Source organism: Oryzias latipes, chromosome 5, assembly GCF_053564925.1.
Source record: "Oryzias latipes strain Hd-rR chromosome 5, Olatipes_Hd-rR_3.1".
NCBI lineage: Eukaryota > Metazoa > Chordata > Actinopteri > Beloniformes > Adrianichthyidae > Oryzias > Oryzias latipes.
This window is the reverse complement of record NC_136241.1, coordinates 7,880,643-8,002,538: the sequence shown is the minus strand read 5'-3', so window position 1 is coordinate 8,002,538 and position 121,896 is coordinate 7,880,643. Positions and strand designations below refer to the sequence as shown.

At 42.9% G+C, this 121,896-nt stretch overlaps 3 protein-coding genes across 6 annotated transcripts; all 3 read right to left on the bottom strand.

The window, feature by feature from the left end:
- Positions 1-667: 667 nt before the first annotated feature.
- Positions 668-89,474, bottom strand: LOC101172970 (poly(rC)-binding protein 4-like). 3 transcript variants are annotated; one of them, XM_023954805.2, is made up of 15 exons: positions 89,212-89,471; positions 55,928-55,944; positions 55,616-55,782; positions 53,544-53,567; positions 48,543-48,575; positions 40,354-40,470; positions 37,090-37,221; positions 35,196-35,324; positions 31,058-31,132; positions 29,238-29,309; positions 18,851-18,892; positions 18,660-18,723; positions 15,739-15,791; positions 12,074-12,243; positions 668-8,453 (listed from the first exon to the last, which is right to left on the bottom strand). In XM_023954805.2, exons 3-15 carry the CDS (start codon positions 55,748-55,750, stop codon positions 8,027-8,029), a joined length of 1,473 nt encoding a protein of 490 aa, XP_023810573.1. In that variant the 5' UTR covers positions 55,751-55,782; positions 55,928-55,944; positions 89,212-89,471; the 3' UTR covers positions 668-8,026. The 3 variants fall into 3 exon arrangements, with proteins under 3 accessions (XP_023810573.1, XP_023810574.1, XP_078803136.1); XM_023954806.2 differs by lacking the exon at positions 55,928-55,944 and having other exon boundaries at positions 668-8,771; positions 89,212-89,474; XM_078947010.1 differs by lacking the exon at positions 55,928-55,944 and having other exon boundaries at positions 89,212-89,470.
- Positions 89,475-97,789: 8,315 nt separating this feature from the next.
- rbm15b (RNA binding motif protein 15B) lies at positions 97,790-102,687 on the bottom strand. Its single transcript, XM_020703094.3, has one exon. The coding sequence runs from the start codon at positions 101,055-101,057 to the stop codon at positions 98,565-98,567; it is 2,493 nt and encodes an 830-aa protein (XP_020558753.2). The 5' UTR covers positions 101,058-102,687; the 3' UTR covers positions 97,790-98,564.
- Positions 102,688-104,988: 2,301 nt separating this feature from the next.
- manf (mesencephalic astrocyte-derived neurotrophic factor) lies at positions 104,989-108,999 on the bottom strand. Of its 2 annotated transcripts, none has more exons than XM_004068597.5 (4): positions 108,679-108,999; positions 107,954-108,081; positions 105,754-105,895; positions 104,989-105,524 (listed from the first exon to the last, which is right to left on the bottom strand). In XM_004068597.5, the coding sequence occupies exons 1-4, from the start codon at positions 108,764-108,766 to the stop codon at positions 105,340-105,342; spliced, it is 543 nt and encodes a 180-aa protein (XP_004068645.1). In that variant the 5' UTR covers positions 108,767-108,999; the 3' UTR covers positions 104,989-105,339. The 2 variants fall into 2 exon arrangements, with proteins under 2 accessions (XP_004068645.1, XP_011473057.1); XM_011474755.4 differs by having other exon boundaries at positions 108,435-108,883.
- Between the last annotated feature and the right edge of the window lie 12,897 nt (positions 109,000-121,896).

Genomic DNA, 121,896 nt, shown 5'->3' with positions numbered 1-121,896 from the left:
ATAAAGGTGGAAAGATTTCATGTAATCCATGGACACCAGTGAAGATCACAAATCATTGAACAAAAAAGGTTCAGAGCACTGTCTAGTGGGTCTGGATGACCCAACTTCCAATGTTAAAGTGCCTAGGATAGCACAAGGGTTATCTACTATCAGCCTCTAGGCTCATGGCCTGAGTTCATACCAACAACACAAGTTTTCATCGGCCCAGAGCCTAACCGCCAAAGATTATGGACTAATCTCTACCTTCACATGTTTCCGGATCACAGACAGATCTTTGCATTAACCAGTTCCCTGCTTCCTGAAATGTTAGTGATGATCAGAACGGTCAGCTAATGTTCTGAGAGAAGGTTTCTGCATTTGGACATAGATGTGTTCCTGAACTGCTCCTATAAACTATCTGTTCTCTCAGTCGAGAAAAGGACTCGTGTTCAAAGGAGGATCTGCCGTCTATTCGTTGGCATTTGCATCTGCTCCCATAACATTTAGATATTCAGGTTCTGGCCCCACCTCTAAAGCAGTCAGAGGAAACTTTGATCAGCAGCCAGAGCTGAAGAGGACTCTCAGATGATCAAAGGAATGTCTTTTTAATCAACTTTTCAAGCCGTCTGATCCAAAACACAGAATCATACGAGAACATGAGCTGATGAAGCACAATCTCCACAGATACTGAGGAAATACTTTTCCAGCTTTATTTTTCTCATTTTGGGTTATTAGATGTGTACAGTGATACAAAACAACACATTTTTGTTTAACAACAACAGTGTTAATAAATAAAATAAAAATCAATGTTTCATTGAATTTATTTACTGTGATTTCAAAGAATCATGTTTTATGCGGAAAAAAAGCAGAAATTTCTCACATTAAGTTTCACCTACATATGCTCAGAGCTCTGGTCCTGTACTTTACTACCAGCTCCAACTGCGGTTAAGCAGACCTCCAAAGGGAAAGTCCACCACAGCAGTCAGTGTTTGCATCCAAATCTTTCCTTAACCTAAACACAAAGCACCGTTTTTGGTTTGAATCTTTTCAGCTGTTTGATGCCATCAGCCTCACAGGAAGTAAAGAGCAGCTATGGCTCAGGAAAAAATGAAACAGAACACACCCAGGGGATCCATTGGGCTTCACCATGTGGATTAGAACAACACCTCACTTCATCAACACATACACACATATCTATTCTTCTTCTGTACCTGGATGCTGGTATTGTTTGTTTAATTGAAAGAAGCGGGCGATCCACTCTTCAGGGCAGCTGTAATGTGATCCTGAGCCATTGCAGCATTTTCACCTCAGCTGCTCCTCAGCCTCTGCGGAGCCGAGGGCAGATCGGTACAGGGAGTTTCGTTTTTCTTTGCATAGACATCAAATGGTGTCAGACTCTTACAAATGAATGAAGGATGAGGGAAAGACAAAGAAAGGGAATGGAAGAGGCGCACTGCCCAACAGTTCAGGTCATTTGACCTTAAAAATAAGTGAGCATGTTGAAAATCCCACATCATTATAAACTAACAGAAAAGTTTTTACATCAACAACACATCAGTGTGAACATGTCTGTTGATTATTTTCCTGCTTTGTTTGGTCTGTGATGCCCCAGATGCTCCCAGTTCACAGGGCGATACCTGTGTGAGTATTTGTCAGTACAACTATCCGTGTGTGTATTTACATGCGTGTTAGTGAGGCCAAGCCAACATGCAGCATTAGTCTGGGAAAGTCTAGCACTAAACATGTTTCAGGTATCAGTTGTGATGGAAAGAACTCAAAGCTACGAATAACACTTCCTTTGACACAGGAAGATGGACTCTTCCACAACAAGACGACCAACAGTCAGGTGGAGGGAGAAATTAAACTGAACCTGGGGGACCAAGAACGGGTTAGTTTCAGTCTGAGGCCAAACATCTGTGCTTCTGCGGAGCATGAGTCCAAACATATCTGGAAGCATAAAGTTTGATGAGAAAATTAGGACGTCAACACTTGCTGTGGATTTCAGCAACATGAAACTTGATCATTTCTTCTCTGTTAGACATCAGTTTTTGGGAAACTGCTTTTGGGAAAGGGCCTGAGCTTTTCTCCCTGAAGCAGCCACCACTTATATGAAACATCTGCTAGCTCAACCACTGAGAGCAGGAATAAAGTCTCAGACCAAGTTCTGGTTTCGGTCTGGTTCAAAACCTCTTTAGAAACCAGCATGGTTTACAAATGCAACAGTTGCATTCAGGGAGGAAGTCCATGACGTCCAGTTGTACTCATATGTTTTCTTCCCCCTTAAACAGTTTGGGAACGGTCTGGAAAATTAAATGTATCAAATAGAAAGTTTCTTGCTTTTTATTGGTGCCAGATTCCTTTTAACATAATTACATGTGGCCACTCAAGAAGAGTAAGAGATTCATTACTTGATGGGAAAAAGGAAAGAGAAGCTGAGATCAGAAAAAATATGTTAAGAGGTCGAAGAAACATTATCTGACTGAAAAACTGGAGCATCATACCTGAGTGGTGTAGACAGAACCATCTCATGTATGTTAATAGAAAGACAAAAAAAAGGGAAAATAATTTAGCCTCAACCAACGTGGCCAAAAGTGCAGAAACTTATTTCAGACACAAGGAAGCAACTGGAACACAAATGGGCCAAAATGGGCCCCTGGCAGTCATCAGCAGTGTTTTCTTTGGTATGTTTGTGTGGTGGTTGAACTCGTTGGTTGAAAGTTTAAGCAAGTTTAAGCAAAAGCTGAGTGCTCTGCCAGATCAGCTGAATGCTAAACACGATGTTAACTGTGAGCGTGTCTTTAAACAGAGTGTGTAACATGCTACATCTTGCCTTTCACAGTGTCCTCTCTTTGAATTTTCATGATACATAGCGCACAAAATGATTTTCCTGAACTATTCTTGAGTTTAAGGAAAGCTGGGACGTGGCCCATTCCACTCTGCATCGGACCAGCTGCTTAGTTTACCAGATATGATAGAGTCAGAAAGGCAATAAAGGGCAAAAAGTGGGTTTAGATTCCAGTTTATAAAGGAGAGTGAAAACTACTGCTCATTGGGTTAAACTAAATATGGCTGCACGTTTACACCATTGATGTAACCTCTTCTGTTTCACTACACAAGCAGTGGCTACAGCTTATAGAGTGCTACTTATGTGTGTGAATGTGGAACTGATGAGCCTCAGTGGTTTACAGAGGTTTACTCGGCAAACCCCAGTTCTCCCCCAATCAGCAGCTGCTGTTCTCTCTGCTCGAATCTGCACAAAAGACAGTTTGGTTTGGAGATTGGAAAGAGGGGTGATGACTATGATGACTTTAAAGAGCAGAATGAGAAAAAGTATTTTCTGAAAGAACGTTCTGTGGAGATGTATATTCAATGAAAAATTATCCATTAGGCCAGTGTTTTTCAACCAGTGTGCCGCGGCACACTAATGTGCCAATGGGGGTGGTCAGGTGTGCCGTGGGAAGTTGCCCTCATTAACTGATCTAAAAACATTTACCATCTCCAGGATATCAGCTCTTTGTTCATCTAAACAGGCCCTGATAAAACACTGAGTACTTAGGAATATGAAAGATCATAAAATACTTTTTTCTTTGTGTTTATTTGATTCTATTAAAGACATTTTTGATAAGAATGACGGTACCATGATTTAGCTGCAGCTTTAACTGTTTTCTGAAAAGTCCCGCCCCTTTAACTATTTCCTCCAATCATTCTTGGAGGCTTAATCACACGTCATCGGTCTGACCAATCAGAGGTGGTTAAAGTTTTCACTTCCTTGTTCTGATTCTGCTCATAAAGTTGCTCAGTTCTAACAAAAGTACCAGCTAAAGCTTGTCTTTAGCAGTGTAGCTTTCTACAGAATCCGGTGTCAGACCGTGGAACAAGTGAACAAAACAATGAAGCTCAGAGACGCCGGTCTGTTTGCGTTCGGCAGCTGTTTTCACTACATCTCCCATGATGCATTTGGTTACACTGTCTCAGCGCACAATGAGCTTTTCTTTGTTAAACGTCTTGAAACCACAACGCACACACATCAAACAACTTATTAATCTTTTAACTTAACTTTTATTACATCTTTTAGAAAAAAACAGCTGCAGCTTCCAGCTTTTTCTGCCAAAATCATCACAAAAATGCATGTGAGATTGTGGAGGGCCTGTAGATCAATACAGACTATGTCAAGGTTAAAGTGTGCCGTGGCTCAAAAAAGGTTGAAAAACACTGCATTAGGCCAAACCACTGGTGTCATAACTAATGTAAAGACTGAACACTTGTTTGAACTTTTCTTTTCTGTGGAATCAGATTTGTTCACTGAAGGTCAACTGTTAGCTTAGCAGCAGGTTTTGAACCAAATCAAGTTGCTGAAAAAATACCTGATGCCTGAAGAGCAACATGACAAACGCTGATATGCCTTCTGGTTCTGAGGATGCTGAAAGTGGACAAGCAGGGCAAACATTTGCTCTCAGGTAACCTGTTAGTGTTTGTGTTCCCATGTCCCATCTGAACTCATGAGTGAAAACACCATTTTTACCAACAGAAACTTGCCAGCATCCATAAACAGTTTTTTTCCCCAAAATCAAAATAATTATATTTTCAAACTTGACAAACAAAGTAAATTTCAATGTCACTGCATTTCCTTTGTTACAGTGGAAAAGGTTTTCTAAAACTGCAAATGTCCTCAAGAAGTTAAAACATAAAATACAATGTTTTTTTTAATAAAAGAGCCTTTTTCAACACATAACTTGAGAACTTTTCAGGAGTGTTTTCCACAAGAAATACTGAAGGTAACAAAGACAACAATAATCAGACAGGAAGCATTTCCAAGTCAGCATCATCAAGTAGAAAAGCTGATTGTTTAGTACAGTGTTAGTGATATAAACTCTGAGCGACGCTCTGTGACATTAATAAATATACCAGTATACAGTAAGATAAGGACCCAGAAGAGCTGAAAGTCTCTATGGCTTTTAGAGGCTGGGGGGCCTAGAGAACCTCAACAGCTGCTACAAACACCCATCAAGTTTTCACTCTCTGATAAGAAGGGCAAAGCTCTGATAACAAGCCAGAGGGGGAAAAAAAGCAGAACTGCACTTCATGGGATGATTGGAAAATAAAATCAGGAATGAAACTTAAAATTTGACGCTAAATTCTGAAAATCAAATTGCAGCTTTACAGCTTCCATCACCATCTTTCTGTTGTAAAATTTACATTCATTTGTAAACTCTAGCTTCCTCTCAGGAAGCAGGGGGCTCTGTACCTTCAACAGATGCTCTCATCTAGAAGCAAGAGGTTCAGCGTCTGCGGTCGTCTGGAATGAGTGTTTGGTGCGGCCTGAGTTTTGCCTGAACGGTTCTGCAAAAATAGGCCTTCAACGTGGGAGTCCTCCACATAGCAACTGGGTTACGTTTAAAAGGCGAGGAGCTCAGCTGTCTGCTGCTCCTCCCTCTTTAAAAGCTCCAGCTTTGCCTCAAAGACCCCTCTCCGTTATCTTCCCTCTAGAATTAGCGCCATAAACTGAGATTGTCTTAAGCCATGAAGGGTTTTATCAAACCTGGTCTCTAACATCTGGAAGTGTGGAAAAATTCTAAGCAGGAGGAGAGCTGAAAAGTGGCTTTGGACGTTGATAAGCATCAAACCAGTCTCTCCCTCCATGAAATACTTGCTTTCTGTAGCAAATTATGGTGCAGAGTAAAGGGCTGTCATGAAGTTTACCACCGAAGAAGCAGGAAGGAGCTGACAGACCCAACAGGCTACAGAAAGGTGAATCAGAGATACAGGAAATAGTAACTGAACTCCAGATTTGAAAAAGAAGAGGTTCATTCAGAATGTAGTGACGTTTGAACAGGAAGTCACGGGTCAGGAACATCCAATCTGAAGGGGCAGTGCAGGGTGGATCTTGTGAAGGGGAATAGCTTAGTAGGGAACAAAGTGATGACATCACTCAGATTCAGCTGGGTAGAGCATGCAGGGAAACAGGAGGCATGGAAATCTTTCAGAGGGGAATGAGTCTGGTTCAGCAGAGTCCATCTCAAGCTCCAGGAAGAGAGAGAATTTCAGGATTCCAGAAAAGCATGAGCAGGAGCAGAAGCAGGCCCGAAACCGAGCTGGAGAGCTGAGAAAAGGCTGGTTATGTGCTGGTAGAGAGGTGTTGGTGAGCAAGGCAGCAGGAAGGCAGCTGAACAGGTGTTAGTGGTAATGGTGATTACATTGAAGGCAGGAATCCTTTCTGAATGTGAAGCCTGAAAACCTGAATGGTCATCAGATGACTCTATTGTTGAGACAAGTACAACAAATCTTCACTATTTAGTCTTTGATAAACCTTAATGCTGCTGTCCAGCTGAATGAAGCATACAGCCAATGCTGTGAAGACACATGCAAAAGAAGTCTGAATGAGAATAATGCTTTTAGGATTATTTATGTACAAAAGAGAAGGAACCTAATGACCCTGCCTGGTAAAAGGTATATTCTTATACGGCGCTTTACTTCCTTTAGTCCTTTAGCGCTTTAGTCACAGTCCCATTCACCTATTCACACTGATGGTGGCTCTGCTGCCAAGCCTATAACCCCCAGGACAATGAGGGGTCCAGTGTCTTACTCAAGGACACTTTGACACATGGGTGCACAAGAGCAGGAACTGAACCTGTGATCTCCTAATCAGAGGTCGACAGTTCTACCTATACATCACGGCCCCCTGAAGATGTAAAACGTTAAGTCATGGGTGATACATTTGGTTGAAGGGACTGCAGACCTTTTCCTGTGTGTTCGGTTGACAGACTGCTGACATCGTTTGGTGCATCCACAGTTCAGAGAAACCCGTTTTCTATTTGTGCCTTTAGAATAAGAACTAAAGTCAGTTTTGAAATCAAAATGTCCTAGGTTGTAAACAAAATGTTCAATTTTAAAAACAAAACATTCTAAGTTACAAATGAAAATATTACATTTTTTCTTTTAAAATCATTTTCTTTGGTTTCAAAGGGGAAAAAGGGGATTCCCTTTTGTCCTTTTGCGTTTGTGACGCAATGGTTTTCAGATGTGTTTTCTCGGATCTCATCTTTTTTCTATTTTGCGTTTTTTACCCTGCCCTTAGCCTGATGGTTGTGCCACTAAACAGCCAATCACAGACAAGAAGATTAGTGCTGATTGGTCACCAATATTTATCTAACAAAGTGTCTATACTAAGTCTCAGAAACTGAACAGGTTGTCCTCTGTTTATTGTTAAAATAGATTTAAAGCACATTTTATTTTTTGCTGCACACCAATGTGTTTAGTTCCTGTCCAGAGAGGAAAACATGCAAATATTTGTACAGTTGTATAATTGTGGCTTTGCCGCTTCTTGTGGGAGAAAGAGGTCTGAATGGTTGAAGTCTGCAGATTTTGGTCAAACAGAATCGATACGAAGTATCTGGTCCAATCACCCTGAATGCCAGGCAAAGACACACGACGGGATATTCTAGAGACCAATCAGCATGACTCCTCGTGTATGTGATTGGCTGTTTGGTGGCACACCTATCACACCAGAGTTAAGAACGCAAAAACAAAGATAGGGAGAAAGTGAGATTCTAGACAACACATAAAAACCTTTGTTTCAGAGAAAATGTATTTTGAAACCAAAGAAAACAATTTTGAGAATAAATATTTAATATTTCATTTGCTACTTAGAAAGTATTTTTTTCCAAAGATTTTGTTTGCAGCTAAGGACATTTTAATTTCAAAAATGTGAGTTTTGTTGTCAATGTGGTGACACAAATATTACTTCACAACTTTCTCTTTAAAACAGCGGTTGAATCAATTTCTTCTGAACAGTTTTCAGCCCTCATTAACTGCTGCAGCAGCTCCAGCTTCAAAGCATGCCGATTTCTAAAAGGTATTAGTTTAAAGCTGCAATAGTGTTTTCTAGAAGTCAGATCCTTAAATGAGAATTGGGCATTATGAACAGTAACATTTAGGAAGGAGGTAGGAAGGAAGAAAGGAATGGAGGAACCACATGACAAGTGAAACAGAACGAGGAGATGAGGTGGAGTAAAGGCCCTTCTTATATGGGAGCTTCCTCACAGTGATTCTAGTACGGTGCAAACTTCTGTCTCTCAGGCTTTTTCATGCTGTTGGCGGAGGATGAGATCTTGGCCGTGTACGATGCCAGTGCTGCTGCAGTGTGAGCTGACACAGGAACGGTTGCGGTTGCTGCTGTCGGCACCGAGCTCTGCAACACTGGCGCCCCGATGGTGGCTGCTGCGGCGGCTGCTGAGGCTGAGGAAGTGGACAGTGCCAGGTATGGGATGGATTTGACTCCCAGGAGGCTGGAAAGGGGGAGGGCATAGGGTGCGCCCAGCATTGGAGCATGGGTCAGTGTGGCACCCATTGCTGCCAAAGGGGAAGAGGAGGAGGACGAGGCGGAGGCAGGGGGGCTGGGCTGGGTGAAGCTCATGGTCAGGTCAACAGGAGACGGCATGGAGGAGGACTGGGCAGTGGATTTTGCTGTCTCTAAACTGGAGGGAGGGATTAGAGGAGGTGAGGAGGAAAGGAAGGGAATCCAGGGTGAAGGGAGGAAGGAGAAGGGCCAAGGAGAGGGAGTTTAGATGAAGAAGGATCAGAGGGTTAAATAAAAGACATGTTGAACTAAATCAAGAGTAAAATAAAAAAGTAACCCACCCCATAAAAAAAATCTGGAGAGTAAAAATGAAAGACAAAAACCAAATGAAAAAACAAATGTGTTTTGCTGGAGGTAGCAACAAATTACTGTAGGGGAGTTTGCTGTACGGATGGGAGGTGTGCTGTATAAATTGGGATGATGGCTCGGGAGGGGGCTTAGGGAAGAGGAAACAAAACCATTATTGACACATTATAATGAAAACTGATTTTCAGAAGCAAAACAGGAAAAGATACAATTACTTAGTTTAGGAGGGAACCAGACAATTAAACTCTAAATAAAGACTTAAATCTTTAAGATCTTAATCTTTATTTACAACAATGAAGTGAAATTGAGGTGTTACCAGAGACAAATTTCACCTCTATGTTAAGTAAGTACCTGTAAAGTCTGCTTTAATGTGCATAGTCATCTAATTGTTGTTCTGATGCTAAGTATTACACATTTATTATTTTTTCTCTGAATGCACAAGACTGAACAAACAACATCCTGTTCCTGTGCGTCTTCACATGCAGCCAAATAACAAAAAAGCTTGACTTGACTAACCTGTTTCAGACCTCCTGCAAACCACATTTTCTCTGGATCCTGTCCTAGACTTCCTCTAGATCCACAAAGACACCATGCAGCTCATTCTGACCTTTTCTGTTCTTCTGCAGAATCACCCTCAAAGCACAGAATGCATCTGTGCTTCTCTTTCACTGCATGAATCCTTACTGTTGTTCACAAATGTTCACCTCTGACCTCAGTCTAGCTTCCACTCCTCTTTCCCATAACTTCATTGTGACTCATCAGCTTTTATTCCTCTGTAGTTTCTCTGCTCATCTCCCTTCTTTTTCATAATGGAAGCAGAACATTTTTCCTTTATTCTTCATCATCCCCCCACTCTCTAAGAGCTTGAAAATCAGTCCAGTCAGAAACTCATCTGCCAAATCTCCTAAACAAGGGGTCGGGAACCTTTTTGGCCGAGACAGCCATAAACGCCACATATTTTTAAATGTAATTTCGAAAGAGCCACACATCAATGTGGCGTCCCTTTCCCACACTGAGGCACGGAGACTCAAACTCTTTTAAAGTTCTTTATTCTGGTTACTGCAGGCGTTAACCAGCACTGGTCAAATTATTCAGCAACTCCTTAATCTCTCCTGCCACGAGCACTTCTCCCAACTTTTTATTCTCTCACTGCCCCATCAGCCCTCCCATTTCCCTTATTATTACAATATTATCCCATTGGTCCATACTCCCCAACGACAGGCTGAGCGACAGAACTGAGGGCCAACCAGATCTCTGCTTGATGCGTTCAATGATCTCCGGAACTTAGAACGCAACCCAACAGCCACCCAGTTAAACTGAGTCAGCTACAATATGTTTAAAAGTAAAAATACAAGTGAATGTATGCATTTGAGGTAATTTCAACACTTTTAAAGTACAAAAAATATTTGGATTCTTTTTAATAATATTGCTATGCTGTTGCTAATAAATGATGAGTATTTCTTACCATTAATGCAACTTTTGGTGCTGCATGGTGGTTTTGCTGATGGTCTAGTCTGGTTGATATGTGGTGAGTTTAAGCTTCATGCAGGCGTTCCATCCATTAAACGTGATCGTAGGTTGGTCTTAATGTTCTTTAGATGTGAGAAAGACTGCTCACATGCAGATGTAGAGCTAAACAAACACTCACACGCTGCAGTGTGTGACGGGCAGCGTGTTTTAAGACATGACAATACATGCCCGATTCACCTTGCTGCCTGTGCCCCCCCCCTTCTCCCTCACACGTCTCTGCAACTGAGCGCTATTTCTCAGAGACGGGAGCGCACAGTTGCAGGCACGGCAAGTCACATGTTTCAGGCTGTTACAAACTCTGTGAAATAATAGATCATAATAAACTGATAAGTGCACAGATTTTTTTTTCTCCAAGCAACGCTACTACTGCGCGCCCCTTCAGCATCGCATCACGCCTGAGAAGGACTGGTCTAATGAAAAAAAGATTTTATAATTAAAGATTTGTCTGCGAGCCAGATGTGACCATCAAAAGAGCCATAGGTTCCCGACCCCTGTTATAAACTCTTCCATATCTCCACAGGACCAGCTGCCTTTCCAGTCTTCATCCTCTTATGCCTCACTTCATCCTTACTGATCTTTGCTACTTCCTGCTCTTCTTCTCTGTTCCCCCAACATGTTTTTCATTCATCAGCTCTTCAAAGCCCTCCTTCCATCTTTCCATCCCTCTTTTGGAACTGGTCAACACGTTTCCTTTTCTGTCTTTCATCATCCCATATTCTTCCATCTCTGTTTCTCTGTCTCACTTGTACACATCCTCCTCTCCCACCTGTCATACAAGTCCTCACATGACCTTTGTTTAGTCTTTGCCACCTCCACCTTGTCCTGCACCACTAAGCCTGTAGCTGTCCAGTCATCTGGAAGTTCTTTCAGATGACTGTTCTCCCAAAGCTCGTTCAACTCCTCCATTTTTCAAATGTCCTCGCTTTCTTCCCCATCTTTACCAGGAGACAACAGTTTTAAGGTGCTCCTGACTATCAACCATGCTGTCTTTCCATCTGGTGTCTTGAACACAAACGAGATCTTTTCTTCTTCTTCTTCTTTCCATCATGTGAACTAACTCTTCTATTTCCAACGGTAAGTCTTACACTGTCTTTGTGTTTTCCTCTTTGTTTACATACACCCGGTCCCCATCTCCTTCTTCCACCAACAGTAGTCCAATTTTCACCCCATAGGTCAGGGCTGACCAATCCTGGTCCCCAAGAGCCACAATTGTTTTTCAGTTCTCCCTGATCAGCTTGCTGTTGATTGGTTGAGTCAAGTGATTCCACAACCTGAGGGACTGAACCCACCTGGTTTAGGTAATCAGCATCAATCATTTCAGGTTTGAGGTTCTTAAGGACCACCATTGGCCAGTCCAACTGTAGGTCAAAGCCCCGTTGAGAGTTGATGTCAACCTGGGCCACAACCAATTTAGTATGTTCTGTTATTTGTTTGTGTGATTGGTTTATTATATGTAGATGTCACAACATTCTGACTTTACCCGAAGTTGGGACTGGCACAAGCAAGCTCTTTCTGGTAAACTCTTGTGGTTACACTCACAATGAGAGCTTGACATCTCCAAAAAAAGTTAAATCCACATTATCTCGTTCATACAAGTTCTCATTTTGCACGTGAAATTAATTCATTAATGATACATTATAATGAAAACAGATTAATTCTGCATAATATTTATAACCAAACTTCAGGTTCTTTTGGTTTACAATCTGTTTTGAATAATAAAATCTAATTATGGTTTCATTTGGAACCTTGGAGCATCTCTTTTTTGGACCACAGAAAATGACTGTTAGTAAAAACACTTAAAAACAACAATTTCTGTCTGAGAAAGTGCAGTTTTTCTTAAACTGAAATGGGGTATGACACTTTTTAGCTTTGGTCACTTGCCTTTTTTATCTAGATACTTACCACGAAGTGATCAAATACTGTGCCAGGTTGATGGCGATCGGCGTGCCAGTGATGGTCACATGTCGGTCACTAGTGCTGTCAATCTGACTGCCAATCTTGATCTGAGCACCTGATACCTGCCGGATCTCATTGATCTTTGATCCCTGGCGCCCAATAATTGAGCCAATCAGCTGTGAGGAAGAGGAAGAGAGGGTGAGGACTGGAAGTGTTTGATACTGGAACACTGCAGTGCCTGGAGAGGACAGCAAGTCTTCACATATTCTTAACCTTGTTACAAAAAAAACTGTCCATTTCCAGCAGTTGGTGCTAAGTCTACATATCTTCAACCTGAAACACTGACATGAGCCCAGGAAACCAGATAAATGACAGACCTTTAGCTGGGTTATGGGAAAAACCAACATAATTATACCTGTATTTATAACTATTAGCTAGATTCAGGCGTCTATTTTGACTACTTTACAATGCAAACAATAAATTAGAGTGAAAAGGTTTTCTGGGTCAAAAAATGTTTGTGTGTGGGGGTAGGGTGTGGGGGTATGTAACATTTGAGAATGATTATAATATTATTTTTGAGCAATAGCTCAGTCTGGCCCGGCCTCTTGTGGGCGAAGGGAGGGTACACCCTGGACAGTTTGCCAGTCTGTCACAGGGCCGCAATCACACACCTATTCACACTCACACTCACACCTAGGTACAATTTAGAGTTGCCAATTGACCTATGTAGCATGTTTTTGGACAGTGGACGGAAGCCAGAGACCCCGGAGAGAACCCACGTATGCACAGGGAGAACATGCAAACTCCACACAGAAAGGTCCCCCATTGATGTTCTGTTTCAGGTCCCCCAGCCAGGACCTGAACCGGGGGCCTTCCTGCTGTGAGGCAAGAGCGCTAACCATTGCGTCACCGTGCAGCACACCAAGGGGTAATGTTGTGCCACAAAAAGGCAGATGCTGTCTCAGGTGCTAAACAGTGCAGCACAGCACGATTCAGGGACTGTGATAGTAACAAGGGATGGGAAGTCTTGCAGTAAAGGTAGAGCAGCAGCGACCATAGAAGAAAATTGTTTGAGACATAGATACTTGAAGAGGAGTGACTTGAATGTTGCCTGTGCTGCAATTGGAGGAGGAAATAAGGTCCAAGTCTTTATGAGCTACTAGCTTGGTAGTTTCAGAGAAAACAGCTGACACCCCCCTCCCCCCAAGCCAAACAAGTGACTGAGGTTATGTTGTAGGAAAGGTGTGAGAAATCATTCAGTACAGACCTGAAATACTAGAATATCGAGGAAAGGTGTATAAAGTGTTTTATTTTCAATAATTCCATTCAAAAACATTTAAACTAATGGAAGTCTATTGGAAGGACAAAGTGTGGCAGGAGAAGCTGCAGCAGCTGGATTATCAATGGATTATCAACAGGACAAGATTCAAGAACCTGCAGACCTCAAGAAAGAGTGAAATGAGGTGGAGGAACAGTTTCATAAATCACCACATTCAGACGCATTTGGGGGATGGGCTACAACTGTCAGATTCCTCGGGTCAAGAAACTTCTGAGCCTGGACCACTGGAGGAAATGTCTCAACTAGGCCAAGGAGAATAAGGACCGGACTGGCCTTTAATTTGGGAGTCAAGGTCCAAGGGTTTGGAGGAAGACTAGTGAGGAGCAGAAGCTGCTGGAGGTCCAGAGTGAAATCTCCACAGTCAGTCAGGATTTGGGCCGTAATATCCAGCACTGGTGTTGGTAAACTCTGATTTCTTCAATCCAGAATCACTGCAATAGTCTAGCAGAATGTTCAAGAGTATTTCATGATTTCTTCTGTTGAAGAGCTAGATGGAGATGCAAATGTCATATTCCAGCAGGGTTTGGACCCTGCCCATACAACCAGAAGCACCAAAACCTGGTTGATTGACCATGCCATCACACACATTTTATTACACAGACTGGCCACAGCGGGTTTTGGATGGTAAGGATCTGGGTCATCTGTCATTGAGCGTAATGCGAGCATTGACTTGGAAAAAAATGAAAACAGTTATATTGCTGCAATTATTGCCGTGATTAGGGTGGCGGGGCTCGGCTGGAGGCATCCTGGAGCGGATATTTACTGCTTTTCGTCTGGTTTTTTCTACATTTACTGCGTTCAGAGTTTTTTGTCTGCATGTGTGTGAATATAAACGCCCCTCTCACCCTCTGCAGGTGGTTTCTCACCCAAGATCGGGTACTCTACAAGAGGCCTGGGAGCTTGATGGTCCTGGAGAATAGCTTAGCTGTTCCTAGCACTGCGCTTTTCTGGACTGAGATGTCTGAGGTCTTTCCAGAGATCTGTTGTAGCCACTCCTCCAGCTTGGGGGTGACTGCCCTGCTCCAATTACCATGGGCACAACTGTCACCTTCACTTTCCATGCTTTCTCCAGTACTCCCTGGTATTACTCCAGTTTCTCATATTCCTTCTTCTTGATGGTGCCATCGCTTGGTACTGCCACATCCACCACAAAGTCTTTCTTTTCTGGTTGGTTCGCCATTACAATCTTGTCAGTTGTTTTCTCTCATTCTCAACCACTTTTGGAGGTGTTTCCCATTTTGACTTTGGGGTTTCCAGTTCGTATTTTGCACACGTTTCTGTATATTGTTCCTGCTACTTGATTGTGGCGCTCCATGTATGCTTTCCCTGCCAGCATCTTACACCCTGCAGTTATGTGCTGGATTGTTTCAGGCGCCTCTTTGCACAGCCTACATCTTGGGTCTTGTCTGGTGTAGTAGATCTGAGCCTCCATGGGTCTGGTGCTCAGGGCTTGTTCCTGAGCTGCCAGGATGAGTGCTTCAGTGCTGTCCTGTAGGCCAGCCCTTTCTAGCCATTGGTAGGACTTCTTGATATCAGCCACTTCAGTTATGGTCTGGTGATACATCCCATGCAGGGGTTTGTCCTCCCATGAGGATCTGTCCTCCAGCACTGTATCCTCTGCCCTCCATTGCCTGAGACATTCACTGAGCCCACTGTCAGTTGGGGCCTTGAGCTTGATGTACTCATGGATCTTGGATGTTTCATCCTGAATAGTGGCCTCCTTCCTTGCGAGTAGCATACAGTCTCAGGGTGCTGGATTTGGGATGGAACCCTCCATGCATGGTGAGGAGCTTTTGTGTCTTAACATCCATAGTCTGTATTTCTTCCTTTGGCCATCTAATTATTCCTGCAGGGTATCTGATAACTGGGAGTGAGTAGCTGTTTATTTTCTGGGTCTTGTTCTTATCATTGAGCTGGCTTCTCAGGACATGCCTTACTCGTTGGAGGTATTTGGCTGTTGCAGCTTTCCTTGTTGCCTGTTCCAAGTTGCCATTTGCCTGTGGAATGCCAAGGCACATGCTTTTTCATCACACCTCTTTGGACCTTTGTCAGCTGACTCACATCCCTCCAAGCTGCCTTGATTTTAGCCTCCAGCCATTGCTTCCATGGCGGGTATTGTTTTCTCCCCCTCCATGCTTGCAGCATAAATGAACAAACTGCTAAGAGATAAGACTCTAGGCCTAGTAGCAACTATGCCTAGTTATGATTAGGAGTAATTACTATGTCAATGTATGAATAAATAATTAGGTTAATTAAGATGTAAAGCAAAAGGACACAGAGACTTTAAACAGAGTCTAAATGTTCTGCATAAGCTCAGTTCATGACAACTCACATCGTTTGGAATGATGAACTCCTGAGATGTCTGGGAATTGGACTCCATGGATGCTAAGACACAAAAAGAAGAATGCGACTGAAAATCAGAAATTTTATTTTTATCTACCATTGTTTAACCAGGAAAGTTCCTTGAGATCCATTGATCTCTTTTCCAAGGAAGCACTGGCCAAGAGACAAAAAAGTTACACACAACCAAAACATTTCACATAAATTAAAAAAATACAAAAAAATTAAAAACAGCTACAGGTTAAGATTTCATTTCTAGGTCATTCATCAGACTGAGGCCTAGATCTAAGGTTTGGGAGTTGAATTGTTTTTGGTAGAGTTCTTGTCCGCAGGTGCTTTATACTGAAAAGCCATCTTTCCTTTTCTGTCCAGTCACTCGGGACTGACAACGAATAGACGTTCTAGGATTGGAGGGCGTAGGGTTTATCAAGTTTCTGCTGAAGAGCCACACTTAAATATGGAGGGAGCAGTCTGATGAGGCCCTTGTATATGAGTTTGTGCCAGTGAGTGATTCTGTAAACATCTAAGGTGGGCCAACCAACTCGCAAATACAGTTCACAGTACAGTTTGTGAGCTGCAGTTAGTAATAAAACGCAGAGGCATGAAAAACCAAGTCCAACATTCGCAGAGTCTGAATAGGCGAATGAATGTATAAAACATCCCAATAATCCAACACAGGAAGAAATGTTACAGCAACAAGTGTTTTTCTTCCACGGAAAGAAAGACAAAACATGCCTCTAAAGTAAAATCTCCATTTTAAGCTGAGCTTTCTGACAAGAGAATCAACATGAGGCTTAAAAAACAATGACTCGTCGATTAAAATTCCCAAATACCTAAAGTTGTTTGCCAATTCAATGGTTGAAACATCTGGAGCAAGGATAAGAGCAAATTAAATGATGTGTTTATTGTAACATCCGTTGGTGTGATGAGCCAAAACCAAACTGCTTTTGGTGTATATAAAGGACACATACAGAAATGTTCTCATGTTAGATTTAGTTGCTTTTCAACTAGAGTAGTCCTGCAGACTGGTTTGCAATGCCAGGGGAATGGTGAGAAAACGTACACCTTTATTTGGTTAGTTCACTTTCATTCTTAGGAGAGAACCAACACTTTTGTGGACCAGATCACTATTGAGCACTATTGCCTGAAACCATAAAACTGACTGAAGCTTTATTCATGCGGCACTTTATAACTCCTTCAGGGTATGAAAGTTAGACCTTCCTTTGTGGAAACAAACAGTATCTCTATCCAAAACTTTCATTTTACCCAAAAAGCCTTTATGTAGTTTACTATACCGCCTTCACTTCTTGGTTTACATTCCCCCCAAAATGCGCATGAACATTTTCGCCATACACCGGAGGGTTTATGATCTTTAAACTTGTCTTTGGGTCACCTACATGCCCTGCCCAGATTTGCCTATTTTTCATCTGCAGACTCATAGGGGCAGTTGTGACCAAGGCTACAGATAACTATCTCCAGTCTGCATGGATGCAAAGGTCAGGAAAGTCAAAAATACATGGGAAAGTTCCAAAACAAAAGCTAAGTTCAGAAGAAAAATTCTGAGAATCTGATAAGGAAACATTTTTAATCATGATTTTTTTCCATTTTGTGAAGGAATGAATGACCACATTTCCTAAAATGGAAAAAAGGTTTCTGAAAAAGAATTTTTTGTACAGGTGTACAGAGTCAAGCACAAAGAAAAATAACTTGAAAAGTCAGTTATGATAATAAACTATTGTTATTAAAGTTAAAAGACATAAACACAAAGAGCTAAAAAAAAAATCCTGAAGATCTCCTTCATCATATTTACCCCTAACAATAAACAAAAACAGTTCTTCAGTATGGAAGCATTTGTGTAGCATAATTAAAAATAAAAGTCAAAACCAGAAATGCTTTTTCATTTTCAAAATGAAGCTGCATATTTTGACTCAAAATTAAAATGAAAAGCAATCCTTCAAAATGCTTTTTCATTTTCTTCTTGAACATTGCTTATTCTGTCATTTAAGGTAATTAAAATGATAATAAAAATAGTATTAGGCATTTCCTTTTCAAGAAGGTCTCTGGTAGAAAAATTCATTTAGAAATGTCTAATTTGACTATTAAAATGGATTAACAGAAATGCTTTTTAATTTTTTTAAAATGAAGATGCATTTGTTGACTTAAAATTAAAATGGAAAAGCAATCCTTCAAAATGCTTTTTTCATTTCTACTTCAACACAGCTTATTCTGTCCCTTAATTAAAATGATAATGTAAATGGTATTTGACATTTAATTTTCAAAAAGTTCTCTGGTAAATGTGTAGCAAAATTCATTTAGAAATGTCTAATTTGAAAATTAAAATGATTCACAGAAATGCTTTTTCATTTTCAAAATGTAACTGCATCAAATGACTCAAAATTAAAAAACATTTCTTCAAATAGTGTTTTCATTTTCTACTCTAAAACCGCTTATTCTGTGTCATAATTAAAGCAAAAATGCAAAGAGGGGATTTCATTTTCATTTTCACATCCACCCTGCGAATGGTGTCGCATTATTCAACTCGACTTAGCATTTCCAGAGGGGAGGCGGGGCGATGACGTCAGTGCTATCTCCGTCTGCTAAGAGACATACGCTAGGATCAGCTTTTGTTAGCGGCAGAGAAGAGGGCTTTGTGACGGTTGTGCACTCCTGATGATTGTACACATGAGGGGGCATTTACTTAATAATAATCTTAACAGTAATAAAAGCACATTTAGAAGTGCTTCACAAATGCTTCCATATAACAGCACCTGTTTACCACTGCATTGAATCAGAGTGGTAAATAAAAACTTTCTAATGATCTTTTAGTGTTGCTTCAAACTATACCAAAAGTGAAAAAGTGAGCATGGCAAAATAAAAGCAAAAATTCCAAAGGAGAGTGTGTTCTGTTTTTACCAGGCAGAACGTGTGCAGCTGAAAGGGCTTGCTGCTGTATGGACAGCTGGTGCAGCTTTGCCAACTAAGAAAAAGAAAAAGTGATTCAGAGTTAGGCAAACAGAAAATGTCCTAAATAATTTACAGTGAAGCCAGAGCCAAACTATTTCCTGAGAGCAGAGATCACAGGAAGACAGATAAATGCATCTTACCTCTGAATGATGAAGGCCATAGTGGCTCTGTACTGCATATGTCTGAAACACACAAAGACACAAAATGAGTGAGGAGAGTTAAAGAATATTTTAACAGGTATCACAATTAATGTAGCATCAGGCACCAACATGTTTGAACTTTTTAATCATTTCTCTGGACAGATTTCATCATTAGGCAAAATATTTTTTTCCGTACCATCATCAAGAAGTAAAGTTCCAGTTCTCCCCTGGACTAAGGACAGTCTCCAAGCACATTATAAAAAGTAAAATAAAAGAACAAAACAGTAACAAAAAAACAAAAATGATCAAGGTACAAAGAATCCTTGCAATGACTTTTTAGAGGTTGAAATCGTGAATTTGGAAAGAATCACCAAATTCTCCACCACCTCCAAAATACAGGATAGAAACTTCAACCCCAAACAAATCAAATCCAAATGTGTGTCACATACTTGCATTGCTGCAGTAAAATGCTTTTTTGTACAACTCCAAGAATTAAGTAATCTAAATAACTAAATATTAACTTAACAATAACAAAAAAACAATTAAATAATCAGGTCTGGGGTGCACAGTTGAGGATGCGCACCTCGTGACTAAGGAATCTCCCCCCATGCTCTCTGTGTGGGCCCTTAGGGAGCGGAAAAGTCTTTTTGAAGGTAGCAGGTGGAACAGAACAGACTGTGGCTGGGGTGACTTCTGTCCCTGATCATTTTGAGAGCTCTGGCCTCACGCTACTCCAAGTACCTGTCCTGTGGCCTTGGAAGGGAGGTTCTGATGATCTGCTTGGCTAAGTGATACTTCCTCCTAATGCTCCCGGTGAGGACCCTCTCCACAGGGCATGTTTCAAAGTTCCTTCATATCTTTTCAGAGAGTCTTACAGATGTCTGAGGTGGTAGAGACGCTGACGAGCCTTCTTCATTACGGTGTTGATGTATATAGATCAGGTCAAGCCGCATGGCAGAAGTGCAGTGGAATACAAAAGCCCCCATCCCCAGCCTCCCAAGGCCAAACAGCCAGGAAATAGCCAGGCTAGATAATATTCCCAAGTCACCCCATCTCTAAGCAATCGGGCCCCCAATGGGCGCTCTGGTCCCCAGGTGTTTAAACCCCAGACCATCAGACTACCCCCACCAGCCACCTAGCACCCCCACCCCGTCCAGGCAGCCGAGTATTCCACCCCCACCCCCCATCCCTTCTGAGCTGACAAGAGGCACATGGCGCACTTGCAGGTCAATCAGGATGGTTCCAAGCCACCTCCCGGAACCAGAGGCAAGGGAGGCCCAGCCCCAGATGCAGGGGAGCAACCCCGACGGGGCACAGGCCAACCCCAGCTACACGAGGAGGACAAGACAACCCCTCTGACCCCCCGCCCCGTCCAGCCGGCACCCTACCCCACCACCAACCACATCCGAGGCAGTAATCAGGACTCTGACAATTGAGCTCACAGACCTCTGCCCTGCTAGTTTTTTAGTTGTTCCTAAGGTGAGGACTGGGACTTATGGTGAGGCCTCCTTCCTCCACTACGATTCTCGTTGGTGAAACGGCCTGCCGAAAAACTTTAGGAACGCAGAAACAGTTGAAATTTTTAAGAATAGGCTCAAAACACACCTTTTTACTTGGCTTATAGATGAGTTTATTAATACTAGATTTTATCAAACACATATATTTTTATTGCTATTCAATCATTTATTTGCTTATTAATTTTACTAATTCCACACTTATTACTTTTAATTATTTTGTTTCTCTCTCTTCAATGTTTTTTAAAACAACAGTTCTTCTTTGGGGGATCATTTTATTTCAGGCTTAGGCTAAATTTGTCTGGGGTCTGATTGTCGCAGTACCCACCATCACTGTTGCGTGTGGGGTTATGAATTATGGCCTAGAGGCTGTGGTGTGGGCCAACTGCATTCCTAGGCTGGGTGGGCGCAGTAGTGGTGCCCTTTGTGGGCGGCTGGCCCCGGATATAAATGAATCCAGTTGGCTCATCCATGCTCCTGTACCTGACCGTGTACCTCATCCTGTCTCCAGCTCGACTCGTGCCGCCGACCGTCCCCCACACTCCATCTGGATGAAGCTTGTCTGCTGGACTTTAAATATGCAGTTGTAGGGTTAGATAAATTAATTCTTCTCTATAATTTCTGGTAAATCGCCTGTCCGTCCTGGGGGAGGATCCCTCCTTCATGTGGGCACCCCTGAGGTTTCTTCGTTTTTTCCAGAATCCGCTTTTTTAGGAGTTTTTCCTTTCCGCAAAGGGGGGGTCTAAGGGCAAGGATTCCAGTATAGCTTAGTCAGTTTGTTAGTTCAATTTAGTATTTTCATATTGAATTCTATATATTCATGATCCTTTGGATTTTATGTTCAACTTTTTCAATTACTGGTACGAAGCCCATCGAGATGACTGTTGTGAATTTGGGCTATACAAATAAAATTGAATTGAATTGAATTGAATTGAATCCCCACAATTCTGCTTCCTCACAGTGGTGCCAAGCCATTCTTTTACACAGTTAATAGTCCATGTTTTATGTTTTCATATGAGGGAAGAGTTGAGGTTCATGCTGAAAAGTTTTTTGTGTGGGGAATGGGGCTGAGGTGATTGTGCTGGGCTAGTATTAGGATGAACACGTAGAGTGGGTGGGGTTGAGGTGGGGTAAAGGTAGGACAAATATATGTACATGACGGTTTTAAGACCGTCTTTCATGTTTTTAAATTATTCGTCTTCATTTTTCTTAATGTATGCTGATTTGAGCTGCTTCAGGGAATGAAAAGTGCTTTATAAATAAAGGTTGATTTGAAGTCCACCATCAGTTCCTTAGTTTTGCTGACGTTTAGCTGGAGTTTGTTGGCCTTGCACCAGCTCGCCAGGTGGAGGATCTCTTTCAGATATGTCTGGTCATTGCTGGAGATGAGACCCACCATTGTTGTGTCGTCGGCATACTTGACAATGATACAATGATGCTGTCATCTGATGTGGACATGAAGTCATGAGTCTAGAGTGTGAACAGCAGTGCATGACCTTAGTTTATATTTTGGCATCAGCAAAACAGCGGCAGTGTCTGACTTGCTCAACGGTGGATAAAATTAGACTCCCTTACGCTTCCCATAATTAAGTTTAGCAGTGGTCTAGGTCTAGCCAATTGATCCACGGACTGGTACCGGGGTGCAGAAGAAAGAATGAATTATGCTTGGTTCTTTTTTTTCTTTTAAGTTTCGAAAATCTTTTATTTTAAAAGATCTTTTATTTTGAAAAATAACCGGATTCTGGGCAGAGGCCCCAGGGAAGACCCAGGACACTCTCGGCTGGCCCTGGAATGTCTGGGGGTCCCCCAGCTCCTCTGCGGATGAAAGTCTGGGAATCTTTTTTCAGACTGCTGCCCCCGCGACCCGCTCCCTGATGAGTGGAAGAAGATGGATGGATGGATGGATGGATGGATGGATGGATGGATGGATGGATGGATGGATGGATGGATGGATGGATGGATGGATGGATGGATGGATGGATGGATGGATTCTCTCAGCTACCTGAGCTGTAAAGTTTGGTCAGGGGAGGAAAAATGAAAACCTTCAAACAATCTTTCATTCTGAAAAAAAAATTGGTTTTAAAAATCGACAGGAATCTGTTGGATACATTTCAGTCATTTGAGTGCTAAAATTAGTTTGGCGGCGTGCTACACAAGAAAAGTTGTAGGTGGAATGTTTCCTTGCAAATGGATAAGGAATTAGTGCAGGGACAGAAGAACCGATGGAAGAAAGGGCTACGACTTCAAGACAAAAAATAATTCAACAGTAAGCCACCAGGAGTCCTGCTTAAAATATGAATTTTTTGCAACAGGTGATTTCCCTCACACGGAGCCTGTTTACATAGTACTCACAACATTCATTGGCAGAATATGTAACTAAAGATTAATGTTTCGCTGGTGTTATCTGTTGTTATTATTATTATTAAAACATTCGTTTTTTGTGATGATCAGAAGTTTCTTTTTTTTTTTTTTTTTTAAATCGGACTAAAATTAAGCATCTCCAGCAACCTCCACCCCTTTCCGCCGGGCCGCGGTAAAATCCCCAGGGTTGAGCAGTCCGCAGCCAGAAAGGTTGGGGAACACTGGTCTAGGGCTCTGTCACCTCTGGTGGGGCAAATGACATGTTGGAAAAGGTCTGGCCTCACCTTTTTTTAGTTTTACGCTATTAAAATCTCCGGCCAGGAGATATTAATAGCAGGGCTGCATCATGGTGATTAGCCTGAAAGTTTTCAAGAGCATTATGTAGTTCGGAGACCACAGTGTCCATTGAGATGGTATGTAAGCAGTGCAGAAGATGACAGAGGTGAACTCATGGGAAAGGTAGAACAGGCTGTATTTTATGGTGAGCAGTTTTTAAACACCCAGGTATCACATCTACCCTTTGTCCCTTCCTGTTGAATAGAGAAACTACAACATAGGGAACAGAGAAATGCTGGCAGTCAAATTAGCATTGTAGGAGGGGCATCACTGGTTGGAGGGGGCTAAAAAACCCGCACTAGGCCAGATGGGCTCTGTTCTTTGGCAGGTTCAATTCCTCCCTCTTCTACCTCTCAGGTAGTAAAAAGAAAAATCAAGCCAGACGCTCTACCAAGCCAGTTCCAGTGAGAGGAGGAATCCGAGGATTCTACAGCAGCTGTAACCGTTGTTCCTCAGCTTGTACTAGGAGCATCTCGTTGGAGAATGTGGTCAAGCCAGCTACCATACTCGCGGGATGCCCTCCTGGCTGCCTTTCGGTTCTCAAATAAGGTCACTCCTCACAATTAGCTTGCCACCCTGGAGTGACGAGAACTGCATTCCAAGTGGCTCAAAGGTTTTGTTGGCCCACCATTTCTTCGGACAAATGGGCATTAGTCTCCTTGTGTTCTGTATGCAACAGCGTCAAGGTACCCAGAAAACCACCTTCTGGTTACCTACCTGTGCCCTCCAGACCTTGGTCTCATATAGCCATGGACTTCATTACTAGATTACCCAACTTTAAAGGTAACACTGTTATCTTACCCATCATAGACAGGTTCTCCAACTGGTTTACGCAGTGCCTTTGGGGAAGTTGCCATCAGCCAAAGAATTGGCTGTTAATGTTACCAGGCATGTGTTTTGCTTATGTGGCCTTCTGCAAAACCTCATTTCGGATTGAGGCCCACAGTTTGTTGCCACCCTCTGGAAAGAAGTTTCTGTGCTTGGTGTTGGAGTGTCTTCTGTATCCGGTCTCATGTTTGGGTTCATGATCAAAACCTTGAAAGCTTTGGGGCTATGTCCATGTCTTCCTATAGTGAGGTAAAACTAACCTGTCTCACGACGGTCTAAACCCAGCTCACGTTCCCTATTAACCCTATTAGTGGTTGAACAATCAAACGCTTGGTGAATTCTGCTTCACAATGATAGGAAGAGCCGACATAGAAGGATCAAAAAGCGAGGTCGCTATAAACGCTTGGCCACCGCTATCTCTAACAAAATATTGTATTTTATTAATACATTTACATATATGAATATAGAATTTTGCCAAATAAATAAACAAGATATGTTAAATATATTATTATGCTTTTTTTGTGGCTGGATGGCTCAGGTGGCTGCATGTACGACAGTCACATGGGAAACCAGGATTCTTTTCCCAGGTTGAGCAATGAGCTTCATCCAGTGTTGGCCCTTGGGCAAGACCCTACATGCTACTGTCTAACTATGTAGCCACAATGGGGCCCAAGTCCGGGTCTCTCTGTGCTGGTCCTCAGCCCGGATAAAATATAGGGGTATTGCGATTAGGCCCCGGGCTGGGAAGACTTTGGGCCAAACACTTGGGGAAACAGGGACCTGTTTCAACCTCAGGGGTCAGAACTGCCTCTTGAACTGTCCTTCTTCCTAACATGACATCTCATGAGGGTTTTAGGGGAGGGGATTGATCCACTAAGTAGCCAAGTAGCCCAACCCCTTCCACTGGTTGCCACACAGCTTCGAGCCCCTCCTCTCACAGTTTGAACTGCACCTTTGACATGTAAGGCCCCCTGGAAATGACGTCCTTTCCTCTGACGTCATTTCTGGGTGAGCGGAATCCAGCGCCTGATCGTTGCTTGACTGTTTTCTCTTGTTGGCATTAGCCCGATTACTATTACTTAACTTACGTGTTATCTGGTTTAATATTTACATTAACATTTAGCATCTTTTAGTATACTAGTGAATACACTACTGTGTAAACCGCTTGGTTTCCACTTTATTCTAAGTTTGCTAAGTAAAACGCTTCCCTGTAGATAAACACTGGTAGCCTTAGCTTAGCATGACTTCCACTTGTTCTGCCATCACCCCCCTTTCCTGCCCCTATATGTTTAGTGAGAATCTTGCCTCCTTTAGTGAAGATAGCGGTAGGTGTGTTAAGTGTAGTCTTGTGTTAGACTTGGAGGCCAGGCTATAGCAGTTAGAAGCGCGGCTCCGCACAGTGCAAGCTAAGCCGGCTAGCCAGGATGTTACTCGTAGCGTGGGCCGCGCTACCAGGGCCAACCCAGTTGGCATACCAGCGCCTTCCCAGCAGCCGGGAAATACACAGGGTGGGTTTGTACCGGTGGGGAGGAAGCGTAGTGCTAAACGCAAAAACGTATAGCAACCGAAGTTCCACGTTAGTAATAGGTTCTCTCCCGTCAGCGACTCACCCACTGACCCTCAACTCTGGTCATTGGCTCTCCTGTAGTTAGACACTTGGAGCTCCCAGCGGCTACAGTCAGGTGTTATCCAGGGGCCAGAGTTAGTAATATCGAGGGAAACCTTAGGATGTTAGCCCAGAGTAAGTCCAGGTTCCGCGAGTCGTGATTCACGCAGGCAATAACGACGCCCAACGGAGACAATCAGAGGTTCTCAAATTAAACGTAGAATCGATGTGCAAAATTGCTAAGTCGATGTCAGACCCTGTAATTTTCTCTGGTCCCCTACCAAACTTAGTCAGTGATGAAATGTACAGCCGCTTTTCATCAGTTAACCATTGGATAGCTGGATGGTGTCCAGAAAATGACGTTGGTTTGGGGGAAGAGAGATGGCGTCCATCTTGCTCTAGAAGGAGCTGCTCTTCTTTACAGGAAGATTTCTGCTAGCCTTAGTCGTGCAACCTGACAACCCAGAGATGAAAACTAGACACAGAGCAGCAGTGTAAAACTCTCCTCTGAGCCTCCATTAGTGCTGGTGCAAAACCCATGCACGGAAAGTCAAGCAGTTCCTAGCTTTAGCTTATGTGCTGAAAGACAAGTGAAAGGAGTGAGACACAGAAACCTTAAAGTAACAGACACACATTCACACACCAGTGGAGCTGCACTGGAGACAAGGAGGTTGACGTGTCTTGCCCAAGGACACAACGACAGTTGGCTGGCGGGAGCGGGGATCAAACCGCTGACCCTTCGATCCACTCCGCGCTGAACCACCTGGAGTAGCGTCAGAGCTACGTTCGGATGCTCTTTGTGGACTACAGTTCTGCCTTCAACACAATAATCCCGGACGGTCTCTGTAACAAACTGGTCACTCTTGTACTCCCCCCTCACATGCAATTGGATTAATAACTTCCTCACAAACCAATCACAGACTGTGAGACTTGGCCCCTACCTCTCCTCCACCCACACACTGAGCATCGGCACCCCACAGGGCTGTGTGCTAAGTCCCCTGCTGTAGTGCCTCCACACTCATGTCTGCAGTCCAGCCCACAAGAACAACTGCATCGTCAAGTTTGCCAACAACGCCACAGTGGTTGGATTCATCCCCAGAGATAATGAGTCTGCCTACAGAGAGGTGGTCCTGAAGCTGACAACCTGGTCTTCAGAGAACAACCTCACTCTAAACATCAGCAAAACCAGGGAGATCATCATTGTCTTCAAGAAGCATGGCCCCAACCTAGCCCCCCTCCATATCAATGGGGAGCATGTAGAGAGGGTCCAAACCTTCAGGTTCCTCTGCATCATTATCTCTACCGAGCTCTCTTGAACAGCCAACACCACAGCTATCATCAAAAAGGCTCAGCAGCGTCTGCATTTCCTCAGAGTCCTCAGGAAGAACAACATCAACACAAACCTGCTGCTGACCTTCTACTGGTCATCCATCGAGAGCCTGCTCACATATTGCATAACAGTATGGTTTGGCAGCTGCACCGTCGCAGATAAGGAGAGACTGCAGAGAGTTGTAGAGCCGGCTCAGAAGATCATTTGACAACCTCTCTGTTTATGATTGCACATCTGGCATCTGCATATCAGTTCATATTTTGCATTTTGCACACCTATGTTGTACACTTGGTACCTATTGTACATATTGATATCTTTTTGATATTATTTTTCGCTAGTTATTGTCTTTGCACTGCAAATGGTGTTGGCTTCAATTTCATTGTCCAATGGATAGTGACAATCGAGGCATATCTATCTATCTATCTATCTATCTATCTATCTATCTATCTATCTATCTATCTATCTATCTATCTATCTATCTATCTATCTATCTATCTATCTATCTATCTATCTATCTATCTATCTATCTATCTATCTATCTATCTATCTATCTATCTATCTATCTATCTATCTCAGAGTTTTTCAACCAGTGTGCCGCAGCACACTAGTGTTTTGTCAATGTTAAAGTGTGCCGTGGCTCAAAAAAGGTTGAAAAACACTGATCTATCTATCCATCTATCCGTCAGGTGCATTTTTTTCACATGCGCCATATAGCTAAGATCAGAAATGTACTATCTAAAAGGGATGCTGAAAACCTCATCCATGCATTTATGTCGAGGCTGGATTACTGTAACTCTTGGTTAGCAGCGTGTCCTAAAAGTTCCTTAAGAAGTCTCCAGCTTGTTTAGAATACAGCAGCTAGATTGTTAGCAGGAGCTAGCAGAAGAGATCACATCACTCCTGTGTTGGTTTCACCTCACTGGCTCCCAGTTGATTCTAGAATTAAGTTTAAAATCATCCTGCTAACCTATAAGGCCTTGCATGGTATTGGCCTCATCCCATATTAAAGACCTCATAGTGCCTTACCAACCAAACAGAACACTTCGCTCACAAAATGCAGGACTGCTTGTGGTTTCAAGAATTTGAAAAAGTACAGTTGAAGGTAGAGCGTTTAGCCACCAAGCAATGTTTTATGGAATAAGCTTAACAATAACAATTAGTTGTTAATAGGCTGCTAGAAGTTTAAAGCTGGGGAAAGTATGGTGCACTGAGGTTCTGTCCTCTTTTCACGTCTAATTCTACTCTCCTTCTCTCCTCTTTTCTTGATCATTATTTATCATCTAGTTCACCATACCTCTGTTTGGTGCAGTGCAATTCATGTACCGTCCCTCTTTCTCACTCCCCTCAGGGGGAGTAGGAGTGCTTCCAGTTTCCATTTGGCTCGTCCGTGCTCCTGTACCTGACCGTGTACCTCGTCTCTGGCTCGTCTCTACAACTGATCCTACACTTGGCTGTGAATCCTGCCTCCGGCTCGTCTCGCGCCCCCAGCCGTCCCCCCACTCCATCTAGATGAAGCTTATCTCCTGGACTATTTAAATATGTAGTTTTAGAGTTAGATAAGTTAATTCTTCTCCGAGAGTTCTGGTACATTGCCTGTCCGTCTGGGGGGAGGATCCCTCCTTCATGTGGGCACCCCTGATTGCAGGTACGAAGCCCATTGACATGACTGTTGTTGTGATTTTTCGCTATTCAAAAAAAATTAAATTGAATTAAATTAAGAAGGTGATTTGACATCACTGTCAGCAAGCAGACGATATTGTCACAGTGCTCTGGTGCGTGGGGGCGGATGTCCCTTGGGGGCCCTCGTGGTGCTTGGGTTGGGGTGGGGGGATGTCAAATAAAATCCCAGGAGCTCGTTTGGGGCTGAGGGGGGGGGCTCTATTGTGGTTGAAAAACACTATTTTATGTTATGCACCTTGTGTTCTACATATGGCGAGTGACTGAGTGAGTGTTGATATTTACATCTACAGAATGCAATGCAAGTACAAAGCAAGTGTTTAAAGTTGGAGATATGCACTTACATCTGAAGAATTTCAAAACTAAGAAACATTTCACATTTTTGTCAACAAATCTGTTCAGGGATGAAAAAAAAATACTCAAACAACTTTCAGGTTGGCCAGGAAACATTTTTGGTGAAAACGTTTTTCAAAGGAACTTAGCATCTCTCGCAAGGGTGCCAGATTTGAGGCCTCAATGGCCAGTCTCTTGCTGGTTTGTCAGATATCAGAGGCTGATGTTTATAACTTAGATCACATATGTTTTGCAAGTAAGTAGTTGAAAGAGTAAGACTGGTTAAAGAGAAAGCAGGACTTTACAGGAATGGATTTTGACAACTGAGTGAGTCAGTACATTTTATCAAAAGTTAAAATAAAGAAGTGCTTCTGGTACCCTGGCGCGGACAGAGATACTCACTTGCTGGAGGTCCACTCCTCCCTGCACCATTGAGAACAAGGGGTGGGAGCCAAAGTCTGACGCCTCAAACACCTTATTACAGCAAAAAGAAACACAATTAAAAACTGGAATCTGATCAGGGGATCAACAGCATTTAACAAATCAAAGCAAAATCAAAGTCTGATATGTTGTAGTTGGTTAAACTTCCACTCCAACTATATATTTATCTATTTTCAAAGTGTACCCAGTGTTCCTTTAGTTATGATTATGCAGTTTTAGCCAAAGTCTAAAAACCTGGCAGTTTCAAGAAATGTTTTCCACAAAGCAGTAGGAGCTCATTTGAAATTTGCTTCTGCGTTCACATTCTCTCCCACTACCTTACAGCCCCTCACACCTCCAAGCTAACATTACAGAAGCAACAAAAACGGCGAGCGACATCAGAGCCATCTAGTCAGACAGTTTAGATCCAGATTCCAGCTCAGACTAGGAAATTGAAGATGTTCATGGATCTATTTGTCTGCAAGTGGATGATCAGAATGGGACGGAGCAGGGAGACTTTGGCCAGCCCATTTCAGTTTCTGCGTCACAAATATGAGCTTTTTCAAACTGTGAGATCCATCACGATTGAATAAAGAATTGTAGAAACGCAGTTTTCATCTAACATTCTTATATATATATATGACCTCCATGAGAAAAAGCTACACTGGTCCGTATCACACCAGAATCTGACCGATTTTTTGAGTCTCTGGGCCGACTCAATAAAACAAAACATCACACTTCAGAGTGTTCTTTTATTGTGGTCAGTCTAAGGCATAATATCAATATTGTGCAATAATCCTCCTGTCTAATCAGCATCTTGATATGGGACACCTGTGAGGTGGAATGGATTTTCTCAGCAAAGGAGAAGTGCTCACTATCACAGATTTGGACAGATTTATAAACAATATTTTAGAGAAATGGTTATTTTGTAGAAACTGTTTCAAATGTTCGAGTTCATCACATGACTAATGAGAGCAATGTCTATATTTATGTTCAGTGTATTTGTTAAATCCAAGTTATCTAAGCTATTTAGTCTATTTAGTTTAGCAGTTACTATTGTACTTTGTGACTTATTTCAAGTTCTTACACAATTAACGGTATGAAGCCCATCAAGACAACTATGTTGTAATATTGCGCTATATAAATTCAATAAAATTGAATTAAATGTATTTTTGTGAAGTTGGAACAGCAATGGTGTAGTTGAGCAGGAGATGGTGCAGTCAGATGGAGCCAAAGCTGAAGGAGCTTAGAGGCCAAGTGCTGGATGATAAACCTCGCAGACTGACAGGTAATGCCAGTAGAAGGCAGATGGAGCATATGTAGGTCCTACCAGGCAACATAATTACATGTGCTTGTTGCAAAGCCATCAGCTTTGGTAGATTTTGTAAATGTTAAAAACTAAAGCAAACATTTCTCAGTGAGCATTGGCAGCCAGCAGAGATTGCATTCACTTAATTGAAAGTTAAGCTTGATAATAGCGTTTTATATGTAAAAAAAAAACGTTAACTTCTATATGCTGAGTTAGTATACACTTAATGTGATTTTTAAAACCAAAAATATTTTACAGTAGTTTTACTTGTTTTTTTCTTTGCCTAATTCCTCAATTATTGACTTACTGTGAGCTATTGTGATCCGAAATTGATGCTTATTTTCCCTTTTTCACAAATATTTTAGCATTTTGCCAAGTGTTAAATAAACCTCGTATCTTAAACTGTTTCTGTCATTTAGAAAAGTTTGGTGCCTTATTTTCTGCCCTATATAACTGAAATGGACTCTTAACTTGCCAGTCATCATCAGCTCACCTGGGTTCCTCCCAGCAGCACAGACCCTGGGGTTGGGCTGGGTCGATATGGAATAGTTGCCCCCTTTGGTGGAGACTGCAGCGACAGTGGAGCAGTGGAAAGAAATCAATTTAGGAGATGAAAGGGATGATATTATTTTAATGTCAAATAAGTCAGAGTGGAAAATGTATTTAGCAAAAGGAAGCGTGCTATTACAGCTGTTCAGTTGAACATTTCTATCATAAAACTTTAGGACATGTTGTTTTTAGGCATTTTCTTTGTCTGCTCCTGATTTACAATGTTTTCAATAAATAAATACAGAAATGCAGTTTTAATCGTAATTATTTTATACATGATGTCCTCCATTATCAGAAAATGCAACAAGAACATGTTAGAAACACCAAAAACACAATTTTCCTCAGAGTGAGTCTTTAATGTTCACAGCTCACTTTCTCTTACTTGAAATAGTCTTTCAGTAAATCAGCCAAGCTAATTAACTGGCTCAAGATCAGTGACTCGGTGAGGAAAACATTGGAGAAACAAAAAAAACAAAAAAAAAACTGATGAAGAAGAGTCAGAGACTCACAATTCCAAGCACAGGTGTAAACTGAGCGTGACACTGAGCGATAGGGGCAGATATGATCCCAGACACTTCACACATCCACCAACAGCTGTTGACTCAATTTTACTGACAGACAAATTTGGAAAAAAGAACCTTTGTGTGTGTCTGCATGTCTGAGTGTGTGCGCATGTCGATGTGTCTCTGTGTGTGTGCAATGTGACAGGCAGGTAACCTGTCAACCAAACAGATGACTGCATGAGTATCTATCTAGCTAAGTTTCCGGCAACAAACCTTATAGCACAACCATACAACACACACAATACTGACACGCAACCAAGATTAGCATTGGAGTGGGTCTTTAAGGAAAGATCCACAGAAGATTTCTTCACTACATTTAAAATAATTGGCTCTTGTTCAATTGCTGTGAAGAAAGGACTAGTTGTGTTTTTTTTTATGTGGAAGGCGGTTGTCTGCTGGGGCTTTTTCTTCGGCTGTCACACTCAGAGGATATGTTGAGGATTTTTCTCTAAATACAACAAAGAGGCTTCATGCATCAGTGGTTATACGCATTTTTGTTTTTTGAGAAACTGCAGGTTTTTAAAGAACCACTTATTCAAGCATCATTAGCAGTGGAGTCACTGAGGCTTAAAAAAAGCTTACTATACTTTCGATAACAAAGTTCTTTAAGTGTTCTTGAGGACATTTACTGTCTATCTGTTTTCAATTGCTAGAACATGTTTGAGGATATAAATGGCAACATGTTTTTTGTGTAACCCTCCTAAATCTTTAGGGTCTAAACAGACTATTTTCTACCCAGACTGAAACAGTCTAGAAAGCAAAGAGACTGTAGTCCGTCCGAGGAAAACAGCAGATTAAAAAGACTTTCAAATAAATATCAAAGTCTGTATGGAGAGACTAAACTTCCCCCAAGTGGAGAGCAAAGCCTCTTGAAATTGAATCAGTTTAGGCACAAACAGCAGTTTATTATTTTTTTTCTAACACTAAATTCCAGATTGTGGTGCTTAGAATTCAAATGAGCCTCCACAGCCTTTGGTTTTACCGCCATAACAAACTAGCCTTAATGAGAAGCTTCTTATAAATTACTATCATGAATTATCAATTTTCTTTTCTGAAGATTATTGAAAGGTATAACAGGATATCATCTGAAACCTACAGTTAAGGCAGTACAGACAGGTGGAGAGCATCTTAGGTTTTGCTGCTCAGGTCATTTTCGCTCCAGCCTCAGTTTTTCTGGTGATTCATTCTACACCCTGTATGTCGTTTGGAGGGTCACAAGGAACGCTGGATTCATCCTGGACGGTTTGCCAGTTCATCACATACATCGGGGAAAAATAAAAGGTCATCAATGAGGCACGTTTTTGTGCCGAGACAGTTGTGCTAATTGAAAGAAAGTGTGAAATGTGTCTAAAGTGATGAACCCACAGACTAAAAACCTGAGGTAGGCAGAGGATCTTTTTCAATAAAATATCTTGTTCAGCAATTCCATTTAGGTATTTTTTGCAACACTTTTATGACAAAAGAAAAACATCTCTGTTGCTTTCATTGATACATATGGCGTTTCATCTCTGCCATAAAGTGAAAGGGCGAAAGGACAACTGAGCGGGTGTGTTGTCAGGAACTGAGTGAGTGAACATCACAACCGCGCTGGCGCAATTCTAACCGAGTGGCCCCGCATTTTACAATTGCAGGCCTGCAATCCTAACTGAGCCGTGATGCCGTGTGGTCAATTCTCCTTTGCGCCCTCACCAGGTTTTTCACTCATTGTTAAGGGGGCATTTTTGTCACTTGGGGGGCGGTATTCAGGGGTGTGTTTGTCATTTGGGGGCAGTTACCGTTCTGGTTGATCTAATTGGCCGAAATGTGCATGTCTAATCTGGTGAGGCAGCAGGGTGGGACTTTCTTCTAGAGGCTTTAATAGAAAAGAAATGGTTGTAACGTGGATTAAAACGGTAAACAAATGCAGTGATTTTCACATGAGAAAGACTTACAGCACAGAAAAACCCGCTGCACTTTCTCACCTTGGTCTTGGGCCGTTGGTTAACGTTTTAATCCACGTTACTTCCGCCATTTTTTCTATTAAATTCGTTATACTGTTCTACATTACAGTGATCCCTTGCTATAACGCGGTTTACTTTTCACGGTTTCGCTACTTCACGGATTTGCATCGTGCATTATGTTCTTCATTCTGATTGGCTAAAATGTCACTCCGCTTCTTCTCTACCTGTGCGTCAATAACGTTGCAGTTTAATATGTACACGTACGTAAAACAGCTTGCAAAAATTAAATTACATACGTGCAAATTATCCTGCAATTTCGAGTTTCTCTAAAACCCATAGAAAAAGAGCGACAACAACTGCCTATCACTATGCTCTTCTCCCGAACAAACACACCTGCACCGCGGGCTTCAAAAGAAGAAAACATTGCAGAGCGGAGTCAGGATGCAGCGGCTCAGTCTGAAGAACAGTGAAATACACCTGAGTCACTATTTGTCTGACTGTACTTTGTATTTTTTTCATAATCATTTTACATTTTCTCCCGTTTAATCCAATTTCTCGGGTCGCGGTGGGCGGTGCTGATCTCCGCAATTTGAAGCTTTCTCTTCACATCGATGATTCAAATTATTATTTGACAGTACAGTACAGAAGTTATTTGTTGAAAAAAACGTTTCTAAAGTACTTTTATTTGTGAAACAAATGCTTGAGCCTGTAAAATGGTTTGTTCTTTCTTTTCAAAGTATAATAGAGTATTTAATTGTATAATAATTGTAAAAAAATATAAAGATTTCTGCTTCACAGACTTTGTCTATCACGGGTTCTTTTTGAAGAAAAACGAGGGTTTACTGTATTCACATATCTGCACCTTTGTACTGTGTGTGTGTGTGTGTGTGGGGGGGGGGGGGGGGGGTCTTCTTTCACGTCGTCTCCTCTCTCCGTACCGTTTTCATGCAGTTCTCTCCTAGGTTCTCTTTACAGAAGTCACACAACAACACATTAAGGCCGCTCCGTACATTTTGGAGAACATTTAAGGCTTTCACCCTATGGTTGTGAAAGTACCGTACTGTACATAGAAACTATGATAAAAGGCAGAGAGCCGCATGCAGCTCAAGAGCCGCCTGTCAATCCACCCCCTGCTCTAAAAAATGAAAGTCCCGCCCCGCTGCCTCGCCAGATTAGACATGCAAAGTCCGGCCAATCAGATCAACCAGAACGGTTACTGCCCCGAAGTGACAAACACACCCCTGAATACCGCCCCCAAGTGACAAAAATGCCCCCTTAACACTGTGCGAAAATCCTGGTGATGGCGCAAAGGAGAACTGACCGCACAGGATCACCGCTCAGTTAGGAATGCAGGCCTGCGGCTGTAAAATACGGAGTCGCTCGGTTAGAATTGCGCCTGCACGGTTGTAAGTTTAACTTACTCAGTTCCTGAATACACCCGCTCAGTTGTCTTTACGCCCTTTCACTTTATGGCAGAGATGAAATGCCATAGTTACAGCTTTTCAATTTTCCATGAATGATTTAAGATAAAGTATAGCTGCAGAGCATCATCTTGTTCTGTTGCAGAAAACAATCATACCTCGAGAATGACAGTGCAGATGAGTTTAACACACTGAATGATGGCGTCCTGGCCCCCTGATATCGTCACCTCTCTCTCTGTGGAGTTGGGGAGGAGGTCTCCTGCTACCTGGACCTGAGCACCTGTGGTCTGCAAAGAGAGTAATTATTGAGTCTTTGCAAAAACCTTCCATGTGAAGCAGCAAGCTCTGATGTACAGTCATGACACACTGTCAATGGGAATCAAAGACAGTGAAGATGGTACTTTAGTACAGTTTCAAACTCACCCAAACATTGATTTTATTAAAATTTTCTAACCATGTGGACATAGATGTTGTTGGTCCTGCAACCCAAAGTTCAATAATATGATTCACCCGATGGATGAACTGCGCTTTTAAATATGTTATTTCACAGTAATACAATTATTTCTTATCACTGAAGTCTGCTTTGCTTTGACATAAGACAATACATAACATTTCAGTAACAGATGGAAATTCATGATTTGGTGATTCACAATTTATTAAGAAAGCTCAATGGTTCAGCCCGTAGTTGCCAGCAGAAGACTGAGAGCAGGTTCACAGGCCAGCAGAGAGACAGGACAGGTTGGCAGCCGTGCATGAAGAACCAGCGAAAGGTCAGCTGATGATCAAGCACTAAGCGGCAAAATGAGCCGGGTTTTCAACTGTTAGAATGTGATGAAACCAGCTGCAGGTGAGTGGGAGATGGGACCAGTAAGGGAGTCAGAAACTCCGCCTAGCTCATGCAGAGTGAAGGACACACAAGTACAGCAATCCTGACATTTACTCCATCTGCTCACTGGTTCCCCCCTGAACTCCAATCCATAACAGCCAGACAGCTACAGCTTCTCAACAGAAAGATTGCTCTTACTAACAATAAATACATCCACTATCTCATCTACTTCTTTAAATACTCTATAGTTCACACAAAATGACTGTACTACTCCTGGACCAATCAAAATAACATTAAAAGCACTTTTTTCTCACACACTAAGACCCGTGATTCTCCTTTAATATTTTGTAAGGAGAAAATTCATAACATCCAAAATCAGGTGCACCTCAACACCTCAGCTGTTCCCTCAGCTGCACCCATTTCATCCTGATTAAAACCATCTGCTCCCAGCCCTCCTTCCGTCACCTTCGGTGTGCCCCAGAGCTCAGTCCTGGGGCCTCTTCTGTTCACTAGCTACGTATATTCTACCTTCACTAGCTAGATCCAGTTCAATTGCTTTGCTAAAGACAGCCTTTTCACTTTCCAGCTGCCCTTCTACCATTAAATCCTGGTTCACCAATGATTTCTTTAAATGTAACAGTGACTTTAGTAACTTAGTAACTTTAGTAACTTGAGTTACTCTTTTTAAAATAAACTGTTTCTCTAAACATGGATGGCTCCTTTGTACTGTATAAAGTCACTCGGTCAGGGCATTTTCAACTTCACAGTAATAACTGTCTCCGCCTCTGCTTCTCTCCCCACTAGTTATGTCCAGAAGTCACAGAGCCTTTGAGTTGATGTTTTTTTGAATTATTATGCTTTTAAATGTTGTGTTTTTGTTCTTATATGGTGGTTATGGTACTTGTCAGAGTTTCTTGTGCAGCGCCTTGAGTTGCTGGGATACACTGGCAACAAAAAAACTGGCATACAAATAAAATGACATAAATTGACATATTTATGTGACATGACATGTGACTTGCTTGAACCGAGCAATAACGTGAATATTTCCAAACTTGGGATTTGAGATTTCAAGGTTTAGACTTGAGATGTATAACTCTCACATTGGTGACTAAATTCTACCTCTGGAACTTGGTGAATTAGAGTAAAATGGTATTTTGTGAGGAATGCAAGCTATAACAAATTTCCCACGTTTGTTTTAGTTCTACATCTCTTTAGCACAGACCCACCTCTCGAATCTCTTTGATCTTTGAACCACCTTTACCAATAAGAGAACCACACTGACTGGCTGGGATTACAAGCCGCAAGGTGACTGGAGGCTTGTTGCTCACAGTTCCATTGGCTACCAAGGCAGTCAGGTCCTGCAAAAATGAGAGTGAAGACAATTGATTCATACTCAGCATTCAAGAAATGTTGTTTTTTACTATAATTCTATTCAACTATTCAATCATCAAAGAGCAACAAACGTGTAGCTACTAACCACCATCTATTCGTAGGTCTACACAGGCAAAAGTCACTGTACATTTACATGGATGCTGCTGTTTAAATACTAAAAAAATACTTTCAGTTTCTCTTACGGTAACTTTTATTCTACAGATTGGAATTTCCATTTCTATACTAAAACTATAAATCCAAGAAACATTTAGATTATACCAGTAGAAGGAGAAAGAAAAACATGTAAGAATCAGTTTACTATAATATTGAGGTCAGGAGACTGAGACGGCCACTCCAGAACCTTCCCCTCTTTCTGTTGAAACCAATGGTTGGTGGACTTGGCCTTGTGTTTTGGATCGTTGTCATGTTGAAATGTCAAAGTGCGTCCCATGCGCAGCCTCCAAGGTGAAGAGTGACAGTTTTCCTCCAGCATCTTCTGATAACATGCTGCATTCATCCTGCCATCAATTCTGACCAAGTTCCCTGAGCCTTTGTAGCTCACACATCCCCAAACCATCATCCACCCACTTCCGTGTTTCACAGCAGGAACAGTGTTCTTTTCATCGTCGGCCTTGTTGACTCCTCTCAAAATGTAGTGTTTAAGGTTGTGGCCAAAAAGATCAATCTTGGTCTTGGACCTTAGTCCAGAAGTTTGGAGGCATGTCTTTGTATTGTTTGATGTTTTGTAACGTCTTATTCATTATCAGAGTTAATGGGGGGAAAAAGTGGGGTTGTGTTCTTTCAGGGGATGCAGCCTAACACCCCTGCTTCAAAGTATGATTACAGATATTGTCTCTTTCAAAGACAGATTCTCCATTATGCCTTGGGCTGTAAAGCCTGAGCTGTGCTCGTCTCCAGTCAGATGTTTAGTCTTCATGATCTCCAGGAGAACAGGATTTTGGACCTGGTTCCTCAAATTCTTTTATTTATTTATTTTTTGCTCGCCTTGTCCAACAACTGAGCAAGCAGATGAGAGCTAAAGGCCTCATGTGTTGGAAATATTTTACTGTTACAATAGGGGGTAGTGAATTTTCAGACACACAAGGTGGATATTTAAATAAACTCATTTTGTATTTAAAGCTAAACTTTTGTATTTATCATATTTCTGTGTGTCTCTTTTTGGACTGGACAGAAGAGAAAAAGGAGGGTGGGATATTAGAAATGAAGGACATGGTCACAAAAAAGGAAAAAAAAAAGGTAAAATGGTCAGAGGATGAATAAAGAAACACATAGGAGGGGGTAGACCAAAAAACAAAAAAGGGACAACAAATTGCTTATATTACCAAATGTAATAATAAATATAATAATAATAATAATAATAATGGATTCGATTTATCTGCGCTTTTCCAGACGCTCAAAGCGCTTACAATGTGTCCATTATTCATTCACTCCTCATGTATACTTGGTGAAGGTAGGCGTGGCTGCCAGTTCGCGCCTAAGGTCCCTCTGACCATCACCGCAACATTCTTATACATTTACACACCAGTGGAGCCACACCTTTACTGTAAATGTTTACCAAAAGTTTGGGGCCTGTCTACAGACACTCTTAACCACACATTCAAAAACTACAAATATAATGTTAATGTTGGCTGCAAAAACCCTCACATGCATGCAAATCTACACATACATGCTACAGATACAGATCAACTCACATGCAATACATAAATGCATTCAAGCAAACACATGTCAAACATAAATTATGCCTACAAATATCCTGTCTCCTGTCTGTGTAGAGGTTAATGTACACCTGCATTCAGGTGAGTGTGTTTTACTGTGGACAATGATCTTACAGAATGTAGGAAGTAAAATAAAAGAGGGGTAGCACCTGGTGATCAGTCCTAGAAGTGCAGGGGCGTAAAACAGGAACATTTGCAGGCTCCAGCCAGAGAAAAGTCCCCCTGCTGTGCCCAGGGTCTACCACAAGACCCCACCCAACCGAGAGTCTCAAGAGGCCCAGATGAGGGCCCCACTCCACCCGCCCCCGTCCCACCACTGACACAAACGAGAGGACCCCCTACAAACAACCTCATGATGCTACAGGCAACCAGCAGCCTGCACAGTGGAGAATCCAGCAGAGAACAAAAGTAGGGGCAAATAACTTCCACCCAGGAGGAGGGCTCAAGCAAGACCTGTGTGTTCCTGACCAGAATGGTAAGCCCAGACCGACCAAACTGCCTTGATGAAAGACGGTAGAGGGGCCCAGAACATAAATGCCAGGACCAGAACCAGCACTGCCAAGCTTGGATGTGACATGTCAGCTTTGTGTTTATCAAAAAAGGCCCTGGTTTCACACAGAGTGGTTTGCCAACAGTTTTGCGGAGCTCTTCAATACAAATACACTGGATCTCTCAACATCTTCCGTGTCTTTCATAAGGAGGGCGAGAAAAACTTTTGACGATTGCTCGCAGCAGGAGCGTGAGTGGGAGTTTATAAACCCCAGTTTTTCTAATATCCGTTGTCCAGCGACTTTGACATGGGTTATAACAAAGGTGGAGGACGCACATTTGAGGCATGAATCGCGTTGGTGTGAACGGACAAATGATTTTAATAAAGTGCGCAGAGGGAGGACGGGGGGGCCAATCCACGACACAAACCATGGCTAGTGATCCGTATGCACTCTTAGTAGCTTCCCACGGGATCCTGTGTCAAACGGTGTAAAAAGTGACTAAAATAATGAAGAAACATGAGTCTGTCTGGCATCAGCACCACTGCTTTTCAATACAACTCCCATGATACAATGGGTTAATGTGACATCGTCTCCTACTGCGCTGCTGTTAACTGTCATGAAACACAACAAATGAAAACATCTGCTCTAACAGTACTTTTTGATAAAATCAGGTAAACAGTTTATTTCACTTTCATGGTTTGTGTTGGAGAACAAAGGAATTGAGTCAGAGATTCCAGTGTTTGGTCCAAAGTCATCTGTCATACAAAAACAACTGCTCTCTAATCTTTGAAAGACAAGTTCCGTTTCAGACTTCAGTCATTTTTTTTGCTATAATGTATGTGCATATGGACTTGTTAAGATGAATGCACGGGTTAGTGTCTGTGGTAACTACCTCCTCCAGTTTAAAGGTGATCATGGTGAAGGCTCTGAACACACAGTCTGTCGGTCCCGAAATGGTGATGATCCTCTCTGGACAGGAGCCTTCTGAGATGTTGATCCGAGCGCCACTCTGGGATGGAAGAAGAAGGGGGGAGGAAAAGATGAAGGTTAAGGAGCATGTGAATAATTTATTGGATGGAGGAGGGGATTTAATGACAGACAGAGAAAGGTGAAGTAAAGGAGAAAAAGAAGGGGGTGGGGGGTTACATCGTGTAGGAGAATTATGAAACACCATCAAGGAAAGGTGATCAGTGGAAACACAGAGGTCATTTAAAACAAAGTGCAAGGGAGAGAGGGTTTTAAGGGGAGAAAAAAGCTCATGAGTGGGAAGAAGAGTTTCATAGGTCTATTTAAGAAAAGAACAACCACACCTTATCTCCTACAATCCAGGGGATTTCCCTAGAATGCTGGAGGAAAGAGGATTACAAAGAGATGGAAGAGTGAAGGAAGTGAAGGAAGCTGAGCATGTAAAAAAGAGCAAGACGGCCAATTGAAGGTCAGTGTAAAAGAGGAAAAGAAAAATGGAAATGAAAAAGATGGATTGATTTATGTAAAATGTGAAAGATAAATATTATGATGTTGTTCTTAGAAAGATAAAGGAGGGAGACTATTATAAATGTGAGACCAGAATATAAAAGCACAGGATTATGGAAAGGAGAGCGTGTTAGAAAAAGGCAGAGAGAAGAAAACTCCACCGCAGCAGGCAGGCAAACTCGAAACTTGAAACTACAATAACACAAGAACTGAGGAACATCAAACTATGGACCAGCACAGGAGGAAGGGAAAGACAGGACTTAAATACAGAAGGACAAACGAGACACAGGTGACAACAATGAGGGCAGTTGGGGACCAAAGTAAAACTCGAATAGAAAACACAAAACAGGAAACCCTACAAAATAAAACAGGAAAATAACTCAAAACATGACAGAACAAATAGAGAACCAAAACACAAAAGTAAAGAAACTAAAACCGTAACATAACCCCCCCTCAAGGAACCCATTGAGGTTCCAAAAGAAAGCCAAGAAGAAGGGGCCCGGAGGACAAACTATAAGGGGCAATAAAGTCAGGGAGTTTGGGGGACGGCCGTGAGGCCGCGCTGTCCGGCAAAGCAGAAGTGAAACAAGCGCGTCAAGCTCGGAGTCCGGAACAGGCGGGTCAAGCCAATAGTAGGCTGGCGGGTCAGGCTCAGAGTCCGGAACAGGCGGATCAGACCAGCAGTTGGCTGGCGAGTCAGGTTTAGATTCCGGAACTGGCAGGTTAGGCTCAGAGTCCGGAACAGGCGGGTCAGGCCAGCAATCGGCTGGTGGGTTAGGCTCAGAGTCCAGAACAGGCAAGTTGGGCTCGGAACCTGGAACTGGCGGGTCGGACCAGCAGGCGGCTGGCGTGTTGGGCCAGCAGGCGGCAGGTGGGTCAGACCAGCAGTCGGCTGGCAGTTCGGACTCGGAGTCCGCAACAGGTGGATTGGACCAGCAGTCGGCTGGTGGTCAGGCCAGATACCAGCAGGTGGCTCGGGCCAGGAGTTTGGAACCGGCAGCTCGGGCCAAAAGTAAGTCTGGAACTGGCGGATCGGGCCAGGAGTCTGGAACCGGCGGCTGGGGCAGCAGTCGGCCGGCAGTTGGGGCCAGCAGTCTGCCGGCGGTACGGGCCAGGGTGCGTCTGCCCCCCCCCTGAAGCAGGGACGAGTTGTGGTGCATCCGGCACCCCCTGGAAGCAGGGACGGGTTGGGGTGCGTCCGGGACCACCATAGGAACCGAGCCGGGACATCGAGGAAGGCGGCGGAGGGGGCAACGGCCCACTCCTACAGAGACGACTCCAGTCGGAGAAAGAGGCGGGGAACTGGACCCAGTCCTCTCCGTCTCCCGGCAATATGCTTCCAAGATCCGCATGTCAAGCTCCCCTGGCTAAAGGAAATCGTCCGGCTGGGGTACATCCAGTTCCGCCCCAGGACTGGGGAACTGGGACCGGTCAGGGTTCCACCGAAACCTGGTCCTACCTGCCTCCAGGTCAGTTCTTGCTGCAGCTCTGAGGTGAGTCCCTAAGGGTAAGCTGTCACCAGAGAGGTGCACATCCAGTGTGTGCGTGCCGCCAGAGTCCGGAATTCTAGCGAGTAGCCGGCTGCGGTCTGTAGGTCTTCTTGATGCCATATAGCTGTTCACCGGAGTCTTTGCTGGATGGTTAAACACCTCCTGAAGCTGCTGTGTGAGTGCAGCATATGAAAGGTAACGATCCAACAGTCCGGAGTGCAGCTATCCACTCTCACGCTACTCCGGTCAGGAGGGAGCACACCAGCGACACTTTAGCATATTTTGTGTTATAAGAGGCTTGATTGTCGGCGCAGAGATAGAAGACAAGGAGCCCCACACATTGCTCTGTGTCCATACTGAATTTGTCCGGAAGGGCCATTCTCGGTCCCAGTGCGTGAGCGAGCGTTGCTCTAGGCGCGCCCCCCCCGCTAATGACTGAGCAGTGGCGATTAGACCACCAACAAAGTAGCAAACCCCTGTGGGGTAAGAACTCCTACTGCTGGATCCCTGTTTGGCGAAATATTCTATCACAAGACTAGGTAGGTGGCTGGATCAGAATGCATTAAGTTTATTAGTTCAGCTAAAAGTCCACAAAGCTAAATCAGGGTCAGGCAGGCCGGGGTTGATAGCAGGCATTAAATCATCATCAGAGAAGAGGATCCAGGATCCAGGCGAGAGTCGGAGCAGCCGGCAGCCAAACTGAGTCAGAAACAGGGTCATGAGACAGAATCAGGTCCAAATACAACGCTGGGTAAGGAAGGTAGAGTGGCACAAGCAATACTTCGCACTGAGCTTCAGTCAGTGCAGTGCTTAAGTATGCTGTGTTTCATCAATGAATGATAGATAGGTGTGCGCCATCCATGAAGTGTGCGCTGGGGGTTGCTGGGAGTTGTAGTGTGGCTGGAACTCTGGGGAAGGCTTCCGCCGTTGACCAGAGGGGGCAACAGAGCTCTTACTTCTGACTAATACAGTTGGGCAAAATGACAAGAAAATAACTATGCAGTCACATAGGTGAGAATGTGCAGGAAAAATGACACAAAACAAGGCAAAGTAAAGGCCCGTACACACCGGGACGAATATTCGCCAGGCGTTATTCGCCAGCGTTTTTCGCCACGTTTTTTGTGTTCACACCCAGGCGATTTTCGCTGACGAAGAGCCGAGCGAACATGCAATTTCATTCCCTGACATTAGATGGCGCTTAATGTAAACAGAAATACTCCCGTACACAAGGTGGCGCTGCGCAACTTTAGGCTTCTTAAAGTCGCTTTTCACTCAGAAGAAGAGAGCAAGTATTTACGCGCTAGTCAGAATAATACAAAGAAAACATGAATATTTCAAGTATCAGTAGCTCCAACTGGTGCTTGGTTCGGGGATATTTTAGAATGTCCGTCATTATTTCTTCGCGGCAGTGTAGACGCTACTTGACGTCTATCTTCTTCGCTGGTATGTGTGCTCAGCAAGGCAGTTTTGTGTTTGAGCGCCCCCAATTTGTTTTTTACTGTAATTTCAGAAGCTCCAGACACGTGTGCAAAAGCGGCATTCTCATTGGTCGAATAGATTTCGACGCGACGCGTCGAAAAAAAAAAACGAACCCGAGGCGTTTTTTTGGAAAAAAAAAACAAACCCGAGGCGTTTTTTTTTTTTGACGCTTTGACGCGTGGCGTTTTTTCGCGTCGTTGTGCACACTCTCATTGGTGCCCTTTGTTTAGTCACGAGGCGTTAATTTTCGCCGACGAAATTCGTCCCGGTGTGAACGGGCCTTACGACGTTTTTTTAGGGTAAAATAAAAAGGTAAACCTAAAAATAAAGAAGGCCAATTATACCCTGGAGTTTTAAGTGTTCCAGCTATTTGGGCTATGTATACACCATAAACAGGCCTGTCCATCATATCTACTCCAGGCTGCTGTCTGTCACTTCTTGTTTGTCCATTTGATGGCCTGATGTGACTGGTTGCAAAGCAGGCAATTCAAAATCCTGACTGACTTGCTAACACACCAGCACTACAATATGGGATTTGTAAAATGAGCATGAGGTTGGCTGACAGTTGGTGCTTTGCTGTGCTCCAAACATAATTACACTACTGTCTAGACTGGTTTTCAGGCCAAAGTTTGACATGTACGCCCTCTAATCATTAACTAGAGGTGAAAAAGCATTTTAGTCCAACTCAAACCAAAGCAGAATGTTTTTGCAAAAAAAAAAAAGCGCACATGTTGTCCCACTAAGTCTCATCAAAAATGCTACAATAAAGGTTTGTTGTAAGGAATGTCACACATAAGACTGAGTTCAGTGTTGTTAATGTTCTGAAAAAACAGGTTCTTTCAAAATGAAACACTTCAAACTCAAAAAGCAAACACTTCAAGTTTTTCTTCTGTAGTTCGGGGTCTATTTTTCAATGAAGTGACCTAAAATAGTGCAGAATTCTTACAAATAGCAAAACATTGTAATAATGGTGTGTTACTGTCAGGTGTAACTACCGATGAGGTGCTTTCACATTGCAAGTCTTTGCAGCTATCGATCCGGATTTTTGTGCATTCATGCAGCTTTAGCTGTGCTCGAAACACCAAATAGAAGGAAGACTAAATATAAAACCAAGATTTGAATGTTTTTTTGTCTAATACTGTCTTTCTTATTTTCTTTATTTTTCTAACTTTTTAAAATAGTAAATTTAGAATGTTTGAAGCTCTGCTATTTTGATCCACTCAGCCTGTACACTGCTGTACAACAAAACTTTACCCAAACTGGATCACATTTCTGATCTAACACTATCTGTGTTTCCATTGAGTATGAAATTGTGCAAATTGGATTTAGGACAAAAAAATTCACCTAACATAAACATGACCATTGTGAAAAAACTCACATTTTTTGGAAAAAGGTTTTTGCACTTGGAGGAGGTGGTTTTGGAGGCGTATTAAAATTGACATATTTTTGCAAAGTTGCACAGGAAACACTTTTTTGAATTACTTGAGTCACATGACCCACAACCGGATGGCAATGTGCTTCTTGGTAGGTGGTGGCTGCTTTGAGCGCTGCACAGCGGGCGCCACAAGAAGTCCCACAGGGTCACACAGGGTCACACAGCTCATCAAAAGTTGAGCGTGTCATGTGGATTTTTTGGATCCACAGCTCTAAGATCCCCACCCATCATTTCCCAAAATGGCTTCATCTTTAGCTGCTCCCACATGTAAGGAGCTCGCCGCTCAATGGCCTATGAGGCAGACGCAAACATCTCCTTTGAGAGATGATGATGAGCACTAGTGCTGTGGCAGAAATTCGAATGTTTCTGCTGTAAATCAAAGTATTGTTCACATCCGTCGCCGTGTTTTTGAATGACTTATCGTGTGAGTTGGTTTGTTTTTATTCGCATTATTATGATTTAAAGGACACAATGTAATTGCAAAATTGTGTTTTTTCAACATTCCTAGAATTTCGATAAAGTTTTGCTCATATGTGTCATGGAAACGCAGCTAGTTTTATTCTCTTTCAATTCTTTATCTTTTGAAAATAAAGATAAACAGGTACAGTTTTCGTTTCTGCCCATCTGTTTAGAAATTCGCGTTGTGCAATCTGCATGTGTCACCACTTGAGCAACACGCAGCTTATGGACTTTTTTTTTACTTTTGAACAGTAAGACACATCATTCTTTAGTTTTTTTTCAACAAAATGTATTTGGTTCTAGAATGCTATTTATAGGACAGCTTTGGACTGTTGGACTGAAAAGTTGTACAAGCTGAAAGATGAGAAATTCCCTCAATGAAAGACCTTTCTGTCTCAAGTTTGTCTTTAATGGTTATTTTGGCAGCCATTCCCTGGAGTCCATATTTTGTTTGTCAAGCAGCAGCTTTCTGGAACATGGCTAATATCATTCCTGTGTGCGTAACACAAGTTGACGTGTGAAGCTCAAGCTCATGTTCATGTTATTATTGTGTTGAAATAAACCAAACCATTTCTGCTACGATCACTGATCTATAGCAGGGGCGTATCCGGCCTGCCAGATGGTTCATTCCTGGCCAGTCATGAAGAGTAAAAATTTTAAGGGTGTTTAAAAAAAACAAGCACGTTTCTAGTCCATTCCTGTGGCGAGTTCAGATTTTTAAAAGAAATAACCGAAATGCGCAATTCCACCACTAGGGGGAGCAAAGGAAAAGCAAAACAGGTGAATGGATGGAGCAGTGACAGACACCTTATTGCAGACAAGTTGGAGCAAACATCCAATCCATTTTTGGATTGTGAACTTATGGAAAATATGAAGGATGCAGAAGTGTTGTACCCCAAAAAGCAGTCTACCTCTGCCAACATGAGTCTGTCAAGGATTACGATTACACAACATCTCTGAGGTGACTTGGACGGCCAAATGAAGGAATCCATTCATTTATTGCATTTTCTGTTGTTGTGATGAAAGCACCGACATCACAGATGAATAAAGTTGTGCATATTTATTAGAGGTGTTGAGCAGACCGTCACAGCGGAGTTTCTTGAGTTGATGGACAAAACAACAGCTGATGACATAGTCAGCTCTCTAGTTACTGTGCTGGACAATGTTAGAGTGAACTGGTCACATGATGTCAGTCTGGTCACTGATGGCGCCCCATCAAAGCTCAGGAAGAAGGCAGGTGTTGCCACAAAATTCTGGCAGCAAACCAGGAAAAGACTCTTGGAAATTTCATTGTGTTTTGCACACTTGAATGACAGTAAATGTGTTTCTGCACAGGATTTAGCGACACGAAGCCCATCGAGATGACTGTTGTTGTGAATTTGGGCTATACAAATAAAATTGAAAAATTGATTTGAATCCTGACATTGATGGACTGGCGAAATTTCAGGAGAGAAACACGGTTAACTCCAAATTCTTGTAATGCTCTCATATGTTTGCAAGTAAGATTTAGTTTAATTTACATTGATTTGCACATTTACATTCTAGGCAGCCCCTCTTGAGTTTATTATCTGGATTGCTTCAGTGTCAGAAGTCAAATATTCAGTCTGTGTAAAATTGAATAAACCCATTTTTTTTAAGTGAAATGCATCTTTTTTCAGATCCATTGGCCTCTGTGAATTAATGTGTAATAATAAGGGGTTAGGCTACCATGTTGGCTGAGGCAATGTTTTCCAGCTGTTGTTTTGCTTTTATGTTATGGTCCGGCCCACTTGGGATCAGACAAGGTGAATGTGGTCCCTGAACCAAAATGAGTTTGACACTCCCGATCTATAGACTTTTGACAAGAGTCACAGGGTTTTGGGTCTAAACTTAATTTCCAGCTGTGTAATGTGTTTTCCCTTTTAATTTGTTATTCATTTTAATTTCTTTCACACCCAAATGTTTCTGAGGATTGAACATACTTACATTTTAGTCAAAGCTATCATACAAACAAAAAATAAACACTTTTTAAATGAAGGTGCTATTTATTGAGACCTTGGTAAAAAGTGATTAGTCCCAATTTACTATTGTTTATTATTTTTGGCACACTTAAACCAAGTTACCCCCGACCAAGTTACCCCCGGCCACACTGCCTTGCCCACACGTTTTGGGCAAGGCAGCAATGCTTTCCACTTCCAGCGGTGGCAAGCAACTCTGACGCATAGTTTCCAGTTCAAATAGCTGAACTCCAAAGGACCCCAACCTTTTTTAACTGTCCACAAACCGGTGCTGGTCAGCGGCCCGAAGGGTTGGGGACTGCTGGTGCACCCCACTCTGTCCCAACGACCCCATGACTCCAAAAGGGATGGAGTGCGTTTGAAAGATGGATGAATGGATGAGACCAGTGGTCAGGTTTGGAGTCACTTTTCACAGAAGTCCACGTAGGTTTGTTAGTAATGAACAACTTTATTTTAATATTGCAGATGTGTTAACCTGGATTATGCTACAATATTTTAACTTGATAATTTGAAAAATGTAAGTGTGACAAAAATGCAAACAATTAAAAAATCAGGACAGAGGTAAACACCTAAAAAACATTCTATAATTGTGGTATTCAAGTCAAAGATTTACTTCAAAAGGTGATTGCTTCTTTTTTGACTTCACACAGTTACATTGGATCATGATGCAAAGCTTGTCATTAATTATTGGGAGGTGAAGAATGACAGAAAAAGATGAAGGTTAGTGTTGTGAGTTTGAGCTTCTTACCTCTTCTCGTATTCTCTTCACAGTTTCTCCTTTCTGCAAACACAGAGAAAATTGACATGTGACATGGTGTCCACAAAAGACTTTAAAAGCATGTCCTACAAAAACGTTTAGGGAAAATGTTTGTGCATTTAGGGACTATATATATGAGAAAAAAGCCTGAAGGATGCACAGGATCATTGGCAGTTTGGGAATTATTAAGGAGAAGCAGTGCATCATGTGGCAAACAGAACTGTCAATGTAAATAAGAAGAATGTTTAAATTCCCTTTCTATATCTAGAGAGGATTAGAAGACAACAAATTTGAAACATTTGCAAAAACTGCTTTGCAAATATAAGGATTATGTCTTTTTTTCATTTTCACTCAAGTCCATTAGGATTTTCTCAGTGGCCTTCAGTTGCTTGGCAGCTTTTTATGCCAAAGAAACCCTGGAGAGAAGCTCCTGCTTTGCATGCAGACTGACTGTGTCTGTGTCACAGATAGTATGCTCATGGTAAGCACACAGAAAGAGTAGAACTTGTAATATTCCCTAAAGAGAATCAGCCTTGTTGTGGATTTAGAAATGTGCAAATTATAAAGGATGGGGTAGAGGGCAATGGTCACATCAAGGCCTAGCTGAGTTAAAGGAGAAGATTTTTTTTGTGAAAAGGTCTCTATTTAAATAGACACCAAGTCTTTATGAGCATCTTCCAACCTAAGCAGACTTATTTTATACATTTTTATTAAGTATTTAGTTTGGGGCCCGTAGAGTGTTGGGGGCCCCAGGCGATCACCTACTATTGCCTAATGGTAAGTCTATCAATGGTTAATAAATGTTTTTATGGTCTTGGGCTTTCTTATTTTACCGATCTGCTTTTAAGATTTGAACACACGCTGACCCTATTATGACGTCCTGTTTCAACATAAAACAACAAAGATAATTGAAAATCGTCTGTTATATTAGCATTAGAACTTTGAGTTCAGTTCATATAAATGTAGACATTTTTCATTTTTGAGACATAATTGATTTTTACAGAATGGTCTTTTCTCGCAGCTTGAACTTTGTTGACGGTCCCTTGGCAGCCCTCTCGCTGCTGTTTCTCATTTACAGTTCTCATTAACAGGCAGAAAAACAATCTCTTTTCTTTTGAAATGCGTTTGTAGTTCACTCTCTCTGTTAACACAAAATTTCAATTTTTGTCAGAAGAGTTAATGAGGCCAGAAGTCCAAATCTATGAATATCTTTCTAACTTTACCAAACTCACTTAGCTTAGCCTCCCTTGCTTCAGCTCATAAATCCACTAATCAATGACTATTACTGTTATTTCTTATATTATTTTATTGTTACTTTATTATTATTTATATACTAATGTTTTTTCTTACTCCAGTGCTTCCTCTTGGGGATCCATTGTTCTGGGGCATTACCGGCTCCACCTGTAGGGGGTGCTGTTGCTGTGGTGCTTGCTCTCATTAGGCTGGCTGGGGTTCTGCTCTGTGGGCTTATAGCCGTAGAGTCGGCCCTGAGCTGCTTTGTTGGGGGGGCGATGTGTCAGTGACCCCCGTGGTCGGGCTAGGCCTTGGAATAAATGGATCCACATTATACTGTTTCTGCACTCCAGTACTAAGACAGACGTTTTCTTTAAGCTGCAGTTCTTATGTTTTTGTTCAGAGTAATATTGAGGGAACTGGGTGAGTGGAGGGAGGAATCTGGTGAGGGAGGAGTGCCAACTGTGTTTCCTGTTTTAATTAATTTTCACCGACTATTTTATTTGCTTTTATGTAAAGCGATTGTGTTTTCAAAAGGAATCAAAGGCGCTATATAAATAAATGAAGTTTGAAGTTTGATATCTGGCTCTGCTGAACAAAAGAAGAGAACCAGAGAGAAGGAGAGGGACTATTAATTAGGAGAAGGTCAGAAAGATAAGGAGGAACTAGGTTATAGAGGGCCTTTGAGCTAAAAAGCAGGAATTTGAATTTGATTCTGGAGGTTAAAGGTAACTAGAGGAGCTGCTGTTGAACGGAGGGTGATATGACTAAAAGATCGGGGTTCTGGAGATGATGCAGGCAGCTGAGTTCTGGACCAGTTGGAGCTTATTGAGGGTTTTTTGGGGAGAACAAAGAGGAGTGGATTACAAGTGACCAGACTGTGAACAAAAGTGGAAGGCAAGGGAGGGGGAAGTTAAGAAGAAAATGGGCGGACCGAGCAACATTACTGATATGAGATTGACAAGAAACCTGAGGAATATGTAATTTTCTTTTTTCTTTTGGAGGTGAAAAAGGGGCAGAAATAATATAAAAATACTTGTTCTTCTCACTGCTCCTTTCCAGTCATGGAGATGTGTGGACCTACGTGGTGTGCTGAATATGTTAATGTAATGGAATATTCTTCATGAAAGGAATAAAACAAACAAGCAAACTGTCCAAGATTACACCCGAACTCTTGACCTGCAGGGAGGGGGAGACTAAAGATGAGTCTGTGGGAAGAAAAAACTTGTAACTTTGGGTGTATTTGGAACCAACAAGAAGAAGTTCGGTTTGATCACTATTAATTTCAGGAAATTTAAGAGGAACCAGTTTCTGATTTCATAAAGACAGGAGGAAAGGGAGGACGGTGGAAGAGAGGAGTCAAGTTTACTAGATCAACAGAGTTGGGTGTCATCTGTGAAACAGTAAAAATGTATATTAAATTTGTGGAACATAATGCCAAGGGGTAGGAGGTAAGTGGTGAAAAGAACAGGACCAACGACAGAACCTTGGAGTACACCAGAAGAAACAGATGAGGGCTTTGATTTAACTGATATAAGTTAGATGAATTGGGTGCAGCCTGAGAAGTAGGAATGACACCAATGGAGGGGGTGGGTGATGCTGAAGGAGGAGAGCCTACGGAGGAGGATAGAGTGAGATGTAGTATCAAAGGCCGCTCTCAGATCAAGGAAAAGGTCATTAGTGATCTTCAGCAGAGCAGTGCTTGAATCCTTGAAGAAGATTTTTTCGCTTTAAGTGATCATGAATTTGAGAGGCAACTGTTTTCTGTAGTATTTTGGAAATGAAATGAAGGGAAGGTTAGAAATTGGACACAGATTACTGAGGATACTGGGATCTGAGCCGGTTTTTTCAGGTTTAACAGCTGCAGTTTTGAACAGAGATGGGACAAAACCAGATGTTAGTGAGGAATAAATTATACCGGGAATAAGCAGAAGGAGAGATGCGAGACAGGCTATAACTAGGGATGTTGGGAGAGGATTGAGATAAAAGGATAAAAGGTTGAAAGTTGGGATTTTAGGCTGAGGGAGAAAATGTCTCTGTGATCAGACAGCTGAAAGGAGCAGAACGTATGATTGACAGACGAAAGAGTAAAAAGGGATGGCAAGGAGGAAAGGAGCCGAGATGCTGATGGATCAGTTACATTTTAATAAAAAACGACAGGATCGAGTTGCAAGTATCACTACAAAAAAAAGGACAGTGGAGACTATCAGGGGGATGGAAAATGTTATTCATCAGGGAAAAAAGAGAGTTTTGGAGTGGCCTTTGTTTGCCAAGATGAATCCAGAGAAGTCATTTGTTTTGTGCCTGAAACCAAGTCTTTATACTGCATGATGTGGGACTTACAGATTTTTTTTATGAATAGTTAGGTCAGTTGTTCTACAGAGTGGCTATAGCTAGTGACCTTCGGCTTTCATTTGATGAACCAGATCAGATTTGGTGAAGGAAACAGCTGAGTATTGACAGGAGCGACAGGGTTGAGAGAATCAAAAAGACAGTTATTGTTCATCAGGGTTTGGAGGATTTGAAATAGAAATCTCACATATAAGTGAGTTAAGTGTGTTCAGATTCATATTTTGAACATTTTGAAAAGAAATGAGGCGGTAGGTTTTAGTGACAGAAAGGATGAGGGACGTGTTAAATGACACGATAAAATGATCAGATAGATGAATTTCATCAGTGGAGCAGTTAATGGGGGTTAATGTAGAGCAGCTGACCAAGACTAGATATGTAATTTGGTACGGATAGGAGAACTGACATGTTAGTTAAAGTTGAGGCTGTCCAAATATGAGCTGAAGTCTATGGTGAGGGGAAAAAAGCCATTGTCAAAGTGTACATTAAAATCCCCCATCACAATAATATTGGGTGAGAGAGATGAAAGGTGTGTAAGAAGAGTACCAAGTTCATCCAAAAAGTTGCTGTTTGTTTTCAGGGGATGTTAGACCAGCTATTCTAGTTGAAGTGGGTCCAGGAAGCATGCAGGCAAAGTGCTCCATGGAGCTGAATGAAAAGATCTCAGCTGGAAGGACTTTCGCAACAAATAATCGCAAGACCCGAGCAACGAGGATGTCCAACGTAAGCAAAGATCGGAAGGCTCGAGTCATTGAGTTGTTAAAAATCATTTGGATACTGGCAAGTTTTTGTTAAGCAGAAATAGTTAAACTTACGCCCTGCATCAGCTTACCCTTGCTGGAATGTGAGCAGATGTTAATAAGAACGAAGTTGACAATAGCGGTGTTTTGGTTTAAAGTTTCAAGAAATTTAAGGAGATCCAGTTTTTTATTTCATAAAGACAGGAGGAGAGGGAGGAAGGTGGAAGAGAGGAGTCAAGTTTACTAGATAAAAAGAGTTGGATGTCATTTTTGAAACAATAAAAATGTATATGAAATTTGTGGAACATATTGCCAAGGGGTAGGAGGTAGGTGGTGAAAAGAACAGGACCAACGGAAGGATCGAGTCATTGAGTTGCTAAAAATCATTTGGATGCTGGCAAGTTTTTGATAAGCAGAAATAGTCAAACTAGGGCTAGCCATGGTTGCCGGTCTAGCCACGTGGGGTATCGCGCTATGGTCCCCAATGTGTCTGGTGTTGGGAGGAGGACTACAAATGAATGACCAGTAGGAGCAGATGGGTTTATTTATGTATTTTTCCCTGACTTGTTTGATTTTTACATTGCATTTTGTCTCTTGCTTGCTGGAAATCAACAGTAGTAGACTGATTCGTCGTATTACTTGAGAAAAAAAGTGGTGGTTAGGAACTTACCTTTCCAATAATGCTTCCCACTTCCTGTGGAGGAAAAGCACAAAAAGGAAGTGTTATCAATCCAGACCATTGCTTATCCTACAATCTTATTTAGCCCTAAACAAAGATCTATTGATTAATATGAGGGTGGTCATCGCATTAAATTGTCAGGAAAAAAAAGTGGCAGATACAATATTTTATAATTTTTTGTCAGAGCTGCACAGTGGTGTAGTGGTCAGCACTCTCACTGCAGTAAAAAAGGTTTTAAGTTTGGCTGGGACCTTTCTATTAAAGAGTTTGCAAGTTCTCCTTGTGCATGATGGTTTTTTCCGGAAACGCAGCCCAAAAACATGCTTCATAGGTTAACTGGTGAATCTAAATTGTCCCTTTGGTTTTGAATGTGTGCGTGGTTGTTCCTTTGATGAACTGGAAAAAGGGTGAACACCACATTCATTGTACTGGCTCCAGGACGTCCTCTTAATAGTTGTGCTTGTTTTCTGAGAAAGCCGGGTGAAATCAGCATCCGTTTCATCCCTTCGTCCCCTGTCTGCTTCGTCTCTTTGCGTTGGTGTTCTTTTTTCTGGACCTTTGTGGGTACAACTATCTTCAAATTACTTAAAAGGTTGATTTTCCCCAAAAAGAGAGCTGACCATGCCTTTTAAGAAACCCCAGGAATACGAAGACCTCAAAAATACTCTTGACATTATTCAAGAAACGCTGAAAAGTTTTATGGAACAAGTGTCGGCTAAGCTAACGCCACTTTGGGAAATGATGAGTTCCGAAGATTTCGAGCTCAAAACGAGCAGCGAGAAAACCGGGTCGAGATTCTGGAGACAAGACTGGACGATGTGGAACAGCAAGTAAGGATGAATAATGTCATTCTCACTGGATTACCGATCAAGCCTCAAGCGAAGCTGAATGCAGCAGGAGCTAGCACTGCTAATGCTAGCGTAGCTGGCAGTGCTTATACGGAAATCGGTGCAGTGTCTTTGGAGCAGCAAATACATTCATTTCTCACATCTAAAGGGATTTCCCTGGATCTCAATACCATCGAGACCTGCCACCTGCTCCCCAGGAGAAAGGAGACGGATAAACCAGCGATCCTCATCAGGTTTGTGAATCACAAACACAAGCTAGCTTTGATGACCCAAAGGAAACAACTTAAAGGTTCGGCTGTTTATCTGAACGACCATCTGACCAGAAGGAATCCTGAAATCTCAAAACATGCACGGCTTCTCAGGAAGCGTAAGCAGATTGAGAACACTTGGGTTAAAGATTGCAGGATTTACGTCAAACCGCTCGGTCCAGATGACCGGTCCAAGGATCTGGTTGTGACCACCATGAAGGACTTTGAGATATGTTTGACCACGGTCGTCTGAAACAACATGGAGTAATAAACCAAAGAGCCAAATAATTTCAAGAAATATGACACCTGGATTCCTCACTTTCTCTGTATGTCTGAAGTCACCTGAATAACAGCAGAGTTCTAACCTGTAGACAACTTGACCTCAACTTTCACCGTCGCTGATATCAGCTGAAGAAGGATATGGACCTGAATCTAATGTCTGCAGACATAACATCGAAGAAAACTATTAACTGTTTTGAACCCAGAAGAACGGCTGTTATCAGTAAAAGAAGAAATACCAACCTTGGACAATCGACAGTTATGGACCCATTCATCTTCTTCCATTTTATCCCTATTGGGGTCACAGGGCTGCTGGAGCCTATCCTGGCCACTTATGGGCAAAGGCAGGGAACACCCTGGACAGGTTGCCAGTCTTTTGCAGGATCACACATATCACACACCCATCCACTCTCACACTCACACCTATGGACAATTTAGAGTAACCAATCAACCTATGAAGCATGTTTTTGGACGGTGGGAGGAAGCCGGAGATCCCGGAGAGAACCCACGCATACACGGGAGAACATGCAAACTCCACACAGAAAGGTCCCCCATTGATGTTCTGTTTCAGGTCCCCCAGCTGGGACTTTGAACCGGGGGCCTTCTTGCTGTGAAGCAAGAGCACTAACCACTGCGCCACCGTGCAGCCCATGTTTGCCTGTCATTTTTTGATTCTTCATTTTCATACCTTTCCATGCATGAGGAGACGAAGCGTAAGTGTGACCCCCATGGCCCCGTTTCCAAACTCCTGTTCGCAGCTCATTGCAGAGGTGGTAGTGTGGTGTATGGAGGTGTGGGTAGACTCTGCTGTTAGGAGACGCATGAAGGTCCAAGGCCCGGGTCGTATCGAGCTATCTGAAACACCACAGGGAATTCTGCTGAGTGTTCAGTGATGAAGCCTTGGAGACCCCTTGAGCTATTAGACAGGTGTGGAGGCAAGATTTGGAACCTAACAAGGGGACCAGATCTGTCTCAATGGTGGCAAGAAGTGGGCATATACCTTCAGTCTTTTCTGCTCTGTGGACAAAAGAGGGAAGAAAAAGAAGAAGGTTATCTTATGACATTGTGTTTTGGGTTCTTGGGTCCTGAGCACTGTGATGTTACTCTTTAAACATGAAGTTCTGTACAAATAAAACTGCTTTTGCTACAATTTACTTCTCTTTCAACTTGTACTCAAATAGCAGCTAATGCTTCATTTACCATACACTCATCATTGTACATTATTGTCATCAGCATAAAATTCCATGCATATCGTAATTGCATCACGAAGGATTTGTAAGCAACACACATTTATGACATATGTGTGACTCTGTTGTAAACTATTCTCAACCCAAGCTCGAGTTGTAAGCAAAGCTGTCAGATGACAAAGCTTTGTCTCCCCCTTTGGTCACCGGTGGGAGCCATCCCCAGATTATTAAGTCACTACATTTCCCAGCTGCCCCAGAGCACAGTTCCCGGATGCTGCTCACTTGACTCTCATTGTCAATCCCCCACATCAGACTTAAGTAGAGCACAATTGTTTGCCTCTGCCTACATACCGAGCATTCTCTCCTGCTCTGTCTTTTCATGTTCCTGATCCTGATCCGACTCTATCTGCCTGTCGCCTGCTCTCGACCCATGCCTGAACTATGACTATTCTAAGCCTGCTCCCTGATATTGTTATGCCCGTCTCTGACCTCTGCCTGCTCGACCCTGCTTTAGCCCTGTGGACTTTGGCTGTATATTTGGCCTGTCATCCTTTCTTTGCAAATCAACCTGCTGGACGTGGAACCAGCTGTCTGCCCATTTGTGACCAAGCATTCATCCCAACTGACAGACAGACAGACAGAGATGGGGTACCTGGGGGCAAAAAGTGAGCCAACTTGTACAAGACAGGCACTTGACTCACTACATCTCCCATCACATGAACAGCACTTTTGTGATGTGTATCCTGTACAGACAGCCTGTAACTATCAATAAGGCATTCCATGTATGTCCGTGATCTGAGGACCATCAGGGGGGCCCCTTTTGGCTTAACTAAAACTGATGACGGGCAAAGCTTCACTCTGTTGGTCTAAATCACAGTGGGTAATGTAGTATCCACATTCTATCTGTGTGTTTACTATTTTTGGAGTAAAAAATTGGTGTCCCTGCTGAATTTAAAAATAGATCAAATAAGTCTACACAACCAAAGGCAGGCGCAAACTGGAACAACTTCAAAGGTGGGTGCATTTATTGTTTTTAGGAAAAGGAGAAGACACTATGAGAGGCAACAAAGAGAGTACATGTTCTCGGCTAATGTTAATACTTTGGAATGTCAGGAGTAAAAATGGATACAAAGATAAAATATGCATGCAAGATTTTTTTAAGAATATAGAAAGGAACAGCACCAAGAGAAAGACGTATGCTATTGAAAAGCTAAAGGAGATCATTTAAATGTTTTCTGGAAAATGCTATTCAAGTTTAATGATATTAAAGCATTTTCTTTGGCAAGCAGCAGACAAAGTAAAACATTCAATGCTAACAGTAATCTCTGCACTTGGATGTACATGTTAATGTGTCTGATTCTACTTTTAATGTACATCCATGAACAATCCTTAAGCATTTGTGTGTTTTTTTTTCTGAACTGGCTGACTGCTTAATATGCCAACTGCAATCTTTGACTGAAATAAGACAGAATAAATAGGTTGGTGCAAATGGTTGTGGCTTTACATCAAACGTCTGATAGAAATGTGTAGATGGTGACTGCATAGTGTGCATATGGAACCTTAAGTATGCATTTCTGTTTGCAATAAGTGTCTGCGTCTCCCAGCCTCGTGAAATATGCAGACTCTTAGGCAAAGTAGGTCACAAATGCAATGCGGGCTGTCTGGCATAAAAGACACACAGCTTTTCATGACCACACAACTCTCTCACTCCAGAGAGACCACTGGAAAAGAAGAGAACTGATGATAGACATGCAAGAAGAGGAAAGATGAAGGCTTGAGGATAGGATTGTTTTAATGTGTGTGGATGTTGTAATAAAACCGTTGTTGCTGAGTTGCATAGATGTGTGTAAAGTGGAGTGAGTGCATGTTCTTGGTTGCATGACTTTGTGCATTTGAAAGCAAAAGCATCCATTTACTTCTCCCCTGTGACCTGTGTGTGTGTGTGTGTGTGTGTGTGTGGGGGGGGGGGGGTTGTCCGTGCAGGAAAATTGTGGATGGAATAAATGCAAATACAAAACATATGAATAATTGAAGCTTTTTCAAATCCTTCAGCATGCAGTTGCCTATCTCCCCCTCTCTCTCCATTTTTGTATGCTGTTGTCTTTTTTAACTTCAGACAGATGTATTGAGATTGATTGGAAAGACAGACAGACAGATACTTCATTGATACCAAGAGAAATTATATTGCAGTCTGTAACACCAGATCATTCACAAAACTACCATAAATGAATAAATAAATAAGTAAAAGTGTTAAAATAAAACAATTAACCAAATAAAAAGCAGACATGCATCCGAGCTCGTGCAGACGCACAGAAACATGTATGATGTAAATACAAAAATCCAGACAGGAAAAATCCAGACAGGAAAGAGAGAATATAAGATAGCAAAATAAAGTCTAAAAAAATTGGAGAGACAACAAGCGCAGCAAAGGGCTCAGACTTACTGCTGGAGAACTGAATAAGAGAAAGGACACAGAGGCAGGGTTTTACCGTTGGTAAATGACAGTAAACCATTATGTGTAATGTGATTATGAAATGGTCAGCCCACTTTGATTCTGGCTAGCAACAGCTGATTCCCAAACTCTAATGGTATTAACCAGAGCACCAGCCCCTCACTCTTTCAAACAGATTGGATTAAAATGGCAGCCAGATGGGTAAAGTTATCTAGAGGTCCAGGTCGGGCCATAGCAGAATAATCTATCCGTGGTCTCTGTAGGGCAGAGTAACTATACAAACATGTGTGTGTGTGTGTAAAGGTGCATCAAGGGCTACGTTCACACTGCAGGGCTTAATGCTCAATTCGGATTTTTTCCAAAAATCCGAATTGTTTGCTAGACCGTTCACATTTCCAAGTAAATCCGAACTTTTGTGATCTCCAGTGTGACCGTGACACGACCCAAACGAGGCCCGCATGCGCAGAAGCCAGAAGAATACTCAATGGTGAACGTCACTTGTTGTTTGCGGAGCAAACGTTAACAATGGATGTCAACAACAGTGTTGTCAAAAGTGGAGCTCTTTTTGTAATATTAAATTTATTTTCACGAAGGAGCAGCACAATTACAATCTTCTCATTTTAAGAAGGCATTGGAGTCGGGATCGTCTGTACCCACTGTAGTGGAAGAGGAATGTGTATGTGTTGGGCCCGCGCGCCCCGTGTGTGTGTGTGCAAGCGCGTGCCGCGATAGAGAATAGGGGGGGGGGCAGTGTGGGCGGGCATTCATGGTGTGTGTTACGGAGGAAGGATGACGGTAATAAAAGAAGGTTTCCCCCAAAATAAATGCTATGGACTCTTTATTAACCCGTTCTGGAGAATCTAAGGATCAGAACAGGGAGGAGGAGGAGGATCGCCTCGGGTCCCCCGCGCTTCTGAGCACGGTGGAAAGGGGAGAAAGAAAAAAAAGTTATCGCGGGAAAGGTTCAACACCACGCTCTGCCATTTAGCTGGAATTTTTTTCAAAAACCGCCCAGTTGCGATAAGAGCCCTGGAGTTTGGCCTGGAAAGAGCAATCAGCCCAAATATTAATCCAATCAGTGACCTCGCTTCCCGTCCACTGACTGATCTCAGCAGCATCGTCCACCATGGTTGTTGTTTACGTTCTCGTTCCCGCCTACTTTAACGCAGAATGATGACGTTTGTTGCGTGTCGATGACGTACGGTTCGGAATCAAGTCGCCTGGCCGGTCAGACGGCGGTCGCAATTGAAAAGAACGGCTACAATTCGGAATCAGGACGGCAAACCCACGGGGCCTGGGTCGCAATTGAAAAGATCGGATCTGTGTCATTCAGACTGTCATGAAAAGATCGGAATTGGGCCGCTTAGGGGCAAAAAATTCGGAATTGGGTCGTTTCAGCCTGCAGTGTGAACGTAACCATAATGTTTCTTTTTTACATTTTTCAATTCACCAACTATCTTTTCAGTTATCAAACTCATCAGAACAGAATCAGAAAAAATGAGAAAATAGGAAACCTTCCACTCCTTTAGGATTGTGCAACACTTTACCATTAATGTAAAGTGCAGCTGATTTGAGATAATAGTTTTAGAAGTCAGCTATTTGGTCCTGAAGCAGGAACTGTTACATCATCAGTAAGTACACATGTGATGCATGATAGTCAGGCTGCACTTTTTGGAAGAACTTTTCTACTCCAGCCCAAAATCTGCCTGGTCCACAGACCTGCACACGATCAATTCATTTGTTACTCTATTTATTGTTTTTATCCTCATTGTAAGTGCTGCTATTTTTTCCTTTTTTTTCTTCTATTTTTGGTTTTTCATTAGAAGTGAAATTTGTAAAACTAGGGGTATACTTTGATTTAACTTTTCCTAAAATATGCAGTACATATGGATTAAAACACTTTCAGAAAAATATGAAAAATTTAGCAAGAATGTTAGAATTTTGTGTGAGCAGGACTCTCAGTCTCAAGCTATGCTGCAATTCGGACAAGAGTTCAAGTAGTAAAAACAAGCTCAAATTTAACTCCTTAGACAGTAGACACAATGACTCTTTTCTTGACACGATAAACAAGGTATTCTGTTATGCTCGTGTGTTTCTTGCACCATTTAATCCAGTTATGTTTATTTCCTCAAATGTTTATGCTTTTATAGTTTTCACACCTTACATGCACAAGACGTATGTACTGATGATGTGGAGATATGCTGGTTTCAAAAACAACCTGTGTTGTCATGAAAAGGTCTGCAGCGTTAACTCGTGTGCTCCACATGGGGAGCAAAGAGGAGATGGCAGCGTGAAACCCGTCAAGCAGAGCACTGCATCGGGACAGCGATGAGATTTAAGCAAGATTATGATATAACTGTTAACGTGGCAGCTCCTCAGTGAAGTCCACACGTATTTTTCACGAGGTAAAGAAATAGTAATGAAAGAAATAGTAGTATGTGAAAAGTAATGGATATTTGTTTTATTATTGTTTTGGGTGCTGCTGCAGGAGCCCTTGTGGTGCAGAACACTATGTTAACATTAGCTGTGGTTACATGTGCAAAATATCTTTGATCGGATCATAAATCGGATTAGAATTTAACTGTGTACATGGGTACAACCTTTGCCGATTATAACAAACGTTTACATACGCCACACTATCGGTCGGAATAAATCATTTGGACTTGAGCAGAACTCTCTAAAATACCTGAAACAACCGTAGAAGAGGAAATATTGAGTTCTATTGTAAACAAACAAATATGCAGCATTTAGCCAGATGATCTTCTAAACCTGATTTTATTATTGTTATGACTATTATTAAGTGCTTGTTCACTCATAATTTTTTAAAATCCGAACTTTTTTTCTTGGCAGAACCGAGCCGGAAGAAGGGTTATGGTTAGGCTAATACGTGCCAACAAAAACATTTAGCCGTGGATGTAATTAAAAGATCCTTGCAGGCAATGCAAAAATTTGCATCTTGGCTAAACGAACATATGTGGGAATAACAGCCTTTATTTTGTCTAGACACGATTGGAAACAGGAATTCACATGATTGCTTACATGGTTTCTCAGGACTGTGCGGAATTTCTCCATTCAAAAGCCGCCTCCATTAGCTCACGATCCATCCTAAAGCCGCTTCTCTGCTTGGAGACACGGTACGGTCTTCCCGGGAGACAACGTTCCCCTGAGTCCAGAGACTCACGCACGCAGAGCGGCCAGAAAGACTGCGGTCCTGAGCCTCATTTGTTGCGCACATTGTAACAAAGCACCCTCCCCGGCCCGCAAAAACGAAGCTACAAGTCCTCTGCTCTGCTCAGAGACATGCTTCGCACGGCTTAAGTTGGCAACCGTAGTTGATGCATTTCTATCCTGATCAGGCGTTCATTACGATTACTTTTGTCCATGTAACCGCAGCTATTGTGGGGTTGTTGGGGAGAAAACTTACAAACGTACAGTGTTTCTTTTTCCTTGCTTCATTCATGGGCAATTGTTTTTTTTATGTCTAACTGAATCTACTTTTGTTTTTACCTTTCCATTGAGGTCTAATTATTTATTTTTTTGCTTATTGATCTCTGATTCTACCTTTATGTTTTACTCTTTTTCCGTTTTGTTTTAGATACTGTGTCTTCCTCAGGGAGATCCTCCACATAGTGACTAACAATTGACTATGGCTACGTTCACACCGCCGGCTGAAACGACCCAATTCCGATTTTTTTGCCCCTATGCGACCTGTATCTGATCTTTTCATGACAGTGCGAAGACACAGATCCGATCTTTTCAAATGCGACCCAGGCCACTGGGGTATGTGGTCCTGAATCCGTTATGTATCTGATCTTTTGAAATGCGACCTCCGTCTGAACGGCCAGACCACATGTATCCGACCCGTACGTCATTGATAAGCTACAAACGTCATCATTCTGCGTCGAAGTAGGTTGGAAATGGAACATAAACATCAACCACAGCGGACGATGCTGCTGAGACCAGTCAGTGGAAGGGAAGCGAGGTCACCAATTTGATTAATATTTGGGGTCACAGCTCTATTCAGGCCAAAACTCGAAGGCTCGTAACCGGGCGGTTTCTGAAAACATTTCCAGCGAATTGGCCGAGCGTGATGTTGAACCTTCCCTGCGATTACTTTTGTCTGTTTTTTATTTTTATTTTTTTAACTTGTCCTGTCCAACAGCTGGGCAGGCTGAGGGGGAACTGAGGGCCTCTTGTGTTGGACATATTTTACTTTAACAACAGGGGTTGTTAATCTTCAGACAAACCAAAGGTATGAATAAACCCCTTTTGCGATTGAGGCCAAACTTTATTAATTTCAATCATGTTTGAAAATCTTTTGTGTTGGACCGGACGGAAAAGGAAAGAAGGGAAGAAGAGAGAGGGACGTTAGAGAGAGGGGGGGTAGGAGGGTGATGGTAGGATGGGGGGGGGATACGACCATGAAGCAGCATAGAGCAGCAAGTTTACTGGTTGTTAATCATTATGGTAAGGTTCAAATGTAGTACAAAAAGGGCGGGGCCTGTCCACACACACATTCAAATGTTATAAACACACCTGCTAGCTGCAAAAATGTCCACATGTCAACACAAAACAGATAGTGTTCACACGCATACTTATGCCTTCAAAACAACAAGTGTGAAATATTTCATTCATTCAATCACACAAACAAACTATTAGTGCAAAAGTGATCTAAAACCTGTGCTCAGGTGAGTGTTCATGTTCTTCTAAAATGGATGGTGGAATGTGAAAAGAAGGAGGGGGAGCGCCCAGCCACCCCCACACCAAGACCCCCGCTGCAGCAGCAGCGGCAGCCGGAACCCCTCAACGCCACACGGGAACAGGCAGGGAACAATCGCGCCCCGGGCGACCAAATCCGCCACCCAGGCCAGGGCCAGCCGGACCGCCGCGAGGCCCCCAGAACCAGAGAGCAGGGAGGAACAGGGAGAAAGAGAGCGCCGCCCCAGCCCAACCAGGAGAGCAGCCCCCTCGCTGCGCCGGAAGAGCCCAACGCAGGGCCCCACCTGAGGGATTACTTTTTTTTCCTTTCCGACCGTGGTCAGAAGTGCGGGGGAGACCTTCTCCAGGAAGGCGGATCCTCCTCTGGGGTTGACTTCCCGGTTCAGACCCTCAGATTCTCCAGAGCGGGTTAATAAAGAGTCAATAGCATTTATTCTGGGGGGAGCCTTCTTTTATTATCGTTCTCCTTCCTCCTTAACACACAACATGAATGCGCACCCCCACTGCCCCCTCTCACTCCCTCCTGCACTGCATGCGCTCTCTCCTGTGTCTTACACACACGCACACGGCCCCAAGCACATAAACATCCCCATTCCACAACAGTGGGCACAGACGATCCTGGCTCCAATGCCTTCTTAAAATGAGAAGATTGTTATTGTTGTGGCAGGCAGAGGGCCACTGGATTGAGATCACCTGGCACACCAGCTGCTTCATCAGCAGCGGGCTGATAAAAGCCTCTGACAGTAGAGCTTTAGACAGAGACCTGCTGCGGCTTCCAGGTGGGAAGGTGCAGCAGCTGTGCAGCCTTTGGCTGTGTGTGTAGGGCCCTAACCATAGCCGGATCACGGCAGTGTTTGGCCGCTCATGCGACTTCTGTGGAGAGTTCTCTTAAGCTGCGGGAGCAGGTGCCGCTGTTTCTTTGTTTTTCATTGTTTGTTTGCACACCTGCTCTGCCAACTCGGTGACCCCTTGGTGCACCGTTGTCCAAGAGCGGTGCTACAGCTGGGATTTCTGGGGATCGTGTGTGCTCCGTAGAGTGTCAGTGACTGCCGTCCATCCACGCACTGGGGAGCAGCGTGACATAGCTGGATTGACAGCTATCGGACCAAGTTCCCCCTTCCGGCCTTCTATCGCCCCAGGCACAACCAGAGTCCAGTGTCCCACCACCCTGGACTGGCGTTGATTACTGCCACTGGATGCAAGGGGCGTGGCCTTGAGCCTGTTGCGCCGCAATAGAGAGCGTGCAGCTGACTGTGGGCTGGGCATGATCGCCCTTGTGGTTTGGTTAATTCTTTTGGGTGTCTTTTAGAATAGGAATTTTAATGCTATTTCTTATAAAGGTTGTTAATTTTCTTAAAGCACAGTCTTGGTTTCCTGTGTCGGAGAGTCCTGTGCTTTTGGTTTTAGTTTTCTGCTGGCGGTATCCAAGGGGAAACCATAATGCCACATTGTGCTGGCTCCTTCGTGAAAATAAATGTAATAATCCAAAAAGAGCTCCCCTTTTAATTGGAAATGTGCACAGCCTTGCAAAAAATCTGATTTTTTCAGAAAATCGAAATTGAGCATTAAGCCCTGCAGTGTGAACGTAGCCAATATATATGTGTATGTATATGTATATATTTATGTATTTGTATTCGAGGACTGGACTACCTCTTGAAGCTCATCAAGAGAATGCCAGGAGTGTGCAAAGCAGTAATCAAAGCAAAAGGTGTCTACTATGAAGAACCTAGAATATGACATGTTTTCAGTTGTTTCACACTTTTTTGTTATGTATATAATTCCACAAGTGTTAATTAATAATTTTTATGCCTTCAGTGCAGTGACGTGCGGTGAGGTTAATGGCTGGTGAGGCACTGACGTCATCAGTCAGATTTACAAACATATGAACCATACTGAGTAACTTATTCACCATTTAATTGACAACAGTTAACGTGTTTTGTTTAAAATATCATTTCAACATGTTTTTTTTCATATACAAACTGCAGCATAGAAAAAAGCACAAACGTTATTATCGTCTTACCTTTACTTGTAAATAAAGTTCATACGCCGCTCCTTCTAAAGAAAATGACTTGCCGCTTGCTATCACTTCTTCCAGTATTTTTTAGCGTCATAATCTCAGGGCTCACCGGCGCCCCCTAACATAAGGCACGAGAATGTCTGGCCTCACCCAGCGGCTTTTTCGCCGGCGTTTAGTGCTCAGCACAAGAAACATGTCCCTCACATACAGTTATTTATAAAAACAAACACTGTACATCATATACATCTGCTAAATTAAGTAAACTCAGCTCCTATAGTACAAGTGATTGAACTGACATACAGAGAGACAGCAGTACCGTCTGACTGCATAGGTATTGCGCAATCCAAGGTGAGGCCCAGCGGGCTGGTGCCTCATCGCACGTCACTTCTTATTATCTGAACGGCAAATGCGGAAATTCAGCGATTTTGAAAAGAAAAATCACCCAAAAATGGTACATTTAAATGGAAAATGACTGCAAAGCACAAATTACTGATTAAATATAATAATTGAATTTATTTTTTCTCTTTTCTTCCCATAATGACAGGTGAGGCACAGCCTCACCTCCCTCTCCTGACTGCACGTCACTGCTTCAGTGTGACTCTACAATTTTCATAGTCATGAAAATAAAGAAAACTCTTTGAATGAGAAGGTGTGGCCAAACTTTTGGTCTGTACTTTATGTATGTACAGAAAACCTTTACTTTGATTGAAAAAAAGTATTTGTTAATAAGTTATTGTTGTCTGAAATATTGTTCTGAAATTGTTATTAGCTATAATATAATGTCTTGCTATAATAATCACAAGACAGCTATGTCTTGTGAACACCGAGAATCACTTTGCCTTGCCTTTTGGTATTTTGTAGCTTTGTTGAAAGTATCGCTGAAATTATGCTGGTAAAAATGATAACAATTAATCAAGCTACTACAGTGATTGAAGTGGAAATACAAAGTATGAGGCCAACATTGAAATAGCAGATGTAATGGAAAAACAGAGGCAGGCTGAGGCTTGTGGGGAATAACGGTCAGGAAGTAATGCACTCTTTATTGAATTAGATGCTCTACAAACCCAAGTAGTCATTATCCAGCTGAGATCCAGACACAGCCACTCAAATAGGGATCCAATAATTCAAAGGGATGAACAACCATTCATCATAAGGCTCTTCTACAGTGTACTGGTTACTTGTCCTTTGTAACCAGGGATTAGATTTTGCTGACACACAGTTGACTTTGGTCATTTCTACATAGTTTCAAAAGCAAGTCACCTTTGTTATACGGGTCCCAAAAATAAAAATGTAATGCCTTTGTGTTGATCCACAGACAGGAAGTAATAATGGAAATAATAATAATAATAACAACCTTTATCACCTTTTATAATAAAAATCACAAAGTGCTTCACAATAAAACACAAAGTAAAACAAAAAAGTAAAATTAGGAATTAGGAAAAAACGATTTTAAAAGGTATGTTTCTCACCTCTTTTTTAAAGAAAACACTGAGTCTACATGCCTGAGGCTTCAAGGAAGGGAGTTCTAGGGATGGAGCCACTGTTGCAAAGGCTCTGTCACCTTTATTTTTTAGGCATTTTAGTAACAGGGTGATGTGTGAATACTTGGAAGATTTGGTTAAAAGCTTACAGCAGCATTCTGGACAACCTGGAGCCAGTCAAGAGATTTCTAACGTAGACATGCGAAGATGGAGTTGCAATAATCAAGCCAAAAAGACAGAAAAGCATGGATGAGCATATCTATCTTAGAACACGACATAATTGGACTCAGTTTGGCAATGTTTTTTAATTGATAAAAACAAGAACGAAGAAGCCACCAAATGTGGGAAAGATAATCCTGGGTCTAGAGTTACCCTGACAGAGGGCTTGATAAAGGAAGTACCAGAAGGGCAGAGTCCCTGGACTATCAGACGGAGGCAATTGTCAGGAGCACAGAAGAGGACCTCAGTTTTACCTTCATTTATTTGGAGAAAATGATCAGTCATCCAACTCTTGACCAAATCTAGACACCTCCGTAAAATCCGTAAATTTTAAAAACATCATAAAATTGAAAAGACACATATAGCTAAATATCATCAGCATAGCAATGGTAAGAAATATCCTTAAAAGAGATCAAAATATGCTGCAAAGGCAGAAGATATAAAATGAATAATAGAGGTCCCAAAACAGACCGTTGTGGTAAACCACAAGTGAAGGATGCAGAGGAGGACTTTAAATTAAAAGATGCAAAAAAAAGGATCTTTAGATATGAGGAAAACCAGTTTAGAGCAGATCCAGATGCCCAACCCGGTTTTTCAGCCTGTCAAAGAGGACATTGTCAGGTGACCCTTCAGGACCTGACAGAACGAACCGACCATCATGGACCCAGCAGGAACGGCCCCTTTAAATCAGACTTTGTCTGCCTACGCCATCACCATAGACAGACAAGAACAGATGATCCACAGCCTCTCCGAAAATCAACAAGCCATCACACAACAGTTGACCCAGCTCCAGACCTTGCTCCAAACCATTGCCGATTTGTCACGCTCACCTGCTCCTCCACCGTCACCTCCGACGAGTCATTCTTCCCCAGTCCAGAAAGCCCAAGCCCAATCCAGATCCGTTTTCGGGAACCACTGACCATTCTAGAGATTTCCTCCTCCAGTGCACCTTGGTGTTTTCACAACAGTCCAGCATGTACTCTCAGCATGTACTTTGACAAAGCAAGATAGCCTACGTTGCATGACTGTTAAGTGGCCGGGCTCTGGAATGGGCCAAAGCATTTTTAGCAAACCACAGTCCAGCTGCGTTATCTTTTCAGGACTTTATGTCTCACTTCAAACAAATATTCGAGACACCAGAGAAATATCACAACGTCTCTCGGAAGTTGCTGGGTCCATGCCAAGACAAACGCTCCGTGTCCGATTAGTCTGTTAATTTCCACATCTTGGCCATGGAAGTGAGTTGGGACACTAAAGAGCTTCAGGAAGTGTTTTACAACGGGTTAACCGACTCCATAAAAGTTTTACTTTTGGAATCATGACAAAACCTGTCTCCCTGGATTCTTTTATCCCTCTCTATTGGAAATGACAACCGTCTTCAAGAGCACCACTCTTCCCGGAACTACAAGTCCCAGCCAACCTTTCCCAGAACCACGTTACACTTCCAGGTAACGCCTCTCTCAAGTTTTACATCAGACGAGCCCGCGGCTCCGTCATCATCATCCACAGAGGAGCCTATGCAGCTGGGAAAGACGTGTTTAACACCAAAGGACAGGCAGGTACAATGTATACAAGGTAAATGTTTTTTTGTGGCAGCAATGTGCACCAGGTGGCTGTCTGCCTGTTAAACCAAAAGAGACAGCTCTTCAGTGATAATGGGGACACTGAAGGGCGAAGGGTCTCAAAGTCACACCCCATCTAGTACTGAATTCATGGTTTTCCTTTCGTCCCTATCTGTCCTCATTAACTCTGGAGCTGAGGGAAAATTCCTCAAGGGAATTCTACTTAAACTCTCCCCTTTAGACCAGTGGTTCTTAACCTGGGTTTTATCAAACCCTAGGGGTTGGCCCCAACCTACTTTGGTTGATGTTGATGTTTTGTAGCATCGACTCGTAAAAGGCACAGTGCCATACATCTTACCAATAGAGCAGCCCATTCCTACATTGACGTACTTAAGGCACAGATGTAATCTTAGCCAGTTCAACTGAAACATATCTTTAGTTTGCTTTGTCCCCGTCACTGCAGCTACGTGTTTGAAGATCAGACTGACTCGCATCATTACAGACGGCACTGGAAGTGATGACTCTTCTTCCTTTATGAGTTTGTTTCAGTGCGGGTCCTTGCTCGGATAACATTTCTTTGAATTTTGAATTTTCACTTTTACCAGCATTCCATGTTTGGACTGTTTTACAATAAAAAGATCCCACAGTTCTTCATTTGTTAACAAGGTTGCAAGTGTCTTCTTCTTCGATTTTGATTTCTACTTCTTCAATTTTTAGAAAATGCTTTTTTTCTTCGTTGTTTTAGTCTTACTCTTTGTGTCTGTTTTGTAGTTGCGATGCAAAATTGGGGATTATTACACATTTATTTTACTCGTGAATTTACAGCATTATAAGAGCTTAGTTTGCAGGAAATAATTATGTGCGATACCTGCAATCCCAAAGCAAAATTCAGGCCCTGGGCTGTGCCCCACAGGTAGGATGTGAGCTGGAGGAGAAGGGGAAACTCTGGTTGGACCTTGATGAAGTGATGATGAGCATCCCCAGATGAGTGAGGGTTGTCACTGCTGCAGATTTCAATGGACATGTTGTTGCAGGAAACAAGTGATGAGGAGGTGATGAGCAGGTTTGGCATCCAGAAGAGGATCCTCAAATATGTTACATTTGCAATGAGCTATTACAACAAACAAAAAAGAGAAACATCCTTTTATATTATTGTTTTGACCATTGTAAATATATACTCATGTAGTTTAGTATTGAGAAAGTAACCAACAAGTAATAAACCTTTTTTTTTTCTGATCTCCAGCTAAAAATGTGTCTTTGACCGGAGAAATCTGGCTGAAGGACAACTGCAGGATCTCACATGACCAAGGGCTGAGCAGAAGTGTTGAATTACTCCAATCAGCATCATCATTCTCTTGTCAATACCAATCGTCTATTTTTTCTTTTGTCATCTATTTTTCAGTCCCTTGCCCATTTCCTATGGTATGCATGGTATGCATACTAAGTTATGTAATTGTTCTTTTCTGCTAATTTGGTAGATCATTTCTTTTTCTTGGCTTACTCATCACAGTTACACAATCAAGCTAATGCTTCCCAATCTGTTTGGTGATCCCTTCTTCCCCTCCAATTGTCATCTGATCTGTACAGTAAGGACTCTGAGACCACCTCACAGAGGACAGCAGAGATGGAGGGCGGAGGCCAGATCGATAGCTTTTAACTGGAAGGAGCCCTCAGTTCAAATTACAGATCTCTCTCAGACACACATTCAAATCACAAAAAAATAAACATTTAACATCTATTATTCTTTTTGTTGTTGTAACAGAGACTACGGTTTGCATGGTGAATGCTTTATCAATGGTATGTTTTAGCTAGTGGTGTCAAATGATTGCGTCAATCAGGATTGAACAATTAAATGTAAATTAGTACGTTTTTATCGTGTTTGTCTCATTTGTATTTTAAAACTATTATCTGTTACGTAAGGGATCATTCGCTTAGAACAACAAACTGAATGCATAAAAAATCAAACTTCTTTGATTCATTTGAAAAACAGCTTATTTTATTTATTGTACAAGACTGAAGAAACAACTTCCAAGAGCACTGCAAGAGTTCTGTTTTCTTTTTAGGTTTTTTTATGTATGCATTCACTATTATGATGAATAGAATAACCTCCCCTACTAGACTTAATATTTGGTCATTAGAAATATACCATTGCATCACAACGCACAGAATTCAGGTCCCTAACAGTTACATTGTAATTCAAAGCGCCAGAGAAAATGACAGGCATCCTAAAAATAGCTTAGACCTTATTTAATATTTCAGAAACTCAGGAGAAGGTGGAGCTCTTGATTTTTCCTCAGATTTTTTCTTATTAAAAAATACTCTCCCATAATTTGCCTTTTATAAAATCAAGACTCATTCACATTTTTAAAGCCACACTAAGCACACTAAAAGTGCCCTTCCCAGTCAATACACAATCTCACCGACTTAACTAACTAATGCCTTTGTCCCAACTGTCCTGTTCCTGTGGTCACAGCTCACATGACTATGAAGAGCTCAAAGAACTGAAACAGCAACTCAGGCACTCCAGGAACAGATGTCACAGCTTCTGCCTAGGAAACCTGCAGCTGGGCCACAACCCACACCACGTCAACATAAAGCCAGCCATCTTTGCCCAAAGTCAGTCATTAGGCCCACGCTCTGGTATTGTTTCAACTGCGGTGACGATGGCCACATCTCCTTTACCCATGGCAACAGAGCCAACACGATCATGGTCTAACAGAAGAAAAAAGCTCTTCAACAGTAACGAGAACCATGGGACGTCAAGAACAAGCAGTTGCTAAATTAAACACAGCTCCTGCAGTGGGAAACTCATGGAGCTGCCTTTACCAGACGTCCTAAGAACAAGATCCCCAACTGCTGAGGGATCTCATCTGAGCCAAAAGCACTGGCCAGGTCAAAACAAACGAACAATTGTTTAATTGTCTCCTTGACTCTGTGTCCCAAATTACCACTGCTCCTAATTCTTTCTATAAGACATACCTTACAGACCATAAAATTCAACCCATCACTGATTACTAGTGAGTAAGGGAGCGAACGGACAAGCTGTTCCATACTTGGGATACACTGAAGTTAACTTGTCCTACCCACCGGACCTCTTAAGTACCTCCATTGACTTTGACACCCTGGCGTTGGTTGTACCAGACCATAATCAGTCTTCACCACAGATCCTTGTTTGCACACAAATACCCTTGATGTTGTTTACTCTAAGCATGTGAAAAGAGAAAAAAAACAACTATAGCCAACCGCACCTGGTTACAACCCAGTCTATAAGATCCTCCAGCACCGCTTCAACCAGAGGACAGACACCCACATTTTCTCTGTCACCTTGCAGTCAAACCAGCCATGCACCATCCAACCTGGCCAAACCATTGTCCTGGAAGGCAGCCTGGTCACAAGGTCGCAAGTTGGAAAAGCTGTTCTCCTCGAGCACCCACAGTCCAGCTTGTTGCCTGGACACATTGTTAAAAGTTGCCTAGTAGACATGCCACACCACCGGCCTTGTCACCTTGTGGTTATGGTGAGCAATGACTCCACCCACAATATACGAATCCCAGCAGGAGGCATATTAGCAGACTACTAAGCTCAAAAGAGCAGAGCCTCAAAAGACAATCTGCAGAGATGACATCAGCACCTCCCTTGCAGTACAACTTTAAAGACTCACCCAAACCCCCTGAATGGAAACAACCTATAATTCACAAGCTCAATATGTTCTGGCCAATTTTGAAAAGTCTTTTTCTGCTCTTTCTTGATCTAAGTGGTTTTCAGTACTTGACCTAAAGTCTGGCTATTAGATTCAGATGGAGGAAGCGGACAAACTAAAAACAGCATTTGTGTACCCTCCTGGATCTAGGAATTTAAAAGAATGCCCCAAAGAGTCACTAATGCTCCTAGCACCTTCCAGAGACTACTGGAGAACTGTGTGGGGGGGACTGAATTTGAAGGAGGTTTTGGTTTTCATTGACAACATCATCATTTTCGCACCAACCCTGGAGCAACATGAATCACGGCTGTGAGGGTCTAAACCAAACTGAAAGATTATGTTCTCAAACTGTCCCAAGAAAAATACCTTGAAAAATACCCCTCTCTAACATCCCTCTCTCTTCTTCCCTCCTTTCCTTTTCCGTCCGGTCCAACGCCAAAGATTCTCAAACATGATTGAAATTAATAAAGTTTGGCCTCAATTACAAATTGATTTATTCAGACATACCTCTGGTTTGTCTGAAGATTAATAACCCCTGTTGTTAAAATAAAATATGTCCAACACAAGAGGCCCTCAGCTCTCATCTGTCTGCCCAGCTGTTGGACAGGACAAGTTAAAAATAAATAAATAAATAAATAAAATAAAAAGAATCTAACCAGGATTCCCTTAGTAGTGGCGAGCGAAGAGGGAAAAGTCTGTCTAGTGAGCAGATTAGGGACGTGTTGCAGGAAAAAGACTTGAAAAGCACAGAGCTGTTACTGGTGTTAAATTGTGAGCCAACCTTTCTTTCTTTGAAAATAAAAACACTGTCTGCTGCGCTAACTACTGTTATATCTACAGCTTTAAACAATAACTTGTTCATGTTGAAATGTATCAATAAAGCTCTTTGTCGTGTTACAAGGACATCTTCCTTCTTTACATTTTAATCATCCAATAGACCCGGATGTCACTAAGAGTTACCTCCAGCTATCCATCAGCTCTTTTTGCTGCATGTCTGGCTCTCATCAGTAACCAACCTCCTACATTTTTTAGGATCCAGAAAATGCATTACCTGATTAAAGAGAGCGGGAGAATAAAGCACCTTCTTTGTGTGTGGAAACTCCTCTGATCCAGAGTTGCTACTATTTAAAAATTCGTATAAATCATTCCATCTGAGGAAGATACATTCGTGAGAAAGATTTCATCCCACAAGAGGGGTTTTGGTCTGAAAAATTTGACTCATGATGTTTTATGTATTAAATTACAAATAGCAATATAAACCGGTGGATGTGAGCAGCCTGTTGGTGACTCAGCAGATATTGCGACTCAGCAAGAAATAGTGACTTAGCAGAAATGCATGCATCTGCAGTTACACTAATTAATTCAATTTTGAAACCTGACTCGAAATCTGCTCAGTTTTACTTTCCTTGTCAAAGCATTTGGAGCCTTTTGTAAAATATTGCAAAATTTCGGGTGTTGTTAGGTTAAAGTCAGTCAAAGTCACACACTTCAGTGCATGACATTTGTTTCCTACGCTTGACCAATTGCCCAAAGAAATGGGCACACTTAAAATCATTTATGTCCGGCCAAATGTTTGTGCACTCAGTATTGAAAGTTTCTAACGACAACTTCCAGTTCATGTAATGTAAAAAAAATATGTCATCACTATGTTAGTGTCAGTGAAGTGTTTTTATGTGGTTGTGCTCTGATTCTGTGTCATAATGGTTGGAATTTTGCTGTTTTATTGTTTTTTTTTTTTTAACAATTTCCAACACCCACAGCACCACCTGGGTCACATCAGATCAGGTTTTCTGTACCTGTGTAGGTGTAACAGATTGTGCACTGCACATGTCTTTGTTTTAATCTGTGCAGCCAGAATTAATTAACAACAAAAAAGAAACAGACAGCAGAAATCAATGTAATGTGACACCTGCACACAGACTGGCAGACAGACACACAGGCATGACGACACAAAGATGTTTTGCCTTCTAGGTAACTACTATAGTAAAGTGTTCCCTCGCTTTCTCGTGTTTCAAAATTCACGGTTTCAGGTACTTATGTGAATTTTTTTTCCGTCACGTGACTCCTCTGGGTCATCAGAAGAACTCAGCTTAAGACACTTGTGTGAGACTTTTGCTTCTGAAGAAGGTGCTGCGGGGGAGGAGAACGGAGATGAAGAGCACGCCGGCCCATCGGCTTTCTTGTTGGCTGCCATCACACCGATCAACAGCTTTTTCCACTGGTTACTGAATCTCTTTGTACCCCTGCATGGAGACATGGCATCTGCTGACTCAGAAGTAGCCGGAAAATATCCTGATATGCTGAGGTTAATAATTGCGGAGAATAATTATCATCCTGATGAATGTAACCGGCCTCTTCTGGAAGAAGATGACTTCTTACACTTAACTAATGAAGGAGGAAGTACATACTCCTGGTTTTAAGGCACAGAGAGACAGAGTGACACTCCTAATGTGCGTTATAAAGTACGCTACAGTACAGTCTATTGGTCTTAATTGAAAAAAAAAACTCTTTATGTTAAACAATATTACAATGTTCCTATGTTTCACAAAACATCAGAAATGTTGCAGAAGGGTTTTTGATGAGTAAGGATCAGTGACGGGCATCCTCCAGCTGAATTGGTACAAAAGTACTTAATTTTAATCTTGCATGGCCAGATGTTTATGAGGTACATAAGCATAGAAAACCTGGTGATAAGGGATTGTACATCCTCAAAAGACTATTGAGGAAACATAGATCTAGAGCAGGGGTCGGGAACCTATGGCTCGCGAGCCATATATGGCTCTTTTGATGGTCACATGTGGCTCGCAGACAAATCTTTAATTATAGTTGTTTTTTTTCATTAGACCAGTCCTTCTCGGGCGCGATGTGATGCCAGAGGCGCGCAGTAGTAGCAGTGCTTAGAGAGAGAAATCTGCGCCAGCGCTATCAGTTACTGTTATCTATTATTTCTCAGAGTTTGTACCAGCTGGAAACTTGTGAATTGACGTACCTAAAACTACGCGCTCCCGTCTCTGAGAAAGAGCGCGCAGATGCGGGGACGGGATGTGTGAGGAAGAAACCAGAGGGTAGTTCTGAGGGGTTGTGGGGACAGGCAGCAGGTGAATCGCGCAGGGATTGTAAAAACGTAAAACCCGCTTCCCGTCACTCACTGCAGCGTGTGAGTGTGTGTTTGGCTCCACGTCTGCATGTGAGCAGTCTTTGTCACATCTACAGAACATTCATACCAACCTAAGATCACGTTTAAAGTCTCAACGCCTGAACGAAGCAGAAACTCACCACGGATCAACCAGACTAGACCATCAGCAAAACTACCACGAGAAATACTCATCATTTATTAGCAACAGAATAACAATGTTATTAAAAAGAATCCACAGACTTATTGTACTTTAAAAATGTTGAAATTAAATCAAATGCACACATTCATTTGTATATTTAGTTTTAAACAAATTGTCGCGGACTGAGTTGGATGGCTGTTGGGCCGCGTTAAAAGTTCTGGAGTTCATGGAACGCATCGATCAAGCAGAGATCTGATTGGCCCTCAGTTCTGTCGCTCAGCCTGTTGTTAAGTAGTTTGGACCAATGGGGTTCAGCTATGGGCCGAAGAAGGGAAATGGGAGGGCTGGAGCGGGAGCAGGGGAATATAAAGTTGGGAGAAGCGCTCTCATCTCGGCGGGAGAGATTCAGGAGTTGCTGAATTAATTGAATGAACGGCCTTTGTTGCGGTCTGCAGTAATCGGAATAAATAACTTTAAAAGAGGTTAAGTCTCCGTGCCTCAGTGTGGGGAAGGGACACTACATTATTGTATGGCTCTTTCGAAATTACATTTCAAAATATGTGGCATTTATGGCTCTCTTGGCCAAAAAGGTTCCCGACCCCTGATCTAGAGAATCAAAGATCAAAGACTGAACTCATAAACATGATTAGTCCAAGAGGAATTAGCCCACAGAAAGTACTAAGTCTTCATGTTCATGGCCTTGTGGAAGGGGTGCCTGCCCTGAGACTAGAAGGTTGTGAGTTAAAATCCATGGCTGAGTCATACCAAAGACAAAAAAAAAAGGAACTGCCTTTCTCCTTGACAGGTCAATTACCTGAAGAGATGATTGAAGGACCTGTCCAAATGTTTTCTTACTTTGGAGAAAAAGCTAAAAAAAAATCTAACAATAATTGGAATTTGGTTTTCTATCATTCAATAATTGTCTCATCACTCTGCTGTCAAAGATGGGGGTGATAAATACCAACTAGTGATACCAAAGTCTTGTATAAATACTTCCTTGAGTTATTTTTACAACAGCCTACTTAGTTCAGATTTCAGACGACTGAAAACACTATTAAAGATGCCTGAGAGGGCATGGAGGCCAACAGTCAGGAAAGACGACTGGACTTACATCAATTGTTGTGCTATACAGTGTGTCTGGCACACAAGCCCGACAACAAAAATCCTGCTGGTCTTTTACAATCAACGAGCAGGGAACCATGGGAAAAATTAGAAACTGACTTCATGGGCACATTCCCTAAAAGTAAGAAAGGAAAGATGTTTTTGTTAGTAGTCATGGACTTTTTTTCATTTTGGGTTGAACTTTTCCTGGAAAGGATAGCAGAGCTCACTGGGTTTATACATCCGTAGCGTCAAAATGAAAAAAGAAAGTTACCGGTTAGAAGTGGCAACAATCATACCAGCGTCCACTCAATCGAACTCATGTTAGGTAAGCTAATTCTTCTCTAAGAGTCCTAGTACATCACCTGTCCGCCCTGAGAGAGGATCCCTCCTTCATGTGGACATCCCTGAGGTTTCTTTCTTTTTGTTTTTTGTTTTTAGCAGTTTTTTCTTACCGAGAAGGAGGGTGTCTAAGGGCAGGGATGCCCAGTTTAGCTTAGTCTGTTTTGTTTAGTTCAGCAATGATCTATTGAATTTTATGACTGATTTCATGTTGTTATACAATTACCGGTATGAAGACGACTATTTAAGTAATATTAGTCTATATAAACAGAACTGAATTGAATTGAATACCAACATTGAGATGAATCACTGGGTGTGTTTTGACCCAAAGCTCCTTAGCATTGGGAGCTCTGAAGTGGCTTTATGGTCCAAATCATTTTATGTTTGTTTGTTTTGGAAATATTTATCTCTTCAACAATGCATAACAGTGGTACATAATCCTTACTTATTCACTATTACTATAAACAATTACAAACCAAGCATTTCACACATTTTATTCAACTCTAAATAAGTATACTATTTACAGGTCACCTTCCATCTTATTATTCGAAAGCATTTACATACTTAATATCTTTAATCATAATGTTTCATTTCACTGCTGGTCTACTATCTACTTATCTGACTAATCTGTTAGTCTCTCTTTGTCAGTCTGTCCACTGCTGTTCACATTCTTCCAAGTGTCCATCTGTCAACTTCCTGTCAGTCTACCTGCCGATGCAGCCATGAGGGGGACCCAACGCAGGGTCTCATCGTGCCGGTCCCAAACCCGGATAAATACAGAGGGTTGTGTCAAGAAGGGCATCCAACGTAAAATCTCTGTAAATCCAAATACATGTATATGAATCAGACCATTATGAAGTGTTACTAATGTTTCCTTATGTGCCGTATGCGTACACAGCTAGAGCAACTGTTATAAACAAGAATGCTAACCTTCTATAAAACTGTGAAATTACACAACTTAAAGATACACAGACTGCCCGGCTGGTTGCTCTGCCATGTCTCTCCCCATCTGATAAAATGCAACACCCTGACTGCTGATGTTGAAGTTCAATAATAAAATTACATCACTTTGCTTTATGATCTGTAAGGATTATGCATGCCTGCATGGTGATCATGTCCTGGAATCTTTCTCCAGCAATCAAGTTCTTCACCCTCTATTTATTTTTTTTTCAGTATAATATCCTTCTAAAGAGATTGTTGATGCAAAAAAGAGCCAAAACTGTATTAGTGTGGCTTCTGCAGATTTACATCTGTCACTTTAGACTTTGGGAAGATGGGAAACATCCTGGCCTTAAGAGTGTTAGATTCCAGACAGTGATGCTGATTTTGATTGAGAAAGTAAAAAAAGCTGTCGTGTTGCACACATACTGGTTTGCAAAGTTTTAGCAGCATGTTTAGTTGTGTTTTGATGTCAAATAACTGGTTGTTTAAACATCTCTTCCTATTTAGATTCTTGAGGCAAAATAATTATTGCTTATCAGATATTGCAGATCTAGAGGACAGTTTTGTGTATCTGCAGTGTGCATCGGTTTTTGTCTGAACTCAGAGACGACAGCAGTAAACATCTCTTACTCAAGCTGCAGCATGAAGCCAAGGATGATTGGTTCACGATTCAAACTCAATGGTCTCCGCTGTTCTGGAGGATCTCTGCTAGAGGTTCTGCAGGGCTGCAGTCTCCACAACTGCACAACAGCATTTTCACAAAAAATCTCTGAAAAAGTCACAAATTGCCACAACTCACTGTTGTTAACATGAGTTGTCTAGGACAGTGTTTTTCAACCGATGCGCTAGTGTGCCGCGGGAGATGGTTAGGTGTGCCGTGGGAAGTTGCCCTCATTAACTGATCAAAAAACATCTACCATCTCCAGGATTTCAGCTCTGTGTTCATCCAAACAGGTCCTGATAAAACACTGAGTAGTTAGGAATATGAAAGATCGTAAAATACTTTTTTCTTTATGTTTATTTTATTTTATTAAAGACATTTTGATAAGAATGACGGTACCGTGATTTAGCCGCAGCTTCAGCTGTTTTTTGGAAAAGCCCCGCCCCTTTAACTGTCTCCACCAATTATTCTTGGGGGCTTAATCACATGTCATCAGTCTGACCAATCAGAAGTGGTTAAAGTCTTCACTTCCTTGTCCCGATTTAGCTCGTAAAGTCTCTCAGTTCCAACAGAAATACCAGCCAAAGCTCGTCTTTAGTGGTGTAGCTTTCCACAGAATCCGGTGTCAGACCGTGGAACAATTGAAGAAAACAATGAAGCTCAGAGAAGCGATCTCCAGCCGTTTCCGCACTACATCTCCCATGATGCATTGGGTTAAAGTGACAGCATCTCAGCGCACAATGAGATCTATTGTTAAACGTCTTGAAACCACAACGAACACACATCAAAACGTTTCTAAATCTTCTAACTTAACTTTTATTACATCTTTTAGAAAAAACAGCTGCAGCTTCCAGCTTTTTCTGCCACAATTATCACAAATATGCATCTGAGATTGCAGAGGGGCTGTAGATCAATACAGACTATGAGTTTCTCCTTTTTTCCATTTTTGGATGTTGGTGTGCTGCAGGATTTTTGAAAGGTTGAAAAACACTGGCCTAGAAGTATACAAAACTAGTATATATTCACACAGGATACAGTACAGACCAAAAGTACGTTTCTGAGCTGCATTACTATCTATTCTAATGAGAGTAGAAATCTAATTTGTCATTGAATATTTGTATTTTTTACAGGTGTTTGTATGCATGTTGTTTGCCTCAACAACTTTGATAGTGCTTCTTGCACAACTTTTCTTTAGCCGCAAACAGACAATTATTGAGATGCTAAATGCAATAGAGTGATCCCCATAAACAGATGCAATCAGCAGGAAGATAATTGGTCTAAAATGGAAATATGTGGCAAAACAACCAATTAAGATTACTGGTTTTGACCTGTGAATTTTCAGTTTCATGTAACAAGAAAAACTGAGCCCATACTTGCCAATAATCTTTCTAGATAAAATCCTTAACAGATTTTACCACCCCTCATGTAAAGCATATTGTAATAATGTAACCAGTATATATGATAACAATAATAATGTAAGAAAAGTGGAAAAAAAGGAGTATGTGATCCTTCCTCTTATTCCAGACCTGTATCACAATCTAAAACACTGCTTTACTCCCAACCTTTAGTAGATTTGAATCTCTAAACGCAAATAAAGAGAAGACGGCTCTCATCTCTGCTGGCTTACTAACGTCTTCACCAGCAGATGTAACTAAACCATTTTTCATGGAGCTTATAGAAAACAGGCTGGCCTGATTTGTTTAGGCACCTAAGAAGTCACGCCATGTGCCTCGGGCCTCTGCTGCCATGTGTGCAAGCTTGTGATTACCATCTACATCTCTGACGGTGAAGCCTGAGGCCTCCACAGAAAAACCTGCTGTAGATAACTGCTTCCACCCCCACACTTAGGCAAACATCATCCCTCCCTGTGATGAGATATATAACACACAAACAGTCAAGCAGTGTTTTACAGCTGCAGAGAAGAGAGCACAACATCATCTTTGAACTTGGTCTCAGTAGGAATTAGCATGCATTATTTTAACACACCACCTCAACTTCGTGTGTCATGTACCAAATGATCTGCTGTGCTTGCTTCTATTTCAGATATATACTCTTCCAATTTTAGGATAATTGAAACAGAAGTCTAGTCAATACTTATCTTTCTATGGGCTTTTCCCTTTAGTGATCACCACAGCCAATCAGCTTCCTCCATCTAACCCTGTCGTCTGCATCCTCTCCTCTAACACCAGCTACCTTCATGTCCTCCTTCACATCATCCAGAAACCTCCTCTTTGGTCTTTCTCTAGACCTCTTGCCTGGCAGCTGTAGACTCAGCATCCTTCTACTGATACATTCACTGTCTCTCCTCTGGACATGTCCCAGCCATCTCAGTCTGGCCTCTCTGACTTTATCTCCAAAACCTCTAACACAGGGGTGTCAAACTCATTTTCACTGAGGGCCACATCAGCATAGTGGTTGTCCTCAAAGGGCCAGATGTAACTTATTCATGTAACTAAATGTACTGATAAATAAATGTAACTACTCCTTAATGTTAAATAACTCAATATTTATTCATTATAACTTTTTAAATGACAATTCAAGTTGCATAGTAAATGTATGTTTGCTTGTTATTCCAGCATAAATCCTTTTACATTTGATTCTGTCAGGTTAGGTTATATGGACAGTGTTTAAGTCCTAATGTATAGTTACCCATAAGTCCAATTTCCAGTAGATATGAATAAATACATACCAATTTTTATTTTTTATTCTAAGAAATTAAAAACTTTCATGCTCTTGGGGGCCAAATAAAATGACATGGAGGGCCACATTTGGCCCCCGGGCCTTGAGTTTGACACATGTGCTCTAACGTGCTGTCGCTCTGATGCACTCATTCCTGATCCTACCCAGGTCACTTCCAAAGAGAACCTCAGCATCTTCATCTCTGCTGCCTCCAGCTCTGCTTCATGTATTTTCCTCATTGCCAGTGTCTCTAAGCCCAACAACATGACTACTCTCACCAGTTTTATACACCTTTACTTTCAATAGAGCAGAAACTCTTCTGTCACACCTCAAACCTAACACGTTTCTCCACCCATTCCAGCCTGACTGCACTCGCTTCTCCACTTCTTTTCCACATCTCTATTCCTCTGGACTGTTGACTCTAGATACTTCAAATCCTCCACCTTCTTTATCTCTTGTCCCTGTAACTTCACTCTTCCACTTGGGTTCCTCTCATTCACACACATGTGCTCCATCTTCCTGCAGATAACCTTCATTCCTTTCCTTTCCAGAGCAAACCTCCACCTCTCTAGCTTCTCCTCCACCTGTTCCCTTCTGTCACTACAAATCCTAATATCATCTGCAAACATCATAGTCCATGGTGATTACTGTCTGACCTCATCTGTTAGTGTCCATCACCATTGTAAACAGGAAGGGGCTCAAAGGTGATCCCTGATGTAATCACACTTGCATCTCTATCCCCCCTACAGCCCACCTCACCACTGTCTTACAGCCCTCATACATGTCCTGCACTGCTCTAACATACTTATATGTCACTCTACACTTCCTCATACATGACCACAGTTCCTCTCTGAGCACCCTGTCATAAGCTTTCTCTAGATCTACAAAGACACAGTGTAGCTCTTTCTGACCTTCTCTGTGCTTCTATATCAACATCCTAAAAGCAAAGATTGACTGTGTAGTGCTCAGTCTTGGCATGAAACTGCTGCTCACAAATGTTCACTTATGCTCTCAGTCTACCTTTAGCTACTCTTTCCCATAACTTCATTGTATGGCTCATCAGCTTTATTCAAATTCATAGATTTTTATTGTCATTGTATTTCTACAACGAAATTCTGTTGCACACTCAGTCAAAAAAAAAAAAAACAGTAGACATAAAATAATAAAAAGCAATAAAATAAAAAAATATAAAAACAGCAGAAATTTGACGCTAAGAAGTTTTAAATAAAAATGTCATAATAAATAAGCAGTTTTGTTGCACATTCAGTGGTGCATTTATTATATTGAGGGATGTCTGAGATTATTAAGAATTGAGTCAGTGGGAGGTAGAAAGCGGGGGGGGGGGGGTATATGGAGACTCAGCTCTGGGAAAGAAACTGTTTCTCAGTCTATTTGTCCTTGTTTTTAAAACCCGGTACCTCTTGCCCGATTGCAGTGGCACAACAAGGGAATGTGCAGGCTGGCTGCTGTCCATGCTGATGGCCCGTGAAAGCAAATGTTTTCTATTTTTCTGTTTTGTTACAATTTGCCAGTGATGAACCTGCAAGCTGTTGGTTTGCGTTGAATTTTTTATAAAATACATTGTGTTATTTCACTAACACTTGTTGTCAACAAAGTTTAATTCAGTTGTCTTGAAAAAAATGGCTCCAATTCAGATTCTTGATTGACTATTATCTTCAGAGTAATGTCAGTCAGCTCCGCAGCTGAGGCAAGGCTCCAGCTACATGAAAGCTGTCTGCAACCTGCCTCACAACAAAGTCAACTCTGGTTTTTCTTTATTCGAGTGTAACCACTTTACCAGTTTGCATTTTCATATTGTGTTTAGTAGAGCAGCAGAGTTGACACTGGCAGCTGCTGAGCAGCTTTGCTAGCTCACTTTGGGCGTCAAAAGCAAATCTAACCATCTGTATGAGAAGCATTTAGTTCAGTTTTATTTAGTCCTACGTAGAAACATGTGGAAAAAGGTGTTTGGTAACATCAACAATATCATAACTAGTTAAACTAAAAAAACCCGATTGGTCACAGATGTCTGCAATCTAGAAAAGACAACAGTTGAGACAGGCTGTTCTTTGACACAAACAAATGTGAAATATCACAGTGGAGCTTAACTGGGCGGCACTACTGCTACATGGAGATGCTTATCCAGCTGCTGAGAGTCTATCAACAGTTATTTTAATTGTTTCACAAACAGGTTGTGATTGGGTTCCCTCTTAATGACTGAGAGAAATGTGCCTTTACATAAAAAATGTTAAAGTTGTACTTAAGTACAATTTCCTTGAAAATAAAAACAGATCAATCACACACTGCTTTAAGTTGTTTGTTAAGACTTTTCAAACATTTAAATCAATGTTTTTTTCCATTTATCTTTGTGTATGGCTTTTTTATAGGTATTGTCTGAAGGGATCAAGCAGTCTGAAGCTCAGAGAACTGCTGTTCTTCACTGTGAAGTTGCCCCTCTCACCACATTTCTTCCTGCAGAGGCTGACCGTTCTCATCAGGCCACAGAACAGCTTCACAAATTGGGTTGCAGTCCTTAAAGTCTGTATCACACAGCCACATTGTGTAATCTGTGCATTTCCACATATGAAATGTCAGTCTTTCCTGAAACATGCGTGATGTGTGTAATTCAGAAGTGTTTCTTGCGTTCATGGATGTGCACAGATGCCCATCAAGGGTTTTGGCTGACGGGTCTTTACGTGAATTTGGTTTTGGGAGTTCAACATGTTTTGTTGGTTGCAATTCAAAAAGCGCTGTGCAGAAGCCGGGCGGGTACGGTGGGCGCGGATGCAAGCTGACCAGCTGCGGCTCCCACTGGAGCCCCCCAACCCCGACGGGCTTCCCAGCTGGCCCAAAGCAGCTGAAGACCATGTCCCACTGCTGCTATGTACAATTTGTGCACATTGCACAGATAAACTGGTCATACATGAATATAAGTGGAAAAAGTGAGAAAAGTTGTGTTTTTTAATGAATGAAACATGTTAAAACCACAGAAGAAATATGAATTAAACACGTAAAGAATATTTAACCCTGCGCAGCAATAAATTTCTTCACTTTGACATTCAGAGCACTGAGCAGAAATCACATCGTGTCAGCACCATGGTCAGCTCCCGCAATGCTTTGCTTGAATTAAACAGTCAGATTCCCCTGTTCTGCACCACTTTTAAGTCAAGGCCGTGTCACATAGCTGCTACGTACAACCTGCACATTGTCCACAGATGATATTTTGGTCTTCGGTTTTGTCGAGATTGTGTAGAAGGTTGTTCAAGCCTTAGACGCACTTAAAACAAATCCAGGTACTGCAGCAATGTGCATCTTGGCTGTGTGTGGGAAAATTGAATAGTGTAAATTTGGGCATATGTTGAAGAGGGACAGACAGCAGCATGATAATTTCTTCATTCCAAACGTTATAACTTTAGTCACCCCATCTCCACCAAAGACAAGGAGCCACTAGATGAATCTGAGGAGTAGAGACTGGTGGGAAAAGATTGTTCTTTTTGAGTTCACCGATCAAGAGTGGAAGCGGTCCGGCCGTCCATTTGAACAGCTTCACAGGACTGCTCGGAGCATGAAGCAGCAAAAGCACACACGCCGACCCAAAGCTGCACCTCTGCTTGGAGACATATTTCTCCAGAGTCTGGCTGCTCGCGATGAAGCCGAACTGCACTCCGGAGCACACACCATAACAAAGAACCCTCCCCAGCTCACAGACACTGAGCTCTGGGGGCCGGCAGCTTGCTGAGATGCCGACCTACCACGCTCCGCAGCCTCCTCCGAAGTGCACAATATCTATGGGTGACATAAAAGCCAGTGCAGTAATGACCCACAGTCAGAATGAGTGCTTAGGTGCACCCCGATCGGATCAAATATCGGCATAACTCACCCATGTCAATCAGAATGACATTTTGATCCAAATGAGTCTGATCAGGTCAGAGTACTTCGATTGCCGTGTTTGCATGGCACATTTTTACTCTGATCAGGCTTTTAATCTGATTAGTTGTGTCCATGTAGAAGCAGCCATTGACAGTTACTGAGAACCACACTGGACCACAAGTTTAACTGCAACCCACAGGTTTAACCCTTGTGCTATCCTAGTCACTTTAACATTGGGAGTTGGGTCATCTAGACCCACTAGACCAGGGGTGCTCATTACGTCGATCGCGATCGACCGGTTGATCGTCAAGGACATGAGGGTAGATCGCGGGACAGAGAAGATTAAAAAAAAAAAGTACTTCTTAAAAATCCACCAGCCAATCAAAATCCTTACAGAGAGGTACGGGACTTGATTGACATGCAGAACAGCCAATCGGACATCCCCTGATGCATACGTCGCTGCAGACGTGTGTTTAAATTCACTGAGCGCAAACTCTCTGTCATCAGAGAGTTGCTCTCTGCCCCGCGTCACGTCAGGTTCCCGGCAGAAGACCGCTCCACGCAAGCGGAGTGTTTATTGAAGTCGCCCCGCGATATATATATATATATATATATATATATATATCCCTTGTGCTATCCTATGACCCCACCCTTACATTGACGTGTTCTCCCTACCATGACAAAGGTGGATAAAGGTGGAAAGATTTCATGTAATCCATGGACACCAGTGAAGATCACAAATCAGTGAAGAAAAAAGGTTCAGCGCACTGTCTAGTGGGTCTAGATGACCCAAGTCCCAATGTTAAAGTGCCTAGGATAGCACAAGGGTTACATATATATATATATGTATATATATATATATATATATATATATATATATATATGTATATATATATATATATATATATATATATATATATATATATATATATATATATATATATATATATATATATATATATATATATATATATATATATATAGATATAGACTGTGCTTTGCCTGTTTCCTGATGCTGCCCGCTTTCATTACATAAGGGTTAATGGCAGACAGAGAGTGCATTATAAGAAATGAACGCACCCTGCAGAAGCCTGAACTGTCCGACACGAAGCAGAGGCCATCATCCCGCTATATATATATATATATAGGTAGATCTTCAAGACATTGTTGATTCAAAAGTAGCTCACACGCCAAAAAAGTGTGAGCACCCCTGTTCTAGACAGTGCTCTGAACCTTTTTTCTTCAATCATTTGTGATCTTCACTGGTGTCCATGGATTACAGGAAATCTTTCCACCTTTATCCACCTTTGTCATGGTAGGGAGAACACGTCAATGGTCATCTTGACCCCATAGGATAGCACAAGGGTTACAGCAAGTGCAGCTAATCTAAAGCATAGAAGTACATGTCTGTTGGTCACAAGGATCAGTATAATTTATTCTGGTATGTATACAAAATCTTACTAGTGTGCAACAAAAAATGATACACAACAATTTAAATGAAACAATTTGCTGGTTAAAACAAAGATGTTGATGTTAGGTGGCATCTTTTTAAAAAAAGACACTCATGGAGAGAATCTGTAGGTTGACAATTTCATTGTTTACCTACAGTTACAAGAAATATGTTAATGTTGCAACAAGAATCCTTCAATGAAAAAACAAGACATTCCCCCTTTATAAGCTGTACGTGTGTGATGCTTTTGCATCATCAGCCACACCCAAAATCCTCAAGAGTCCTGCTTCTTGTTTCAATCCATTTGATGCACTGACTCATTTTTCCTGCATCCCTTTAAAGAAATGAGGCTGCACTAAGTGCAGCACTGTGCTTTGCCTGTTTCCTGATGCTGCCCGCTTTCATTACATACGGGTTAATGGCAGACAGAGAGTGCATTATAAGAAATGAACGCACCCTGCAGAAGCCTGAACTGTCCGACACGAAGCAGAGGCCATCATCCCGCTCATACCATGGTCACTTACAAATGCAAAAATAGTCAATCAGTTTTTAGTATTTTCTTCTATTTTTTATCGGTTTAGATCGCTTTTTTCACAAAAATGGACCATTTGTTACGTGGTGCTGCGCGTTGTCACTGTAACATGACAATGCGCTTAGCCGGCACCGACCTCGACTGCAGCCGCAAAGGAAAGTGATATAAATGCTGATCGTGATGATGGGTTAAATAAAGCATCAGATCAGAAATAAAGTTCACCTCTTACTGCTTGTTTTTGTCCAGATGATGAAGCTAAAGTTTGTTTTAAAGAAGCCAACGCAGTAATACAAAACATTTAAGATATGTGACCAGAACTTTTTTAGGCGTACAGTATCACAGTGGATAATACCTTTTCACTACACACCCAGCAGCCAATCACAATCGAGTATCCACCCGGACCATGGTACAATTTGGTTTATTCACTGTTTATTTTTGGCTCATCAAAAGGCAGTTAAGGCGGGTCATGCAGGCATGTTGATGAGACTGACAGATCACGTTCCGATCACGTGCAGAATGAAATACCAATAGTGTTACACTACGCCCACTGTTTTTACATTGTTGTTAAATCTTGACACAAAAACAACACATCAAATAGAAACAAATGTGTTTTACAATGTTGTTGTAAAGCTGAGCGAGCATGGAACTGAAATGTCCTTTTTATATATTATTTTTCAAAATACATGTTCAAACTACAAGATTGAATTGACCTAAAAAAAACATGTCCCTTTAAAATGCAAAGGAATTTGTTTTTATTTAACATTTAAATAATTAGAAAAAAATTAATCTGTGATTTTTTTTCATGTTTAATTTTCAATGTGTAAATGTAGTTTTAAATTGCACATTGAAAACACCAATTTCAGTGTCTTGAGTTAAAGATCAATTAGAATTTTGGGTGATAAACTTCCTCACTAACCATCTGTAAGCTTAGTGAGACCTGCTGCAAGTTCTTTGTCCAGTGGTTTGTCACAACTTCTTTGACTCCTGCAGAGGATCTTTTTAAATTTGTTGTGTGCCGTCAGCACACACACACACACACACACACACACACACACACACTCGATAGGACCGTCATCCAGCAGCAGGACTGTTCAGACATCACTGGGCCTTCCACACAGAAACCCACCAGAAAACAGCGCAGCACCAACAGTCATGTCCTCACTAACAACACTCGGTTTAAATATTTTTAAAAAAACGTAAGTATTAAAGTCCGTTGACATGTACAGTATTTCTGCAATAAAGATAAAAAGTTTGGGTTAAACTGAGATAAAGACATGTGAATACATTTTGTGATCAGTGGATGCCTTGTGCATGAAGGGATTTGACTAAGGCGGGCGCTGGGAAACATGAGTAAAAGGACTGAAAAAGTTAGAAGGGTGCATCCTTGGAGGCTTTAAGCAGCACAAGGTGCATCTCAATGAAAATAGTGATAAATGTAGAGGAGAGGAAAGTTTTAGCCCCTTAACTTATGTAAAAAAAAATGATACTTTTCCATCATCTACCACTGGAGGAGTCTATCCCACATCCACCAGAAACTGCTAAACCACTGATCACTAGTCTCTTCCTCAGAGGACTAGCATCTATATGCCCCCCCCCCCCCCCCCCCCCCCCATATTTCAGACATCAGCCCCTCCTGAACCTCAGCCTCCTGCAGAGACACTTCTATCCTGTTCATGCTGACATCGACGGCTGCTTCTGCTCCAGCGCCTCTGCAGATGCGATGATCTGAGCGTTTTGGGAAGAGGAGTCCTGACATCTTCAGGGTGGGGGTGGGAGCGGGGGAGGGGGGTGGAATCATCACAAACAGCGGCGGCGCGCCGGTTAGTGGAAACGAGCCGGGTCTGCGCGCGGCCAGCGGCTCTCAGCGCGCTGCCGGAACGCTGTCCGCCGCTCCGGTTCCACAAATGCTCGCCGCGCGCGCCGCCAGCCTTCTCGGTCTGCTCTGAGGAAGTTCAGCGCATCCTCCTCTCTCTTCCTCTGACTGAGCTGCACCCCGAGAACCCAGAGAGCAGAACTGTGCCGTTTCTCAGTCAGCAAGCTTGGCAAACAGCGTGTCGCTGCCGGCAGAGCCCGGCGGAGAGCCGCGGAGTCTTACCGTGACAAACCACCGGCGGAAGAATGATCAGCCCGGAGTTTGAGTCCGCATCGTCGGGGTTGCTGGCAAAGCCGGAGCGGGCTGCTGTTAGGACGGAATCATCCGACTGTCAGTGACGATGACGCGGAGCGGGAGAGGAAGAGAGGAGGCGGAAGGGGGCGCTGCCCCTCCCATCACCAGCAGAGAGATGGATGGATGCAGGAATCCAACCTTCAGTCCGACTGCAGGAATCCAACCTTCAGTCTGACTGCAGGAATCCAACCTTCAGTCTGACCCCTGTCGTTGTTTGAGTAGACATACTGGAAAATGTCACTAAGGATCTTCATTTTTAGAACATAAACCTGGATCACCTAGATAAGGCGAACAAGTAGGATCATTTAATTTATTCATCTCTCAACAGAAACAAATATTAACTTTTTTATTGTCAATGTTCAAACATAAAAAAACACATTCATGCCAAGAGATTGCACTGGAGATAACAGTAACATACCTTCTAAATAATAAAAAAAAAAACATAATTAAAAAAATGTAATAAAAAAGCATTAAATTACAGATCCACATATTCAAAACTATTAGGAGACGACAGAGAATTATATAGATTCAATATAGTTTTAGATTTCAGTTACTAAAAGTTTGAAGAATGTTTTTTGATGAAAATTTGCATTTGTGAATATGAAATGTGGTTAATATTATCAATAGATTAATTATTCAAGATTAATTTTTGTGAGAGCTGTTGACACTGTAAAAATTAAACCATCTTTATGTTAAATATCAAAGTTTTCATAATTGTTTTGTGGAGCAAAGAGGGAAAATTCCTGCCACAAGGTGGAGTTAAAACAACATTTCCCAAACAGGTGAGAAGTCGCTTCATGGTCCAGTTTGCAGAAGGAGCAGCTTCTATGTGGAGGTGCTGTTTTGCTGAGAAGCATCTGTTTGAAGCAAACATCCCGGGGTTTGTTGGTGATGAAACATTTGGAAAACAAGGTCCAAACTTTTGTCCATTCAATGTCTGGAGCAGATTTTCTCCTGTAGGGGGTCACATAAGGCACAGTTGAAAAAGGGAGCTAACCTTTTTGTTCCTTGATGAAAGGCTAAAACCTATTTAGCTCAAACAGAACGAGGGAACATGAAGGTGAAGAAGATGAACTTCCTTTAAACAACATCACGACTCTTTGAGGAGTTGCATCCATAACAATTGCAAACTTTTGAGGAGGGACTGGAATGTGGAAGGTTTCTAAGAATTCACAATAAGACTTTAAAATCCCTTCTGAGTTGAACAATTGTTTAACACATGTTATATTGTTATCAAACCAGTTAAGGATAAAGATTTTGTTTTGAATGGGATGTTACAGCTATTCCATATGCAGAAGCTGTGAGGAGTAAATAAGAGACCAGGCTTGGAGCATTTGTTTGAGATAATTAAATCATTTAATGGGCAATTTTTGAACCTTATAGATAAATTAGAGAAGAAAAGAGAGGATAAATCATTTGGAATAAAGTTCCATTGCTAGTCTGGGTTCATAAAAATCTTTTTCATACAGTTGATTTTAAAAGTATAATTTAGGTGGTGAAGTCTAAAAAGTAAAGTAAAAAGTTTTTTTAATCTTTACTATAATGAGTTTTTTCCCCCAAACAAACTTGTAAAGCATTGGATTAATTATTTAACATGCAGAGTCATCAACATTCACAGCAGGAGCCGCATATGTAAGTCTGGAAATCGTGCCTCCATTAATAAAGTTCTTCCTCTTACAGGTATATCTTTTGTAAATTTTAAATTGGAAAAAAATGGGAAAATGTGGGATTCAGGAATCCATTTTATTTAAAGCGCCTTTCAAGAAACCCAAGGACACTTTACAAAACAAAGCTTAAAAATAGACATTAAAAGCACAATAAAAATAATAGATAAAATTAAAAGTGAATCAGGATGGGAAGGCAGAAATGAACAGATGGGTTTTGAGTTTAGATCTGTAAGTAGGAAGAGAGTCTATGTTACGGAGATAAGGAGGGAGGGAATTCCAGAGTTTGGGAGCCGAGCAGCTGAAGGCTTCCCATGGTGACGAGTCGGGCAGGAGGGACAGAGAGCTGAACAGAGGAGGACCGAAGAGAACGAGAGGGGGTTTTAATATGGATGAGGTCGGAGAGATTTGGAGGAGGCAGGTTATGGAGGGCCTTAAAGGTGAACAGGAGGAGTTTGAAGTGGATCCTGGAGGTTATGGGGAGCCAGTGCAGCTGGTGGAGAACCGGGGTGATGTGACTGAAGGAGGGGGTTCTGGAGATGATGCGGGCAGCTGAGTTCTGGACCAATTGGAGCTTATTGAGGGTTTTTTGGGGGAGACCAAAGAGGAGAGAATTACAATAATCTAAACGGGAAGTGACCAGACTGTGAACCAGGATAGAAGCAGAGGGGACAGTGAGGGAGGGGCATAGACGATTAATGTTACGTAGATGGAAATGGGCTGACCGAGTAATGTTGTTAATGTGGGACTGAAAAGATAGTGAGCCATCTAGGATGACACCCAGACTCTTCACCTGAGGGGAGGGGGAGACAGAAGATGAATCAATGGAAAGAGTAAGACTTGAGGCTTTGGGGAGGGTGGATTTGGAACCGACGAGAAGTAGCTCAGTTTTATCACTGTTGAGTTTGAGAAGGTTTGAGGTGAACCAGTTTTTGATTTCAGATAGACAGGAGTGGAGGGAGGAGGGTGGAAGAGAGGAATCAGGTTTGCTTGATACATAGAGCTGGGTGTCATCTGCAAAACAGTGAAAATTAACTTTAAAATAATTAATTAAATTAAAGATAGCACAAGGGTAACAGCAAACCAGCTATCTTTTAGACCCAATCCCTACATCGCTGTTAAAAATATGTTTTAACTTCTCAGTGTTTGTGAAACCTGGCTTTTATTTTTGACTCTAAGATGAATGTTTTTCCACTAATCAAAAATATGACAAAAACAGGATTTTATCCTCTTAAAAATATTGCCAGACTCTGCCCATTTCACTCTCTTGCCAGCACAGAGTGTGCTATTATTTCCAGTAGATTATATTATTGTAATGCCCTCCTCTCTGGTCTTCCCAGAAGAAGGATATCAAACCGTCAACTGCTGCTGAATTCAGCCACATGAGTGCTGATGAGGCCCAGGGGGCGGGAACGATTTTAAAATCGCTTTCTATGGTCTTGGGCCTTTATATTTATCTGATATGATTTGATTTTTTTTTTTTTTTTTTAACTTGTCCTGTCCAACAGCTAGGCAAACAGATGAGAGCTGAGGGCCTCTTGTGTTGGACATATTTTATTTTAACAAGAGGGGTTATTCATCTTCAGACAAACCAAAGGTATGTCTGAATAAACCCCTTTTGTAATTGAGGCCAAACTTTATTAATTTCAATCATGTTTGAAAATCTTTGGTGTTGGACCGGACGGAAAAGGAAAGAGGGGAAGAAGAGAGAGGGACGTTAGAGAGAGGGGGGGGTAGGAGGGTGATAATAGGAGGGGAAGGGGGGTAAGACCATGAAGCAGCATAGAGCAGGCAGGTTTACTGGTTGTTTATCGTTACGGTACGGTTCAAATGTAGTACAAAAAGGGCGGGGCCTGTTCACACACACTCAAATATTATCAACACACCTGCTAGCCGCAAAAATGTCCACATGTCAACATGCACACAAAACAGATAGTGTTCACGAACGCATACCTATGCCTTTAAACCAACTAGTGTGAAATCTTTCATTCAATCATGCAAACTATTAGTGCAAAGGTGAGCTAACACCTGTGCTCAGGTGAGTGTTTATGTTCTTCTAAAATGGATGGTGGAATGTGAAAAGAAGGAGGAGGAGCGCCCAGCCACCCCCACACCCATACCCCCGCCGCAGCAGCAGCGGCAGCCGGAGCCCCCCCAACGCCACACGGGAACAGGCAGGGAACAACCGCCCCCCGGGCGACCAAGACCGCCACCCAGGCCAGGGCCAGCAGGACCGCCGCGAGGCCCCCAGAGCCAGAGAGCAGGGAGGCGCAGAGGGAAAGAGAGCGCCGCCCCAGCCCAGCCAGGAAAGCAGCCCCCCGCCGCGCCGGAAGAGCCCAACGCAGGGCCCCACCGGAGAGGGACGCCCACAGCCCCAGACGAGCACCCCACCACCACCCAGGAGTTCCGGGCATCCCCCCGCCCCGACCCCAGGTACGAGCCAGGACCCCCCAAGGGAGACCCGCTCCGCACTCCAGGCAGCCACCCACCCGGCCCACGGTTGGTCCAGGTAGGAGCAAGGCAGGGGCCCGCCGCCCCCGCCCAGGAGGGGGGAACCCCGGGGAAAAAAGGGCGGCCCACAAGGGATGTTATAAATATGGCCCGACCAGGCTCGGCCATGTTGGAAGTTTGGCGGGGCCCAGCGTCCAGGGGCAAGGACCAGGACCCACCCCCCAGGGACACGAACACCCCCGGCTCAGGTGTAATATGAACCCCCCCACCGTGCGGAGAGAGCACCGCCGGGCCCAGGGAGCCGGCACCCAAGGGACACGGCCGCCATCGCCAAGAGGCCCGCACCCCCCACCAGGGAAGGGGTAGGGGACAGATGGACCCAGGTCCCACCTTCCTTGTAAAATGTGTGTGCGTGTATGGGTGTTTGAGAGGGTGTTTGTGTGCATGTGTGTGTGTTTATGTTTGAATGTATATATTGAAGGGGGAGGGGTGTGTGTACTAAGGGGGGTGCAGTTAAAATTGGCGAGTAGGGCACTAAGGGGACATCTCCTGATTACTCACAGTGATGTCCCCTCACCCTCCACACCAAGGGGCCCTAAATGTCTAAGGTGCGGTTAAAATTGGCGGGTAGGGTGCCAGGAGGACATCTGCTGCTTGCTTGCAGTGATGTCCAAGCACCCCCCCTACCAAGGACCCTACATGTCTAAGGTGCAAATAAAACCGAAAGAGGGGGGGCCCACTCCATACGGCAACCATAGGAGGGGGGCCACTCCCAAGTAGCCCCCCCCCCAAGGCGCATCGCAGGCTAGACCCCCCACCCCCTCACCCTAATATGAGGTTATATAAGGAAGGGGGTAAGTTGGGGACAGCTGGTAGACTGTCCCCCGGTGGTCAAACAGCCGTCCCCCAGCCCACCCCCAGCAAAGGGGCCAGGGCCACCCAGCCCAGGGGCCCACCCCCGGAGGCGCCGACACCCCAGGCCCGGCACCACCCACCCCACACAGAGAGAGAGGAGCCAGAAAGCGTCGCCCCCCCCCGGAGCAAGCCCAGGCCCCCACCCCCAGACGCCGGCCCTAGAAGAGCTCTGGTCAGGCCTCGACGGGACCGAGGAGGCCAACCGGCCGAGGCAACCACTGATTGCCTCAGCGGAGACCCTGACCCGCTAGCCCCCCCCGACCCGTACTAATAATGGGCCCCCCCTCCCCCCCAGAACGCCCCCCCACAGGACAGGGCCGACAAGCCCCCCACCCCACCCCACCCCAGACCCCGCAGCCGAAGCGGGTGACACCCAGAGCGACCGGGGGCCCCGAGAGGGTTGTCCCGTCCCGTCCCAGAGCCAGGGAAGGGCTGATCCCAGCCCCAGGTGCAGATGGGCAGCCCATCCGGCGCCGCTGGGCCCCCCCCACCCGAGCAGGGCCCCCCGCCAACCCCCCCCAGCACAGGCAAAGGGACCACCCCCCCAAGCCAAGCCAGACCACCACCCCTGCCCCCACCACGCACCCCCACACCCAAGCCCAGAGGACCACGCAGCGCCCCAGCCCGCCCCACCCAGGCACCGGACCCGACCCCCCGACCAACGGAGCCCCCCACCGCCCCCGCCAGGCACCGGAAGCCCCGACCCCCACCCCAAACCACGGCAGAAGGGCAAGGAGCAGCGACGACCAAACCCTCCACCCCCTAAGTCATGGAGTCAACCACAGGAGACCAGAGAGACTGAATTCTTTCAAAGTTACTTGAGCTTTGGGCTGACATTTTTTCCAAGCTGATATGATCAAACAGCAGATTTCTGTGTTGACTTATGTTTATATTTTTCTTGTTTTTCCAATTTATTAAAATAGTTTTTTTGGCAATACAAAGAGTTATGAAAATGATAGATGCTAATCCTTCTTCTATATCGATGGCACTCATGTCACCAAGCACACAAAGTGACGGTGAGGCAGTGATTGAAACCTTAAGCCAGACTGATAAATCGGCACATACCTGCTGCCAGAGAGCCTGGACAGGCGTGCAGAACCACAGTGCGTGCATGTAGCTGTCGGGTAGATTATTATCACAGTGCTCGCAAATGTCTGAGTTACTGAGACCCATCTTGAACATCCTCTGTCCAGTGTAGTAAATTCTGTGAAGAGTTTTGAGATGGATTAGCTGCAGATTTGGACTTTTTGTCAGTTTAAAGGTGTTTAGACAAAGTTCTGACCAGAAGCTTTCATCTGATATGATTTTAAAGGATGAGCCCTCTCTGACACAGTCCTTTTGGTTATCCCAAAAGTAAGAACTAAAACATATGGCCTCATTTAGTTTTTATGGACCTCGCTTGTGGATCAGCGTCTCAGAGAGCTTCAGGGCCAAAGAGACTGTTCATGTTTTTTAAGGAAGGCTCAAACCCTACCTTTTTAATCTAGCTTTTAGTTTAAATATAGGAATTAATTTTATATTTTTATTATCTCTTTAAATAATTAATATCTCTTTTTACTATTTGGATTTTTTTTTATTGTCATTCACATTTACTGATCTATAACTGTCTATTAAGGTGTATTTACTGTATTTTTATCTGTTTTTATTTCTTTTACATTTTATTTGTAACTCCAGTGTTATCTTCAGAGGGATTCTCCACATCATTGACTGACCTTTGTCACTGAACGGGGTCGCTGCAGTGGGATCTTCCAGGTCTGGCTCTTATGCTTAGATCTGGGGGGGTCCTGTGGTAGCGTTTTCTGTGAACTCCCCTAATGTGGATCCAGGACATCTTTAGGCAAAACTTCCACCAGTGTGACTCAGAGAGAAATACCTGCTACTGATCAGTGTAGGGGAAGTTTTCCAGATTCCTTTGTCTACTCAAGATAATCAAGTGTAAATTAAATATCTGTACAAACAAACAAGTAAACAAGAATGAATGTCAAATCTATTCACATTTTAGTTTCTTAAGTCCACTGTTGTTTTTCCACATCCAAATGATCCAGAGGGAACATTATTAGAACATTCTAGACACTTTATGGTCACATGACTTTGCTAAATTCAAAGTGTTTCCACACATTTGACTGGAATGATGGACTGATCAGTTTTGCTGACATCACATGTGTGTGTTGTCTGCTGTGATGTCACTTTAAACCTTATAGTCAAATTAACTTACTGTGACTCAATCCAAATGGTATCTTCCAATATCGATTATTTATTTTTATACAAATTTTTATTGAGCTAGGTCCATCAACAACTTGCCCCTGACTGACTGATTAGGTTGGATCATGAGAATAGAAATCGGTTTGTCGATTATTCGTCATAACTCGTTTTAAAGTAATCTTTCTTAGTGCTGCCACTTTTACCTCCACACCCGGGTGAAATGAGGCAGGGGTGCTCAGTATGTCGATGTGGCGGCAGAGCGCGGGCCATCAGAGACAAATATATTTATCTAAATATATATATTTTTAAATCTCACCATGTAATACGTCACTCGATTGACATGCATAACGATCAAAGGAACATCCTCTGAGACATACCTCACTGTGCTTATCTACTTTTTTCTTTCTTTCTTCTTTCTCTCGGCAGACGACCACTCTGGCCCACAGGGCCGTTTATTGAGGCACCAGCTGGCCCGCGTGCGGCCTTGGTCAGATGCGGCACCTGCTGCCGGGTTTGCGGTTCCCGCCTGACGGATCCGAGCCCACGTGGGAAGCAGCGTCGTCCAGAGCGAGGCACGTGCTTCTCCAGCGCCGTCCACAGAGCGGTGGCTGCTGTTCGGTCAGCAGAGGTTACGCCCTTTAGATGTGTTATGCTCCCCAGTAGAGCATGAAACACAATTGTCACTGCTTTCATAATAAAAAGCCTGATCTGTTTAAATTCTATATTACTATAAAAATACTATTAATACTCGTGACAACCTCACAAAGATTTGTGTACTCTGTCATTTTTGAGCTATTAATACATAAACAGTATTTTTGACTGAAGATATAGTAGAAATAGTCAACTTTGAAGTTACACCACATCTAAATGATTCTTTCAAAGACTATTTTTATTTGAGTCTAATTTGTGAAATATTTTCAGACAAAATGCAGAGGAAGAAAATCTGTCTTCCATTTTAGCTTGAAGCTAACGTGTTTGCAAACGTTTTCAGGGACATTCACATGTTTTGAGCGCCGGTTTATTACGCCACTAACTTTGTTTCATCTTCTCTTGTTCCGCTTCACTAATTAGCGGCACAGACAACCTTTCAGACTAGCTTTGCACCTGAAACCCATCACACACCACCTGTCCACCCCTGCTTCAGCTCATCTCCAGTCTTGATGCAGGTTCTGGTTTTAAATAAAAATTAGGAGGAACCCTTTACACACCAAAGTTCTGAGCAGTCAACTTCTTTTGTCTCCATTTACCGCTAAGTTGTTTTTATAGGACACAGATTTTTCTTTCCCAATTATTTTTATTTGCGTCGTCTTTTACTGTCTTTTTCATCTTGATGTGAAACATCTGAAATGGTTTGATCCCATCAAAGTGCTGACATGTGATGACAGAAATTAAAACGAGTAGTTCAAGTGTGGATGGACTGACAGATTAAAAACTGAAGTTTGAAATGTCCACAATAAAAAAGAAAAATTGAAACAGTACGACTCGAAAATATTTTTTTAAAACGTCTCCACAAGGTAGTTTACATCTTTATCCATAGAAATTCATTCTAGTCCATGCAACAACAGAGAAAACACTCTGGCACCATAAAAAGCAAAGTGAAGTGTGGAATGAGCGATCTGATAAAAACACCGGCGGAGTGGTTAGGACGGCCGGGACTCTGTCTACTGGCCCAGGAGCCTTTGAACTATAAATAAAAAGTTGGTAGAGTCCAGAGAGGAGAGACTCGATCAGCCGGCATCAGCTTACAGTCCAGCTGCTCTGCAGAAAGTCTCCATGTCACTGGAGGTGTCGGCACAGGTCAGGTGACACCAGGATACAAACACATAAAGTATGAAGCATAGAAACCATCAGGCTAGGCATTAGTGTTCTCAGTTCCACCTGAAGCAGAAAGGGCGGCGTGCTGCCTGTCGGGGCGACGACCTTTCTGCTTTTTTTAATTGAATGCGTCCCGGCGTGACTGTCGGAGGGGAACCTCGACAGAGGAGTCAAAACACGCCCCCCAGCAAACCATGGAAGGACTTGTAGTGTGGGACTGAGCCGGCACCAGACTCAATTAGTGTCGCTGACGATCACAATGACCATGTGCTCCTCGTCCAGATTACCCACAGTCCTCCGGGCAGCCTGCAGGAACTGCTGTGAGAACTCACCGGGGGGGAAGGCGTACAGCATCCCACCCGTGCCCCCCTCTTTGGTGGCAGGCAGACCAACCACCCCCGCCGCCTCTTTGTTGCGCAGGTATGTCACCAGGTGCCGGAGCAGACGTATCTGCAGTCCCGGCTCAGGGGCGGGGGCCTGGCGGTCGATGGCGCCCTGCAGAGCCAGCAGGATGGCAAAGCCGTCAGGGCGGCCGAGCTTGATGCGGCGCGACACCTCGTCCAGCCGGGTCTGGTCCATGCGCAGGCGCTGGGCAATTTTCAACTGGCTTGGCTGGTTCCGGTTCTGCAGATTCAGGCTGTCCTTCAAAACGCCGCTCAGGAAGGAGGCCCCTCCCTCCAGCATGTACAGCTCCGTGGGGAAGCTGCTGTTCTTCAAGGCAAAGAAGCCCTGCCACACCTTGGTGAGGGAGCCCTGGGCGTACTCCGACAGCGAGCTCAGGGTGGACGAGGTGTCCGTGTGGGCAGCGGGGGGGCTGGCGGCGGCCACGTCGCTGTTTCGATGGTGGTTGTTGACGCTCGCGGACCTCTTGCTGTGGTGACGGCTGGATGGGGGCTCTTCCTCTGTGGCATTTGCGTGTCGCCCCCCTCCACCACTGTCAGGGGAGTGGTCTCTTGGCTCAGTGGTGGAGTCCGGGGCTCGAACCCGTGCTCGGTCTGGGCTTGCATCAGGGGAGGCGGTGCCTCCCGGAACTCGAACCCTCGACCTTCCCTTTTCTTTCTCCTTTTCCTCCGACTGCTTGTCGACAGACAGACTTCTGCTTCTCCTGCGGCTCCTCCTCTCCTCCCTCTCCTTCAGCCAGCGTTCCCTGCTCCTGCTGCGGCTCCTCGCCCCTCGGCCAGCTCTTCCAAACGCCTCCACTCCTCCCACCCTCCTGTCCAGGCTTCGGGTGGGGCTGCTGGGAAACTCTCTCTCCAGCAGGACCCTCTCTCTCAAAGAGAGGAGGCTGTGGGAGGGCGGTGAGGAGCGCTCCCTGGTTCCTCTCAGCTCGCGCTCCAGGCTGCGATGGCGACTGTAGGCCTCTCCAAGGAGGTCATAATGCGTGGGGGGAGGCACAGGAAGCTGGTAACCAGGGGGAAATGGGCGGGAGGGGCTCTCCTCCACTTTAGCAAAGTCCACCCTGAGGCGGCGCTCTGGCCCGCCCAGAGGAAAGCCCCTCATCTGGGTACAGGCGGCCTGGGCTGCATCCAAACTTTCATACTGGATGTAAGCAAAGCTGTCGCCCTTCACATAGTCAATGTTCCTAATGCTTCCAAAGCGGTCAAATTCCCGCGCCAGAGCGGTCAGCGAGTTTCCTGGTCCCAGACCGCCCACCCACAGTCGGGTGGTGGGGTTGGCTTTGCCGTATCCGATTTTAATTGGGTTTCCACCAATAAGACGGCCCTGCATGGCCACTTTGGCCCTGTGGGCCATGTCAAGGTTCTGAAACTTTACAAAGGCATAAGCCCCGCCCTGGCCGCGTGCTGGCCGTTTGATGACCACGTCCTCAATGATGCCGTATTTATCAAACCCTCTCCTGAGTTCAGCCTCCGTCACATTCCCGTCCAGGTTTCCGATGAACAGGTTGCTGGTGGCCCTCTGGTCATCCTCGGGCTTCAGGTCCTCCACTACAGGCATGGGGGGGAACGCGTAGGGCCGCCCCCTCTCATCCAGCATACCATAATAGTCCAGCAGCCTTTCCCGGTCTCTGCTCAGACCCAGGCTCTCCAGCGCAAAGTGTCTGGCCCGGAGGTCCCGCATGCTGCTCACGCCGGTCCCGGGTGGGGACAAGGAGCGCTGTCTGTACGGATAGGGGGCGTGTAAAGGTAGATAGCTGACGTCCGGGGGGGTGACGCTCCGCCTCCTAACGTACATGGGCTCTATTTTGAGCTGTCTATCACCCAGAGCCAGCCGGGAGGACTTGGCGTGCCGGGCCTCCTTGGCGTCCTCCGGCTGTCTGAAATTGACGTAGGCGATGCGGCCGAGCTCCGGCGTGTGCGACAGCTTCACGCTCACGTCCCCGAACTTTTTGAATTCGTGGAACAGCGCGTCCTCGACGTCCTCGTCCGACACCTGCGAGCCCAGGTTGCTGATGAGCAGCGTTTTGTACTCCAGCGTGCCGGGTCTCGCGGCGGGGAGCTCCGCGGCCCGCAGCGGCGGCCGGCCCAGGAGGCTGAGCTCGTGTCGGTGGTGGAGCTCCAGCGCGGCCGCGCGCTCCTCCCGAAGGCGCGGCTTCTCCCGCTCCCTGCTGCGGCTCCGCCGGTGGTAGCTCCGGCTCTCCGCCAGCAGCAGAGCCAGCGGCGGCGGCGGCGGCAGCTCCTCTCTGCGGGCGCTCTCCCGTTCTCTCTCTCGAATCCGCTTGGCTAGGGCCCTGGATGGGCTGCCGTCTCTCACGGCCTGCCGCTTCATTTTCCAATAATGATGGAGAGTTTCAACTTTTTTTCCGAGCCTGCAGCGGAGATCCGGCGCTGCTGCGGATTCCGGGAGCGTTAGCTCGGAGACGGCGGCGGCGCAGGCTGCTTCGGTTAGGGGGCGCTTCCAGAGCGGGCTCCGAGTGGTCACACATTTACGGGGAAAAGAGGAGAAGCCTTTAAAAACATGTCAGCATCACAAGAGCTGCACCAGCGCCGCCATCTTGGACAATAGGAATGTGCGCGTTCCCAAAGGAGGGCGGAGCCTGTAGTGACGCAAGCACGTTGCACGTTTTGATTTGAAAACTCCTGCATACCAAATTGTCCTTGTTTATTAGGTTTATCCATTTTTCAAAGGAAATCAAAATAACACAGCAAGCAGATGATACTGCATTATTCTTAATAGACAGAAACCACATTGACCTTGATACAAGTATAATTAATTATTTTTCAAACGCTTCTGGATTACGTCAATAGAGATTACGTCTTAGTTTAGTTAAATGTCAAATATTATTAAAAAGTTAACCCTCGTGCTAACCTATGACCCCACCCTTGCATTGACGTGTTCTTCCTACCATGACAAAGGTGGATAAAGGTGGAAAGATTTCATGTAATCCATGGACACCAGTGAAGATCACAAATCATTGAAGAAAAAAGGTTCAGAGCACTGTCTAGTGGGTCTAGATGACCCAACTCCCAATGTTAAAGTGCCTAGGATAGCACAAAGGTTAAAATGGTTAAAGAAAAACATGGTATCCCTGTTAAAAATGTAGTTACATATTTAGGCACCAGTATAACAATGGACAGAAAATCTAGACAAACACAAAACTTCTCCTTGAGAATTAGAAAAAATGCAAGATGTCATGAATATGTGGCTTCAAATAGATCTATCTATTTTTGGCGGGATCCTCTTGGCTAAAGCGAAAGGTATCTCAAGAGAAATTTCTCCTAATCTATCCTTATCTTTACTTCTGTTCAACTTCCAAAGAAATAAACAACCTCTTAGTTAACTTTGTATGGAAAAATAGACGTCACTATCTTCAGAAAGAACTATTTTATGCCCCCTCATGCAAAGGAGGTTATGAACTCCTACATTTCTCAGATTTGAATTATACATTTAATGGTTACTGGATTCAAAAAGGCCTTTAAGACTCAAAATCAATTTGGTACTTTATCCCATTTAATATTTTATAATAAAATCGGGGGTCTTCAATTTCTTTTTAAATGTAAATATCAGAAAGACTCCTGTCAATCTTTAAAATTTGTATCTGCAAGTTTTGTCGTGCCTGGACGTTATGCTATGCACATTATTTCTCACCAAACAAAAGTATAACTTGGAACAATGATGATATAACCATCAAAAATTTGATCTTTTTGATGAGAATGGCAGCCATCGATTATGACAGGTTCTTCAATAAAATGTGTTTTCCAGTAACAAGCAAAGAATTCAAGAGTGTAATGAAAGCTCTTGTCTCAGGAGTAATTCAACTACTGACTTCTAACCTTAAATATCACGAGGAATCTGAAATACACCCTCCTTTAACACTTAATGGTATTGATATTTTCAATCAAAAAATTGCAACAACAAACACATAATACTTTTAGCGAAAAAAGAAGCATAACACCTAAAGGAGAAATTTATTGGAACCATATTTTAAATTATATCAATTGGAAAAAAAGCATGGTTACTGCCAGATACATTTTGAATAAACAATAAAGTTAAAGAAATACATAAAAGAATTTCAAATAACATTTACCCCACAAATATGTTCATTTCTAAATTCTAAAGATAGATAGAAAATAACTGTAGTTTTACTTAAATCAGTTCATCACCTTTTCTACTGTTGTACATCCTTTCACTTCTGGATCCGTTTAGAACAATTTAAAGAAACAAAGTAAACTAATACATTTCAAACAAATTCTACACATTTTAACTTTGGTGATAAAATGGTAGAAAACGTTATTAATTTGTTGCTTCTCCTACCTAAATTTTTCATACAAAAGGGCAAAGTAAGAGAAAAAAAACTCCCAAATTTACTGGATTTAGGATAAGAGATTTGTCAAATTTCTTAAAAATATTAATACATCCAAGGCAATTTTTTGTAAACATAATTTTTTTACCTATACATATATATTTAATGTTTTAATTTCGTACTTGCAAATTTTCCTTTTTGTTAACTATTTCCTCATTAATCTTTTATATTCTGTATTTCTTTTTTTGAAAGATAATATTGGTTATTGCTATCTGATGGTCTGCTTGGTGATGTGATGATGTGTACTTTAATACAGTAAAAAAAATACGTACATAAAAAAAGAGTAGTCTACATGTGGGGAGCATTGAAAAAACAAAACAAAAGCTGCCTTTTTTTTTGTTGGCAAAGAGGGAAAACAGATCAATAGAGGACACTGCATCTTATGGGGTCCAGATGACCCCACCCTTACATTGACGTGTTCTCCCTACCATGACAAAGGTGGAAAGATTTCATGTAATCCATGGACACCAGTGAAGATCACAAATCATTGAAGAAAAAAGGTTCAGCGCACTGTCTAGTGGGTCTACATGACCCAACTCCCAATGTTAAAGTGCCTAGGATAGCACAAGGCTAGGATAAATAGTGCCTAGAATAGTTAAGGAGGAATTAAAAGGACAATCTGCGCCTGCTGAAACTGTCCAATAGTGGATGTTTTTCATGTACTGTGGTCATATGACGTTTAATTCTGGTTTTCGACTATTTTAACACTCTTGTCATTGTTGTTTTTATATTAGATGTACTTTTAATTAGCTCCCATTTAATTGGTTATGATTTCTTGTTTTCAATGACAATGACAGCAAATTATTAAATGTTTGAAAGTTTCACTGACCAGAGTACTGTTTAAGTTGGGTTTTACCAACGATGGCAAATAAAAACCTATGTACCTAGACCAAACCCTCACCAGGAAAACTTTTGGGACCGTAGTCTAAGGGAGGAATTCTTTTTATTCATTTTCAAAGGACAATTAATAGTTTTCTGACAAACCACTTTCCCTCTGATCATCGGAATTGTTGATTTACACCTTTTCTCTTAGTATTTGACAGAGAATGTCCCTTAATCCCAGGTGAACACCATGTGGTCCTTCAGGTACACTTGTTGCTGGGAGGTCATGTGGATCTTCTAGTTTGTGCATTTAGTGCTAGACCAGTAATCTCCTTTCAGAGTAGTAGGTTGATCATTTTGACTGGTATCATTATAGTCCAGTTTTTCATATTTTAATGAAAAAGTAGAACAGCTGTACAAATGACTTGAATGCATGTTCAGCGACCATTTGTTGTGTCGTTTTACACTTCAGTTTCCAAACCCAAGTTATTCATTTGACGGAGTTCAGGTCAGGTGAACAGAGCGGTGGCAGCTGCTCGTTCCCATTCCCACAAGGCTGTGCGATCGATACAGACGTGTTCTCCTGCTCCTCAGGAATCATTGGCCCCTGAAGACTGACTGGTTGGGTTCATGTAGTGGAGAGAGTTGCTCTCTGGACTGAACAGAAACTCTTAAAGCTTCATGAATATTTTACCTATGCGTTAGAGACTGAGTTGGCTTCAAAGGTACAGGTGAGGAGCAAACACAGATTTGAAGAAGAATGCAGCGTTCATCCATTCTGCACTCCAGAATCCCTTTTCAGCTCTTTGCATTGCTGTTTCTTTCCACGGCGACTCTCCTCGCCACATGACGGCGGTGTTACCAGCAGCTGCTCAACAGAGGCCGGGCTTCCAGCTTCCGAAGCTTCCTCCTGGTAGCAAAAGGAAGTCTTCCAGATCTTCACCTCCCAGACGTGCAGGTGAGAATCACCCAAAGCAGGACGTGATTATGTGGACGACAAGTTCCACTTGTTTACTAAAGGAAACATCCGGCAGGATCAGGTTTCACCAGCAGTTCAATAAACCATCTACCAGATTCAGTTTGTTTTTTTAATCCAATTGGAGAGTCTCCTGGTAAAAGTTTGCCTTCATAAAGGCCTCTGAGCTTCTGAATACACAGCAAAGACTACACACATCACAAAAACGAGGAAGAGAGACAACAAAATAGAGACAAAGCGTCAGGTAAGTCCAGAGTCCACCCACAGAGAGCCGCATGTTTTCACGGAAGAGAAGCTGATCTTTGTGCAGCCTCCGGTTTTCAAACCAGACTTACAGTCTCTCAGCTCGAGCTCTGTGTCCTAATGGGACCGCTGCTCTGGGCGACCTTCATACTGATGCAACATATCAAACACTCTGCGCTCTGCCTGGTGGGACGACTTGTCCATGGTTACAGATCTGTCCGTGCGTTGGCCGCTGCTGGAGCGTACTGGGGCATAAGCTCAGTGATTTTGCGAATAAAGTCCGATTTTTCAGCACATCCTTTGCAGGACTCGCCCCACTCCTCAAGGATCTTCTTCAGATCTTTCACTTTGAGCTTTTTCAGATCCACCGTGCTCAGATCCAGCTGTTTATCTGCAGGAAGAGCACAAATGTTAGACGTTCATCAACTGCACAACAGCCGAACTAGGCTGCGAATCTTTAGAGCCAACAGCTGACCATCAGGACCATCTTTGATTTTAACAGAGATCAGTTCAAAAGGGCAGCCATCAACAGGATGGTCAACATGGAGCTGTTTGCTTCTTTCACTTCAGCGCGGTTTAACAGAGACCACAGTTTGGATCAGGCTGAAGACGCCTCTTACCGTATTTCAGTTCACAGATCTGGCTGTCTTTCTTCTTGAGCTTCTCACAGATTTTCTCCACTGGAGCATGGTAGCTGAGAGGTTTGGACACTTCGTTGATTATCTTGGTAGCTGCATCACTCGTTGCACCAATGTAGTAACACTGTGCAGAAACAGAACAAGCGGACTGGTTTTAAACCTGCAGGTCGGTTTACAACAAAAATGCAACCAAACGACTCCTAAACTTAGATGTCTGAAGGTTGGAACACTGGACCGTTTGGCTCCATCTCAAGTAAAAGATGAGCGGTCCTCCTCTCGTTCTTTGTCATGCATGTCATCCTCTGCTCAGATTTTTCCTCAGAATTTCCACTGACAGATGTGCCGTTAACCCTTGTGCTATCTTAGATGACCCCACCCTTACATTGAAGTGTTCTCCCTACCATGACAAAGGTGGATAAAGGTGGAAAGATTTCATGTAATCCATGGACACCAGTGAAGATCACAAATCATTGAAGAAAAAAGGTTCAGAGCACTGTCTAGTGGGTCTAGATGACCCAACTCCCAATGATAAAGTGCCTAGGATAGCACAAGGCTTGAAGTAGAGCCCTGCGCGGGACTATTTTCTTCATCCCGCTCCCGCCCGCGCCCGCTGAATTTTTGATCGATCCCGCCCGCTCCCGCAACGTATGCGTTACACTCCCGCCCGCTCCTGCAATATGTATGTCCACTCCCGCCCGCACCCGCAAAACTCGGAGAATTTAGTCCCGCACAGTAATAGAGATGCATTGATTTTGTATCGTCCCCCGTCCCGCAGGAAAAAAACATGTTTTTTATTGATATTATTAAAGAGATTCATGTCCTCCTCCAGCCTCATCTTTTGATGCTTTCCTCCTGTGTAATGTGCAACTTAAATATTAAATATATTTTCACAAATCCTGTTCGGTTAAAAGTGTCCGTGTGTGCGCGCGCAGACAGACGGCCTGAAGCGCGCTCTTAGTAAGAGGCGGGGCAGGGCGCACCCCCAACATCAGGTTACATGACAGAGGCCATTGGGCGTCTCTACCTGGTGCCTTCACGGAGCTTCAGTACATAAGAATCAAACAGCCGCTCAGCCTAACGTAGTCCGCTAATATATATTCATGAGATATTCATGCCAGCACTGATCCCGCGGGGTTTATTTTTTGCCGCCCGCTCCCGCCCGCAGCACAATCCAAACCGCCCAATCCCGCGAGATTTGGGTTGGGTCCCGCGGGACCCGGCGGGACCCGATCCCAATGCAGCCCTCTAGCTTGAAGCACCGTTGTTGAGAATGAAAGCAGCCTAAACTGTACAGGACACCTGCTTGTTCACAGGAACCTGCAATCCAACCAGTCAGGTCGCTTTGTCATTGGTTTAGAGATTAAGGAGAAGCCGTAAGAAAAATCAATAAAGTGTCCCTGTTTCACTGCACAGCGACACTACATTTCATCTCAAATGTGTTCCTGCTTTTTATTTTAATCCAACAACTGTATGATGGCAAATTTATTATCGCGATATCAAACGGTCCAATACGCATATCCCAAAAGCCGGCAAAAATTTAAAAAAATGGTTACCTTTGATGTGCTAAAACAATCTTATGGCAGCTTGAAGTATTGAATGAATCAAATCAATCCATTTATGCATTTGACCAACGGATGGAGCCCTTTGATGTTAGATACTCGCCTCCTATGTAGACGAGGGTCATTTGGAGAGTAATTTAAGTTATGTTGACTCTTATTTAAATTATCCTGTAGCAGTGAAATGGAAATGATTATGATATTTAGTCATTTTGCCATTGGTCCTTGTATCACAAGTTATATAGTCATCGCAGTATTGATCACTAATATCACAAATCAATAGTTTTCTTCATATTGTGCAGCCCTAATGACGGACTCCATTGTGATAGTCTAAATGTATGTTTATACCACAAACATTTACATATTAATTTATTTGTTTAATAACAATATTTCCTCCGGAACCACGATGATCATGGATGTATCGCTGGTATCCATTTTTTCTCCCCTTGATGGTGCAGTGAAGCAACCGACGCAACTTAGAGCATCACTCAAGAGTCAAAAAATTGAATGGAACGCTTCAGTGCTTTAAGGGGCTTCATTTTCCCATCACTAGTTAACAGAAATTCCAGCATGCCATTAAAACACGGGTACTGATGCAGAGTCCATCACAGCTTCTCCTTACTCACAAAGCGGTTTTCTTTTCCTTTGGCTTCATTGCAGCTTTTGGTGAGCGCCTTTTCGATGTCTGCACTCTTGAAGCTGGAGTCGCTGTCCTTCAGTGACTGATAAAACTTATCCAGGAAGGAGACGCACACTGCAACAAGCACAGATATCACATATCACATTATAAAGTGCTGGTTTGTTCAAATCCCTAAACTTATTTTACTCCGAACAGCTTAAAAAAACTATTTATGAGGGTACAGCTCCCCCCCAGTGGATCGAAATACCACTTTAGGCTGTTTTTGTGAGGCATTATCATAATAAACTAAAAGCTTAAAGTGGATTTGGCATGATATAATAGACCCTTTAAAAACATCCACAAATTCCACTAAAATACAGGGGAGACATTTTTTTTCCCCCTGCTTTGAAGTTGGAAAAAAGTTATTCCAAAACTTAAGTGGATTTTCTTCACCACTGATGGGTTCAACAGGCCTTGCGTTCACTCACTTTCCCCTTGTGGTTCACATCACCCACGGAGCTCTGGGTCCTGAAGGGTCGTGATGGAGGTTCGCATATTTGGGTTTAATGGCTTCTCCATTTGACTAGACGACGTTGTTCGTGTCATTCAAACAAAAGATGGCGGCTCCTATAAACTTTAAAACGTTTCTTCACGCGCTGTAGTGAGTGAGCCGAGAGCCAGGATCCCTCCGTCAGGTTTCTAAGTTTAGCTGCGGCGGACAGCGACTCTTACCTTCACATTCTCCTTCTTTCAAGGCTTCAGCTGGACCTGGACACAAAGCGAGCGCGAGCGCCACCGAGAAGCCCGCCAAGCGCAGCATTTTGAGTCAAAGTGGAGACAGGAATCCCTGTTCGAACTGCTGAACAGAGAGGCTCCGGACTCGTCAGTCTGCCGGTTCGCACGCGAAGCGTCAGCACACCAGCTTCCTGGCTCCCACGTCGCACGTCAACGCCGCGCGACTGGCCACCGAAGTCAGCTCCTCCCCCAGCCATCCACGTTCTCAATTCTGATTGGACAAGACCTGGTCGTTCCGGGTACAACGTCCAGTTGGCGGCGTCTCATTGGTCCACAGAATACGAAGTGGTTTTGCAGACTAATTTGAGTAGAAATCTCACAGGGAAATAAAAATGGTCTCAAAAATTGAATTGAATTGAATTGAAATGGTTTATTTCAAGCAATTAGTTAGAAATAATACACAACAGCAATATAATCATCAGTTATACGTTCATACAGTAACTAATCAAACTTAGGATAATTAGACATATTAATAAATATTGCTTGAAAGGGAGTGGAAACAATCGTATAATCGTATATCGGAAACAATCCGATTGTAAAATAGTGTGCAGTAAACAATAAAAAACAAACAAACAGAAAGATCGGAGCCTTTTACATATCTTCAAAAGAAATTCATTCATGTTGTCATGACAACAATTCACACTTAAAAAAACAAATTTAAGGCCATGTTCGACAGCAAACATGGCCTTAAATTCACGTGACATACACACGAGTTTATATTTTATTTAGGAAATAATTAAACCATGACACAATTATCTGAACACATTAAAAGACTTATATCATGCAAAATACATAGTTTGAGCTTTAAATGTGTTATAATGTTCCTTCCTTAAAAGAAACAACCCCAAAGCTATTTATCTATTTGTGCATTTCTGAGTATTCTTCTAAAAACCTGCTCTCTGAGCACCAGCCCCTCCCAAATCCACGAAAACAATTGGGTTCTCACACTGTGACATCACAAAGTGTGGAACAGCCCCTTCCAGGAAGAGTCTGCACTGCCAGCTCCGCCTCCAGGCAAACAGACACACGCACTTCCTCAGTGGAGCTAGTGGAGATCGGCTAGATGCTTTCCTTGAATGTGCATAATATGACCATCTATCTCTGCAAAAGTTGAATGTTGTTTATTTTCGTGGGCGACACGCAGACATGCTGCCGAGGCCGGCTCCAGGATGACGAAATGAAATGGGCGGCACCCACAAGGAGAGAAAGGCGGAGCCTCAGAGATCGAGTCATTTTACTTCCAGGTAGGAAACTACCTATTTTTATTTTTTAGTGGAACTATTATTCCATTAAAATTGTTCTTTCAATGTGAAAAAGGTAATAATTTATCATGTATATGGATATAGTTTACTGTGAAAGGATTAAGAAAAGCATGATATAGGCCCTTTTAGGGTTAGGCAGCTAGTATTTAATTTGTTTCAAGTTTGATTTATACATTTACTCATTTTCTAGCTTGTCCTGTCCAACAGCTGAGCAGCAGATAAGAGCTGAAGGTCACTTGTGTTTACTGTTATTTTACTGTTACAATAGGGAGGTGATGGATTTTTTGACAAACAGATAGTATATTTGTATAAACCCCATTTGTTTGATAGGCTAAGCTTTATTTATAATAATTATATTTAAATGCATTTCTTGTTAGACTGGATGGAAAAGGAAAGGAGAGGGAGAGAAAGAGAGTGGGGTGTTAGAGATGGGGGATAGGAGGTTAAGATGGGGGAGATGGGGTGTCAGTTGATGATACAGAGTCATGACAGAACAGGGACAAGTCCTAGACAGACTTAGGAGTCGGGTTGGCCTCTCAGGAACTGTTCTTAACTGGTTTCATTCCTATCTCACAGATCGACATTTTTATCTTAAGATGGATACATGTTCCTCAAGAATCCATGGAATAAGCTGTAGAGTTTCCCAAGGGTCGATTTAAGGTCCAATACTTTTTTCATTTATATACTGTATGTTGCCTCTTGGGGATTTCATCAGGAAACATGGCGTTGACTTTCACAGCTATGCTGATGATACACACCTTTACATCCCCTAATGACCTTGAACATATAAACACTCTTTTAAATTGTATTTAAGATATAAAGTTGTGAATGGTAGAAAACTTCTTACAGCTCAACCAGGACAAAACTGAAGTTTTGATCATTAGTCCTGAGGACAAGAGAGAGATGATTTTACCCAAACTCAGGAATTTTAAACCTTCTCAATGGGTGAGAAACCTGGGCGTACATTTTGACACTGAGCTGAATTTTATTCCACATATTAATTGTTATTAAGGATGGATTTTATCATCTTCAAAACATCGCCAGACTCCACCCATTCCTCTCTCTTGCCAGCACAGAGGTGCTGATGCATGCTTTTATCTTCAGTCGTTTAAATTGTTATAATGCCCTGCTCTCTCGTTTACACAAAAAGTCTTTTTCAAACCTGCAACTATTGCAGAACTCAGCGGCACGAGTTCTGACGAGGACCAGGGGGCGGGAAGACATACACCCATTTTAAAATCACTGCATTGGCTCCCTGTACTTTTTTAGGATTATTTTAAATTTCTCTTAATGGTTTTTAATGTTTTTATGATCTTGGACCTTCTTATTTAACCAATCTGCTTTTAAGATATAAACACCCTTAGGTCCTCTGGTGCTGGCCTCTCAGTTGTTCCTAAGGTGAGGACCAAAACGCACTGTGAGTCTTCGTTCCATCATCACGGCCCTCACCTGCGGAACATCCTGCCTGACAACCTCAGGGCTGCAGAGACGACAGAAGTTTTTGAGAAGAGGCTCAAGACCCACCTTTTTAATTTCACTTTCACATGACTTTTTTAATTGCTTAATTCTTTAAACCTACATCATCTATTTATTAATTTATCTATTTTCCCTACTTAATTTTTTTTTACTTTTATAAGGACCATTATTATTATTATTATTATGAATCACCCATTTTTTAAAATTATAATTACTATTACTACTTATTACTATTATTACTGCTTATTATTATCAAAGTAATTTTCTGTTTTATTTTGGTAAAACTACACTTATGTATACTGATACTTATAAAATTTGTTTTTGATAAAAATATGATGTTCTCAGAAGGAAAGCAGCTGTTATCAGATTCTGCTGGGAGGGCACTTGGTGCAGTGATGAATAAGATGAAGATCTATCCTGAGTTGAGTTTTGACACGTTTAGTAAATTGTGTGATGCCATGGTGGGATCTGTCTTATTTTATTCTGCAGGAGTCTGGGGTTATGAAGACACTCCTGAGTGTGATAAGGTTCAATACAGGGCAATGAGATATTTTATGGGTGTACACAGGTTCACCACTAAAGCCGCCATAGAGGGGGACATGGGGTGGGAACCTTGTGTGATCAAACAAAGAGCAGAAGTTCTCAGATTATGGAACCGGCTGGTGACTTTACCTGCAGAGAGACTTGCACACAAAATATTTGATTGGGATAGAGCTCATATTTATCCCTGGGGTAAAGATGTATTTAACATTCTGTCCTCTGTGAACCTACTGTAGCCTGGCGAATTCAAGCCTGCACAGGACACAAAACTGTCTTTGGGTTCTTTATTCCAAAACAAAAATGTAACTCAGGATTTCAGATTTAAAAAAAATGGTAATCAGGAAGATAAAAAACAAAAACAAAATGTGGATCTATTATGCCATCTAGATGCTTCTTTTAGCCAGTCACTTTCCGATCTTCCAAAATCACGAAAGAAAACAAGTGTAAACAAAACAAAAAGAGAGAAAAAGATCAAATTTAAGAAAAAGAGTACACAAGAATAACTACAGCAGGTGCTCTGTGGCCCGAACTGTAACAGGAATGACGGCAAAGTTGATCACCAGTCACAACATTGGCTTCGTCGAGCACTGCTGTAAAACACACGTAAAATGCAGCGACAATTGTACAAATCAAATTACTAATTTCATCAAATTTCTTAAAACAGAATACTTTTACAACAATTACAGTAAACACAACTTCTTTTTTTACCTTTTTATGTTTGTTTACCCTCTTAACGACTCTTCACGCCAGGTTTCAACCGCCTTGAATCCGCATATCAAAACAACAGTCAAACAACTGTCAAATAACGGTCCCCAGAACACACCACCTCCTCACCGAACTGTTCACCGAAAACCCAGGAAGCGCCCTCTAGTGGCACAACCCTGTACCTACACCTTCTCCACCTGGCTACATTCTCCCCTGCTTTCCAGGCACCGCCCTCGGTGACCTAATTTACACACTTTCCTTCATTCATTGCTTCTCTGAAGAATGCTGTACCCACATTGATCAACAGCTGTGACAATACATCAGGACTTAAAGAAATAGCATTACAGGTTGATCTGGGGAGATGATGTGGATTTGAATGTAATCCCGCGGTTGCTCTCTGACTCCGGCGAGGGGCTGGAACCGGCACCTCGCTCTCAGCATCTCTTCCAGACATGCGGTTTGTCACAATGTCCTTTAGTTCTGAACCTGGGAGAGGTGTTCCACCACCAACCGTTCCACCAGTGCTCCAGGACTCCAAGACCTGGCAATCAGGAACACCATCAGTGTCTGTGTTCAGTTCTTGGTCCAAATGTGGATAAGTTGTTTCCTCCAACAGTACATAATCTGGGTCTGACTCCAGATTCTCTTTACGAACTTCCACAGGAGCAGCTATAGTAGAAGTGGAAGTGTCCTTTTTCAATTTCCTTGGTGCTGGAACTGGGCCTGGACAGGGTCTTAGGTTTACTCAATGGACCCTTTTGATGGGACCACCCTCCAATGGCTCCACAGTGTGTGTGCTGTCTTGCACATCCAGGACCCGGTAATTCACTGAACTCCAGGCATCCTGAATTTTGTTTCTACCCTGGGGCCACTGACGGAGATAAACTAATTGACCTATTTCCACAGGAGGACAGTAAACTTTGCTCTTCTCCAGTTCAAGCCGTTCTGCAGCTTTTTGTTCAGAATACTGCCTAGTTCTGTTATGGGCCTCATGCAGACGTTCCTGATGAACCACCAACCAGTCATGTTTTCTATCTACCACCTGATCTTGATTTAACAACGCATCTACAGGGAGGTGTGGATGTACCCCATACAGGAGATAGTACGGTGAGTACCCCGTGGTGGCGTGTGGAGTTACATTGTAGGCATAAATCAACTCTGGCAAATACTCAGGCCACCTACGTTTTTTCTCTGGTGGGAGCGTGCGCAGGAGGTCATGCAGAGTCCTATTAAAACGCTCACACTGGGCATTACCCTGGGGATGATGGGGTGTGGTGCGCGTTTTCTTAACTCCATACAATTTACACAGTTCCTGAATGACCTCACTCTCAAAGTTCCTTCCCTGATCGGAATGTAACCTCTCAGGTACCCCATACTTCATAAACCACTCTCTGAGCAAGACCTTCGCAGTGGTATCAGCTTTTTGATCTCGTGTTGGAAACGCCTGTGTAAATTTGGTGAAAACATCAGTTACAACTAACACATTCTCTCGACCATCGGAAGCTGGCTCCAACAACGTAAAATCCACTGCAACTACCTCAAGAGGGCGTGTAGCAAGAAAATGTTTCACAGGGGTACGTATGTGAGGTTGTGGCAGTTTGGTGAGTATACATCTTTCACACTGTTTCACCCACCGCTCGACATCTTCATACATCCCAACCCAGAAACACCTCTGTTTCAAAAGGTTCTGCGTGCGCTCTATTCCTTGATGACCCATCTGATTATGCACACTTTCAAGTACTGAATCTTTCAAACATTCGGGCAAAAGAAGTTGTTGACACTCAAGTTTGTGATCATCCTCAATAACACGATATAACAATCCATCTACATCTATAATTCTTGACCACTGTCTGAGCAGGGAGATGACGGGTTTAGCCAAACTCCTCCTTTGCTGATAAGTGGGTTTTGTCTTCTGATCCCAAAACTGACAAAAGGACTTAATGGTTGGGTCTGTTTGTTGAAACTGCCTCAACTCCTCTTTTGAGTAACCTGGCAGAGTTGGCGTGTTACCTTGAAGATCTTTGTTCTCAACAACCTGCTCAGCAGCTGTAGCCCGCATCTCTCTAACCTGACAGCATTTGATACCTTCACACACCAAATCTGGGTCAAGAGATGTGCCTCTCTGAATCATGTTGCAAATGGATATACATCCATCAAACTCCTCGTCACCATTTGTTTCCGGCTCCCCTGCTAACGGCTGCCTAGACAGTGCATCTGCTGCTGCGTTACATCTCCCAGGGCGATAACGAACGTCAAAGTCAAACGGGGCCAACTGTGCCATCCAGCGCTGTTCAACAGCGCCCAACCTTGCTGAGTCGAGATGACACAGGGGGTTATTGTCTGTCATCACAGTAAATTTGGCCCCCAAAAGATAACCTCTGAACTTTTCAGATACAGCCCACTTTAAAGCGAGAAGCTCAAGCTTCATGCTGCTGTAATTCCGATCATTCTTCTCTGCACCTCTCAGTCTCCTACTGGCATATGCTATAACACGCTTCTCCCCATCTTGAATCTGATAGAGGACTGCACCTAGTCCAAAACTGCTGGCGTCTGTCTCCAAGATAAATGGGAGGGAAAAGTTAGCATACCCAAGTAGAGGGGCACTGGTCAGTCTCTCTTTAAGCTCCTCAAAGGAATCTTGACATTCTGCAGTCCAAACACTTTTAAACAGATTTTTCGACCTAGACACGTTACTCTGATTCAGGCAGGTATTGACCGCATCATGTAAGGGACCTGCCAGTTGCGAAAAACCCTGCAAAAACCGGCGGTAGTAACTGCAAAAGCCCAAAAATGATCTCAACTCTTTAACGGAAGCTGGAACTGGCCATTGCTTAACCACCGCCACCTTATCTGGATCTGTGCCTATTCCATCAGCGGAAATCTGGTGGCCCAGAAACCACACGTTTGATTGGAGGAAATTACATTTTTCCACCTTCACCTTTAATCCTGTTTCCCTGAGCCTCTGAAACACGGTCTGTAACCGAGTCAAATGCCCATCGAACGTTGGTGAGTAGACCAAAATGTCATCCAAGTACACAAGCATGATCTGGAACACTAATTCACTCATAGTAGCCTGCATGAGTCGTTGAAAAGTTGCTGGCCCATTGCAGACTCCAAAAGGCAGTCTAGTGTACTCAAATAGCCCAAAAGGTGTTATAAAGGCTGTTTTGTGCCTGTCATTCTCATGTACTGCAACCTGATGATAGCCACTAGCGAGATCGATGGTTGAGAAAAATTTTGCCCCGTGCAAAGCATCAAAGCACTCATCGATCCGAGGCAATGGAAAGGCATCGCGTCGGGTTTTGGCATTGAGGCGTCTGTAATCCACACACAGTCTCAAGCTGTTGTCTGCTTTTCGCACTGGTACAATCGGGGACGCATAAGCACTGGTACTTTCTTGGATTACCCCCTTCCTTAAAAGTTGTGCAATATGATCTTTGACCTCCTTGTACTGAGTGGGTGGTACCCGCCTGTAGGCCTGAGTAACTGGGACATCATCGGTTAAGTGAATTTCATGTTGTATCCTGTCAGCATAGCCAAGGTCCTCATCACTCAACGCGAACACATCAGTGTACTGAGAAATAAGTTTTGCCAGCCTGGTCTGCTGTTCCGTGGTGCCACCAATTTTCAGGTGATCCAATAACAGATGTGGTGCATCTTCCGAAACACTAGCCTCTTTCTGTTCTATCGTTACTTCCTCATGATCTGCAGAGATGCGATTGAAAGACACCTCATCTGCTGGTTCAACACACTCCACTTTGGAAAGGATCCCCAGTCTAGTTTTCGGTGATAACCATAAGTCCTCTTCAGAGAGGTTCACCACTTGTACAGGAAACACACGTTTAGCAACGTCCACCAAGGTAGGGATCACAATCAGGCCACTGGGCATGGGTGTGTTCGTTGGCTCAAGCAACAGCAGCCCATGAGAGTGTTTTGTGCCCCTTTTAGCATACACGGTGGCTACCGAAGCTGCTGGCACATGGGTGGCATTTTTACTTGCCACCCTAGCTGCAGAAACTTTTTCTGCCCCATCATCCATTTGCAACTTTTGCAGCGTTTCTTTCCAAGCTGAATCTAACTGGGCTCCAAGTGTGGAGTCCAAACTGGCAATAGACAACTCTTTGCATCTCTTTATCACATTCATCCCTATAAGCAGTGGAGGATTATTTTTATCCGGCTGCTGGGTTTCATTTGTCATTGTGCTGACCCTATCTGAAACTAAACCGCTGTTCTGCATCCTCACCTGCTGCTTATCAGGATCCCTCACTACCAAAAATCCACACTCTGTAACAGTTAATCCCATAGTCTTCACATCTAACTCCACGTAACCTATGTAAGGAATAGGCAGTGAATTAGCAGCTGTTAGTTTAAGCCACTTGGCTGTGGGAATTATGTCCTCATCCTCACCAAGCAGGGGCTGACGAAAAAATGACTCAGAAAGGGTGCTGACCTGACTTCCACTATCTAATATACATCTAGTCTTGACTCCACCCACCTCAACTTCAACTTCGGGACATGAGCCCACAGCACGTTCTAGGAATCTCTCTCGAGTAAGGATCTGAGAGCCTTTACTTCCACCTCGGATTGCCTGGCTCTTGGCAACCGAGGGTGCTAATTTCCCTGGGCGGGTGTTTCAGAAGTGGTAGGTTGACTTCCCTTTTTGTGTGATCTGCACTCCCGAGCGATGTGTCCCACTCTGTTGCACTTAAAACAAATAGGTTTGCCATCATCAGTATACTGGAACTTTGTTTTTACTCTCCCATCTCTGTGGGAGCTTCCCCGGAAAACAACTCCTTCTCTCACCACATTAACCAACTCCCCTATAGCTTTGCCTTGTTCAGAGAGCACTTTAAGAATATCATCTAATGTGGCAGTTGACCTCTCGGGTGTACTACGTGTAGGTTGGCTTCCATCGCTCCCATCATTGCCCAATATACTCCTGCTTTTTACAACTCTAGTGTTAATGGGCCTGTCCTCTGCTGACCATGAAATTGCTTCCTGGCGCACTTCGAAGAGTGAGGAATCTGGTTTGTCTCTAAGCATTCTGCGGAGCTCCCTTCTGAGTGCGGAATCTCTTATTCCTTCAACAAACTGGTCTCTGACTGCCATCTTTGCATCAAGAATTGCATCTGGTTTTTGTTTTAAAACTGAGCGAAGGATCTGTGACAGTGCGTGGGAATATTCAAAAAAATCTTCACCCTCTACCTGGTGGCGGCTGTAGAAAGTCTGTAAAAGTTGTGCTACACTGCGTTTCTCCCTGTAAGCATCTCTGAGTAAGTTGACAATTTCATCAGGTGCCTTAAACTCATCTTCTGTGCACAACTTGACCTCCTCCAGTGCTGACCCTCTAAGATGTGACATAATGAAATCCACCTGATCTTCCTCTCCCAGACCTCTAGCTCTAATAGCTCGCTGGATTTCATCTAAAAATTCATCAACAGAGCGGCCATCGACTGTTGAATCACCACTAAACGGCTGAATAGGGCGTTCCCTAGGCAAGTAAATGTATGATCGGTTTGTTCCATTACTCAGAGCGGCTATCTGAGCCATAGCCTGGTCATGCTTACAACTTAGTTCTGATAACTGCGTCTGCAGTACAGTGACAGGGTCTATTTCTGAGTCTATGTTGGAGACTGGCTCATTCTCACTGCCTTCCTGCGACATGGCTGAATGTGTTCGAGCGAAGGTCAACAGCTGGATGTCAGGTGTTACTCGGATGCAGGTCCAGATGTGTTGGTCCGATGACTCTTCCTCGTCCCAGGATAAGCTGTCGTCTACCGGGCTGCAGGAAGTTGATCTCCGGGGATGTGGTCACTCCCACGACGATCCTGCCAGGTCTCCGGTGCTGTGGTCACTCCCACGACGATCCTGCCAGGTCTCCGGTGCTGTGGTCACTCCCACGACGATCCTGCCAGGTCTCCGGTGGTGTGGTCAATCCCACGACGATCCTTTTAATGGTTTCCTCCTCACCGGGCACTTAAGCTGGTGCAACTATAGATATTCTGTGTACTCTTTAAAAAAAAATTTTTTTTAATATATTTTTTATTATATTGCAAAAACTCCTGAGTTGCTAATTTTGCAGAACCCCACTCCTGGTACCAAATTGTGTAGCCTGGCGAATTCAAGCCTGCACAGGACACAAAACTGTCTTTGGGTTCTTTATTCCAAAACAAAAATGTAACTCAGGATTTCAGATTTAAAAAAAATGGTAATCAGGAAGATAAAAACAAAAACAAAATGTGGATCTATTATGCCATCTAGATGCTTCTTTTAGCCATTCACTTTCCGATCTTCCAAAATCACGAAAGAAAACAAGTGTAAACAAAACAAAAAGAGAGAAAAAGATCAAATTTAAGAAAAAGAGTACACAATAATAACTACAGCAGGTGCTCTGTGGCCCGAACTGTAACAGGAATGACGGCAAAGTTGATCACCAGTCACAACATTGGCTTCGTCGAGCACTGCTGTAAAACACACGTAAAATGCAGGGACAATTGTACAAATCAAATTACTAATTTCATCAAATTTCTTAAAACAGAATACTTTTACAACAATTACAGTAAACACAACTTCTTTTTTTTACCTTTTTATGTTTGTTTACCCTCTTAACGACTCTTCACGCCAGGTTTCAACCGCCTTGAATCCGCATATCAAAACAACAGTCAAACAACTGTCAAATAACGGTCCCCAGAACACACCACCTCCTCACTGAACTGTTCACCGAAAACCCAGGAAGCGCCCTCTAGTGGCACAACCCTGTACCTACACCTTCTCCACCTGGCTACACTACAATCATTATTTTTTTAATTGTTTGAAATGTAAGATTACGACGGAGTATTAGGGCCACCAAAAAAAAAAAAAAAATTAGAGCCACCAAAAAAAAAAAAAGTAAAATTACGAGATTTTATCTCGTAAATTTAGGAGATAAAAAGTCGTAAATTTACGGCTTTTTATCTCATAAATTTACGACTTCAAATCTCATAAATTTACGAGAAAAAAGTCGTAGATTAAGGAAAAAACACCGAAGTTGTCCGTTTATCGGAACCTAGCTTGAAGATGAAGTATGTGGAGCCTTTTGTGAAGCTTCATTTCCGGATTATTATAGGTGTAAAACAAAGAGATTCTGAACCTTTTGGCGAGTCAAAATCAGATTATTTTCCGTGTAGCAGTCTTTCCGGGGTTCAGTGTCAGTAAAGCGGAGTTTAATATATAAAATAAGGAGCTCAGAGACACGTTTGGGTGTAGACAATCGCTGCAGCCTTTATTTTCCTTTTCATTCACATATCCTGAAGTTCATTTGTCTCATTACGTCATGAACCTGTCATCCCAACACCAATGCGGAAGTAAGCAGTCTTACAAACGCCCACTCCTGCAGATGAAATGTCCCGTTTCAGCATAAAACAATAAAGAGGAATGAAAATAGTGTTTTATATTGGCTTTGGAACGTTGAAAATGCCAAAAAAAAAAAAGTGCTTCTCCTTTTGTGTGACGGAAGCGTCACACAGACGTAGAGTCTTGTCTTTGGTGGAGGAAGAAAGGATTCAAGCAAACAGCTGCAGGGACACCGACGACGGCTTCATCGGGCTGCAGAGATCCTGCAAACCAACCATCAATAAATAAAACTTTAATGAATCGTAAATCAAACAAATGACCTTCCAGACATTTGGAACGTTATCAATAAACATTCAGCTCACCTGTTCAACAAAGTTTAGTCGGTCTTCTCTGCGGCTGCACGGCGTTCACCTGCTGCTCTGCATGCTCACTTCCACTGTAATCTCCTAAAATTACGAGTTTTTTTCTCCTAAATTTACGAGTTTTTATCTCCTAAATTTACGAGTTTTTATCTCCTAAATTTACGAGATAAAATCTCGTAATTTTACTTTTTTTTTTTTTTTTGGTGGCTCTAATTTTTTTTTTTTTTTTGTGGCCCTAATACTCCGTCGTATAAGATAGATAATGTTAAGGAAACTTCAGTTGGTTATTATGAAAAAGAATGGAAAATGAAACTGTTTCATAAACCAAAATTACGAACTTATTTGCAAATTAAGGACACATTTTCTGCTGAGCCATATGTTATGTACAACTTAAAAAGAGGACAAAGATCCTTATGTGATCAACTTAGAGCAGGAGTGCTCCCCCTACAGGTGGAAGTAGGGCGCTTTAAAGGCATTCCTGTGGAGGAAAGACTGTGAGGTCTGTGAGCTGCAAGTGTTGGAGGATGAATTTCATTTTATGTTTTATTGTCCTTTATACGAAAAACAGAAACTTTGTATGTATGAGGTCATAGAAAAGAAATGTCCTGATTTGTTTTGGTTATCTGAAGATAAAATCTTACGTTGGCTTTTTGAAAATAAAATTTTTTGTTTGGCAAATTTTGTGTCAAAGGCATGGAGAATAAGAATGGACACTTTGTATTCTGTTAGACTCTGATTAGGGGGGTTATTGGATTCTGGGGCACCACCAGCCTAACCTGTAGGGGGTGCTGTTGCTGCTGTGCTCGTTCTCATTAGGCCGGCTGGCATTCTGCTCTGTGGTCTAATAGCCGTAGAGTGGGCCCTGAGCGCAGTGTCATAACCCCCGTGGTCGGGCTGGGCCTTGGAATAAATGGATCCATATTCTACCGTTTCTGCACAGCAGTACTAAGCCAGACTCTTTCTTTACTGTTTCTCATACCACATTCAATACAAAATCTTGCTCTACACATTCAAAGCCTTTCCCAACCTTGCACCTCCATACCTCTCTGACCTCCTTCATATCGCCACACCTGCTCCTCCTCCTCCTCTATCCAGTTTTCTGTCCCTTCCACCCGTCTTGTCACCACGGGGAGCAGGCCATTCAGTTGCTCTGCTCCCCGGCTTTGGAACTCACTCCCCCCTGACCTCTGCAACACCGACACATTTCAAATCAAAGCTAAAAACAGTAACTGGAACTGGAACAGTAACTTTGTCATGTTTTTATATATATTTTATTTAAATGTGTATGTATTTAAATTATTGTAACTTTTTATTGTATTTGATATACTGTATATGTGTTGTACGGCGACCTTGAGTGCTCAGAAGGGTGCTTTATAAATAAAATGTATTATTATTGAAGCTGCAGTTCTTACATTTTTTTAGGGTAATATTGGGGAAACTAGGTGGGTGGAGGGAGGAACCTGGTGAGGGAGGGGTGC

What these genes read in the sequence shown, in the direction of transcription:
- LOC101172970 (XM_023954805.2), bottom strand. Translation starts at nt 55,750, where the DNA reads ATGCGTCTCCTAACAGCAGAGTCTACCCACACCTCCATACACCACACT. An exon ending in TGCTGCTGGGAGGAACCCAG is followed by an intron (nt 29,310 to 31,057) that starts GTGAGCTGATGA and finishes TGCTGTAATAAG; the next exon opens with GTGTTTGAGGCGTCAGACTT. An exon ending in AGTTCATCATTCCAAACGAT is followed by an intron (nt 12,244 to 15,738) that starts GTGAGTTGTCAT and finishes TCTTCCTCACAG; the next exon opens with CTGATTGGCTCAATTATTGG.
- rbm15b (XM_020703094.3), bottom strand. Translation starts at nt 101,057, where the DNA reads ATGAAGCGGCAGGCCGTGAGAGACGGCAGCCCATCCAGGGCCCTAGCC.
- manf (XM_004068597.5), bottom strand. Translation starts at nt 108,766, where the DNA reads ATGCTGCGCTTGGCGGGCTTCTCGGTGGCGCTCGCGCTCGCTTTGTGT. An exon ending in AAGGAAAAGAAAACCGCTTT is followed by an intron (nt 105,896 to 107,953) that starts GTGAGTAAGGAG and finishes GTTTCTGCACAG; the next exon opens with TGTTACTACATTGGTGCAAC. An exon ending in GATCTGTGAACTGAAATACG is followed by an intron (nt 105,525 to 105,753) that starts GTAAGAGGCGTC and finishes CTCTTCCTGCAG; the next exon opens with ATAAACAGCTGGATCTGAGC.